The 144,179-nt window shown below is 45.7% G+C and overlaps 1 protein-coding gene across 1 annotated transcript; it reads left to right on the top strand.

Annotated features, from left to right (window-relative positions):
• Positions 1–62,295: 62,295 nt before the first annotated feature.
• Positions 62,296–142,507, top strand: HS3ST5 (heparan sulfate-glucosamine 3-sulfotransferase 5). The gene is made up of 3 exons (XM_030195673.1): positions 62,296–62,367; positions 137,249–137,387; positions 141,287–142,507. The coding sequence occupies exons 2-3, from the start codon at positions 137,281–137,283 to the stop codon at positions 142,212–142,214; spliced, it is 1,035 nt and encodes a 344-aa protein (XP_030051533.1). The 5' UTR covers positions 62,296–62,367; positions 137,249–137,280; the 3' UTR covers positions 142,215–142,507.
• The last annotated feature ends 1,672 nt before the right edge of the window (positions 142,508–144,179 follow it).

The raw sequence follows: 144,179 nt of genomic DNA, 5'->3' as shown, positions 1-144,179 counted from the left end.
GTCTTTTTAGTTTTTTTTCAGTTGGGAATTTGGGAGACCTGCGAAGACTGAATTACAATAGTCGATTTTAGTAATGACAAAAGCATGAACTGAGTGGAGGAGTGGCCTAGTGGTTAGGGTGGTGGACTTTGGTCCTGGGGAACTGAGGAACTGTTCGATTCCCACTTCAGGCACAGGCAGCTCCTTGTGACTCTGGGCAAGTCACTTAACCCTCCATTGCCCCATGTAAGCCGCATTGAGCCTGCCATGAGTGGGAAAGCGCAGGGTACAAATGTAACAAAAATAAAATAGATACTATTGGAGATTCTACATGGAATGTTGCTACTCTTTGAGATTCTACAGGGAATGTTGCTACTATTGGAGATTCTACATGGAATGTTGCTACTATTGAGATTCTGTTGCTACTACTGGAGGTTCTACATGGAATGTTGCTATTCCACTAGCAACATTCCATGTAGAAGGCTGCGCAGGCTTCTGTTTCTGTGAGTCTGATGTCCTGCACGTACGTGCAGGACGTCAGACTCACAGAAGCAGAAGCCTGCGCGGCCACATTGGTGATCTGCAAGGGCCGACTTCTACATGGAATGTTGCTAGTGGAATAGCAACATTCCATGTAGAATCTCAAATAGTAGCAACAGTGGAGGAGTGGCCTAGTGGTTAGGGTGGTGGACTTTGGAACTGGGTTCAATTCCCACTGCAGGCACAGGCAGCTCCTTGTGACTCTGGGCAAGTCACTTAACCCTCCACTGCCCCATGTAAGCCACATTGAGCCTGCCATGAGTGGGAAAGCACAGGGTACAAATGTAAGAAAAATTAAAAAAAAATTCATGCTTGGCAGCTTTAGGGCCTGGAAGTGTCATACGTTTTCCATATTTTCTGTGAATTAATTTTAAGAAAATCTTAGAAAATTCTTTTGAATTTCAGGTGGTGCAGTTCTGGCTCTCTTTGCCTGCTACTCTATGTGCAGTCTCTTCTTACAGTTCTTTTCAAAAAGATCTAAAGACGTTCTTATTTAGAAAATGTTATGCTTAAATTTCTTTCATGTCCAGTAATTTGTTTGCATTGTATACATCCCTAGAATAAAGTAAGGATCCAAAGAAGGCAGTTCTGTGTTTTATCCGCTACACAATTTAAATCAAGGCTAGAAAGAGTCAAAGTAATTGGAAAATGAGACACGAGGCCGCAATACTTGATTGCAACGGACCTACTTTGTGTTTCCATTCTATAAACACATCCACATACCTAGCGGCGAACAGATTTTGCACATCTGATCAGGCTGCCTTAGCCAATGTCAGTAACATTGATCGGGGAGGGGGGTCAGTTTACAGTCTTGTCTGGCCCATTAAGGGCGTCCTGGCTGTGGGATGCTGTAATGTTAGTTTTTTTGAGGCGATGATTGAATTCCAGCCTTTTAGTTTTTGTTCAGGGGGTTATCCGAAATAGGTGGTGTAGTTGGAAGGGGTGGGAGAGAATAACAATTATGCACCTTCTTGGAGCCCTGTATCATGGGCACGTCGAGACGAGCTCTTCCCTGCAATGGGCAACTGGACAGAACACAGGACGCCATCGAGTTGTATTTAAAAAAAAAAAACCTTACCGCATTGGCGAACTGGCGAGAGAGTGGGGGTTGTAAAAGCAACAAGCAGGCACGCTCGTCTCCGTCCGTTTCCCTGCCCTCTCAGTGTCCTGCCTGCCCGAAAGGAAATGACATCAGAGGAGGGCGGGACATTGACAGGGCAGGGAAGTGGACGGAGACGAGCGTGCCTGCTTGTTGCTTTTACAACCCCCGCTCGCTCGCCGGTTCGCCAACGCGGTAAGGTTTTTTAAAAAAAAAATACAACTCAATGGCGCCCTTGAAGGCAGGCGCCCCCCTGTGGCGCTTACCCCGCTTACCGTGTTGACACGGCCCTGCCTGGCAAGATCCCAAAACAGTACAATATATTCAGGGCCGCCAAGAGACTGGGGCAAGTCCGCCCCCGGGGCCCTGCCCCCACTGCCGCTGCTGCCCCCCGCCGCTCCCCCCTCCACCCACCCCCCTCCGTCTGCCACTGGGCTGGACGCCTCTCACCTCTGTGTGAAAGCGCTGCAGGCAGCAGCAGATCGCCTCCCTTCAGGCCTCCTTCCCTCCCTGTGTCCCGCCCTCGCGGAAGGTACGTCAGACGAGGGCAGGACACAGGGAGGGAAAGAGGCCCGAAGGGAGGCAATCTGCTGCTGTCTGCAGTGCTTTCACACGGAGGTGAGAGGCTCTGTGATTTCAATGCAGGGGGCCCGGCCCGGTGGCAGACGGTCGATGACGGAGGGCGGGTGGGACTGGGGTGCCGGGCTCCCCTTGGAGGCCCGGGCCCGGGGAATTTTGTACCCCCTGCCCCCCCCCCCCCCCTCTCGACACCCCTGGATATATTTTATGCTGCTTATCCTGGAAATAAGCAGTGGATTTTCCCAAATCCATCTTAATAACGGCTTATGGACTTTTCTTTTAGGAAATTATGCAAACCTTTTTTACACCTCGCTAAGCTAACTGATTTTACTACATTTTTTGGCAACAAATTCCAAAGTTTAATTACATGTTGAGTGAAGAAAAAATTTCTCCAATTCGTTTTAAATTCACTACTTTGTAGCTTCATCGCATGCTCCCTAGTCCTAGTATTTTTGGAAAGCGTGAACAGACGCTTCACATCTACCCGTTCCACCCCACTCATTATTTTAAAGACCTCTATCATATCTCCCCTCAGCCGCCTTTTCTCCAAGCTGAAGATCCCTAGCCGCTTTAGTCTTTCCTCATAGGGAAGTCGTCCCATCCCCTTTATCATTTTCGTCGCCCTTCTCTGCTCCTTTTCTAATTCCACTATATCCTTTTTGAGATGTGGCGACCAGAACTGAACACAATATTCGAGGTGTGGTCGCACCATGGAGCAATACAAAGGCATTATAACATCCTCATTTTTGCTTTCCATTCTTTTCCTAATAATACCTAACATTCTATTTGCTTCCTTAGCCACAGCAGACACTGAGCAGAAGGTTTCAACGTATCATCAGCAATGACTCTTAGATCCTTTTCCTTGTTGGTGACTCCTAATGTGGAACCTTGCATCACGTAGCTATAATTCGGGTTCCTCTTTCCCACATGCATCACTTTGCACTTGCTCACATTAAATGTCATCTGCTATTTGGATGCCCAGTTCTGTTGTGGTACCCAGGGGGTTGTGCCAGCATTGTGGCCGCACAGAACTCAGATCTGGAGGTGCAGAAAGATCGCTCCAGCCCACTGTCTCCTCTCACTGGCAGTGGCAAAGTGGGCGCTGTGGGTGGAAGGGGGGGGCACCAGTGGGTGAGTTGCACAGGGTGTAACCAGAGCTTGGTCCAGGTCTGAGATGTCGATCCCTGCCAGAGAGGGGGTTTTGCCTGAGCTGTCTGTTTTTCATACCCGGAGGGAACCCCCTTTCCACCACCGGCTCTGGCAATTACGGTGAACTGGGGGGCACTTGGTGTTTTGGGAATGTCTGTGGCCCTGTGAGTCCCTCTCGGTACTGAGCCCTACCCTCCTCCATCTCTTCATTCCTCCGGACTTACAAGGGCAGGGGAAGGGATTTGGGCTCTGGGTTCTGGCTCTGTCTCTGGCTCACACGTTTCCCAACTGCAGATCACAGGAGTAGAAACCTTATGTCAGAAAATTAGGACATGTGGACGGGCACTTCTGCCAATAAATCAAACACAAATCACAGTATCTGCCACCCCCCCCCCCCCCTTACTGTTTGTTTTGGTACTTTGTACCTTTCCGGGGGGAGGGGGAGTATCCCCCCCCCCCTTATGAGGACCCAAAAGCCGTTCAGATCTTGCTGAATAAACTGTCACCGAACCATTGCCAGACCCAAACCTCTAACCCTCCCCCATCCCATGCCCATCTCCCCCTCCCAGACCCGAACCTTTCCACCCCCCCCCACCTTACCGATCTCCTCCACCCCTCCCAGACCCGAACCTTTCCATCCCCCCCACCTTACCGATTCCCCCTCCCTCCAGGACACGAACCTTTCCACCCCCCCCCCCCCCCCCACCTTACCGATCTCCCCCTCCCTCCAGGACACGAACCTTTCCACCCCCCCCCCCCCACCTTACCGATCTCCCCCTCCCTCCAGGACACGAACCTTTCCACCCCCCCCCCCTTACCGATCTCCCCCACCCCTCTCAGACCCGAACCTTTCCATCGCCCCCGCCCCGGCCCCTCCCCCGGCTCCTCCCCCACCCGCCGCCGCTGCTGCCTGCAATGAGATCCCGGGGCTGAAGCTCCGGCCGCCGCCGGTCCAGGGAGAGACTAAGCAAGCGATACCAGTACCGACACCAGGGAAAGGACGAGGTAAGCGGAGCGGAGCGGACCGGGACCTGCCTCCCACGCTGACAGGTACCGACACTGCTACGGCTTTCCAGGGCATCGGCCCGGTTCTGCCTTCACTTGGCGCTGGTGCTGATCCTCTTTGCGGCTGCTCCGGTTTTGCATTACTTGAGCTTTGCAGCGGTTCCGGTTCTGCTTGGCACTGGCTACATTTTCTCCCTGGGTCTCTAATGTGCTCAGCAGGATGCGGCGAAGAGCAGTGCCCGACTCTACTTGCACTCAAGGACCACAATGTGGCACCTTCCAAAAGTCCATTCACCACCGACTCAGTCACAGGATCGAGTTCTGTTCTCTTGGGCTCTGGTCCTGCTGTGACTGATGCAGCTGATACAGGCTCCGGTGCAGACTCAGTACCAGGCTTGAGTTGTGCTCTTTTGAGCACTGGTTCTGCTATCACTGCAGCTGATACAGACATAGTACTGACTCAGTCACAGGATCGAGTTTTGTTCTCTTGGGCTCTGGTCCTGCTGTGACTGATGCAGCTGATACAGGCTCCGGTGCTGACTCAGTACCAGGCTTGAGTTGTGCTCTTTTGAGCACTGGTTCTGCTATCACTGCAGCTGATACAGACATAGTACTGACTCAGTCACAGGATCGAGTTTTGTTCTCTTGGGCTCTGGTCCTGCTGTCACTGATGCAGCTGATACAGGCTCCGGTGCAGACTCAGTACCAGGCTTGAGTTGTGCTCTTTTGAGCACTGGTCCTGCCATGACTGCAACTGATACAGACAAGGGAGCGACTCAGTCACAGGATCGAGTTTTGTTCCATTGGGCTCTGGTCCTGCTGTGACTGATGCAGCTGATACAGGCTCCGGTGCTGACTCAGTACCAGGCTTGAGTTGTGCTCTTTTGAGCACTGGTCCTGCTATGACTGCAGCTGATACAGACATAGTACTGACTCAGTCACAGGATCGAGTTTTGTTCTCTTGGGCTCTGGTCCTGCTGTCACTGATGCAGCTGATGCAGACTCCGGTGCTGACTCAGTACCAGGCTTGAGTTGTGCTCTTTTGAGCACTGGTTCTGCTATCACTGCAGCTGATACAGACATAGTACTGACTCAGTCACAGAATCGAGTTTTGTTCTCTTGGGCTCTGGTCCTGCTGTGACTGATGCAGCTGATACAGGCTCCGGTGCAGACTCAGTACCAGGCTTGAGTTGTGCTCTTTTGAGCACTGGTTCTGCTATCACTGCAGCTGATACAGACATAGTACTGACTCAGTCACAGGATCGAGTTTTGTTCTCTTGGGCTCTGGTCCTGCTGTCACTGATGCAGCTGATACAGGCTCCGGTGCAGACTCAGTACCAGGCTTGAGTTGTGCTCTTTTGAGCACTGGTCCTGCCATGACTGCAACTGATACAGACAAGGGAGCGACTCAGTCACAGGATCGAGTTTTGTTCCATTAGGCTCTGGTCCTGCTGTGACTGATGCAGCTGATACAGGCTCCGGTGCTGACTCAGTACCAGGCTTGAGTTGTGCTCTTTTGAGCACTGGTCCTGCTATGACTGCAGCTGATACAGACATAGTACTGACTCAGTCACAGGATCGAGTTTTGTTCTCTTGGGCTCTGGTCCTGCTGTGACTGATGCAGCTGATACAGGCTCCGGTGCTGACTCAGTACCAGGCTTGAGTTGTGCTCTTTTGAGCACTGGTTCTGCTATGACTGCAGCTGATACAGACATAGTACTGACTCAGTCACAGGATCGAGTTTTGTTCTCTTGGGCTCTGGTCCTGCTGTCACTGATGCAGCTGATACAGGCTCCGGTGCAGACTCAGTACCAGGCTTGAGTTGTGCTCTTTTGAGCACTGGTCCTGCTATGACTGCAGCTGATACAGACATAGTACTGACTCAGTCACAGGATCGAGTTTTGTTCTCTTGGGCTCTGGTCCTGCTGTCACTGATGCAGCTGATACAGGCTCCGGTGCAGACTCAGTACCAGGCTTGAGTTGTGCTCTTTTGAGCACTGGTCCTGCCATGACTGCAACTGATACAGACAAGGGAGCGACTCAGTCACAGGATCGAGTTTTGTTCCATTGGGCTCTGGTCCTGCTGTGACTGATGCAGCTGATACAGGCTCCGGTGCTGACTCAGTACCAGGCTTGAGTTGTGCTCTTTTGAGCACTGGTCCTGCTATGACTGCAGCTGATACAGACATAGTACTGACTCAGTCACAGGATCGAGTTTTGTTCTCTTGGGCTCTGGTCCTGCTGTGACTGATGCAGCTGATACAGGCTCCGGTGCTGACTCAGTACCAGGCTTGAGTTGTGCTCTTTTGAGCACTGGTCCTGCTATGACTGCAGCTGATACAGACATAGTACTGACTCAGTCACAGGATCGAGTTTTGTTCTCTTGGGCTCTGGTCCTGCTGTGACTGATGCAGCTGATACAGGCTCCGGTGCTGACTCAGTACCAGGCTTGAGTTGTGCTCTTTTGAGCACTGGTCCTGCTATGACTGCAGCTGATACAGACATAGTACTGACTCAGTCACAGGATCGAGTTTTGTTCTCTTGGGCTCTGGTCCTGCTGTCACTGATGCAGCTGATACAGGCTCCGGTGCAGACTCAGTACCAGGCTTGAGTTGTGCTCTTTTGAGCACTGGTCCTGCCATGACTGCAACTGATACAGACAAGGGAGCGACTCAGTCACAGGATCGAGTTTTGTTCTCTTGGGCTCTGGTCCTGCAGTGACTGATGCAGCTGACGCAGGCTCCGGTGCTAACTCAGTACCAGGTCTGAGTTGTGCTCTTTTGAGCACTGGTTCTGCTATCACTGCAGCTGATACAGACATAGTACTGACTCAGTCACAGGATCGAGTTTTGTTCTCTTGGGCTCTGGTCCTGCTGTCACTGATGCAGCTGATACAGGCTCCGGTGCAGACTCAGTACCAGGCTTGAGTTGTGCTTTTTTGAGCACTGGTCCTGCCATGACTGCAACTGATACAGACAAGGGAGCGACTCAGTCACAGGATCGAGTTTTGTTCCCTTGGGCTCTGGTCCTGCAGTGACTGATGCAGCTGACGCAGGCTCCGGTGCTAACTCAGTACCAGGTCTGAGTTGTGCTCTTTTGAGCACTGGTCCTGCTATGACTGCAGGTGATACAGACAAGGGAGCGACTCAGTCACAGGATCGAGTTCTGTTCTCTTGGGCTCTGGTCCCACAGTGACTTATGCAGCTGATACAGGCTCCAGTGCTGACTCAGTACCAGGCTTGAGTTGTGCTCTTTTGAGCACTGGTTCTGCTATGACTGCAGCTAATACAGACAAGGGAGCGACTCAGTCACAGGATCGAGTTTTGTTCTCTTGGGCTCTGGTCCTGCTGTCACTGATGCAGCTGATGCAGGCTCCGGTGCTAACCCAGTACCAGGTCTGAGTTGTGCTCTTTTGAGCACTGGTCCTGCCATGACTGCAACTGATACAGACAAGGGAGCGACTCAGTCACAGGATTGAGTTCTGTTCTCCTGGGCTCTGGTCCTGCTGTGACTGATGCAGCTGATACAGGCTCCGGTGCTGACTCAGTACCAGGCTTGAGTTGTGCTCTTTTGAGCACTGGTTCTGCTATCACTGCAGCTGATACAGACATAGTACTGACTCAGTCACAGGATCGAGTTCTGTTCTCTTGGGCTCTGGTCCCACAGTGACTTATGCAGCTGATACAGGCTCCAGTGCTGACTCAGTACCAGGCTTGAGTTGTGCTCTTTTGAGCACTGGTTCTGCTATGACTGCAGCTAATACAGACAAGGGAGCGACTCAGTCACAGGATCGAGTTTTGTTCTCTTGGGCTCTGGTCCTGCTGTCACTGATGCAGCTGATGCAGGCTCCGGTGCTGACTCAGTACCAGGCTTGAGTTGTGCTCTTTTGAGCACTGGTTCTGCTATCACTGCAGCTGATACAGACATAGTACTGACTCAGTCACAGGATCGAGTTCTGTTCTCTTGGGCTCTGGTCCTGCAATGACTGATGCAGCTGATACAGGCTTCAGTGCTGACTCAGTACCAGGCTTGAGTTGTGCTCTTTTGAGCACTGGTCCTGCCATGACTGCAGCTGATACAGACATAGTACTGACTCAGTCACAGGATCGAGTTTTGTTCTCTTGGGCAATGGTCCTGCTGTGACTGGTGCAGCTGGTGCCATAGTCACAGGCTCGATTTGTGCTGTCTTGGGTTCTGGTTCTGCCGTGACTAATGCAGCTGAGACATGCTTGATACTGACTCAATCTCCGGCCCCAGTTATGTTCTCTTTGGCTCTGGTCGTGCTGTGACCGATTCAACCGATACCTTAGTACTGACTCTATCACTGGCTCGAGTTGTGCTCTCTTGGGCTCTGCTTTATCCCTCTCCCTCTCGTTAATGTCTTTCTCAAGAGTCAGCTACTTGCTCTGAATGCTGTTTTGAACCTGGTAGTGCTGTGACTAATGCAACTGAGACATACTTGGTACTTACTCAGTCACTGGGTCGAGTTGTGTTCTCTTGGGCTCTGGTTGTGCTGCGACCGATGCAGCTGACACAAGCTTGGTGGTGACTCAGTCAAGGCTGCCAAGAGGGGAGGGGGCAGGGGGGACAAAATTCCCGGGGCCCAGGCCTCCAAGGGGGGCCCGGCGCCAGGGTCAGGCCGCCATCGCTGCAGTCCCCGGTCTCACCTGCCTGCCTCCTCTGCTCCTGGCCCCCTGCATTCGAAGCGGCAGTCGCAGATCGCCTCTCTTCGGGCCTTTCCTCCCTGTGTCCCGCCCTCGCAGTAACCAGAAGTTACATCAGACGAGGGCGGGACACAGGGAAGGAAGGCCCGAAGAGAGGCGATCTGCGACTGCCGCTTCGAATGCAGGGGGCCCGGAGCCGTGGAGGCAGGCAAGTGAGACTGGGGACTGCAGTGGTGGGGGGAGCGACAAAGGGCGGCAGCGGTAGGAGGAGCGACGGGGAGCGGCAGCAGCGGGGCGGCCTTGCCCCGGGCCCGGCCTAGTCTCTTGGCGGCCCTGGACTCAGTCACAGGCTTGAGTTGTGTTCTCTTGGGCTCTGGTTGTGCTGTGACTGATGCAGCTGATACAGGCTTGGTACTGACTCAGTCACAGGCTCGAGTTGTGCTCTCTTGGGCTCTGGTTGTGCTGTGACTGATGCAGCTGATACAGGCTTGGTGGTGACTCAGTCAGGGGGGCCCGGCGCTGGGGTCAGGCCGCCATCGCTGCAGTCCCCGGTCTCACCTGCCTGCCTCCTCTGCTCCTGGCCCCCTGCATTCGAAGCGGCAGTCGCAGATCGCCTCTCTTCGGGCCTTTCCTCCCTGTGTCCCGCCCTTGCAGTAACCGGAAGTTACATCAGACGAGGGCGGGACACAGGGAAGGAAGGCCCGAAGACAGGCGATCTGCGACTGCCGCTTCGAATGCAGGGGGCCTGGAGCCGTGGAGGCAGGCAAGTGAGACTGGGGACTGCAGCGGCAGGGGGAGCAACAGGGGGCGGCGGGGGAACGACGGGGGCAGCAACAGCGGGGCGGCCTTGCTCCGGGCCTGGCCTAGTCTCTTGGTGGCCCTGGACGCAGTCACAGGCTCGAGTTGTGCTCTCTTGGGCCCTGCTTTATCCCTCTCCCTCTCTTTTATGTCTTTCTCACGGCTCAGCTGCTTGCTCTGAATGCTGTTTTGAACCTGAAATCTGTGGATTTTTTAATGCTTTATATTGTATTCATCTGGACATTTTATAACGTTTTCACCTTTTTCAAACGTCGTAAAATAGTTGAGAGCTCTTGACCTCTGTTTTTTTTATTGAGGTGGGGGCTGGGGAGGCAGAGAATGTGAATATATAAGATACAGATATAAATTGCGCAGAATCAGGTGATGACCTTGCTCTGGTGCACGTTTTTCCCACATGCTAAGGCGATTTCTGCCGCAGCTCTAAAACGGCCAATTTTCCATTTTTTGTATTAATGGCCATGCGCTAATGTTGCCATTTAAAAATGACTGTGTGAACACTTACTGCCACGTATTTTGTGGGTGCTAAGGCCTCGAACGGTAACCCTGCGCTAACCAGTTAGCACGTGGAAATATAGCTGTGCTGATTAGCTCAGGATTGCCCCCTCCAAAAAAACTGGAAATGCTTTTAATGTGTGGATTAGCAGCTACTAAATTGGCACATACCAGAGAATGCCTAAGCGCGTCCTGCAGTGCCTCATTTTAAGCTGCGTTAGGCATGTGTTAATCCGAGTAAACGGGCCCCACAGTCTGGAAATGCTTTCCGCTGATCCTGGCTTAGGGACTGTGGTTTAACGTTCCAGGTAGGAAGGGTTTAAAAATATGTTCTCAAACAATGAAGCTCGCTCAATGTCAAAAATCGGAGTGGTAATTAAATTTGCTGACAACACAAAATTATTCAAAGTTGTTAAATCGCAAGAGGATTGTGAAAAAATTACAAGAGGACCTTACGAGACTGGGAGCCAGGTGCAAAGTGATGCATGTGGGACAGAGGAACCCGAATTATAGTTGCATGATGAAAGGTTCCACGTTAGGAGTCACTGACCAGGAAAGGGATCTAGGTGTAATCATTGAGTGGAGGAGTGGCCTAGTGGTTAGGGTGGTGGACTTTGGTTCTGGGGAACTGAGTTTGATTCCCACTTCAGGCACAGGCAGCTCCTTGTGACTCTGGGCAAGTCACTTAACCCTCCATTGCCCCATGTAAGCCGCATTGAGCCTGCCATGAGTGGGAAAGCGCAGGGTACAAATGTAACAAAAATAAAATAGATACTATTGGAGATTCTACATGGAATGTTGCTACTATTGGAGATTCTACATGGAATGTTGCTATTCCACTAGCAACATTCCATGTAGAAGGCTGCGCAGGCTTCTGTTTCTGTGAGTCTGACGTCCTGCACGTACGTGCAGGACGTCAGACTCACAGAAGCAGAAGCCTGCGCGGCCACATTGGTGATCTGCAAGGGCCGACTTCTACATGGACTCATGGACTGGTGGAATAGCAACATTCCATGTAGAATCTCAAATAGTCGCAACAGTGGAGGAGTGGCCTAGTGGTTAGGGTGGTGGACTCTGGTCCTGAGGAACTGAGTTCGATTCCCACTGCAGGCACAGGCAGCTCCTTGTGACTCTGGGCAAGTCACTTAACCCTCCATTGCCCCATGTAAGCCACATTGAGCCTGCCATGAGTGGGAAAGCGCAGGGTACAAATGTAACAAAAATAAAATAGATACTATTGGAGATTCTACATGGAATGTTGCTACTATTGGAGATTCTACATGGAATGTTGCTATTCCACTAGCAACATTCCATGTAGAAGGCTGCGCAGGCTTCTGTTTCTGTGAGTCTGACGTCCTGCACATACGTCAGACTCACAGAAGCAGAAGCCTGCGCGGCCACATTGGTGATCTGCAAGGGCCGACTTCTACATGGAATGTTGCTAGTGGAATAGCAACATTCCATGTAGAATCTCAAATAGTAGCAACAGTGGAGGAGTGGCCTAATGGTTAGGGTGGTGGACTTTGGTCCTGGGGAACTGAGGAACTGAGTTCGATTCCCACTTCAGGCACAGGCAGTTCCTTGTGACTCTGGGCAAGTCACTTAACCCTCCATTGCCCCATGTAAGCCGCATTGAGCCTGCCATGAGTGGGAAAGCGCGGGGTACAAATGTAACAAAAATAAAATAGATACTATTGGAGATTCTACATGGAATGTTGCTATTCCACTAGCAACATTCCATGTAGAAGGCTGCGCAGGCTTTTGTTTCTGTGAGTCTGACGTCCTGCACATACGTGCAGGACGTCAGACTCACAGAAGCAGAAGCCTGCGCGGCCACATTGGTGATCTGTAAGGGCCGACTTCTACATGGAATGTTGCTAGTGGAATAGCAACATTCCATGTAGAATCTCAAATAGTAGCAACAGTGGAGGAGTGGCCTAGTGGTTAGGGTGGTGGACTTTGGTCCTGGGGAACTGAGGAACTGAGTTCGATTCCCACTGCAGGCACAGGCAGCTCCTTGTGACTCTGGGCAAGTCACTTAACCCTCCATTGCCCCATGTAAGCCGCATTGAGCCTGCCATGAGTGGGAAAGCGCGGGGTACAAATGTAACAAAAAATATATATATACATATATGTTGAAACCCTCTGCTCAGTGTGTGGCTGCAGCTAAGAAAGCAAATAGAATGTTAGGTATTAGAAAACGAATGGGAAACAGAAATGAGGACGTTATAATTTATTTAGATATAATGCCTTTGTATTGCTCCATGGTGCGACTGCACCTCGAATATTGTGTTCAATTCTCAAAAAAGATATAGTGGAATTAGAAAAGGTACAGAGAAGGGTGACGAAAATGATAACGGGGATGGGACGACTTTCCTATGAGGAAAGGCTAGCAGCTATGGCTTTTCAGCTTGGAGAAAAGATGGCTGACAGGAGATATGATAGAGGTCTATAAAATAATGAGTGGAGTGGAACAGGTAGACGTGAATCGCTTGTCTACTCTTTCCAAAACTAGGGGGCACACGATGAAGCTGGAAAGTAGTAAATTTAAAACGAATCAGAGAAAATATTTATTTTCTCAATGTACAATTAAACTCTGAAAGTCATTGCCAGAGAATGTAGTAAAAGCGGTTAGCTTAGCGAGGTTTAAAAAAAAGGTTTGGCCAGCTTCCTAAAGGAAAAGTTTTACTTCTAGAATCAGCAGCTTAAAATGTATTGTACTGTTTTGGGATCTTCCCAGGTACTTGTGACCTGGATTAGCCACTGTTGGAAGCAGGATGCTGGGCTTGATGGGCCTTCCGTCTGTCCCAGAATGGCAATGCGTATGTACTTATGTCTTACTTTAGACATTCAAACAAATCCACATCCTGTTTCTTGGATGTTGTCTAACCAGTCATGAGGCGCTCTGAGCCTGTCACATAACCTTTAGCAGCTCTGCATTAGGAAAGAGAGAGTGCTGGAGAGCAGCCACACAGGGTCCAGATTGACAGGAATCCTGCATGTGCTGTTGGACTTTACCTAGTGGCTGTGGGACCTTTTCCTACAGACACAGCAGTCAGGTTTAGCATTTCTATAGCGCTACAAGGCGTACGCAGCGCTGCACAAACATAGAAGAAAGACAGTCCCTGCTCAAAGAGCTTACAATCTAATAGACAAAAAATAAATAAAGTAAGCAAATCAAATCAATTAATGTGAATGGGAAGGAAGAGAGGAGGGTAGGTGGAGGCGAGTGGTTACAAGTCAAAAGCAATGTTAAAGAGGTGGGCTTTCAGTCTAGATTTAAAGGTGGCCAAGGATGGGGCAAGACGTAGGGGCTCAGGAAGTTTATTCCAGGCGTAGGGTGCAGCGAGACAGAAGGCGCGAAGTCTGGAGTTGGCAGTAGTGGAGAAGGGAACAGATAAGAAGGATTTATCCATGGAGCGGAGTGCACGGGAAGGGGTGTAGGGAAGGACGAGTGTGGAGAGATACTGGGGAGCAGCAGAGTGAATACATTGGACTTCTCTGCCCCTGGTGAGCTGAGACTAGCTTTTTACCTGAGGCTGTAGAGGGTGAAGTGACTTTGTGAAGGTCACAGGGACGGTTGGTAGGATTTGAATCCTGAGTCTCCTGGTTTTCACCCTGCTGACCTGACCACTGAGCTAGCCTCAGCCTGGACTCCCAGTCTCGGGACAGGCACTGGCTACCTTCCTCTGCCTGGGCTACTTCTGGATGGGGGATCTGTGCAGGTCCACCTTGTCCTTGACACTGATAATTTGCGTTGCTTCATGTTAATCCCTGATGCTTGCCGTCATAAGTCACCTTGTGCAGCCCTTTAATCATCCCACCCCACCCCACATAGAAAGATGGCTGAGAGCTCCACTTGCAGGCGGCTTTCTGCTTCTCCCCAAGTCTGCTGAAGTCGGTCTTCTTTGAATGCTGCTCAGATTTCCAGTTCGGTGGGATGCATAAGCCACCAAAAATGTCTCAGAAACCAGGAAATGGGCTCAGCATTGTCCTACAGACAGAGGTTTCCTTCTCTGCTCGTGTCTCAGTGCCACGTGCGACACACTCCAGCCTCAGGCCTCTCTGTTCAAGAAATGGGGAATCCTAAATTGCAGAGCAGATCCTGGGAAAGGTTTCCCATCAGTCCCTAGGCTTCTGGCAGGTGCCTGAGGGCACATTATTTGATGCAGGCCCTTGACTAAATTACAAAACTGTTCACTTCATTCTCAGGAAAGTATACAACTCAGCTGCTCTGGTTAATCCTACATCTCGTGGACTGGAGCAGAACCTCCTCCTTAGCTTTGCTTGTTAACACCATCTCTGGGTGGCTGCACAGCTGCGGAAAAGATTTTCTCTTCTCAGCTGCTAGAATATTAATCTGACGCTTTATTCTACCTAATCTTTGGTCCTGTGTTAGCATACTTGAGATTTCAGCAGAAACAAAATTGAATTTGCATTTGTAATTCCTTTCAACTGTACTGAAAATTCCTAACGGACTGGCAGAAATACAGTGAAATCATGCTGGCAGGGTGTTTTGGGGGGGAGGGGGGTTTCACCTCTTTGTAAATCGCTGAGACATCCCTGCACTGATGATTTTTCCAGTAGCTGAATATAAGCTCGAACAGCGCATTGTTTCCCAATTAGATTATCCTGAGACACAAAACCAATCGTCTCTCCTCACTCCTTAACCACCTAATGGATCACTTTGCCTGGCACCACAGGTAATATTACACTGCCAGGAAACAGCTCTGAATTTATATTTCTGAGGGCCTGTAATACACAGCTCACGGCTGCATTTACTGAGAAGGTTTTCTCATCACATAGCCCTAAACGTGGCATGAAGAAGGTGCATCAATCACCGGAGGGTTTAAGGCGCCTCGCTGTCGGGGCTGTGGAAGGAAGAGTTAATGTGTTGCCTCCTCACCAGGGTTCTGCTAGGTAGAGAACTCCAGGAAGGCTCTGGTATATTGTTTATTTGTATTTATTTTGACATTTCTACCCCACATTATATTACTACTACTACTACTTAACATTTCTAGAGCGCTACTAGGGTTACGCAGCGCTGTACAGTTTAACAAAGAAGGACAGTCCCTGCTCAAAGGATCTAAAGGACGAAATGACAAGTTGGGACAGTCTAGATTTCTTGAATAGTGGTTAGGTGCCGAAAGCGACATTGAAGAGGTGGGCTTTGAGCAAGGATTTGAAGATGGGCAGGGAGGGGGCCTGGCGTATGGGCTCAGGGAGTTTATTCCAGGCATGGGGTGAGGCGAGGCAGAAAGGGCGGAGCCTGGAGATGGCGGTGGTGGAGAAGGGTACTGAAAGGAGGGATTTGTCTTGGGAACGGAGGTTACGGGTAGGACGTAAGGGGAGATGAGGGTAGAGAGGTAAGTTGGGGCTGCAGATCAAGTGCATTTGTAGGTTAGTAGGAGAAGCTTGAACTGTAAGCGGGACCTGATCGGGAGCCAGTGAAGTGATTTAAGGAGAGGGGTGATATGAGTATATCGGTCCAGGCGGAAGATAAGACGTGCAGCCGAGTTCTGAACGGACTGAAGGGGGGATAGATGGCTAACTGGGAGGCCAGTGAGGAGTAGGTTGCAGTAGTCAAGGCAAGAGGTAATGAGAGAGTGGACAAGAGTTTGGATGGTGTGCTCAGAGAGGAAAGGGCGAATTTTGCTAATGTTATAGAGGAAGAAGCGACAGGTCTTGGTTATCCCAAATATGTACATAAGTATCGCCACACTGGGACAGACCAAAGGTACATCAAGCCCGGCATTCTCAGGAGACTCTCATGAGGAACTTTATCAAATGCTTTCTGAGAATCTCGATACACTACATCAACCAGCTCACCTTTATCCACATGTTTATCCACACCTTCAAAGAAATGAAGCAAATTGGTGAGGCAAGACTTCCATCTGCTGAACCCATGCTGACTCTGTCCCATTAAACCATGTTCATCAATGTGTTCCATAATTTTATTCTTTATAATAATTTCCACTATTTTGTCCAGCACCGACATCAGGCTTACCGGTCTATAATTTCCCAGATCACCCCTACAACCCTTTTTAAAAATCAATCTCACATTGGCCACCCTCTAGTCCTCAGGTACTATGGACGATTTTAACGATAGATTACATATTACTAACAGCAGATCAGCAATTTCATGCTTGAATTCTTTGAGTACCCTTGGATGTATGCTATCTGGTCCAGGTGATTTACTATACTTTAAATTGTCAATTTGGCTTAGTACATCTTCCAGGTTCACCGAGATTTCTTTCAGTTCCTCCTCATTGTCACCCTTGAAAAACAATTCCGGTACACGCAGCTTGGAAAAGAGACGGCTGAGGGGAGATAAGAAAATCCTGAGTGGTGTAGAATGAGTAGAGTAAATCAATTTTTTACTTGTTCCAAAAGTACAAAGACTAGGGGACACTCGAGGAAGTTAAATGGAAATACTTTTAAAACAAATAGGTGGAAATATTTTTTTTACTCAAAGAATAGTTAAGCTCTTGAACTGTTTGCCAGAGGAGGTGGTAACAGCGGTGAGCATATCTGGGTTTAAAAAAGGTTTGGAGAAATTCCTGGAGGAAAAGTCTATAGTCTGCTATTAAGATAGACATGGGAAGCAACTGCTTGCCCTGGGATTTGTAGTATGGAGTGTTGTCACGATTTGTGTTTCTGCCAGGTATCTGTGACCTGGCTTGGCCACTGTTTGGAAAATAGGATACTGGGCAAGATGGACCATTGGTCTGACGTATGGCTACTCTTATGTATCTCACATTTCTCTAAGTTCCTATTAATTTCAGCGGCGCATGTGATTAGCAAATATTTTCAAGAAATATTGGGAATACCAGCCGAGAGTTTTCCACCTATAGTCAGAGCCCAGTATTTGTCAGAAGTTTCAAGGGGACCTAATGATAGACTTCAATCGGATTTGAATCTCACTGAGTTTTTGGAAAGCTCATTGGAAGTAATAACTGTACGTACCACACTGCTTGTGACTTTTGTGATAGAAATTTATATTTTCATCATATGAATGTGTTTGTTTGGGGCTCTAAAATACAAATATTTCCTGACTTGGCTACAGACACTCAGAAACGGAGGAGGGAATTCTTGCCTCTCAGGCCTAAAGTTCTCTCTCTCGGTGGAACTTTTTTGTTGAAATTTTCCTATAGCGTTTGGTGTCTTTAAATGCTCTTAATTACATTTTCATTGATGCCAAAAAAACTGCTGGAATGTATAGATGTGAAGGAAAGAGAAATTAATGCCGGCTGTGATTATTAATCCTCTTGTCTGTCTCATTATGTAATCAGTTTAGTTTACTTTAAATTTCTGTTATCTTAATTCCTAGTATGTTGGTCTTAATGATTGAGGACTAAATTCAGAGAGAAAATTTTCCTTTCTTAGAAATAATTGCATTTTTTTTATATTTTGAATTTTTTCTTGCTATTCTATTATCATTCATAAGTTTGTGCTTTGAATGTAAGAGTTTAAAGGATTATAAATAAAAAGTAAAAAGAAATGGGTCTAAATCCAAGACCCTCCTCTCAGCAGAAAAGGGAAAATTGAACAAAACATGTCTTTCCTTAGACAGTGTCATGTGTGTTATTGCAACGCAACCATACCGCCAAAAAATAGCTCAGGGATGATCAAAGGAGTCCTTATGCAAATGATATGCAGACTTAATTCCGGTTAGTAACTGAAAGTAGGGGGAGAAACGTGCCTGGCACTTGCTCAGAAAGGTTTTGCGGTAAGCTCATGTGCGCATACCCAGACACAATCAGAAGTGTAAGCACTCAATGGCACTGTTCTTCTGCACCTTTAAATATCAGCCTTTCAAAAATTGTTTGCACTTAAATGTTTGAAAGGCTGGTATTTAAGTACAGAACAACAGGTGCCAATCAGGCTCATTTTCAAAAGAGATAGACGTCCAAAATGTGACATAGATGGAGTGGCCTAGTGGTTAGGGTGGTAGACTTTGGTCCTGGGAAACTGAGGAACTGAGTTCGATTCCCACTTCAGGCACAGGCAGCTCCTTGTAGGTTAGTAGGAGAAGCTTGAACTGTAAGCGGGATCTGATCGGGAGCCAGTGAAGTGACTTGAGGAGAGGGGTGATATGAGTGTATCGGTCCAGGTGGAAGATAAGACGTGCAGCCGAGTTCTGAACGGACTGAAGGGGGGATAGATGGCTAACTGGGAGGCCAGTGAGGAGTAGGTTGCAGTAGTCAAGGCAAGAGGTAATGAGAGAGTGGACAAGAGTCCACTGCCCCATGTAAGCCGCATTGAGCCTGCCATGAGTGGGAAAGTACGGGGTACAAATGTAACAAAAAAAAAGTCAGCATTTGGACATGTATCTCACAGAAACGTCCAAATCAGTATTATCGAAACCTCTTTTTGGACGTCTGTCAGAAGGACGTCCAAATCTCAAGGGGGCATGCTAGGGGCATGTTCAAGGCGGTACTTGGGCATTCCTAAGACATGGACGTCTTTCAGCAATAATGGAAGAAAACAAAGATGTCCAAGACTAAAACTTAGACGTTTTGAGCTAGACCTGTTTTTATAATGAATAGCTTCAGTGGGAATTGAACCCACTTCTCCAGGATGAAAGTCTGCTGCACTAACCACTAGGCTACTCCTCTACTCCACACAAGAGGTGCCCCAAATGACCAGATGACCACTGGAGGGACTCGGGGATCACCTTCCCTTACTCCCCCAAATCACAAAACATTTTTCCAAACTGCACTTTCAAAAGGAAAAGAGAGACTTTTTTTGTAGAAAATGACCTTTCCTGTTCTGAGTTTAGACGTTTTGCAAAAAAAGTCCAAATTCAGACTTAGAAGTCATATCCAAAAATGCTCCTTGTGCATTTGACTTGCCCAGCGTCACAAGGAGCAGCAGTGGGAATTGAGCCAATTAAGCCAATCCTTCTCTGTTTTGGATGTCTTCCATTTGGACGTCTTTTGTTTGAAAGTGGACCAAAAAAAAGGACGTCCGAATCACAAGACGTCCATAGCATTTTCGAACACAGAAGATAGACATCCATCTTTTTCGAAATTGACCTTCTTTGCTGTTCGGAATTTGGACGTCTTTGTAAAACGTCCAAATTCTGATTTAGATGTTTCTTTCGAAAATGCCCCTCAATGTGTGCTTTCACTTTTCATTTTGACCAGACTCGTACAGATGCTTGTTTCTCATTTTAGGCGGTTAAAACCTGCGTGGACTTCTTTCCGCTTGCAAAAGAGGACAATACCCACAATCTTCTGATAACCTTCAACGCACCCCTGAGCTTCTGCGCATTGCAGCACTGCCGTCTCAGCATTGAGAAGGGAACCTAACTGAGCGCATTTGCATCCATTTAAATGCATTCCAGTATGGGATTTTTTTTAAGTCTGACCTTCCCGATCCCCTCTCCCTATCTGAGCGCCGTAGGGCGTTCCCAGAATTTGCTCCTCAGGTGGACTATTCTGCAGTGAACCAAAGCTGATTTCGGGAGTTGGGTGTCCGGTTCGAGAACTGGGATTTTATTACCTTGCTGAGATGTGCGCCAGTGATCAGCTGCAGTGCTTCAGGAATGTCACTTTCGAGTACTTAGTCGAGCGTATTTCTCCTTTGATTGTGCCTCTCATGCTGGGCTTTTGGCAACCTCCTCCTGTCTGAAATGTCGGAGCACAGTGGGCACCATGGCTCATGTTTTTTGGAGTTGTCAAGTTTACAAGCCTTCTAGTCTCAAATAAGCCATTATTTTAGCGGATTATTCGGGAGAGTTATTCATCTCATCTCGACCAGTATGTTATTTGGGTGATTTTTAGCCCGTGGGCCTCTATATAAGGGGGGCCTGGCCTTTTTTGGCCAAGTCTAGTGTCTTAGGCAGGAAGTGCATTTTACAATACTGGACCTCAGTCTCCCCCAGTGTTTTGGCAGTAGAGAAATAGGCTTCACTCTTATATGACGTGGGAGGCTCTGCATGCTAGGATTCTCCCAAATGCACCAAGAGATTACTTAATATTTGGGAATCTTATCTACAATCCTTACCCCCCCCCCCCCCCCCCAGAGTTCGTAGTTTGATTGTTAATCAGCTGTAATGTCACTCCTATGGCTCCTCTATAGTAGTTGGTTCTGAGAATAATTGAAAGGGGGGGGGGGGGTTGGCTGGGAAGATAGGGGGAGGGGTGGGAATGTGATTTCTGATAAGTATCCTGCTTATTTTCAAATGAGAAGGCCGGCCATCTTCTAAACCCGGCCAACTCGGTATAATCGAAAGCTGATTTTGGCCGGCTTCAACTGCTTTCCGTCACAGAGCCGGCCAAACTGCAAGGGGGCGTGTTGGCAAGGTACAGTAGGCGGGATGGGGGCGTGGTTACCAGATGGCCGGCTTCGGCCGATAATGGAAAAAAGAAGGCCGGCTCTGACGAGCACTTCGCTGGCTTTACTTGGCCCATTTATTTTTAGGACCAAGCCTCCAAAAAGTGCCCCAACTGACCAGATGACCACAGGAGGGAATCGGGGATCACCTCCCCTTAATCCCTCAGTGGTCACCAACCCCCTCCCATCCAAAAAAAAAATTAAAAAACATTTTTTTGCCAGCCTCTATGCAAGCCTCAAATGTCATACCCAGATCCATGACAGCAATATGCAGGTCCCTGGAGCAGTTTTCAGTGGGTGCAGTGCACTTCAGGCAGGTGGACCCAGGCCCATCCCCCCTACCTGTTACACTTGTGGTGGTAAATGGGAGCCCTCCAACCCCCCCCCCAAACCCACTGTACCCACATGTAGGTGCTCCCCTTCATCCCTAAGGGCTATGGTAGTGGTGTAGAGTTGTGGGGAGTGGGTTTTGGGGGGATTTGGGGGGCTCAGCACCCAAGGTAAGGGAGCTATGCACCTGGGAGCAATTTTTTAAGTGCACTGCAGTGCCCCCTAGGGTGCCCGGTTGGTGTCCTGGCATGTGAGGGGGGACCAGTGCACTACAAATGCTGGCTCCTTCCATGACTAAATGCCTTGGATTTGGCTGGGTTTGAGATCGCCGGCATTAGTTTCCATTATCGCTGAAAACCAATGCCGGCCATCTCTAAAGCCGGCCCAAATGTTGACATTTGGCCGGCTCCGACCGTATTATCGAAACGAAAGATGGCCAGCCGTCTTGTTTCGATAATACGGTCGGGACGCCGCTTTTCGGGGCTGGCCTTAAAGATGGCCGCCCATATAGATGGCCGGCCCCGTTCGATTATGCCCCTCTATGTGGTTTACAGATATGTTCTTCTTTGGTACCTTTTTTTCATGTTATTCTCACTACTTATTGAGGGATATCAAGATGGTTGGGAGATGTTTCCTTTCTGATTACAGTTGGCCCCTTGCATATATCATATGCCTGTGATGTTCATGTTTATTTATTTATTGTATTTGTATCCCACGTTTTCCCACCTTTTTGCAGGCTCAATGTGGCTTACAATATATCATGGATACTGGAAAAGGAAAAAGATATACATTTGGTTTTACAGAAGGAATTTGGGCTACATGGTCATGAAGTACAAGATAGTGGCATTACAGAAGACATTGACAGACATTAGGAGTACTAGATGGTGGTATTACCTCACTAGTTACTCCCATCTCTAGATCATTTATAAATATGTTAAAAAGCAGCGGTCCCAGCACAGACCCCTGGGGAACCCCACTATCTACCCTTCTCCATTGAGAATACTGACCATTCTACCCTACTCTCTGTTTTTTTAACCAGTTTTTAATCCACAATAGTACACTACCTCCTATCCCATAACTCTACAATTTCTTCTGGAGTCTTTCATGAGGTACTTTGTCAAACGCCTTCTGAAAATCCAGATACACAATATCAACCGGCTCACCTTTATCCACATGTTTGTTCACCCCTTCAAAGAAATGTAGTAGATTGGTGAGGCAAGATTTCCCTTCACTAAATTCACATTGGCTTTGTCTCATTAATCCATGCTTTTTCAATATGTTCTGTAATTTTGTTCTTTATAATAGTCTCTACCATGTTGCCCAGCACTGACTTCAGGCTCACCAGTGTATAATTTCCCGGATCTCCTCTGGATCCTTTTTTAAAAATTGGCGTTATATTGGCCACCCTCCAATCATCCGGTACCGTGCTTGATTTTAAAGATAAATTACATATTACTAACAATAGTTCTGCAAGTTTATTTTTCAGTTCTATCATTACTCTGGGATGAATACCATGCTGTCCAGGTGATTTGCTACTCTTCAATTTGTCAAATCTTCCAGGTTTATAGAGATTTCATTCATTGTGTACCCTCATGTTCATCATACGTTTGCACCAAACTATGGAACACACTACCGAAAGAAATCAAACACTTGAACCATTACCTCACCTTCCAAAAACACCTCACAGCACATTTCTTCAAACAACCGTATCCCGCCAAATCCTCAAAGTCAGCCAACCACCAGCCAACACTTCACGATACCTCAACACCATTCAAGGACAGCACCGACCAATCCATATTTGTAACCATATCTTGAATCATAACCTAAGCTACCTGTTAGCCACATTGAACCAACTACTAGTTTGGAAAATGTGGGGTACAAATGCTGAAAAATAAATAAAAATAAATAAAAATTAAAAATAAATGTACCGTAGGTCTGTATGTTTCCCTCTTTTCTATATCCATAGGTGTACATAAACTGTCTTCCCCAGGGGCGTATCTGGACTCCGGCGGTAGGGGGGGCCAGAGCCAGAGGGAGGGGGCACAACGACGTCAGACTCCGAAGTGGATTTCAACAGCGCCTATCACAGCAGCACGGCCACGGAGGCCGAAGATGAATTTTAAACACCGCGGGGCGGCTGGCGGGGGTTTGGGGTCCCCCGCCGGCTGAAGAAGATGTTTTTACGGCAGCGGCAGGTGGAAGCACACCTCGGCTGGCGGGGGTTGGGGTCCCCCGCCAGCAAAAGTAAGAACGGCAGCGGGGGAGAGTTGATGGCGGTAGGGGGGTCCAGGGCAAAATCTGCGGGGGCCCAGGCCCCTGAGGCCCCACGCAGATACGCCCCTGGTCTTCCCTATACCAGAGGTCTGGGTGTTTCTCTCCTTCCTGTATCCACACACAGTGTGTGTGTAACTTTCCTTCCTTGTGGGATCTCCTTAATCACTCCCAGAGCTGCTACTTGTGTTGCTATCTCTACTTTTACTGCTACCTATTAGCTTTCCTTCCTACCAGCTGATTCTGCTACAGTCCAGTAAGTTCACTCCTGTTTATCAAAGGTCTCCTCCTGGCTTAGAGCAAATCACCTATTCCTCAATTCATCAAAATGTGAAACCATCTCTTTCTCTCTTTTTCATCTCATTTGCCACCCTCTCCAATTCTTGATGATCTTCCCCTCTCTTACCATGACACCATTAAGATTCTTGGTTTTATCTTTGACTCTCATCTTTGTTCCAGACCTCACATTGACTCAGTCATTCGCTCCTTATTTTTTTGCTCTTCACTGTATCTGCTCCATCTGCCCTTTTCTCAATTCCTCTCATCCGTGTACTCCTCTCACTCATTTGTCTGTCACATGGACTACTGTAACTCTGTCTTGGTAGGTCTTTCTCTTTATTCCCTGAAGCATCTCCAGCTTGTACAATCCACTGCTGTTAAGGTTCTTCACTCAGCACACTGTTTCGACCATGCAGGGGCGTAGCCAGACACCCACTGCAACTGTCCCAGACACCTTCAAGCATGCTGTGGTCACACCACTCCTCAAAAAAACCATCACTTGACCCTACCTGTCCCTCCAACTACCGCCCCATTTCCCTCCTACCCTTCCTCTCCAAGATACTTGAACGCGCCATTCACAGCCGCTGCATTGATTTCCTCTCCTCTCATGCCATCCTCGATCCGCTTCAATCCGGCTTTCGCCCCCTACACTCGACAGAAACAGCACTATCTAAAGTCTGCAATGACCTGTTCCTCGCCAAATCTAAAGGTCACTATTCAATCCTCATCCTCCTTGACCTATCCGCCGCTTTTGACACTGTCAATCACAACCTACTTCTCGACACACTGTCCTCCTTTGGGTTCCAGGGCTCTGTCCTCTCCTGGTTCTCCTCTTATCTCTCCCATCGTACCTTCAGAGTGCACTCTCATGGCTCATCCTCCTCCCCTATCCCACTCTCTGTTGGAGTTCCCCAGGGTTCTGTCCTTGGGCCCCTTCTTTTTTCAATCTACACCTCTTCCTTAGGCTCCCTAATCTCTTCTCATGGTTTCCACTATCATCTTTATGCTGACGACACCCAGCTTTATCTCTCCACACCAGAAATCCCTGCGGAAACCCAGGCCAAAGTACTGGCCTGCCTATCCGACATTGCTGTCTGGATGTCCAACCGTCACCTGAAACTAAACATGGCCAAGACGGAACTTATTGTGTTCCCACCCAAACCCACTTCTCCCCTCCCTTCACTCTCTATCTCAATTGATAACACCCTCATCGTCCCTGTCTCATCTGCCCGCAACCTTGGTGTCATCTTCGACTCCTCCCTCTTCTTCTCTGCGCATATCCGCAGATAGCCAAGACCTGTCGCTTCTTCCTCTATAACATTAGCAAAATTCGTCCCCTCATCTCCGAGCACACCACTCGAACTCTCATCCACTCTCTCATTACCTCTCGCCTTGACTACTGCAACCTACTCCTCACCGGCCTCCCACTTAGCCATCTATCCCCCCTTCAATCCATCCAGAACTCGACCGCATGTCTTATCTTCCGCCTCAACCGATATACTCATATCACCCCTCTCCTCAAGTCACTTCACTGGCTTCCGATCAGATACCGCATACAGTTCAAGCTTCTCATACTCATCTACAAATGCACTCGATCTGCAGCCCCTCCTTATCTCTCTACTCTCATCTCCCCTTATGTCCCCACCCGTAACCTCCGCTCTCTTGACAAATCCCTCCTTTCAGTACCCTTCTCCACCACCGCCAACTCTAGGCTTCGCCCTTTCTGCCTCGCTTCACCCCAGGCTTGGAACAAACTCCCTGAGCCCATACGCCGGGCCCCCTCCCTACCCATCTTCAAATCATTGCTCAAAGCCCACCTCTTCAATGTCGCCTTCGGCACCTAATCACTACACCTTTTCTCAGGAAATCTAAACTACCCCAACTTGACATTTCGTCCTTTAGATTGTAAGCTCTTCTGAGCAGGGACTGTCCTTATTTGTTAATTTGTACAGCGCTGCGTAACCCTAGTAGCGCTCTAGAAATGTTAAGTAGTAGTAGTAGTAGTGGCCTGGGCCCAAGGTGGGTGGGCAGAAGAACCCCACCCCATCCCATAGGTGATTTGGTCTCTCCTCTCGCCTGCATGCCATATGGTCTCTCAAATATCCCTCCTCTCCTGCACACCTTTTAAATTTCAGATTTTCAGTGATGAGCAACTAATACACAATACTCGAAGACCCCACATCCTTCCCACTGATGCAGCTTCCTGTTTCCGCATAGGTGGGAATGCATCAGAGGGAAGACTGTGGGGCCTGTGTAAGCAGTATGTATCAGTCGCTGCTTCCTGCAGGCAAAGATCTGCTATTTATAAAGTATGCTGGAGGGACAGTTGTTGGGAGTTTTCAGCTTGGGAATCTCTGCTGGCCACATCATAGGTGTGCTGCTACTGGTGGGCCAAGCCCACCCTTGGCTACGCCACTGCGACCATGTCTATCGTCTTCTTCATACTGAGCACTAGCTTCCTGTCTCTTATCAGATTAAGTTCAAGCAGCTTTGTCTTGTCTTCAAATCCCCTCTTCCTTGTGGAACCCTATATCTTTCTTCTCTTCTCGCCCCTTATATGCTTTCTCGTTCCCTTCGCTCCTCCTCTGGTAACCTTCCATCCCCTCTTTTTGGTCTCTGTCTCTCAAGAGAGGCCAGCTTTGGTTTTCAAGAGCCTTTCCTCTGGGATTCTCTTCCACCACATCTGCCTAGAGTCCTCATATCCAAAGTTTAAATCGATACTCATAATGTTCCTATTTACAGAAGCCTTTGGCACTACATCTTAACTTCAACCCTCCCTTTTGTCTCTCAGACCCCACTACACTGGGGTTTGTTTGTTTTTTAAATAATTGTAAACTGCATAGTCGCTTTCATAGACAAATTGCGGTATAGAAAGGAACGTTAATAAATAAATAATCTTACGCAGATTGTTGTCTTTGCTATAGCGTTAATACATCTAATATTATGCAGATCATTGTCTTTGCTGTAGTGTTAATGTGTCTTTTATTACGCATAAATACATAAGTATTGCCATACTGGGACAGACCGAAGGTCCATCAAGCCCAGCATCCTGTTTCCAACAGTGGCCAATCCAGGTCACAAGCACCTGGCAGAAACCTCAAAGAATAACAAGATTCTGGAATCCCAGAGTAGCAACATTCCATGTAGAACCCCAGAGAGTCGCAAGATTCCATTCAGAATCCCAAGTACATAAGTGTTGCCACACTGGGTCAGACCTAAGGTCCATCAAGCCCAGCATCCTGTTTCCAACAGTGGCCAATCCAGATCACAAATACCTGGCAAGATCCCAAAAATGTACAATATATTTTATACAGATCATTGTCTTTGTTGTACTGTTAATATGTCTAATCGTATTTATTTATGTATTTATTTATGCATTCTTGTATCCCACTGGTATCCAAAAACAAGTTTTGGTTCAAAGTGGCACACAGTTTACATATTAGGTGAGTTTTACAATAGTGTTTCCATTTTTACATGAAAAGTTCTTTATAGTCAGTATATCCGTCTATAGAATTTTCAGAGGTAGTCTGTGTTTTTTGTCTGTAGGATTTTCGAAGGTATTTTGAGGTGGTTACGGCACTGATTTATGTAGTCATCTGAGGGTTATTGCTGAGGTGATTTGTAGTGGTGGAACGTTGATTTTGAGGAAGTTGGCCGGTGATTTGTAGTCGTCTGAAGGGTATTGAAGAGGGGATTTGTAGAGGTGCAGTGTTGATTGGGATTGTGCTTGAGCCTGTACCCTGCAACACAACAAAACCAAAGCTCGTAATGGACATATAATAATTCTTCCTCTCTACGATTCTCTTCCTCTCTACGATTCCCTAATGTGTCTGTACACACGAACCTTATTCTACCACAACATTACTGTATTTGTTCATACCGGAATTGGCGAACACCTTTACGGTACTATATAAGACACATTGAGCCTGCAAATAGGTGGGAAAATGTGGGATACAAATGTAACAAATAAATAAATAATAGACGTGTTGCGATCGTTGTGTGGTTGTCTGATGAGTTTTGATAGGTAAATTTGTAGAGGTGGGACACTGGTTTCTTATGTGGTTAGCTATAGAATTTTTTGAAGAGGTAGGTTTTCATTTCTTTTCTGAACTGAATATAGTTCTTGATGCTTCCTGTGGCTTTTGGTATTGAGAGCCTCCATTTTGAGCCCAGATAGCTAAACCCTGCTGTGTAGATGATTTTATAGGTTGTGTTTCTGCAGTTGGGTAGGTGAAGAAGTAGGTAGCTTCTGGCTTCTGAATTTGCGTTTGTTGGGGATAGTTCTTTCAGGTTTAGCATCTATTCAGGTCCCATTCCAAATAGTATTTTGAAAATGATGGTACTCTCTTTGCACAGTAGTCTTGCCTTGATTGGGATCCAGTGCTGTATTTTGAGTAGTGGAGTTGCTCTTTTTTATTTTGACTTCTTGAATATTAGTCTTGCTGCTGTATTTTGGACTGTTTGCTGCGATTTTAGTGTGGTTTCTTTTCACCCTATGTATGCTGCGTTGCAGTAGTCTAGTTGTGATAGTATTGTTGACTGTACCATTATCCGGAATGATTGTCTGGGAGAATAGTCTCTTATCCTTCTCAGGTTCAGATCTGTGATATCCGGGCATATTTTCAAAGCACTTAGCCTTCCAAAGTTCCATAGAAACCTATGGAACTTTGGAAGGCTAAGTGCTTTGAAAATATGCATACCGTGTTTTGAAGCATTTTGATGTGAGTGCCGATATTTGACTGTCTAGTGATAGATTTTTGTCGAGAATAATTCCTAGTATTTTTAGTTGTGTTTCAATATAGTATGTTTGATGGTCTATTGTGAAGTTTTGGTAAGATGTTGGGTTGTGTGGGCTGCATAAAAACAGAAATTTGTTTTTTTTCTCTGTTTAGTTTGAGTTTGAAAGTTCTTGCCCAATTCTCCATGAGGTCCAAGCGTCTTTTAAATTTTCTCCATTATTTCTGTGATACTGTTGTGAAAGAGTATATAGATGGTGATGTCATGTGCATATATAAATGGGTGGAAACCTGTTGATTCCAGTTTTTTTTTTGCTAGTGGCACCATTGAACAGTATTTGTGAGATTGGACAGCCCTGTGGTACTCTGCACTCAGTGATCCATGAGTTTGATAACTGATTAGACATTTTTACAATGTAGGATCTGGTCCTTAGGAAGTCATTGAACCATGCTTCTACTCCTCCGCTAATACCCATTTGTCAAGCAGGGTCATTGTGTGATCTACTAGGTTGAATGAACTTAACATGTCGAATTGTAGTAGTAACATGTTTTGTCCTTGGCATATTAAGCTTCTGAACTTCATTATCAGGGTGGTTATGACCGTCTCAGTACTGTGTTGCGGTCTGAACCCTAATTTGTAGTTGTGAAGGATACAAAATTGTGTCATGTATTCAGTTAGTTGCTGGTCTACAAGGCCTTCCATCGTTTTGGTCATTAGTGTTATTGAGGCCACTGGTCTGTAGTTTGTAATGTCACTTGTTTTGCTTTTTGTGTTTTGGGGGATTGGTGTTAGTACAATGCCACCTTTGTCTGTTGGAAATTGTCCTTTTGCAAGCATGTATGTGATGTGTCTGGTGAAGCACTCAATGAACCAGTCCGGTGGATCTTTCATCATATAGTTAGGACTTTTGTCTAGCATGCAGTATGCATGTGCGTATTTTGTCAGTGTTTAGAGTGGTTGATTTAAATGTGAACCAGGTTCTGTCTGCCACTGTGTGGATGTCATTTGTTTCGCAGTCTTGTAGGAAGTCATCGATGGATGGTTGTGGTTTTGCTAGGTTTAATATTGTGTTTGTTAATTTATTTTTGAAATATTGTGACAGCTCTTATGCTGTTGGTAGTGTTTCAGTTGATTCTAGTATGTCTTGGGTTTTCAGTAGCTTGCTCATGAGTTGAAATATTTTTTTCGTGTTAATCTGTTCAAGGTTCGCATATTCACTGTAGTGTTCTGCTTTGGCTTTCTTTATGTTGTTTGTGTATTTTCTTATAGCTTGTCTGCATATGATTTTGTTTTTGGCCCATGTTCTTTCAAGTTTCCTGTACCGTTTTTTCATGTTTAGTAGTTCGTCACTAAACCAGGGGCTTGGTTGTTTTTTTCTTCTTGTTTTCATTGTGAGTGGTGCTATTTTGTCTAATGTATATTCACTGGCTTCGTCCCAGTTTCTCATGAAGTGTATATCCCTAGGAGTTATGTTGCTGTGTTCATTCATCATTTTTGTCCAGAAGGTGTGGCTGTCAAACTTTCCCTTTGGTTGTGGTTGTGTGTTGTATTTTTGGTTCTCTTTTTCTTGCTGTTTTATTTCCATTGTAGTGTAAAAGTTAGTTTGCTTTGGTCTGACCATGGTACCTCTTCCCATTTGTGGATCTCTATAACGTGATTGTTGTTTGTCGAGATTCTGTGAATTAGTATGTCTAGTAGGTATCCTTTTGTGTATGATGAGGCTCCTTGTATTGTTTTGAAGTTCCATTGGTTTATGAAATTCATTAAGGTTCTTGTGTTGACGTTGTTTTGTTTTTCCAGGTGTAAATTAATATCGCCTAGTAGTAGGACGTTTTGTTGATTGGTGCAGACATTTAATACAAAGTCCATGAAGTCATCTTGAGCATCTGACCAACTTCCTGGGGGGCAGTATAGCAGTATGATACATATTTGGTCGGCTAGTGTTGTGTCAGTGGTTTTGCATGCTAAAATTTTGATTGCTGTGGATATATGTTTATCGACAGGTTCTACTGTCAAGGAGGATTTATAAATTATTGCAACATCTCCTCCCTTCTTTTTGGTTCTGTTGATGTGAATTATTTTACATCCTGGTGGGCATAGGTCTTGTAGTGCAAGGTTGTCTTCAGGGTGTAGCCTTCTGTTATGAGCAATAATCCAAGTTGTTCTATTTCTATCCAATCTCTTAGTAACTCTGATTTGTTAACTGCCGATCTCACGTTTATATATCCAATGGGTATGGGGATGAATGTTTCATATTTGGTGTTGGTAGGTTTTATAGTTTGTTATTGCCCGTGTGTTTTTTTTTTTGTTTTGTTTTTGAGATTGAGGTCTTGGTTGTTTTTCAGGTTTGGTTTTAAATTATGCAGATCATTGTCTTTGCTGTAGGATTATTTTATGCAGATCATTGTCTTTGCTTTAGTGTTAATGTGTCTAATCTTACACTGATCGTTGTCCTTGATGTAGAGTTAATATATCTAATTTTACGCAGATTGTTCTCTTTGTTGTACTGTTAATATGTCTAATCTTACACTAAGCTAACTGCTTTTACTATATTCTCTGGCAATAAATTCCAGAGTTTAATTACACATTGAGAGACGAAATATTTTCTCCAATTTGTTTTAAATTTACTACTTTGTAGCTTCATCGCATGCCCCCTAGTCCTAGTATTTTTGGAAAGAGGAAACAAACGATTCATGGCTACCCGTTCCATTACACTCATTATTTTATAGACCTCTATCATATCTCCCTCAGCCATCTCTTCTCCAGGCTAAAGAGCCCTAGCTGCTTTAGCCTTTCTTCATAGGGAAGTCATCCCATCCCCTTTATCATTTTCGTCGCCCCTCTCTGTACCTTTTCTAATTCCACTATATCTTTTTTGAGATGCGGCGACCAGAATTGAACACAATATTCGAGGTGTGGTCGCACCATGGAGCGATACAAAGGCATTATAATGTCTTCATTTTTGTTTTCCATTCTTTTCCTAATAATATCTAACATTCTTTTTGCTTTCTTAGCCACCGCCACACACTGAGCAGAAGGTTTCAACGTATCATCAATGACAACACCTAGATCCCTTTGTTGGTCGGTGACTCCTAACGTGGAACCTTGCATGACGTACCTATAATTTGGGTTCCTCTTTCCCACATGTATCACTTTGCACTTGCTCACATTAAACATCATCTGCCATTTGGATGCCCAGGTCTTGATGTTATCATGGCATGCACAACTGTGACAAGAGTTGCCTTTTCAGTATAAGGAGAGAGGCAGCGTAGCTGTCACAAATAGTAGAAGCAGCTCTTGAAGGTTGCTTGGATTTGGGTAATCAGAGTAAGTGTTGAATATAACTGTATTCCAAGGTTCCTGACTTGTGATTTGACGGGGAGTTCATACTTCCCAAAGAGATTTTGATGTCAGGTATGTATCCACTTGTGTTAGGGACCCAGAAAAGCTCAGTTTTACTTGGGTTCAGGCAACATTTGTTGTGTTTAGCCCATTCTTTAATTGATGTTAGACAAGTAATCAGTTTATTCAAGGGTATAGGTAAGTCAGGTTCAATGGGTATGAGTAGCTGCACATCATCCACATAGATGTACAACTGAGTGTCCACTGACCGAATCAGCTCAGCTAGTGGCTTGAGGTAGATATTGAGCAGAATAGGTGACAGTATCGATCCTTGTGGTACCCCGCAGGTCATTGTCCATGGTGGTGATGAGTTGCTGCCAATCATTATGGATTGTTGCCTGTCTGATAGATAGGATCTGAACTAGGCAAGTACTGTTCCATTGATACCTGTTTCTGTCAGTCATGCTAGCAAGACATCATGATCAACAGTGTCAAAAGCTGCTGAGAAATCTAGCAGTACTAACATCGAGGCAAATCCCTTGTCTCGGTTTCTGTGAAGATCATCTAGCAGGGATACGAGGACCGTTTCTGTTCCATAACCGGGTCTGAATCCAGATTGACATGGATCTAGCCAGTTACTCTTTTCTAGCCATTCATTAAGTTGAACACAGACTGTTTGTTCTATAAGTTTCCCTAGAAATGGGATGTTGGATATTGGCCGGTAACTTTCAAGTTTGTCCTGGTCAAGGTTGTTTTTCTTCAGCAAAGAACACAGCAACTGCTCTTTACAATGCTGTTGGTAGTAGCTTATTAGAAAGAGAGGAATTCACGATTTTTGATGTGCCTCTATGAGGCCCCTACTTTGATGGGCAGGGGTTGAGAGAACATGTTCTGGTCGCTGCATCTCAAAAAAGTGGAATTAGAAAATGTGCAGAGAAGGGCAATGAAAATGATAAAGGGGATGGGACGACTTCCCTATGAGGAAAGGCTAAAGCGGCTAGGGCTCTTCAGCTTGGAGAAGAGATGTCTGAGGGGAGATATGATAGAGATCCATAAAATACTGAGTGGAGTGGAATGAGTGGAAGTGAATCACTTGATTACTCTTTCCAAAAATATTAGGACTAAGGTGCATGCAATGAAACTACTAAGTAGTAAATATAAAACAAATAGGAGAAAATATTTGCTCACTCAACATGTAATTAAACTCTGGAATTTGTTGCCAGAGAACGTGGTAAAGGCGGATAGCTTAGCGGAGTTTTAAAAAGGTTTGGATGGCTTCCTATAGGAAACGTCCATAGACCATTATTAAATTGGACTTGGGGAAAATCCACTATTTCTGGGATAAGCAGTATAAAATGTTTTGTACTTTTTTGGGATCTTGCCAGGTATTTGTGACCTGGATTGGCCACTGTGGAAACAGGATGCTGGGCTTGATGGACCTTCGGTCTGTCCCAGTATGGCAATACTTATGTACTTACGTAAGATCTGTTAGGATTTTGTCAAGGCTGTCCTCTGTTATTTAGTTAAGTGTCCCATATGTCTGTGTCAGGAGAAGATGAGTTTGTTCGCTCCTGGTTAGATGGTGGGAGACTGGCTGGAACTGTAGTATTGATATGTCTAATCTTACGCAGATTGCTGTCTTTACTGTTGTGTTAATATGCATCTCGAGCACAAGAGAAGAAACCAATCAAGATGTATAGGTGTCCGTTTGGTCATTTTTGTCTATACAGTGTCTTGTATGTTTTGCAGTCCTTTGCTATGTAGATTAAGCCCCCATAAACGAGAGACCAGCATTGCTTACTTCACATTTGATTCATTAGTGCACTTGTAAAAGTCTGGCATACCGAATCAGTTTAACACATGTTAAGCTGTCTCTAAGTGTTACATTAACTAGTTCATGTTACAGGGAATCAGAGTGAATCCCTCTGTGCTCATGAGTGCCAAGGAGTTCAGTCCTATGACTGCCTGTCCCTCAGGAGGTAGAGTGTGTCCCTCTGTACTCAGGACTGACAGAGTGGGGTGTGTTATGACTGTCTGTCCCTCAGGAGGTGGAGTGTGTCCCTCTGTACTCAGGACTGACAGAGTGGGGTGTGTTATGACTGTCTGTCCCTCAGGAGGTGGAGTGTGTCCCTCTGTACTCAGGACTGACAGAGTGGGGTGTGTTATGACTGTCTGTCCCTCAGGAGGTAGAGTGTGACCCTCTGTACTCAGGACTGACAGAGTGGGGTGTGTTATGACTGTCTGTCCCTCAGGAGGTGGAGTGTGTCCCTCTGTACTCAGGACTGACAGAGTGGGGTGTGTTATGACTGCCTGGCCCTCCGTCGAATGCTGCTGTGTGGGGAGTGTTGTGACATTATCGCATGAAATTCTGTGTCTTTGTTTGCAAAGCCTTCCAGTAAATGTTGTAGTGAGCTCTGTCTTCAAATGCTGTTCGGGTTTTACAGCAGTTTTGCACATTGTTTCTTCAAATTGTTTCTAAGGAAGGGACAGAAGCTCTCCCCAGTGTCAGTTAAAGACACCTGATGTACTCAGACCCCCGGAGACCTGCTTGAGGCAGGGAATGTTGTTAGAGCTGAAAGCCAAGGGCTGAAGTGAAGGTTTGGACAGAGCTGACAGGGGAAGTCCATCTTCTCACCATTGTAACACCCTGGAAACCTTCTAAATCGAAGCATCTAAACTCATCCCGACGGAACTGAAGAAGCCAGTGTCATGGAGCAGGGAAATGCAATGGAAAGGTGGTTTCCAGGCATGGCATTTCTGTTTCAAGGAATCCCGTGAGTTTTCTTTTTCTTTTTTTTATTTGAATACCTGGGACTGGAGGCAGGTTGCTTGAACCATTTTATATTTCGAACCAGTGCTGTGTTTTCAGTAAATTCCAGCACCTCAACTGTGTACTCTGTTATTCTGGTGGTGTATTTTGCAGTATAAATTACCAGTCTGTTCATCCCTGGCAGTGAGGAGACTGACGTGCCCACACGCTCTGTAGAGAAGCAGTGGGGTCCCTTTTCCTTTCATTGCACCGATCGCCCTCTACACATGTACCCCGAGTTCTCAGAAATGACGACTCAGAGTCACTTTGGGGTACGTTATTCCTACTGCCGGACTTCAAAGATAACCTGTGTATCTTTGCAAAAGGAGGTGGAAATGTCGACCCCTCTTTGGTGGGGGATATTTTTAATGGCTCATATGTACATGTGCTTGTTTAATTTGTTTATTTATCAGGTTTTATTAGTTGCTCAAAACTTACAAATTTGTTAACAACATTACAATAGTGATATCATCAGTCCTAAATATAAACACAATCAAAGAGGTAAACTTGGAGATGGTAAGAAGAGATGAGACCTAGAAACAGGAGTAACGTGAAATAACATCAGAAATGCACAAACAGCACAGTACGACAATCATAGAACAAAAATATGATAAATGACAGCAGAGTACAAATGATACCCCATAATAATCAGCATGAAGAACATTCATACAGCACAGATACCACACGATTTACTTTCTTACATACCGCCGGAAAGCTATCGAAGTGGTGTATAGTCATAGGCGCCCGGTATAAGAGGCTTGGAGAGGCTAAGCCTCCCCCTGCTGCAGCAGAATGGATCAGCTGTGGAGTCCAGCTGCTCTGAGGGGATTAAATTGTTGATTTACCTCCATCCTCACAGCAGGAGCTGCAGTGAAAGCCCTCTAGCCTTGTGTAACCAGTTGTAGAAATTGGTTTATGGTTTGTTTACCTTACTGCTGGGAAAGCAGGGGGGGTTGGCTGGAGGTGTCCTGAGTTGCCAGGGAGATATTTAACGAGGATGACTTCCTGACCTGCACTGAGGACAGATAGCAGCAGAACGGATACTGGGCCAGCATGATCAGAAAAAGTCACCAGACAACAAAGGTAGAAAAGATCATTTTATTTTTATTATAGTGTTTGGAATATGTCCACTTTGAGAATCAGGTGCTCAACATTAAAAGTTTATATTTATTTACTTATTTATGGCATTTTATCCCACATTAAACATGAATTAGGGTGTTTTGTGGCTCTACATGAGAATTGTGATATTATGATCCCTTGTTTCATATTGTTGACGGTCTGCATTTTCCGTATGGGTGGTATATTGGTGTATTAGGTTCTGCCCAGTGTAATATTCATGGTACAGTAAGGTTCTGAGTGTGTTTTTGGACAAAGTTGTGCATAGTGTTTTGGAGTTGAGTGATTGTGGTTAGAATATGCTTTGAGCAACCACTTTATTCTTTGACATATGATACATATCTAATATCTAAATTTAATAAAAGATATTAATTGTTATACTTCAAAACCACAAACTCTCAGTTTGGAGGGGAAAAAATCTGGTTATACCCTGATGTTACCAAAGCGACACAACAAAGGAGAAAAGAATTTTTGAATTTGAGACCTAAAGTTATAGACTTAGGAGGCTCCTTTTTGCTAGCTTACCCCTGTAAATGTATAATATGGTTGGCCCAGATAAAATATATTTTCTATGTAGCAGAACAGCTAAGATCTTTTCTAGACTCAAAATTATCAAAGTAGTTTATAGACCGGGAAGCACGGTGCCTTATTATTCTGATGTTAATTCCTAAATAATCTTCTCTGATCCCTGCCCCCCCCCCTTTCTTTCTTTTTCTTTACTTTATTGTGGTCTAAAGAAGCCAAAATAAATGTTCTCTTGAATGATGTTGATTTATAGGTTTTATATTTTTGCTTATGGCTGTATTTCACTTTGACAGATGACCTCTGTTTAAGTATAAAAATCTAATAAATAAATGTTTAAAAAAAAAGGAAAAAAAAAAAAAGATATTAATTGTGACTTTTATTTTTATTTATTTATTTTTTCTGTGTGTTATCAGACAATTATGGATTTAAGCTCCACCCCTGGCCCCACCCATAACCCCGCCCCCTTTAGCCTCCCCAAACAGTTGGGCCACCGACTGCCTATGTGTATAGTCAGGTATCTGGAGGACTCTGTACAGTTTTATTTAGGCCAGATGACCAGTTATCCTAAATTATGAGCCTCAGCTATTGTAACCTGAGCCAATCACCTGGATTAGAGGGGGCTGAAGAGACTGGTCTTCATTTAGGTCCAGGTCCTGTCAGCTCATCTGCTCAGGAACCACAAGACACTCAGAGGATTAGGAATAACTGGAACATTTATTGAACTGGATGATTTTTTATTTTCACTGCATTGATCTAAATACAGTGATAATTGCTTTCCAAGATGGTCACATGCAATGGTTAACACATCTGCAAAACCCTTACACCTGTCCTGTGGCCTGATTGAACCCCAGAGCGGATTTTACTCTCCCGATGTACTTCAGTACCATCTGAGATAGACTCCTTATAGCTGTCTTTTCCTTTCGGGCTGCCATGAGTAGACTCTGTCCTACCTGAGCCCTGGTTACGGCTGGACTCCCCAATCCACCAAGTTTCTAGCTCCTCAAATGGTTGATGCAATGTGTCAGCTCACTGTCTGTGAATTCAATCCACTGGTTACGACACTACAGGATCCCCCTCCCCCGTTTTCTTGCAATAGGTCACCTGGCAGGGGGCTACAGGTAGCTCAGACCTCAGGTAACCAAGAGCACTCATTTCCCCTGGACTTCCCTTTTATAGCCTCTGAGCTCCTCCCGGGCACTGCAGTCACCCCCCTAATGACCCCCCTGCCCAGGGATCACTCTATCATAAATCCCAAATAAACCATGGGTTACATTATCCCTGTGCAGCACCATTTTACATAAGTTGTGGATGTTGGAATATAGACGTTTTAGCAAAAATGTAGCAACCCTGTGATTTATTTTAGATTATCCAGGCTGTACATGTAAGCATTTATTTTTATTTATTTATCTTATTCGTAGCCCACCTTTATCCAAAGTGGGTAACAGAGTTACATACATAAAAATATAAACAGTCAACAAAAAATTCAGACCATAAAAATCTACTTCATTCTTCAAAAAATGATATGATTTTGGAGAAGGCAGATCGATAGAAATAAAATAAAACAGAGAAAAGAAAATAAGATGATACCTTTTTTATTGGACTAGCTTAATACATTTTTCATTAGCTTTCAAAGGTAACCCTTCTTCAGATCAGAAATAAGCAAATGTTGGCAAATATCAGTCTATATAAGTGAAACACAAAAGCATTTCAATGTCAGTCTCACAGGAAGAGGATGGAGTGGGTGAGAAACAGGGGGAGCTGGTGGAAGAGAGACAGGGAGAGAAGGATGGTAGAATTTTATGGTTTATAATGGCTTAGGAAACCCAGATCTTTGTTAAGTCCTGTCTGGTGGGTGTCAAAATATTTAATCATTTTGACTTCAAAGGTTCCTGTATTGTCTTAAAGTTTCCTTTTAGTATTCTCACCATAAAATCATTGGTACAGTGTTCTGGTTTTGTAAAGTGCTGCCCCACAGAGGTGACATCCTGGTTGGCACTGACATTTTTCATATGGTGTCTATGTAGCTCATTTTCGAAAGAGAAGGACGTCCATCTTTCGACATAAATCGGAAGATGGACGTCCTTCTCCCAGGGACGTCCAAATCGGTTTAATCGAAACCCGATTTAGGACGTCTCCAACTGCACTCTGTCGCAAGGACGGCCAAAGTTCAAGGGGGCATGTTGGAGGCGTAGCAAAGGCGGGACTTGGGCGTGCCTAACACTTGGACGTCCTTGACCCATTATTGAAAAAAATAAGGATGTCCCTGACGAACACTTGGACGTTTTCACCCGGATCTGTTTTTCTTACGACTAAGGCACAAAAAGGTGACCAGATGACCACCGGAGAGAATCGTTACTCCCCCAGTGGTCACTAACCCCCTCCCACCCTCAAAAAACATCTAAAAATATGTCATGCCAGCCTCAGATGTCATACTCAGGTCCGTGACAGCAGTATGCAGGTCCCTGGAGCAGTTTTAGTGGGTGCAGTGCACTTCAGACAGGCGGACCCAGGTCCATCCCCCCCCCCCCACCCGTTACATTTGTGGAGGAAACAGCGAGCCCTCCAAACCCACCACAAACCCACTGTACCCACATCTAGGTGCCCCCTTCACCCGTAAGGGCTATGGTAGTGGTGTACAGTTGGGGGTAGTGGGGTTTGGGGGTTTTTGGGGAGCTCAGCACACAAGGTAAGGGAGCTATGTTCCTGGGAGCATTTTATGAAGTCCACTGCAGTGCCCCCTAGGGTGCCCGGTTAGTGTCCTGGCATGTCAGGGTGACCAGTGCAGTACAAATGCTGGCTCCTCCTATGCCCAAATGGCTTGCATTAGGACATTTTTGACATGGACGTCTTTGGTTTCAAAAATCGCCGAAGGTCAGAAATGTCCATGTCTAGGGACGTCCAAATTTAAGGATTTGGACGTCCCTGCTGATATTTTCGAAATGAAAAATGGACGTCCATCTTGTTTTGAAAATATGGGATTCCCCGCTCCTGGATTTCGCTGTTTTGCAAGGACGTCCAAATCGCAACTTGGGCGTCTCTTTTGAAAATGCCCCTCTATGTAAATTAAATCTCTTCTGTAGCATCTGACTTGTTTCTCCAGTATAGCATCTTTCTTCACACTTTTTACACTGAATGAAATACACCACATTTGAGGATGAGCATATGAAGGATTCCTTTATTTTTCCTTTGTGAATGACTGTGGGATCCTGTGAAATGTGTTGGCACAGTTTGCAGCTGGATATATTGCAAGGATGGGTTCCACTTCTTTTTGAGTTTGTATCGGGAACTTGCTTCTCACTAGCTTGTGTTTTAAGTTGTGTGGCTGTCGGAAGGCCAGCATTGGTGGGGATAGGAATATCTCCTTCAGTAATTCATCCTCCTGGAGTAGTGGCTGTAGATCTTTTATGATTTTTCTCAAGTTTTCTAGCTGTGTGTTGTATGTTATTACAAGGGGGGGTTCTGTCTGTGGCTTTATTTTCCTTGTATTGTAGCAGATTTCCCCTGGGTGTTTTGAGGGAGGAGGCAATATTCTTGGAGATTATTTTGGGGTTGTAGCCTTTCTGTTCGAAGGATGCAGTCAGGATTTTCAGGTGCCTATCTCTGTCCCCTGGGCCAGAGCAGATACGGTGGTATCTTGCGTGTTGGCTGTGGATAATGGATTTCTTTGTATTTTATTTATTTGTTACATTTGTACCCCACATTTTCCCACATATTTGCAGGCTCAATGTTGCTTTCATAGTACCGTACAGGCGATCGCCAGTTCGGTTGATAACAAATACAAGGTTATGTTGTGATCAGATGAGGTAGGTTTGGGTCAGGCGTCATGGGTCGAAGGGAATGAAGATTATTTTTATTTATTTATTACATTTGTACCCCGCGCTTTCCCACACATGGCAGGCTCAATGCGGCTTACATATTAACAGAAATTGTCCAGTACAATTATTAGTATCTTTGGCTAACGGAGCCTAGGGTCCTCAGCTTTCTTGCCTTTGCCATCAAACAAAAAATGCAAATTTCCTTCAGGACCAGATACAGCCATGAGGAAAGAGTGGTGGGCTATAAAAATGAGCTGCAAAGGGTATAGTCTGGAGACCCTGCCCAAGAATGTTGCTAACCAATTTATCTTTACCAATGTAACAGACCAATGAATATGAATTACAGCCTTTGGCCTCTCATAACATGTATCCATTTCACACTTTGCTTGTATTAAATAGAGAGGTGTGGTAGCCGTGTTAGTCCACTCTTAAAGGTTATCAATATAAATCAAGCAAAATAAAACAAGGAAAAGAAAATAAGATGATACCTTTTTTATTGGCCATAACTTAATACATTTCTTGATTAGCTTTCGAAGGTTGCCCTTCTTCCTCAGATCGGAAATAAGCAAATGTGGTAGCAGATAGTATATATAAGAGAAACATCAAAGCATTACTTTGACAGTCTGACAGAGTGGGAGGGTGGGGGTATGCATGGGGACATCAAAGCATTTCATCTTATTTTCTTTTCCATGTTTTATTTTGTTTGATTTCTATTGATAACCATAAGTGGACTAACACGGCTACCACACCTCTGTACTTTGGGATAAGCAGTATAGAATGTTTTGTACTTTCTGGGCCAGGTATTTGTGATCTGGATTGGCCACCGTTGGAAATAGGATGCTGGGCTCGATGGACCTTTGGTCTTTCCCAGTATGACAATACTTATGTACTTATGTGATTCTACATCCATCGTGACCAGAAGGGTACCTGGTGGTAATTGCTTGATATTTTTTAATTTGTTTAGAAGGTCCCATATATACGCTGATGAAGCCGCAGAAGCACTATAAACAAATCTCTGTATGTAACAGGGAGCCAGCAGGTTGTCCAAGAGTGCGACAATGTATAGGAGATAAATGCCCTCATGGTAAAAGTGGAAATCCAGAATGTTCTAAATGGTGCCTAAGACGCAGAAACCGGCTCCACAGCGGCAAACACATGCAGGTCCTGCAGCTACGTGGAAAAACATCTAGCTCAGTTCTGGTGGTGGCATTAGGTGTTCAGCGCTAGGTGTTATAGCTGTATTCGTACAGCCTCTGTCTGCAGCAGTAAATGTCGGGATACCCTTCCGAGACTGCCTGTTGGTCATCTCACATCTCTCCATTTTACAAAGAAATTAGAAATCAGAAATCAGACATCCAGGTCAGGGCATCTCCAGTTTCAGTAGCTATTGTAAAATACGGAGAAATGGACATTTATTTGCCAAGCGCAGGAGGCTTAAATATGCATTTTAGAAAAGTAACGTGTAGCATATTGATGTTTTTCAAGGTAGCACTTAACTGGTTATCACTGCGATCTTACAGACATACGAACGAAGAGGAAAAAAGCACCGAGGGCCATCGAGTACGGGACAGTCCAGACTCCTTTATTGATAGAGCTGACACAAGCCATGTTTTTAGCGTGGATACGCCTGCATCAGGGGCCAAATCAATTGTGCGCCTAACTTAATTCTTAAATTAAATGCCAATTGGCCTTAAGTACCAATAATATCCCTTAAGTGGCATTAACTGGAGCTGACGGGCAGTAATTTATAGTTACGCATTTAACTGCCCTTAGACTCTATTCTACAAACACTGTCTAAATGCCATAGCGCAATCACAGAGGGGGCAGGTCGGGGCGAGTCAGGGGCAAGGACATGACTTATAGAATATTTTCTCTTATGCAATTGCCAGTTGTAGATGGCATCGTTTAAACCAGCCTGTGACACGACGTACGTGCTCACGCCTGAAGTTAGGCGCACGTTTGGCGAGTTACACCCTAACAGCGATTTTGCACCTAATTAGCTATAGAATTGGCATGTAATCCCATATTTTTCACACCTAATTTTTGGTGCACTCTATTCTTTTAGTTAATCTGCAGTTAAACTATGGAATTCCATTCCCGCTTTACTTAAGGTATTTCAGATTACCATCCGTCTAGGAAGTAATTGAAAACTTTCTTAGTCAAGATCTATCTAGAAGTATGATACAGTGATTCTCTGTGGGATAGAAAAGCTGGAATAGAACCACATGAAGATACCCTGTTTCCCCGAAAATAAGACATCCCCTGAAAATAAGACCTAGTAGAGGTTTTGCTGAATTGCTAAATATAAGGCCTCCCCCAAAAGTAAGACCTAGCTCCAAATTGTATCTTCCGCCTCCCGCCTGAGCCCGCCCTCAACTCCCTGACATATTACCTTCCATTCCGTTCTGGACATGCTGCCCTGCGTTTAAAGCTCAGCTGTTATTTTAAGTCACTGCGGCAGCTCGAGTCCAATCTCTCCCGTCAGTGTCCCGCCTTCCTCTGATGAGGTATTTCCTGTTTCCACGAGGGCGGGACATTGAAGGGAAAAGCTGAAGTCGAGCCGCCCCTGCCCTTCCCCACAGACGTTCAGCAGTCTCCTGACATCTTTAAAACTGGGTGAGTGTCCCAACAGAAGGTACATGGAGGAAGGGGGAGAAGGAGGTATTAGGAACCCTAAGGACTAAGCTTATTTAGAATGCTGTACTTATCTTACGGTAGGTAAATGGAGATTCTATGTACTGTATTGCTCAGTCTCCTTCTTTTTCGTTGTAGGGGGATTGTTGTGCCGACTCATGTTTCACCAAGCTGTATCAAGGCTTCCCCTTAATTTACTTAATGCTGACTTCTTGTCCTGCTACTGAAATTCTAGGAAGCTACTGCTAAAAGTTGCAATGGCCATTTTCTCTAAGAAGCTGCAATTTTACTGTAGTAGGGTATTTTGAACAGCTTGTAGCCTCTGCAGCTGATATTGAGGTAAGCCTTGGAGTAAAGAACTGCAATAATCCAATCATGTTACCGTGTTTCCCCGAAAATAAGACATCCCCTGAAAATAAGACCTAGCGCATCTTTGGGAGCAAAAATTAATATAAGACACTGTCTTATTTTCGGGGAAACAGGGTAGGACTGTACTTTATGCAGTGGCGTTCCTGGGGGGGGCGGTGGGTGCGGTCCGCCCCGGGTGCATGCCGCTGGGGGGTTGCTGTGCGCGCCTGTCCTCCGTTCGTTCCATGCTTCTTCTCTGCCCCAGAACAGGTTACTTCCTGTTCCGAGGCACAGAAGAAGCATGGAACGAACAGAGGACAGGTGCGCATGGCACCCCCCCCCCCCAGCGGCGTGCACCCGGGGGGGGGTTCTTTTGTGGGGGGGGGGGTGTCCTTTCGCCGGGGGGGGGCGAGCTGCATCCGGGTGGGGCGCTGCACCCAGGGGCGGGGTGCATCGGCGATCCGCCCTGGGTGTCAGCCCCCACTAGGAACGCCACTGACTTTATGTGGTTATTGTAGATGTGTAAGTGCTGAAAATCACACTTAATCGGCTAAGTGCTGACTCCACCCCCAAAATAGCCGATACTGCTGAAAGTGCCCAGTTAGCCCCGGACAGGTGAGGCTCCTGGGCATTGAAATTGTTTTGAATATCGGGCCCTAAGATTTTTAATTTAATACTGAATGCAGTGGGAGTCAGTGATGCTGATAATGTAGTAGCTGAGTGATATGATCAGATCAAAAAGCATGTCAGAGGAGATGGATTGTGGTATTTTGTAAAGATTGAAGTCGTTTTAAGGAGTAGCATCGGGTTTCCTGCATGTAACATCATCTGGGAATCCTGATCTGGAGAAGAAGTGCCGCAGGGCCCAGAGCAGGTATGAACTACGTGAGAAATTTGCACTTCAAAGGAGAGTTGCTGATTGATGTACATACCAAGGTATTTCAATGAGCCGACAAGACTGGATCTCCAGCCGAAGTTGGGCTTTCTTTTGCACCAATGATCCAACAGGCACCTGTATTTGTGAGGCTGAAAGTAAGATGATTGGTTTTAAACCAGAGATGACACCCCTGCATCTGAGAGAGATCGAGGGCAAGATAGTCCAGTGGGGCAAACCGGAGACTGTCATTAGCACAGACGTAAAATGAAATTCCTTGTTCCTGAATAATAGTGGCAAGAAGACTGTGGGGGGGGGGGGGGGGGGGGGGAAGGGGGCAAAAGAGGACCTTTCATATAGACTTCTCTGGAGGAAGACTCTTTGGGCCTCTAGAGATTGGGGCTTTTTTGACTTCCTTTCAGGGGCAAAAGTGGACCTTTCATGTAGGCTTTTCGGAAGACTCTTTGGGCTTCTAGAGACAGAGGCTTTTTACACTTTTTTCCAAAGCTAATGCAGGAGACACCCCACCCCACCCACATCTGTGGATAGACAGGCTCGGCCTCTATTTTGTATAGTCCACAGGGTCATTTCAGGCACAGGGACTCCAAAACCTTCCTCATTCTGACATATAGAGAAGATTCTGCTGTCTTGGTCCATATCATATGCCTTATGGTGGTTGCCCATACTGAGAAAAGTTTCACTCCGTCACACACCACCGTCTGTTCCTCTTCTGTGGGAATCTGTGTTTTGCCCTCTCGCACACCTGTTTATTTCTGGAAAGATGCTTTTACATGGACTATTTCTTCAACTGAAGAACTGTAGTTCGATGCCCTGTGTAAAGCTCAGGGCCAAACCAGGGGAACATACAGAGCTGGCTTTGAGGTCAACGGAGCTGTCAGGCTGGGGAGAGACGTGGGGAGCATTGAGAACCTATGTATGTCCGTGGCACAGAAGGGCAAAGTTTTCTGTCTTACCCTGCCTGAGGAGCTCAATGCATCAAGTTTACCATCTGTGGGAAGAGTGGTGGCCCTCAAGTCTGAGAGTAGCTGGACACAATTACCGCCTGCTGTTTGCCGATTCCCAAAGGATAAGGACAGAAATGGGACTGGTTCACTCTCAGCCAGGACTCGATTTCTGTTTTTGTAAAATGTAATGCCATTATACTGCATGTAACTTGTTAGTGTTGTGGAATTCTTCTGTTAATTTATGGATTATTAGGTATTTACGTAAGCAGGAGCTCTAAACTCCAGATGTTCTGCCTGAGGAGATACAGCTGGAGTGATGCTTTTCATCATGCACTTCTGTACTGTCATCAGAACAGCGGAGCTATTGTATGACAGATGTCGTATGGAAGAGACTGTCTTTGGGAAAAGCTCCATACAAAGGGCCTATCTGTGCCCTGAGTCGCTTCCTTTCTACCCCTCGCCCTGCCCCTGTCTTGGCTCTGAGTTCAGAATTAGGCCCTGCATGCTGGATTTCAGATACATTTTTTTACTGGAAGAATTTCCATTGCTTTCCTCATGACTAAAGACAGTGAGGGTGCTTGACAATTTGGGTTTCAGATGTATTACTCGCTGGAGAGGTCCCTCAGTACTATAGCAAACGGGCAAACATCTGAAAAAAGAGCTTTACGAGTAACTAGACTGTGTGCACTGAGACGAACCCTGTCAGCTTTGCTGCATGATCCAAAAGAAAAAAGGACATTTTCTTTGCTTAATGCCACCTCAAAATGTATTGCACATAGACTCATTTTTTACAACACTGGAATGTTGCTACTAACTGTGTTTCAGCCAAGTACTTGTGACCTGGATTAGCCACTGCTGGAAACAGGATATTAGGCTAAATGGACCGTTGGTCTGACCCAAGATGACTATTCTTATGTTCTTATAACTTATCCCTAACATGGGACAACTCCTGAAGTTAGTCTACACATTGGACTGAAGGAAGGGTCAACTGAAACAGCGCTTGCTAAAGTCTCCAATGATCTGTTCCTGGCCAGATCCAAAGGTCTCTATTCTATCCTCATCCTTCTCGATCTATCTGTTGCTTTTGACACTGTTGATCACAGCCTAGTCCTTGATACGCTGTCCTCACTTGGATTTCAGGACTCTGTTATTTCCTGGTTTTCTTCTTATCTCTCCCAGCATACCTTTTGTGTATACTCTAGTGGATCCTCCTCTACTTCTATCCCACTGTCAGTTGGTGTACCTCAGGGATCCGTCCTGGGACCTCTTCTTTTCTTCATCTATACTTCTTCCCTTGGTACTCTGATCTCATCCCATGGTTTTCAGTATCATCTTTACGCTGATAACTCCCAGATCTACCTGTCCACACCAGAAATCTCAGCCGAAATCCAGGCCAGAGTATCATCCTGCCTGTCTGACATTGCTGCCTAGATGTCTCACCACCATCAGAAACTAAACATGACCAAGACTTATCTCCTTATCTTTCCCCCTAAACTCGCCTCTCCTCTTCCCCCATTCTCTATTTCTGTGGATAACACTCTCATCCTTCCTGTCTCATCAACTCGTAACCTTGGGGTCATCTTCGACTCCTCCTTCTCCTTCTCTGCACATATTCAGCAGACTGCTAAAACCTGTCGTTTCTTTCTCTATAATATCACCATAATTCGCCCTTTTCTTTCTGAGCACACTACCAGAACCCTCATCCACACTCTTCTTATCACCTCTCGCTTAGACTATTGCAACTTGCTTCTCACAGGTCTCCCACTTAACCATCTCTCTCCTCTTCAACCTGTTCAAAATTCTGCTGCACGACTAATATTCCACCAGTGTCGTTATGCTCATATTATCCCTCTCCTCAAGTCACTTCACTGGCTTCCTATCTGTTTCCGCATACAGTTCAAACTCTTTTTATTCACTTATTAGTGCATTCACTCTGCAGCTCCTCAGTACCTCTCCACTCTCATCTCTCCCTACATTCCTCCCCGGGAACTCCGTTCACTGGGTAAATCTCTCTTATCTGCACCCTTCTCCTCCACCGCTAACTCCAGACTCTGTTCCTTTTATCTTGCTGCACCATATGCCTGGAATAGACTTCCTGAGCCGGTAGGTCAAGCTCCATCTCTGGCCGTCTTCAAATCTAAGCTAAAAGCCCACCATTTTGATGCTACTTTTAACTCCTAACCCTTATTCACTTATTCAGAACCCTTATTTTATCATCCTTACTTTAATATTCCCTTATCTCTTGTTTGTCCTGTTTGTCTGTCCTAATTAGATTCTAAGCTCTGTCGAGCAAGGACTGTCTCTTCATGTTCAGGTGTACAGCGCTGCATATTGTAACCAGGTACCTCTCTTGTGCAGCCAAAGATAGAACAATCTCCTCCAGCCACAGGCTCCCGGTACAGTGAAGAAACAGATGTCCACCAGTAACTTCAATCTTACGAACTTTTATTCCATGCAGGTTTCTAGTACACAGTTCCAATAGCAGCATAGCACATACCAGGATTCAATACAGGCTTACAGGCGTCAGTCTGGGCTCTTTATCCAGTGCACAATCAGCAGTAATTCAATTCCCAAGACAAACAGTTCTTTCAAGTCATCATCACAGTTGAGTCACCAAGCAGCAGTTTCTACCTTCTATCCTCTTTACCTTCAGGAGAGTTCAATATTTTAGGGACACCTTCTACCCAAGGGTTTTCCCCTGCATCAGCTTCACAGTGAATTCAATACTTTTGGGACTTCCTCTCACCCAAGGAATCTCAGCCTGCTTCAGTACTTTAGGGACCTCCCTGCCCAAGGATTCTCAGCCTGTAACTGCCAGTACTTTAGGGACCTCCTTGCCCAAGGGTTTTCAGCCTGCAACTGCTTCTCTCCTTCTGCTTCTCTCTCCTGAACTGAACTGACCTGCTGGGACTCCTTCCCACCTGCCTAATCAACCCCTGGCTTCAGCTACCACCACCAATCATTCTCCACTCATTAGCTTCCTCACACCCAAACCAGCTGAGTTAAGCATTAGACTAATGAGACCAATGATGAGCTCCTGCACACAGGGTTTCCTACCTCTCTTTCCGCCTAGTGGCAGCCACTCTACACAACCTGCCAGCTTACACCCATGTCTTCCCCGATTGCAGCTAGGAGTCCAGTCCGGGTTCTTCATCTCACCCTCTGGCTCCTTGCCTGCAATGCCTTCTGGGACTTGTATTTTAGTCTGAAACTGCCTTAACCCAACTATCCTGGATGTGACTTTATCACATACATGTGACCTTATCACAGTATGTCTAGTAGCGCTTTAGAAATGATAAGTAGTAGTAGTAGTAGAAGGAAGGGTCCACCTACAGGGTGATCAGTAATGAAACAGTCGATAACCAAAGGAAAAGCAGCAACTAACCTCAAGAAAATGCCTCAATTACTGCTTTCCTAATACTAATAGTAATAAAACATCTATTGTCTCAATCAAATGGCTAAGGACGGTGATCAATTCAAGAGGAATCTATTTAGATTGACTCTTAAAAAAATATATTGCACACAGCTCTCTACCTGCAGTGAGTGTCTCAATTACAGAGCTTAGAATCTAATTAGGACAGACAAGGGAATAACTAAGGTGGGGATGATAAAATAAGGGTACTGAACAAGTGAGTAAGGATTAGGAGTTAAAAGCTGAATCAAAAAGGTGGGCTTTTAGCTTAGATTTGAAGACGGCCAAAGATGGAGCTTGACGTACCAGCTCAGGAAGTCTATTCCAAGCATATTGTGCAACAAGATAAGAGGAACGGAGTCTGGAGTTAGCGGTGGAGGAGAAGGGTGCAGATAAGAGAGATTTACCCAGTAAACGGAGTTCCCGGGGAGGAATGTAGGGAGAGATGAGAGTGGAGAGGTACTGAGGAGCTGCAGAGTGAATGCACTTGTAAGTCAATAAGAGGAGTTTGAACTGTATGCGGAAACGGATAGGAAGCCAGTGAAGTGACTTTAATATGAGCATAGCGACACTGGCGGAATATAAATCGTGCAACAGAATTTTGAACAGATTGAAGGGGAGAGAGATGGCTAAGTGGGAGACCTGTGAGAAGCAAGTTGCAATAGTCTAAGCGACAGGTGATAAGAGTGTGGATGAGGGTTCTGGTAGTGTGCTCAGAAAGGAAAGGGTGAATTTTGTTGGTATTATAGAGAAAGGAACGACAGGTTTTAGCAGTCTGTTGAATATGTGCAGAGAAGGAGAGAGAGGAGTCAAAGATTGACCACAAGGTTATGAGCTGATGAAACAGGGAGGATGAGAGTATTATCCACAGAGACAGAAAATGGGGGAAGAGGAGGGGTTGGTTTAGGGAGAAAGATAAGAAGCTCAGTCTTGGTCATGTTTACCTTCAGATGGTTGTGAGACATCCAGGCAGCAATGTCAGACAGGCTGAGACTTGGGCCTGAATTCCTGATGACATTTCTGGTGTGGAGAGGTAGATCTGGGAATCATCAGCATAAAGGTGATACTGAAAACCAGTGGATGAGATCAGAGCACTACGAGAAGAAGTATAGATGGAGAAGAGATCTGAAGACAGATCCCTGAGGTAGACCAAATGATAGTGGATAGAAGTGGAGGAGGATTTACCTAAAAGTGTGATGGGAAAGATAGGAAGAAAAACAGGAAAGAATAGAGCCCTGAAATTCAAGTGAGGACAGTGTATCAAGGAGCAGGTGGTGATCAACAGTGTCAAAAGCAGAAGATAGATTGAGAAGGATGAGGATAGAATAGAGACCTTTAGATCTGGCCAGGAGCAAGTCATTGGAGACTTTAGCAAGGGCTGTTTCAGTTAAATGAAGAGGGTGAAAGCCAGATTAAAGTGGATCAAGAATAGCTTGAGATGAAAGAAAGTCAAGACAACAGCAGTGAATTGCACGATGAAGTAACTTGGATATGAAAGGGAGGAGGGAGATGGGGTGATAGTTGGAAGGACACGTAGGGTCCAATGAAGGTATTTTGAGGAGTGGTGTAAATACAACATGTTTGAAGACATCAGGAACAGTTGCAGTGGAAAGTGAAAGACTGAGGATATGACATATAGAAGGGATAACAGAAGGAGAGATAATGCTAAGTAGATGGATAGGAATAAGATCAGAGGAACAGGTAGTTAGTTTTGAGGAGGAAAGAAAATGTGCAGTTTCTTCTTCATTGATTTCAGAAAAGGAAGAAAAGGAGGAGGGTTGAAGGAGGGTTAAGAGAATGGACTGAGGGAAGGAGAGGTGGAGGTGACTTGGTTGTGAATTCAAGTTTAATCTTGTGAACCTTATCATGAAAGTGCTCAGCCAGAGTCTGGGGAGAAAGTGAAGGGGGAGTTGGTGAAGGCACTTTGAGGAGAGTGTTCAGTGTGGCAAAGAGACATCGAGGGTTTGGGCCAAGAGAGTTTGTCAACTGGATGTAGTAGTCTTGTTTGGCGAGTGAAAAAGCAGAATGGAAGGAGGTCAGCAAGAATTTAAAATGTATGAAGTCAGCATGGGCACGGGATTCAGCCAAAGGCATTCAGCAGAGCGGGCACAGGAATGTAGGTATCAGATTCTAGAAGTCAGCCAAGGCCTGGGTTTGGTGCACCTTACAGAACGGGGAATGGGAAAAGCGAGATTATCCAGAGTAGAGGCGAGAATAGTATTCTAGGAAGAGACAGCCTCATTGACGGATAACACAGAGGTTGAGAAGAGGTTTGAAACACTGGAGGAAAGTGGAATAGCCTGAAGACTCCTAAATGAATTGGTGAAGATTGGACGGGACTAGGGGGGGGAAGGGTATATAAGTATGAAAGATATCAGATGATGGTCAGAGAGGGTAAGAGCTGAGGTGCAGAAACTGGAGAGTGAGCAGTTGGAGAAGATAAGGTCAAGGCAGTGGCCATTCTGGTGAATAGGAGTAGTGGAGCACAGCTGAAGATTTGAAAGAGGATGTTCAAGTGAGAAACTGAGAAGCATAAGAGTCAGAGAGATCATTACCATGCATGTTAAAATCCCCAAGAATGAGGGAAGGAGATGAAGGTTCAAGAAAGAAGGAAAGCCAGAAGTCAAAGTCAGTGAGAAAGGAAGAAAGGGACTTAGCAGGGGGGTCAATAAATGGCTTCTACTCAGAGAGGTAGAGGAGTGAATAGATGGATGAAGTGGACTTTGAAACAAGAAAAGCAGTGAGACTGAGGTGGAAGAAGTGGTTGAAATCTACAAGAGGGTGAGAATAGTAGTTCAACATTACCTCCATGGTCAACCGGGCGAGGAGTAAGGGAGAAAGGTAACCTTCATGACACTAGGCCGCAGCTGAAGGAGAGTCTTCAGGGCAAAGCCAAGTCTCAGTTAGGGCAAGCAGATGGAGAGTACAAGAGAGAAAGAGGCTGTGGATGTAGAAAAGTTTGTTGCAGACAGAGCGGGCATTCCACAGAGCACATGAGAAAGGCAAAGAAGAAGAGGGGAAGAGAGGAACAGAAATTAGATTGGAAATGTCACAGTGTGACCTGCATGAATAGGATGAGAACTGATGTGGACAGCCAGGATTGGGATTGATATCCCCAACGGAGAGCAGGAGAAGGAGCAAGGGAGTATGGAGAAGAGTAGGACAGGCATGACGACAGATGTGCTCAGATAGAATGGAGATGGTTGAATGGAAGGAAGGAAATGTTGAAGGTTGAGAAGAAGGGAGAAGACAAAAGGGATGGTAAAATAATGAAAGCAGAAGGTGGGCAATGTGTTCCTGCAGTATACAGTGGGTTCAAATGGAGAAAGAGATTGGGAAGGGACAATACAAAGAACAGAAACTGTACTGGAGCCATTGGGAATAGCAGAGAGAAATACGAACTGTAGAGCTCTGCCTACACTGACTATCAACGGAGTTCATCTTCCCTATAGAACTACTGCTACTGTCGAACAGGAGCTTCCTTTCATCCACCTATATCAAATCTGCATTTATAATCTGCTTAATCCCACTCAGGTCACAAAAAATGTATAACTAAATAGTAATAGTCCAAAGTGACTCACAAAGAAAGAACAGAGAATGTACATAACATAACAAAATGATCACTGACCAGTATCAACAATCAGATATTTCTGGAATAGATAGGTTTTTATACTCTTACAAAAGGAAATGTAAGAGGACGTCTGTTTTATAACCACTGGTAAATTGTTCCAAATTTGTTCTGTTTGGAATAAAAGGATGTTTCCAAAACCTTTTTTAAATGAAGAGTCTTCAGGGCAAGTTTAACACTTGACATAAGTACATCTACTATAATAAAACTCACCCTCAACATTCTGAGGACACTGACGTCAGTGAAGCCAAGCCCTGACTTCCTTCAAAAGGTTCGAAGGTTCGTGGTGGTGAAGCCACCAAAATCGCTCTGGGCCCCGACCTCGAGGGCGGAGCAATGGGAGAACAACGAAGGGGTTGGCAAGGAGGGAGGCAGGGAGGCGGGGGGGGGGGGAAATCGCTCCGGGCCCCGCCCTCGCGTCAAACGTCATGACGTTGGGGGCAGAGCAATGGCAGAACAATGAAGGGGTTGGCCAGGGAGGGAGGGGGTGGTGTTGGCGACGAAAACTTTGCTAGCGCCCGTTTCATTTGCTCTGAAACGGGCCTCTTTTACTAGTAAATACATAAGTGTTGCCATATTGGGACAGACCGAAGGTCCATCAAGCCCAGCATCCTGTTTCCAACAGTGGCCAATCCAGGTCACAAGTACCTGGCAAGATCCCAAAATAGTACAGTACATTTTATGTCGCTTATCCCAGAAATAAGCAGTGGATTTTCCCCAAGTCATTTTAATAATGGCTTATGGACTTTTCTTTTAGGAAGCTATCTAAACCTGGCAAGCCTGGGAAGCTTGCCAGGTGCCCTTGTCCTGGATTGGCCGCTGTCGTGGACAAGATGCTGGGCTTGATGGACCCTTGGTCTTTTCCCAGTATGGCATTACTTATGTACTTATGTTAAACCTTTTTGAACACCGCTATGCTAACTGCTTTTACCACATTCTCTGGTAACGAATTCCAGAGAATGTGGTAAAAGCACATTCTGCATGGAATCTTGTTAGTCTTTAGGATTCCAAAACCTTGCTATTCTTTGGGTTTCTGCCTGGATTGGCCACTGCTGGAAGCAGGGTACTGGGCTGGATGGACCAATGGTCTGACCCAGTATGGCTACTCTTATATTCTTAACTGTGGTCTGTTGAGGTTAACCCAGTGCTTTCACAGAGATCTGATCGTTTTAAGGTTGTACCTGCTGCTCTCTGCAGGTTACCCTGGTGATTTTTATTTTATTTTTCTTTATTTTCAGTGCTTGATATACTGCATGCGATCCCTGAGGCAATTACGCGGTTTACCATATCTATTACAAGTACTTTGCACTGTCCGTAGTGGGCTGATAGTCTAAGTTATCTATTGTACCTGTTGATTTCTATTGGATCCCTCTTTACTTATCGGATAAAGCGGTTTAGAAATAATAAAAATGTTACCCTTTTTGTCTCTCTTACCTACTGTGAGAAGTCAGTGTAGCCTTCTTTTGCCCTTTCTACGAAAACATATTTTCTAACTTTATTTCAGAAATTCATGTTGTTCCGGCACATTCTGCCAGTGAGAAAATGTTGAAGGAGAAAGCGTGTGAGCTCCTGGTTCAAATGCAGCGGCTTGAAATTTACTTCCACAAATATTCGAAGCAGTTCTGCCAAGGAAGGAGTTATCCATCTTTTTTTTAAAGGCGTAATATGACTTAATGAATTTGTTAAGAAGCAGTGAATCAGCAGGTGAAGTCTAGTGTGGGTTTTTTGTGAAATCTGTCCCCAGTGACTCACGGCTCTGGTTATTTACTTCATGGCTAATTCAAGGCCTTTTGTGTCTTTGCCTCAATGCTGCATTGTTCATCTGACAATTGGGAAAACCCTCAGACCCCTCCCACGCTGTGTTTCAACAGTGCTTTATCGAATCAATGGTGCAAATGGGGAAGGAGGAGGAGGAAGGTTAGTTCATGCTGCTGAGGTTTCAAGCCATTAGTTTGACTTCTCAGAAAACGATACTTCTTCTATGTAATGAAACTCTGACTAACAGGTTCAAAAGAAAAGCTGTAACACTTTGACCGTGGTATTAGCCTGGAAGCTGACTTGAAAATAGAGCATCAGACATTACATCTCGGCGTTCCCTGCTGTATCAGCTAGGAATGATCATCACACAGGATCTCCTCTCCCTTTAAACCCTGCTGATCACAAGCCTGAGTCTTCCTTAACCCTCTGAGGAGCCCCAAGTCTCCCATCATGTGCACGCCCCATGCATCACCCCCTCCCCCCCACTCCCTTCAGGAAGATTTCATCCATGCAAAGAGCAAACCTTAAAGAAACTTCACACAGCTCAAAACACGGCAGCCAGGCTCATCTTCGGGAAAACGCGATTTGAAAGTGCAAAACCCCTCCGTGAAAAACTACACTGGCTCCCAATCAAAGAACGCATTGCTTTCAAAATCTGCACTATGGTTCACAAAATAATCTACGGTGAAGCCCCAGGATACATGACAGACTTGATCAACCTACCAACTAGAAACACATTTGAATCAGCATGAACGTACCTAAACCTGCACTACCCAAGCTGCAAAGGACTCAAATACAAATCAACTTACGCGTCCAGTTTTTCCTACATAAGCACACAACTGTGGAACGCACTACCAAAAGCCTTGAAAACGACATACGACCCCTCTCCTCAAGTCGCTTCACTGGCTCCCGATCCGCTACCATATACAGTTCAAGCTTCTCCTATTGACCTTCAAGTGCACTCAATCTGCAGCCCCCCATTACCTCTCTACCCTCCTCTCCCCGTATGTTCCCACCCGTAACCTCCGCTCTCAGGACAAATCACTCTTATCTGTACCCTTCTCCACCACCGCTAACTCCAGACTCCGCCCCTTCTGCCTCGCATCACCTTATGCCTGGAACAGACTTCCAGAGCCCATACGCCATGCGCCCTCCCTGCCCATTTCAAGTCCTTACTCAAAGCCCATCTCTTCTCCCTTGCTTTTGGCACCTAACCACCCTCCCCATTCATGTTACCTACACTGACTACATAGTTTGTAACCTTTAGATTGTAAGCTCTTTTGAGCAGGGACTGTCCTTCCCCATATTAAACTTGTACAGCGCTGCGTAACCCTGGCAGCGCTATAGAAATGCTAAGTAGTAGTAGTAGATGATTTTGTGAACCAAGGTGCAGATTTTGAACACAATATATTCTTTGACTGGGAGCCAGTGTAGTTTTTCTCGTAGTGGTTTGGTGCTTTCGAAACTCATTTTTCCATATATAAGCCTGGCTGCTGTGTTTTGTGCTGTCTGGAGTTTCTTTATGATTTGTTCTTTGCATCCCGCATAGATTCCATTGCAGTAGTCCAAATGGCTTAGTACCATGGATTGTACTAAGTTACGGAATATTTCCCTCGGGGAAAAAAGGTTTCACTTGTTTGAGCTTCCACATTGTGGAACATTTTCTTTGTTGTAGCTTTCACTTGACTCTCAAGTGTAAGGTTTTGGTCGATTGTAACTCCGAGAATTTTCAGGCTGTCTGAGATAGGATGGGTGTAGTCTGGAGTAGTTATGTTGGTGGGTTTGTTCGTGTTATATTGGGATGAGAGGATGAGGGTGTGTGTTTTTTCTGTGTTAAGTTTTAGTTGAAATGCATTCGCCCATGAGGTCATGGTGTTCAGGCCAAGGTTGATTTCTTTGGTGATTTCTGATAGATCATGCTTGTAAGGGATGTAGATTGTGACATTGTCTGCGTATATAAAAGGGTTAAGGCCTTGACTGGATAAGGACTTGGCTAGTGGGGTCATCATTAGATTGAAAAGGAGCGGTGATAGTGGTTATCCTTGAGGTACTCCACAGTCTGCTTTCCATGGTGATGATATGTTCACTTGGTATGTTCTAGTAGTGAGGAAACCCTTGATCCAGTTGAGTACACTTCCACCAATCCCGAAGTATTCTAGGATGTTTAGTAGTATATTGTGGTTTACCATATCGAACGCACTAGACTTGTCGAATTGTAGGAGAAGTACGCTTTTCCCTGTTGCAATTTCTTGTTTGAATTTGGCTAGGAGGGTAATTAGTACTGTTTCGATGCTGTGGTTGGAACGAAATCCTGATTGTGATTCGTGCAGTATTATGAATTTGTTTATGTAGTCAGTGAGTTGTTTGGTTACCATTCTCTCCATCAGTTTGACTACCAGTGGGATTGAAGCTACTGGGCAGTAGTTGGTGATGTCGTTTTTTTCTTGGACTCTTTTGGAATGTTGCTGTTTGGCTTAGGGAAGAGGCCTTGTTGAAGCATGTAGTTTAGGTGGGATGTGAGAGGGTCTGTTATGAAGCGGTTGAGAGCGGATTTTAATAGATAACTAGGGCAGATATCCAATTTGCAGAAAGAGGACCCACAGTTCTGCTGTTAGCAGGAGGCATTAATTACTCCAATGCGGAGACTGTGACCCTGCAGAATGGTAGGACTTCTTCCTGGAGCTGTTCAAGGGAATCTGAGCTTTAGATGTGTGTGTGGGGGGGGGGGGGGGGGGGGGGGGAGGAGTGTGTGATCGTGAGCAGCAGAAGCAACTTACTATGTGTTGACTCTTAGAATATAAACATTTACATAGGGTAATTAAACCAACACCCAGGCACCCCCTGCCCTCACTCTTTGTCCTTGAGCATCCTTAAATTCTATCATATTATTGATTCACTCTACCTCTCTGTGTGGCTTATCTAACACCCTTTCACTAAAGCATCTTTTTCTTATGTTTAAGGGGATCTCCTGATCCACCTGTGGTAGCTTCTGCAAGGGCACCTGAAAGCACTCTTATTCTAGGACTGTGTTTCTCAACTCGGTCCTGGAGTACCCCCTTGCCAGTCAGTTTTTCGGGATATCCACAATGCATTTGCATACAGTGCCTAAATTTGGCTTCCAGAACCTCTCTCCCACATTTTCCTATGTCATTGGCACCCACATGTACCAAGACAGCCGACTCTTCCCCAGCACTATCTAAAATCCTATCTAGGTGACGCGTGAGGTCTGCCACCTTCACACCAGGCAGGTAAGTCACCAGGCGATCCTCAAGTCCACCAGCCACCCAGCTATCTATATGCCTAATGATTGAATCACCAACTACAACAGTTGTCCTAACCCTTTCCTCCCGGGCAGCACTTGGAGACATATCCTTGGTGTGAGAGGACTAAACTAGATCCTACAGTGCCTGCTAGATTCTATCTGCTAATGCTGTAGTATAAAGTTTTTAAAACTACGTAGAAAAGACCATGGAGATTAGTTGATAACATTTGCTTTTTATATTTTTATTTTGCCTATCACTAACCTACAATTTCTCCTTTAAACCCCAATCTTTAAGTTCCCAAAGCACCAAGCAAAATAGCGTTCACTTACCAGAGAAATGTCCTCTTCTCTCGGAACTTCTCAGAAAGAAAGTTCAGTGGGACTTTTCCTCTTTGTATAGTTTTGAATCTAAGGGGCCTCTTTTAAACAGGCTCTTTGAAGCTGACTCAGCAACCTATGCAAGTATTCTACTTCCCCACACCTTAATTAACACTTAATTGAGGTCGCTGGATGAGCTACCTCTCCAGCAGCCAAGGAACAGAAAATAACTGCCTTTTAGAACAAGAGTTTTTGGCTGTTTAGTTTCTACTTTTAGAATAGGTTTCAGTTTAAAACTATGGGAAAAATGCCTATTTCTAGAGAAAAATTCAGTTTATAACTATGTTTGGCAGAAGGGCTTCTTCCTATGTGGGATGAAATCCACCTGGCTGCACCCGGAATTTAAAAGGTGAGTTTGTATACCAGTTGTGGGAGAATAATGGAAGCTGGAAGTAGAGGCTGACTAAAATTTAGTTTCGGTTATGGTGCCGAAATTTGTCTCAAAATCCCTTTTCTGCTCGGTTTTGGTTTCAGCCGAAACTGACCATGTGTTTTCGGTGGAAACTGAAAATGTGTGCTTTGTCCTTTTTGTTTCCATCCCTCCTTCCCCCTCCCCTCTGAACAGGAGTTGCCTGCCCCCCCCCCGCCCACCTGTAGGGCCCCCCCTTAGGACTATGTTGCAGTTCCTGGCAGTCCAAGGGTGTAGTCAGGGCAGGAGTGATCCCAGTCATTCCTGCTCATGCTGGCTCTGTTGTCAAAATTTTAGAACAGAGGTTCAGAGTTTAATTATTCCATGTTTTCATTACACAAATAAATTGCTGTTGGGACTTCACAATTGAGAACTTTACAGACAGACCAGAACTTGGTGGTCAGGGTTTTGGTTGGAATGACTAAGGGCCCCTTTTACCAAGCTGCGACAGTCTGTGAGTGCTTTCTGGGAACTGTGGGACCACTGAGAGTGTGGTCCCCAGTAACCTAGAAATCACTGAAGATAATTGGAGCTCAGGAGTCTCGCCCAGAGGTGGATGTGACCCAGTCGGTGAGAGGAGGGTGCTAGTGTAGAGCACAGGTGGCAGGTGCAGGCAGACCTGAGCTGTGCTGGGGATAGACCCTCTAAGTGGCTGCGGGATAACCCCAGGAGGGTGACTAGGTGTTCAGTACCGCTCCCCAGGTAGCTCTGCTCTGCCCTGCCCACCCACACCCCCCCCCCCAACAAAAGGTCCCTTCTCATCGCCTGGTCAGGATAGGACCCTCTCCCAGGGCTTACCTGAGTTCCCTGGTGGTCCGGTGGGGCGTCAGGGGCAGAAGCAAATCTCTGTTGCTCCTGCCCCTAGTGGTAATTTCATGAAAATGACCCCGACGCCCTACTAGACCACTACTACTACTACTACTTAACATTTCTAGAGCGCTACTAGGGTTACGCAGCGCTGTACAATTTAACAAAGAGAGACACCAGGAAGCTCAGGTAGACCCCATGGGAGGGTCCTATCCTGACTGGAAGGTGGGGTGGGATGGGGCTTTAGTTGGGGAAGGGGAATGGGCAGAGCTGAGCTACCCGGGGGAGTGGTATGGAACAGAGTGGAGCTACCTGTGGGGGGGGGGGGGGGGGATAATGTTGTCAGGGGCCATGCCACCGTGGGTGGGAGAAGATAAATATTTTATGCAGGTCACCCAATATTTAGCCAAGGCCCACATATCTTTCTTATGCAGGCTCTGCTGAATATCAGCCAGGCCTGCATAAGCTCCAGCAGCCTGTCCCGATATTCAGTGTAGTGCCGGATATGGCCCGCACTGCATATCAAGGCATAATTTAGCTGGTGATGATCAGCGTTTAAAAAAACACTGACCGCCACTGGCTGAATATTGCTTGGGATCATCAATGGAATGATTTAATGTGTTCTAGTGCCCTGCTAGAGGTGTAGAAACAATGTTATGACTATTGCAGTTTCTGTTTTCAGTTGTGTGTCTTCACAAGGCGTTTTGTTTTTCCTACATATAACAATTGACGTAGGCATTGGATAATATATAGGACCCATGATGTATTGCAATTGGATGAATGTCTTAGAGTGCCCGTTTTGTTAAACTGTGAATGAGTGAAAGTGGTGATTCCTAACGCACGTGGACAAACGCTGCATCTGGCACAGCACCTTTGTCCAAAATAAATGTCTGAGAATGAATCAGTCGGGAAATTTGGAAGAGCTGAAGAGACCATCTTCTGTTTGAAATTTCTGCCTTTAGAGTATGCTATGACCACATTTTTCTCCTTAAAACATTCGTATCCTTCAAGGATGTGCCAGTCGTTCCTAATAATCTTCTGTATTTTTCCAGTTATGCGGGAGTATCTGAGGGTCACTTGTCAATAAAATACTCCTGTTGTCTCAGTCTTGAAGGCCCAGTGTTGCTTTTTTGTTCGTTGAGTATCTGAGGGCACATGCCACGCCTGGAACCTTCTTGTCTTGGTATCTGGTTGACAGGTCATTTCTCAATTTTGTACTGGCTTTTTCATATGTGGAGGAGTGGCCTTGTGGTTAGGGTGGTGGACTTTGGTCCTGGGGAACTGAGGAACTGAGTTCGATTCCCACTTCAGGCACAGGCAGCTCCTTGTGACTCTGGGCAAGTCACTTAACCCTCCATTGCCCCATGTAAGCTGCATTGAGCCTGCCATGAGTGGGAAAGTGCAGGGTACAAATGTAACAAAAATAAAATAGATACTATTGGAGATTCTACATGGAATGTTGCTACTATTTGACGTTCTGTTGCTACTATTGGAGATTCTACATGGAATGTTGCTACTATTGGAGATTCTACATGGAATGTTGCTATTCCACTAGCAACATTCCATGTAGAAGGCTGCGCAGGTTTCTGTTTCTGTGAGTCTGACGTCCTGCACATACGTGCAGGACGTCAGACTCACAGAAGCAGAAGCCTGCGCGGCCACATTGGTGATCTGCAAGGGCCGACTTCTACATGGAATGTTGGAATAGCAACATTCCATGTAGAATCTCAAATAGTAGCAACAGTGGAGGAGTGGCCTAGTGGTTAGGGTGGTGGACTTTGGTACTGAGGAACTGAGTTTGATTCCCGGCACAGGCGGCTCCTTGTGACTCTGGGCAAGTCACTTAACCCTCCATTGCCTGCTGCGCGGGGTACAAATGTAATAAAAAAAATATCCCTCTTTGATACATTTGTATAGATGTCCCCTCTTGACAAATCCTTCTATTATAATCTTTGATTGATTTTCGAAGTCTTCATGCTCAGAACAAGAACTGGAAGTACGACAAATTGCGTTTTAAAGAAGGGTTGTGAAAACTGGAAGAACATAAGAAAGCATTTCTATCTGTGGGTTTGCAGTATAGAGATGTGCTAAAACCATATTCTTTTTTTCTGGATGAGTAGATCCTAGAAGTTAGTCATGTTCATCATACTGGAATTTGAAAGTTAAATGTGGGTCTCTTGGTTCAGCCACATAAAAAAGGCTTCTACACGTATACAGTCTCCTTGCAAGAGCAGAAAAATATCAATGTAACAACTGTCTGTAGTCCGTCCATCCCCCTGTTGGTCCTCCAGCCTGATACGTTACTAGCAACATCAGCAATTGAGGCACCCATAGTTGGCTGGCTCCCAAAGACTTCTCTTCACCGCGTCCTGCCTGTTCGTAAACAGGAAGTTGCATTAGAGGAGGCGGGACGCAGCAGAGAGAAGACTTCGGGAGCCAACCAGCAGTGGATGCCTCAATCACTGATGCTGTTGGTAATGTATCAGAAGGTTAGACAACAGTTGTGGGGGGGGGGGGGGGTGTAAAGGAGGGACTACTAGAGAGAACTGTCGGCTCGGCAGGGCGGGAGGACTAGAAAGAAAATGCCAGTACACGGAGGAGAGGGAGGGATGCTGGACTTCAGGGGAGGGCAGATAGAAGATCCAGAATCACATGTTTAGTGAAACTGGGGTGGCAAGCCATTTTTTGGAGGTGACACTTGCCATCCCATAGTGACGCCTATGCCCTCTCCTTCTCCTGCCTGTGGTCCTTCAAATGTAGTAAGCTGCTGGCAGTGAAGAAAACTTGTTGCATTGGCCTTGAAGCCTCTATACTGCTATTTGCTCACAGGAAATTGCAGCAGAGGAAAGCCCTGAGACAGCCAGAAGTTGAGTGCTTTCTTTGCTGTCAGTGACTCGATGCTTTTCAAGAACTGCGGGGGAGAGAAGAGGAGGAAGAGAGGCCGCCAAACCCGTCGGAGCCTGGGGATAAGGGGCAAAGTACACAGAGAGCTGCCGGACCTGAGGAAGAGAGGGAGGGAAAGGAGAGATAGCCGACGGACTGTGGAGGCAGGGACTGAAGGCACAAAAAAACCAAACAGTATTTTGGTTACTAGTTGTAATGTTCTTCTGGCAGCCGGCCTAGTCATTCAAAAACTGGCCAGGCTGGCTGAAAACTAACCAGTTGGCAACCATAATCGGAACACGCCACCTTATCTGTATATCTTTTGCCTTGTTGGGTTCTTCATTATATTGTACCAGCGTGCTCCCAGATTATACGGGGTCCTCCACACCATATTTAATGATGCAGTGCGGTTATTTATAGGCAGCTTCTGACTGGTTCCAAATTTTGAAAAGGATGCCTGGTTTTCTACCATATTACTTCTCTAATTCTATAACAGGGTGACACATTTCTGCAGGACTTCGGCATGAAGCTGGCGAGAGTACGCTTGTGTGCAAGTGGCTGTGAAATACCTACATGCTATTCTGTGAGGTCTCATGTAGTGGCTTAGCACATAAATGCAAGGGGGCGGGGCGTGGGAGAGGCTTGGGGCGGAGCATGGGACAGATAAGGGCATGGGAGAGGCTAAGGGCGGGGCATGAGACAGATGAAGGGCATGGGAGAGGCTAGGGGCGTGGCATGAGACAGATGGGCATGGGACATATGAGGGGCAGGGGAGAGGTAGAGGGTGGGACATTTGTGGACCCACCACTTGCGCCCACCACTTCCAGGACAGTAACGTACATTCTTCCTGACTACATTTGGGGGTCTCGCAATTACACCAGGTCAAAGTGCTTGATTTAGAATTTGGTATTTTCCTTTTTTTGCAGGCAGGAGAAGATTCCGGCTCTCAGCTGTGCAGTCTAGTCCCAGGTTGATCCCGTTACTTTGCTGAAATCACCTGCAGACTTATCGAGGGGCTCTTGCTCTGCTCACGATCGCTGCCGGGGCAGGTGCTGCTCACACTATTCTCACCATAGCTAGATGGAGTTGGCCTTCTGCACGTGCATACAGACACTAAGGTGAGTCTGACGCAAGCGCCGGGTCTGCGTGTAACACATATGTTCCTATACCAACAGCCCTCAGGGGTGGACGAAGGGTCCTGGTAAAACGGGGTCAATATTCGAAGTGATTCAACCAGCCAGAAACAGCTCCTGGAGCACTTAACCGGTTATCACTGCTAAAAATACCCAGTTACTGCCGAAACAAAAAAAAAAAAAACGTCTATTTTGGGGTCGTTCTGGGGTCGAGGTCGGCAATAGCCGGTTAACTGCTGATATTCAACACTTAACCAGCCAGCTGAAAGTCAGTCCTATCTTTATGCGGTAACCCATATCCAGATAAGTTCTGAGTATGTGTTACCAAACTCCGGAAACCTGGAAATTCAAAGGACATGGCCCAACATTGAATCTCCAGGTTTAACACCGGTGCTGGTCAGCAAAATGCGGGCTGGATATTGGGCCCAGTGTCTTTTATGATATAGTTGTGTGGTGTGATTCTGAGGTGTTTATTATGTAGCTGTGGAGGGTATCATGTGATGTCATATGTTATTAGGTGCTGCTGGAAGAAAGTTGACGTGGTTAGGGAAGGATATCGTGTGACGTCATTAGGTGCTGGTAGAAGAAAGCTGTTGTGTGGTTGGAGGAGGATATCATGTGATATCACAGAGTATTGGATGCTGCTGGAAGGAAGTTGGCGTGTGGTTGGCAGAGGATATCATTTGATGTCATAGCGCCCACATGGCATTGATGTGGCACTGTTGGGAAACTGTGGGGTACAAATCAGATAATAAATAAATAAAATAAATATCACAGATCTTAACATTTAAACTTAGAGCAGTAAAAGCATCCACATGAGAGAGATGAACTCATGTCAGGCCACCGTTTCCAGACTGGTAGAGAGACAACTACTGTCGCTCCATTTTTAAACAAGTGACTGTTGCCGTCCTACTTTCAGCCCAAGCCCTGCATGAAGGTATATTTAAGATACCCACCGTTGCTTTCTTTTAACAAAGCGGGCAGTATAGTCCATGTTGGGGTCGAACCGATACTACCTGGTTTTTCAAGCAAATAGTCCGTATTTGATGGGTATATTTTATATCTCGTTAGTTCCTAGAAACGGATTCCTATTTTTCAGTGCTGCCAGCAGTCTGGCCTCATTGCATTGTGGGCAGATCTGAAGAGCCCTAAAGCATTTCATAATATACCAGGACTCGCTCTGTGTCAGGTTTCTCCTCCGCAGCATGTCCACATCCTCCCCAACATCCCCCCCCCCCACCCCACCCCGAGTCACCTTGAAGCCTAGAGAAAAGAGGGCTCAGGGGTGCAGCAGCGAAAGTAAAGAAAGAAACAAAGCTGGCAGCTGCACCCCTGAGCCCTCTTTTCTCTAGGCTTCAAGGTGACTCGGGGTGGGGTGGGGGGGGATGTTGGGGAGGATGTGGACATGCTGCAGAGGAGAATCCATTTGGCCTGTGATCCAAGCATCTGGTGTGTGTGTAAACCTTGATGAAGCTACTCTGCTGTCATCGTGCAACTCCTCTGCCCTCCTGAGAGAAACGTCAGAAAATCAACAATCCACCAGAGAGGAGAGAAGGCTGGAATCTATATAGAAAGGGATAAAACCTGTACCTCCCAGTTCTGCAACCTACAATTTACATGCATGAAAATTCTCCTGGATACGAAGCAGAGCTGGGACATGTGTCCTTATAACCAACCATAAAGAATGTTTTCAGTATCAGCAACACAACATCCATTCACTGCCAGACACTGTATGAAGTGATGAAGACCCTGCAGAAATGCTACTCATAAGCTTAACAAAGAAAATGAGTGGAAGTGTCCAAAGAGATCTCCAATTAGTCATCATATTATGAATTATATAAACGTAGCTATAATGTACCTATATATATGATTTTTTTTTTTTTTTTTGCAATTTTACAATATGTTTCAAGGTTATACTCTTGATCCGGCAAAGTGTTAATATAAGTCGTCATTTAACAAGAAAAATATAATGAACATAATTAACATAATTCTAACACTCAAGTCCACTATTAAGTAGATCCAGGATTCCAAATACAGGAAATTAAAAGAAAATTTACAAAGGTTAATCAGATAATAATAAATTAAATTAAACTCCTTCAGTTCTTTTAGAGGTTATGAATGATGACAAATGTGAGGGGTCCATAAAAACAAACTTAAATGAATTAAGTCAAATGATACATTTACAAGGAAACCTTAAATGAAATACTGCTCCGAGTTGGAGAACGGCGGGTTTTAATAACAAAAATTGTTTACGCCTTTTCTGGGAATAGATTTATTCTTAGGCCCAGGAATAATTTCTCCCGGTTCCTAAAAAACAATTGAAGAAGCCATTGCTTGTCAGGAATTAAAAGCAACAGTAGCTGCCAAAGTTGCTGCTTGAGCTTGAGTCAGATCTAAAGTTTCTTTTCTCTCTTGTTGGCATGTTTCCTTTTGTGGTATGTAATACACCTGATTGAAAGGTGGTAAGCTTGCTTCAGGAATTTCTCAAATTTCACAAAGATATCCCTTTAACATGTCCATTGGTTTTATCATTTTAATCTTGGGGAAATTTATAAATCGTAAGTTATTATTCCTCATATAATTATCGTAAATTTCCATTTTTCTTCTTAAATTAGCAATGTCTTTTAACATTACTGCTTGTAGGTTTCCCAAATCTGTAGCAGTTTTCTCAATATTTTCTTGTTTCTCAATTGAAGCTTTTATATCCAATTCTGTTTTTAACACCCTCTGTTCAATTTCAGTAACTTTCTCAGATATCGCATTAGTTTTGTGAGTAGAGGTTAATGTGAACCGAGAAATTAAATCCCAAAGAGAGTCAAGAGTTACCTCAGCCGGTTTCTCCAACATTCTTAGAGGGATATTATCTACATATTCCAGACTCTTCACCGACTTCATACCTTGTATCCCCGCAGACATTTCAGCAGGGCTGTTCACCTCGGGCGACCACAGTTGTCCCTCAGATAACCCTTCGAGTTGGATTTGAGCTTCTACCCCGGGCTTCACCTTCTCGCTCTTTGGCGGAGGTCTCGGCGATCCCTCGAAGGGAGAACTAGTCGACTGCGGCTGCGGGGCTGGAGTTCGTTGATCAGGGCTCAGAGTAACTTCCTGCCCCGAAGACACTGAATCTTCCTGGATTGCACCGGTGCCTTCCAGGGGTCCGCTCATGATCTGTTGATTCTGTCCCGGGGTGCTCACAAAACGGTCCATGGGACCAGGTATTGAGGTAGGTGGCTGCGAAGCTCAGGCTGCCGCACTTCCTCATCTTTTTGGCATTTTCAAAAGGAAAAAATTGTGAGCTCCTCACACTACCTGAATGCTGGTGGCCATCTTGGATCCATATGCATAATGGTTTTATATTTGTACTTACCTTGTTTGTATATTTAATTGTTTTGTTTTTGCTTTTTTGAAAGTTCAATAAAATTTCAGGAAATAAATAAAAAAAGGAAGTGGCCAAAAACAAATTTATTCCAGGATAGGTTAAAATAAGGACTTTATTGACAAACTCACAGTCCCAAATAAAATTGCATAAGCCTTATAAAGACATGCAATTTGTAGGTGGACCCACTTCCACTCGTTTTGTTTGTTCTGCTGATTTTTTTGTGAGAGGGTTTGGTTTTTTTCTTCCTTTGATTTTGGACTCTTAAAGCATAACTGAATGAAGGCCCCATGAAAAGGCAGCACCAGAAATATTACTGCAGGCCCTGGAGCACCAATACACCTATTAGAAAAAAAGACTCTAAGGTCCTCTCAAGGACCATCACTATCTGCCCCCTCATCAAAAGGAATTGTACAATGTGATACCTGCCAATGAGCCTTCTCAGGAGAAGCCCCCACACTCTGCAATTTACTCCCAGAGGGGCTACGTAAAACAAGAGACAACCTCTACATCAGAAAGCAGGTAAAAGCCTGGCTGTTCTCTCAAGCCATTAATACATAGGGTGACTGACTAAACACTCATTCTCCACCTGGACCAGCTTGCTACACACACTGTAACCTAGATCAGTTCCTTATACCTTGTTTAACTGTACAAAGAACTAGACACCCATTTATTTATCCCAACTGACTTTGTATCACCCATCTTATCCCCATCTATATCTGTACTTGGTCCCTTGGCTGCATGGAAAGCTGTATTGAAGAAAAGCATTAGTATCATAGCGATGTTTTTTGAATGTTCTAATGTGTGATTATTAGGTGTTTCATTGCTATTATATCCATGACATTATTCCTGAGTCGGCTCCCCTGCAGCCTCAATTCATGTCCTCTAGCTCTACCACCTTCCATCTCTGGAAAAGGTTTGCTCAAATATTTGAATCTCTGTATCATATCACCCCTGTCTCTCCTTTCCTCCAGGATGTCCATATTCAGTTCCCCAAGTCTCTCCTCAAAACGTCTTGTGACGCAAACCCCATACCATTTTCATCCTTTTCTTTAAACCGTTTCAAGTCTTTTTATATCTTTAGCAAGGTACGGCCTCCAAAACTGAACACAATACTCCAAGGAGGGCCTCACCAACAACTTGTACAGGAGCATCAACACCTCCTTTCTTCTGCTGATTATACTATCATATCTGAAATTTATGGCAGCGCTGAAGACATATCTTTTCAGCTCCGCCTAGCCTGGTTTTTCCTAAATTGGAATGTTGGGCGCAATCTCACAGACTTGTTCCTTTAACCCTCCCTTCATTGTCTGGGAGGAGTGGCCTAGTCGTTAGTGCAGTGGACTTTGATCCTGGGGAACTGAGTTTGATTCCCACTGCAGCTCCTTGTGACTCTGGGCAAATCACTTAACCCTCCATTGCCATTGGTACAAAATAAGTACCTGAATATATGTAAACCACTTTGAATGTAGTTGCAAAAATCTCAGAAAGGCGGTATGTCAAGTCCCCTTTCCCTTGTCTTCTGCACCAGATTTGATTGGCGTTCCAATCTTCTCTTTCCTTAATGTTTTATTGATTTTATTGTAAACCGCCTTGATGCTTATATGGAAGGCAGTATATCAAGCTGAATAAACTATTATTTATTTGGAGGGCTGCCTGCCTGCACTGATAAATAGTAGTGACCTGATCTATACAGTCTTCTAATTCTCTCACTTGAAATCGAACTCCGTGCTGAATTTCTAAGGAAACAGACATTGCAAATGCAACCAGAGTTCCCCAGACTGAATTGAGCATGACCTGAGCAGGAGATCTGCGGCTGGTGGTATCCCACATGGAGGCAGCAATTGATGTAAAGATGGGCGTTATGCAAGTACCAGAAACATTTGTTATCCAAGGATGACACAGCTCCTACAGCAGTCACTAACTCCCTTAAATGGACCAACTCCATCCAGGGGCATCCTCTCAGAATCACCAGTGTGTCCATAATGCTCTCCTTCTCTCACTGCTCCAAACACTACCACTTCCAGGACATCCAGTGCTGCGAGAGCTGTACGATCCCTGCTTCCACCTAGCTACTGACTTCTGACCCAATGACAATAAGCTCAAGCTGGGAAGGGCACCCCATATTTTGCGATACAGTGAATGGTTCCACTCCAGACACTTCAGAAGTAGCAGTAAGTGCTCAGTAATGCTGCTCTGATGAAGGGTCCCCTGAGAAGACTGGGGAGGCACCTCCTTGAGTTCCTCCTCCTCAGGCAATTTTACAAAGAAAATTGGACTTAAGAAATGAAAAAAACAAACCCTGGAGCACACTGAAAGCTCCTAGGAGTACTGTAGTCTCAAGGTACCTTCCTTCCCCTTTCTGTTGTAACACTGCTCAAGTACCAAAGCAGAAGGCTGTATATCACACAATAAACAGAGGTGTAGATAATACTGTCATACACAGAGAATAAGGCAATCTGCTGTAATTCAGCTAAGACCCAAGGATCAAACACTGTCCATCCCTCAGCAAGACTCTGCTGCAAGAAGGAAGGAATAGAAGAAGTGGGAATCTGATTTTTGGTTCCCTGTGTGGATTCTGCCTCCACTTTTTTTGTACCCGTGGATACTGGTAAAGCTCATTCTCCAAGTGAAACTGTCTTTCCCTCTTAGACAATTATCTTGAAGGTTTGTATGTGACCTCCTGGCTACCAGGGCTATTTAAAAATCTCCCTCCCCCACAGAGTTGCGTAACGTCAGGCGAGGGCGGGGCATGGAAGGAAGGAGAGGTCTGCCCTGCTGCTGCTTGCTGCTGGGAACTTGCGTTGCGAAGGTGAAAGGAGTTTAAGGTTAGTTCCGGAGTGACGGAGGGTGGGTGGAGGTGGGGCCCGGTGACCTCAGGTGGGGGGGCGACCTCGGGTGGGGGGGGGGGGGGCGGGGGGCGGTCTTGTCCGGCTCTCGGCGGCCCTGCTGCAAAAAAAAAGTTTGCTAGCTAGGTCTTATTTTCGGGGGGAGGCCTTATATTTACAAATGTAGCAAAATCGCTACTAGGTCTTATTTTCGGAGGATGTCTTTTTTTCAGGGAAACACGGTACCATCCTCTGCCACCTGTTGGTCAACCAATTTCCAATCCAGTTCACCACTTTGGGTCCTAAGTTCAGCCCTTTCAGCTTATTCACTAGTCTTCTGTGAGGAGCCGTATCAAAGGCTTTGCTGATATCCAAGTAGATCACATCTATCACACGTCCTTCATCCAGTTCTTTGGTCACCCAATCGAAGAAGTCAATCAGGTTCATTTGGCAAGATTTTTCTTTGGTAAATCCATGTTGCCTCGGATCCTGTAATCCGTTGGCTTCTAACAACTATCCTTTCCTTCAGCAGTGATTCCATTATTTTTCCTACCACTGGCGTGAGGCTTACCGGCCTATAGTTTCCCACTTCTTTCCTGTCTCCACTTTTGTGAAGAGGGACCACCTTAATTAAGGAAATATTAGGAGTGGAGTTGCTGCTTGATGGTCCTGCAATTCCAGTAGATAGAATTTAAAACCAGTTTGAATCTATTTCCACATGTGAGATAAGTTATTTATTATGAAGAATGCTAAGTCAGCTTGTATTTTGGATAATTGTCCATCCTATCTGCTGTGTTCCCCTTTCTTTGGCAGTTATACAAGTTTTTATTATCTGGTTAATGCTATGTTAAATTTGGGTTGTTTTGCTGCCCTTGGTGGTAGCATCATTCTTACCCCGATTGTGAAGAACAATAAGGGTAATGTTTCAGATGTTACAAATTATAGACCAGTTGCATCTATTCCCCTTTTTACTAAAATAATGGAGGTCACTGTAATTAGGCAACTGGACGTGTATTTGGATACATTTCAGATTCTTCACAAGTCTCAGTCTGGATTCCACTCGGGATTTAGCACTGAAATGGTGGTTATTTAATTGACAAAACTTGGTAAAATTTATTTGTCCATGGATATAATTCCTTGATTATACAGTTTGATTTGTTGAGTGTTTGTTCTTGTTGATCATGAGCTACTCTTGAGTACCTTGGAGGGGATAGGAATTTGTGGGCCAGTCTTAGCTTGGTTTCAATATTTCTTGGCAAATAGATCAAATACAGTGAAGAGACAGGATAAGTAGGGCTGCCGAGAGGGTGGGGGGGGGGGGGGGGGACAAAAGTCCCCCGGGATCTGACCTCCACAGGAGGCCCGACCATAAGTGTCCTCCCCTTGGCAGTGTTCCTCCAAGCTACTGGCAGCATCAAAAAAGAAAGCAACCTGCCTCCACCTGGACTCGGACATGTTCTCTCTGCTTTGCCCCGCCTCCTCTGACACACAGCAGAGGAAACAATTCGGAGGCCAGCCAGAGGTGAGTTGGTAAGTTGCCTCCTTCTTTTCTTTGGGAATTGGCCCTAGTTAAGCATGGAAGTGATGTGTTTCATTAGGCAGTGTATGGATGTATCAGGGATGTTCTTTAGCTGGAAATTCCAGCAGATTTCAAGAGGGCATTATGATTTGTCGGATTTATTCACAAGAGTTTTGGCCATGTCGGTGGAGAAAGGTATGAAAGTTGCCCATGTTCTATCTGCTGGTATGGGGCCTTCCGTTTTAATTGTCATGTCTAGGTATCCTCCTGTGTTGTTTGTGGGGGTGAGGAGATCTCTTTTGATGGAGATTTTCTGTTTGAAGTAATTGGCCAGCTCTTGAGCCAAGGGATGTTGTCTGTTGTCCGCTGTCAGATCTCGTATGTCCAGCAGTCCATTTACCAGTGTTAATTACCCCCTTCTTTGTCTTCATAATACTTAACTTTGGCTTTCTTGTTTCAGATTTGTATTTTGGATCGTTTTGAGCCATTGTGCTCTGCTTTCATTGGATTTGTGGCAAATCCATTTCCTCTTAAGTATTCTGCAGGCTTTTTTTAAAATCTGTGTTAGTTCCAGGTTGAACCAGGGATGGATTGTTCTCCTGTGGTAATTTTTCAACTTCTCCAGTGCTATTTTGTCCAATGTTGTATGACTCTGCTTATCCCATTGATTCAAGAAGGTAATTGTGTTATGCTCTCTGCGCATATCCAGCAGACTGCCAAGACCTGTCGCTTCTTCCTCTTCAACATCAGCAAAATTCGCCCTTTCCTATCCGAGCACACCACACAAACTCTCGTCCACGCTCTCATTAACTCTCGCCTTGATTACTGCAACTTACTCCTCACTGGCCTCCCACTTAGCCATCTATCCCCCCTTCAATCCGTTCAGAACGCTGCCGCATGTCTAATATTTCGCCAGAACCGATATACTCACATCACCCCTCTCCTCAAGTCACTTCACTGGCTTCCGATCAGATACCGCACACAATTCAAGATTCTCCTCCTTACCTACAAATGCACCCGGTCTGCGGCTCCTCACTACCTCTCCTCCCTCATCTCCCCCTATGTTCCCACCCGTAACCTCCGCTCACAGGACAAATCCCTCCTCTCAGTTCCCATCTCGACCACTGCCAACTCCAGGCTCCGCTCATTCTGCCTTGCCTCACCCTTTGCCTGTAACAATCTTCCTCAACCCCTAAGCCAAGCCCCCTCCCTACCCATTTTCAAATCTCTGCTTAAAACTCACCTCTTCAATGCTGCTTTCGGCACCTAACCTTTGTGAATTATAGTATTCCTATCAGACGGACTCTATACTTGTTTTTAGATTGTACACCTGTCTTTTAGATTGTAAGCTCCTTGAGCAGGGACTGTCCTTCTATGTTAAATTGTACAGCGCTGTGTAACTCTGGTAGCGCTTTAGAAATGTCAAGTAGTAGTAGTAGTATGCTGGTCTATCACACAGCTTTGGTTTATGTTCTGCCAGAATTGGTCTGCATCAATTTTTTCCTCTTGTTTTCTTGGAGTTGGGTCAGGAGTTGTGGGTTCTCGTTTTAACCTGTTCTGGCACTCCAGGATGAATGTTAGCTTGGTCTGACCATGGGGCTGGTGTCCAAAGGGCATCTCTGATTTTCATCTTGTGACGGTTTTCGAGTCTGTAGTCTAGACTGTCTAGCTGGTGTCCTTTGTTGTGGGTGATGTTGGTTGTTGTATGTTGGAAAGTCCACATGTCCAAGAAATCCATCAAGTCTTGATGGATTTACTACTACTACTACTTAACATTTCTAGAGCACTACTAGGGTTACGCAGCGCTGTACAGTTTAACAAAGAAGAACAGTCCCTGCTCAAAGGAGCTTACAATCTAATGGACAACATTTGCAGACAGTCAATTGGGGCAGTCTAGATTTCCTGGATAGAGGTAAAATGATTAGGTGCCAAAGGTGACATTGAAGAGATGGGCTTTGAGTAAGGATTGGAAGATGGGCAGGGAGGGGGCTCTGCGTATGGGCTCAAGGAGTTTGTTCCAAGCATAGGGAGAGGCAAGGCAGAAAGGGCAGAGCCTGGAGTTGGCAATGGTGGAGAAGGGAGCAGGGAAGAGGGATTTGTCCTGTGAGCGGAGGTTTCAGGTAGGAGCATAAGGGGAGATAAGGGTAGAGAGGTAGTGAAGGGCTGCAGATTGAGTGCATTTGTAGGTTAGTAGGAGAAGTTTGAACTGTATGCGGTACCTGATTGGAAGCCAGTGAAGTGACTTGAGGAGAGGAGTGATATGAGCATATCAGTCCAGGTGGAAGATAAGACGTGCAGCAAAGTTCTGAACGGATTGAAGGGGGGATAGGTGGCAAAGTGGGAGGCCAGTGAGGAGTAAGTTGCAATAGTCAAGGTGAGAGGTAATAAGAGAGTGGACGAGAGTTCGGGTGGTGTGCTCAGAGAGGAAAGGGCAAATTTTGCTGATGTTGTAGAGAAAGAAGCGACAGGTCTTGGCTATCTGTTGGATATGCATGGAGAAGGAGAGGGAGGAGTCGAAGATGACTCCGAGGTTGTGGGCAGATGAGACAGGGAGGATGAGAGTGCCATCGACTGAGATAGAGAGTGGGGTAGAGGAGATGTGGGTTTGGGTGGAAAGATAATAAGCTCTGTCTTGGACATGTTCAGTTTCAGGTGGCGGTTGGACATCCAGGCAGCAATGTCTGATAAGCAGGCCGATACTTTGGCCTGGGTTTCCGCAGTGATGTCTGGTGTGGAGAGATAAAGCTGGGTATTGTCGGCATAGAGATGATATTGGAAGCCATGAGATAAGATCAGCAAGCCCAGGGAAGAGGTGTAGATTGAAAAAAGAAGGGGTCCAAGGACAGATCCCTGAGGAACTCCAACAGAGAGCGGGATGGGGGTGGAGGAAGATCCATGAGAATGTACTCTGAAGGTATGGTGGGAGTGATAAGAGGAGAACCGGGAGAGGACAGAGCCCTGGAACCCAAATGAAGATAGTGTGGCAAGGAGTAAATTATGATTGACAGTGTCAAATGCGGCGGATGGACATGTGGAGTTTCCCTATCATTCTGACAATCTAAGTGTAAGTTAGAGCCGCCCAGTATAACCACACTGTCATCGTGAGTGAAGGTGTTTGAGATAAACTCCATGAAATCATCCTATGCATTTGTTCACTTTCCAGGTGGGCGGTAGAATAGGGTAAAGCAGATATTTCCCTGGAGTATGTGGTCGTTACGTTTACAAGTCATGATTTTCAGATAAGGGGTTATGGGTCAGAGGTGAATTTGAGGTTAAAGAAGGATTTGTAGAGAATGGCGATACCGCCCCTTTCTCTAGGCGGCCCAGGTTTGGTGTGAGATTTTGTATCCTGATGGGCTTAATATCCCTGATCACCAGGTCAGTTAGAAATTATGAGTTTAGGAGACAACTTAGGACGTTTGTATTTGTTAAGTTGGTCACCTGATTTATGTATGTATTTGTGGCTTTGATTGCATTATAGTTCTCTTTTGTTATCTGCATTGAATTATATAGGTAAATGCGGGCTGGAAGACTCAGATGTAATGTAATAACTTTTCGTACAGGAACTTGTCAAAACCTTTTTAAAATCCTGCTACACTAACAGTTTATGTAACAAAGAGAGGGAACCAAGTACAGAAAAAGACCAAGCAAAAAAAACAGCACAAAGGGCCTTTAAAAACAAAAGGGAACACAGTTCTTTCATTAAAAAATCCTTTTAATAGTGAACTTTGATTGAAGAAAGACCCGACACGGGCTGTGTTTCGGTGCTACCGCACCTGCGTCAGGGGGTCACACCAATGACAAAGGAGGCTTCAACAGACTAATTTCAAAAGGCTGATGCTTTCCAACAGTGTAACATAGTAACATAGTAGATGACGGCAGAAAAAGACCTGCACGGTCCATCCAGTCTGCCCAACAAGATAACTCATATGTGCTAATTTTTGTGTATACCCTACTTTGATTTGTACCTGTGTTCTTCAGGGCACAGACCGTATAAGTCTGCCCAGCACTATCCCCACCTCCCAACCACCAGCCCCACCTCCCAACCACCGGCTCTGGCACAGACTGTATAAGTCTGCCCAGCACTATCCCCGCCTCCCAACCACCGGCTCTGGCACAGACCGTATAAGTCTGCCCAGCACTATCCCCACCTCCCAACCACCAGCCCCGCCTCCCGATCTTGACTAAGCTCCTGAGGATCCATTCCTTCGGCACAGGATTCCTTTATGCTTATCCCACGCATGTTTGAATTCCGTTACCGTTTTCATTTCCACCACCTCCCGCGGGAGGGCATTCCAAGCGTCCACCACCCTCTCCATGAAAAAATACTTCCTGACATTAGTGCTGAGTCTGCCCCCCTTCAATCTCATTTCATGTCCTCTTGTTCTACCACCTTCCCATCTCCGGAAAAGGTTCGTTTGCGGATTAATACCTTTCAAATATTTGAACGTCTGTATCATATCACCCCTGTTTCTCCTTTCCTTGAGACTTACTTTCATTGAGACTTACACTGTTGCTGTGTGTGAGCTTTGCACTGCATTTCATTCGAAGGAACATATCACACAAAATTTTGGAAAGCATCAGCCTTTTGAAATCACACTAACAGTTTATACCACATTTTTGGGCAACAAATTTAGAGTGAAGAAATATTTTCTCTGATTTGTTTTAAATGCACTTTTCTGCTGATTCAGCATCTCTCCTCTCTCTCTCTCTCTCTCTCTCTCTCTCTCTCTGTCTCTCTGTCTCTCTGTCTTTCCTCTGAGGCTTCCTTGTTTACCTCACTTACCTTTTACTTTGGGAAGGGAGATACTGTGTTCAACTAGTGACATCATGTAACTTGCTGCGATGCCCATATGCAATCCGGTACACGAAAGCACAGATTTTGAAGATCAGTCTTGCTCTTATCAGTAGCCAGTGTAGATATTGCAGGAGTGGTGTTGCGTGGTAGTATTTGGATGTGCTGAAGATCAGGCATGCTGAGGTATTTTGTGCTGTTTGTAGTTTTTTGAGTGTGTATTCTCTGCATCCCGCATAGACTGCATTCACTATGTTCCTCCTCTCCAGTGTTTCAACCATGAATCCTTTTATCTTTTGTGAGAACAGATAAATGTTTGTAGGGTGCTTAGACTGAGCTCTTGAAGAATGATCATTAGGCTAGGGCTGTCAGCTGCTCTTGGATGTGGCAGGTCCTGGTTCTCCAGTGGCAGGAGCTTCCCCGGGCTCAGACAGACATTTTCAGTCTTTCTCCTAGCCTGGCTGGCTGGAGAAGGAAGACGGAGCCCATTAACCATCTGCAAAATCCCAGCAGGCTCAGTTTGGTTTTTATAACTAGGCTCTTTACTGCTTCTTGTAATTTTGCCTTGGCTGCTGCATGCTGGTTTCTGTGCTGAGGTCTCTCTGGCATCTGCACTTTTCTCTGAAACCAGCCTTGTGAGAGCAGAGGTTAAATCTGAGCCCAGTACACACCCGGGACTGTCAGAGCTGGAGAGGCATAAAGCTGCCGGCAGACTATCAGGTCACCAAGAATCGGCATAAAACAGAGTGCAGGGCAAGGAAGGAAGCTATGCACTCATGCTGTCTCATGATTTAGATTTGTTAGGAACCGGGCAAAATTCTGGAAAAGGATGGACTTCACCTTAACTGGGATGGAACCAAGCTGCTGCTGCTGCTAACTTTTAAAATGTTTATAACTTCTAAGAAGGCAAAGCACACAATTGGAATTGTCTATGTACAAATGCTACAGGCCTAAAAGTAAGATGGAGTATATAGCACTAAGCTGTGGGAAAGGTCCCTGTGATAGCGGTGTGGGTCATTTTTCCACAGCGGGTAAAAAGCCCCTCCCCCCCCCAAAAAAATGGCCATGCAGCGGGCAACACTTACCACCACCCATTAAGGTGGTGGTAAGGGCAGCAGTAATGGGGCAGGATGTGGCGATGCCTGGTTAGCACCGTGCTAGACAAAAAAAAAAAAAATTCCAGGGAGTACCAGAAATGGTGTACACTCAATCCCGAACTACCGCCAGCAGCCGCGTTGCCCCGGCAGTAGCTCAATTTAATGTGTGGTAAACCCGCATTGGGCTTACAGCCGCTTTGTAAAAGGCCCCTAAATGATGAGGTAGATATAATAGGCATCTCAGAGACTTGGTGGAAAGAGGACAATCAATGGGACACTGTGTTAACAGGGTACAAATTGTATCGCAATCATAGAGAGGATCAAATTGGAGGGATGGGGGTTGCGCTATATGTTAAAGAGGGAATTGAGTCAAACAAAATAAACATTCCACATGAAACAGTAGCGGCATGGAATCATTATGGATAGAAATTCCATGTGTGAAGGGAAGGAGTATTCTTGTAGGGCTCTACTACCATCCACCGAGACAGAACGAACAGACGGATGAAGAAATGTTTGCAAAGATTAGGAAAGCTGGCAAATTGGGCAACACTATAATAATGGGTGATTTCAATTACCCCAATATTGACTGGATAAATGTTAGAATACAAATCCAAATGGCAAGATGAAGACATATTGCCCTTTGTCCTAAAATTTAATGCAGAAACTGTTAAAATAAGTTAGACCATAAAGCCACATTTTGAGCTACTTAAGACGCAACCCGTGTTTGCACAATCAAATATTTTGTTTTCATACCAAAGAGGATACCAATTCAAAACTGCATAGAGCAATATAAAATCAGAAACTTAAATTCTATCCTTTTTCTCTAAATCACCAGGATTTTAATGAGTCTTTGAACTAATATAATATCATTTAATTATATGTAGCCTCATAAGCCAAGGGTACCTTTTTTCAAATTAGGACACCACTGACTGACATTCATCATCGGCTACCACCACCTACCCAACACCGCAGAGAAAAACTCTCCTATCTATATCTAATCATGAGAGAAAAATCTGCAATGTTCAGGCTCATGGGAAAGAACCAATTTTATAAATTCACAGTTCAAATGCTCATCAAATCTTTAATTTAACCCATAAAACTCTATAATAGGTCTAAAAAAGAAGAAAAAATGTAATTCAACATTGAAAAATACAAAAACGTCAGCCAGGTTGAACAGTTCTATATGTGCACTTAGCTTTGTCTTTTCTAAAAGCTCAATCACTGCTTGTATTCTCTTTAAATCCATCCATGGCTGTAACTTCTTATTCTTTCTTGGGAGTAAAACGTGGACTTTAAGAGGAAACTATTTCTTCACTTATCGTGTAATTAAACTCTGAAATTTGTTGCCAGAGAATATAGTAAAAGCAGTTAGCTTAGCAGGGTTTAATAAAAGTTTGGATATCTTATGTTCAGAAAGCCTGTAATACCGTTTGATCATCAAGGAGCGAAAGGGGCACTCAGGGAGGGAAAGGCCATAGCAAAGAGACTGAATGAATTATTTGTTTCAATCTTTACGGAAGAAGATGTAAGAGATCTGCCTAGTGGTTAGGATGGTGGACTTTGGTCCTGGGGAACTGAGTTGGATTCCCACTTCAGGCACAGGCAGCTCCTTGTGACTCTGGGCAAGTCACTTAACCCTCCATTGCCCCATGTAAGCCGCATTGAGCCTGCCATGAGTGGGAAAGCGCAGGGTACAAATGTAACAAAAATAAAATAGATACTATTGGAGATTCTACATGGAATGTTGCTACTGTTGGAGATTCTACATGGAATGTTGCTACTATTGAGATTCTACATGGAATGTTGCTATTCCACTAGCAACATTCCATGTAGAAGCCTGCGCGGCCACATTGGTGATCTGCAAGGGCCCAATTCTAGTGGAATAGCAACATTCCATGTAGAATCTCAAATAGTAGCAACAGTGGAGGAGTGGCCTAGTGGTTAGGGTGGTGGACTTTGGTCCTGAGGAACTGAGTTCGATTCTCACTTCAGGCACAGGCAGCTCCTTGTGACTCTGGGCAAGTCACTTAACTCTCCATTGCCCCAGGTCTAAATAAGTACCTGTATACAATATGTAAGCCGCATTGAGCCCGCCATGAGTGGGAAAGCGTGGGGTACAAATGTAACAAAAATAAATAAATATACCACATTTCTGTAGTTACAATCAAAGCAATTTACATATTACATACAGGTACTTATTTTGTACCTGAGGCAATGGAGGGTTAAATGAGTCGCCCAGAGTCAAGTAGAGTTTGACTATGCCCTGGGCACATGTCCAGCTCCGCCTCTTCATCTGGGTAAAATTTTCAGGGACAGCGATTTTCTTTGATAACATTTGCCTCCTCAGTAGGGGTACAGGGAAAGATTTAAACTCCTAAAACATAAGGCAGACTAATGTTTCGAACAGCAGTATATAGATCCTTGGTCATCACTCCCAGCCCTTGAAGACCACCAATGAATATGCATGAGAGTGATGTGCATGCAAATGTCTCTGATGCATGTTGAGTTGGGATGTAGTGAAAATCTTACCCGGTGGCGGCCCTCGAGGACTGCGAGTGAAGGCCATGGCAATGTCCATTGTACTCATGACTTAAGAAGCCAAAGAGGACTAAGCTGGTTATATCATGTTTCATATAGAATTTGACCCTGTATTTCTTACAGTCAATTATAGTGTGCATAGGACAGAATTAGAAGAGATTGTGTGTAGGGGGTGAGGCTTTCGGCAGGATTTGGAGAGGAGGTAGCTCTTTGTAGATACATAGGGATGCTGGGACTGTACTGGGGCACTGAGGAGATTTGGATAAATTTCTGCTTGAGTTCTGTCAGGATTGGGCTCTTGTGGGACAGCTTTACAAGCCACATTCCCCTCCTGTGTACGAAAGGGTAATATTTCTGCTTACAGTACCATATGTTCTCTTGCAGGTATAAGTTTTGCTTCTGGGAATAGTTGCCTGGAGCTGCAGTGACTTATAAATGATGCCGTGTTATAAATTGTCTGGCATCAGGCACTCTTAAACCTGAGCATGCCGCAGACACATTAGTGTCATTTCATGGGATTTCTCTGAACATTGTGAACTCTGGTGCAGTGTTGGCACATTATTCTGTGATTATAGAGCTTGCCCTGACAGGGGGGAGGAATCGGGGGCTACAGCACTGCTCTGGCTGCCTCTTTTACTCAATATTCACCTGCTGTTTCCAGGAAAAGCTTTGCTCATGCAGGGATTCAGTCTGCCTCTCCCACTCTATAACTAATTGCTCGGGGACTGGAGCGAGGCACTCGCCCGGCATCTTCCCAGTCCTACCTCCAAAGCAACATTTGTATTTTTTATTAATTCTTATTAGTTAGACAACTGGAGAAAAACAAGCTGTCATCACTATGAACTAAGTTCAAAAAAGAAAAGGAAAATAGTAAAACCGAAAAACCAGCAATCAAAAAGCCCCCACATCTACGCTTTAGAATAAATCAAGGAGCAAAGTGGGCCCTCGAGAAGGTCAAGGCTATAGCGTAGAGATGAACAGATCAATATTCAATGTGATTTAACTGGCCAATCACCTGTTCCGAGCTAACCACTAATTTTCAACAGCTGAAAATCTGCTATTTGGGGGGCTTTCCAGGGGTGGAGTCAGCACAGCTGGTTAAGTGCTCTTATTCAGCACTTAATCAGGTTACCCACATGAATAGGCCAGCATAAAAGTCGATCCTATCTTTATGTAGAGAGAACAAGCTGGAGCCACTAGCAGGGCAGTGTAGCATCTGGGAATCGCAGCTGCCACTGTCTTTTGGAAAACAAAAAAGGAAGGTAGATTTGAGGAAGGGGGGGAGATACCAGACTGCAGCTGGGGGGAGAGAGAGATGTTGGACTCGTGAGGTGGCTACAAAAAGAGAGGGAGGGAGAAACGTCAGATGGGGATGGGGTAGTGGAGGGGAGGGAGCGAGCGATGTCAGATTCGAGGGGAGGGCAGAGGGAGAAATAGACTCTGTGGAGGAAGAGACAGAGGGAGATGTTAAGCTTGAAGAGGTGGATTAAAGGGAAGGAGAGATGTCATACTCCGGGAGGGAGGGACGTCTGGCTTGGGAGGAGGGGGTAGAAGGCAGGAAGGAAAGATGTCAGAGAGGGGAGGGAAGGCAGGAGAGAGGGAGAGATCAGACTTCAAGTGTGTGGTGGGGGAGAGAAAGAGAGGGGGAGATGCTAGGACTGGTGGATCCATGTGGGAGACACCATAGGAGGGTTGTCAAAGAGTTGAGTAACAGGTGGCTACTGAGTGCAGCGGGTAGAAATGTGGTAATGGGGAGCAGATAAAAGGGAATAGGAGGATGGCAAATGAGTGAGATTAGAATGTGAGAGTGAGGGAATGAGAGAAGAAGATAGAAAGTTTGTGAGTAGATGAAAAGGAGTAGAGTAAGAGGGTGAAATTTGAGTCAACAGAGAGGCAGAAAAGAAAAGAAGGGAGCGTTTTAAGAGAAAGATCAGTATGACAGAATCAGATACAGTAAGGGAATGGAACACGACAGGAGGATGTCAGGATTGCTGGAGGTCAAAATTATTGCTGGACATACTTATATTAATATGAAACCAGCTTGACATACTGAGATTAATGTTAGACCAGCTTCTGACCTCTGAGAACTCCCCCCTCCCCAGGAATCAGAGGATGGCAAAATGGACCAAATTGTGCCATGACTCGGAGTATTGTGTTCAGTTTTGGAGGCCGTTACCTTGCTAAGGATGTAAAAAGACTGGAAGCGGTGCAAAGAAAAGCTATAAAAATGGTATGAGATTTGCATTACAAGATATATGAGGAGAGACTTGCTGACCTGAACATGTATACCTTGGAGGAAAGGAGAAACAGGGGCGACATGATACAGATGTTCAAATATTTAAAAGGTATTAATCCGCAAATGAACCTCTTCCGTAGATGGGAAGGTGGTAGAACTAGAGGCCATCAATTGAGGTTGAAGGGGGGGCAGACTCAGGAGTGATGTCAGGAAGTATTTTTTCACGGAGAGGGTGATGGATATGTGGAATGCCCTCCCGTGGGAGGTGGTGGAGATGAAAACGGTAATGGAATTCAAACATGCATTTGATAAACACAAAGAAATCCGGTTTAGAAGGAATGGTTCCATGGAATCAGCAGAGATTGGGTGGCGACGCCGGGAATTGGGGGGAAAACGGGAGCTGGGCAGACTTCTACGGTCTACTCCCTGATCATGACCGAATAGATAAGGGATGGGCTGGAGTGTAAATTTTAAGGGGCTTCAATGTTAGCTTTAGAACCTTTAGTACAAGAACAGTACTGGGCAGACTTCTACGGTCTGTGCCCTGAGAAAGGCAATTACAAATCAAACTCAGGTATACATATAAAGTATCACATACCATGTAAAATGAGTTGATCTTGTTGGGTAGACTAGATGGAATGTACAGGTCTTTATCTGCCGTCATTTAGTATGTTATTATGTTACTATTGGGCTCATTTTCAAAAGAGAAAAACGTCTAAAAAACGTCCAAATCTGTATTTTCGAAACCTATTTTTAGACGTTTTTCTATGAAGTCTGTCAGATATACGTCCAAATCTCAATGGAGCATTTCAGGGGTGTGTTCTGGGCGGGACATGGGCATTCCTTAGACTTAGATGTTTTTCAGCCATAATGGAACAAAACAAAAATGTCAAGGACTAAAACTAGGATGAGCCCAGGGCTGAGATGTTCGAGGTCCTGGACTATCCTTCGCCACCTAAGGAATCGTCCACTGTTCCGCTGCTTAATGTCCTTAAGCAGACATTGCTGACGAACTGGGCGAAACCCTTATCTAATCCTCACATTCCCAAGAAGATTGAATCCCAGTATAGAATCCATGGGGACCCAGAGTTGATGAAGACCCAGTTGCCTCATGATTCTGGTGTTGTGGATTCTGCTCTCAAGAGAGCCAAGAGTTCTCGGGATTACGCCTCGGCGCTCCCGGGGCAGGAGTCGGAAACTCTGGACTTTTTTGGGAGGAAGGCCTATCACTCTGCTATGCTCGTGTCCAAAATTCAATCTTACCAGCTCTGCACGAGCATCCACTTGCCGAACAATGTGCGGCAGCTGGCGGACTTGGTCGAGCAGCTCCCGTCGGAGCAGGCCAAGCCTTTTCAGGAGGTGGTCAGGCAGCTGAAGGTGTGTAGGAAATTCCTGTCCAGGGGTGCCTACGATACTTTTGATGTTGTGTCCAGGGCCGCTGTTCAGGGTATAGTGATGCGCAGACTCTCATGGCTGCGTGCCTCTGACCTGGAAAACCGTGTCCAGCAGCGGATTGCGGATGCTGCTTGCTGGGGGGATAATATTTTTGGTGAGAAGGTCGAACAGGTGGTCGAACAGCTCCACAGCGGGATCTCTCCCACCGGACGCCTTCAGCATCTGCCTCAGCAGGTAAACGTTTTTATGGGGGAAAAAGGAATGTTCCCTATGCTTCTAATAGGCGTAGGTACAATCCTACATGGGGGAATCCTGTTCGGAGGGAATGGATCCTCAGAAGCTTGGCCAAGATTGGGAGGTGGGGCTAGTGCTGGGCAAGATTTCTGCGGTCTGTGCCCTGGGGATGGCAGGTGCAGATCAGGGTGGGGTGTGCACGGGAAGTGGCACATGTGGGTTTGTCTTGTTGGGCAGACTGGATGGACCGTGCAGGTCTTTTTCTGCTGTCATCTACTATGTTACTATGTTACTATGTTTTGAGCTACACCTGTTTTTATAACAAATAAGGAACAAAAACATGCCCTAAATAACCAGAAGTTCACTGGAGGGAATCAGAGGTGTTCTCCCCTTATTCTCCCAGTGGTCACTAACCCCCTCCCACCCCCCAAAAATGTGATGAAAAACATTACTTGCCAGCCTTTATACCAACCTCAGATTTTATACTCCGGTCCATTAGAACAGCATGCAGGTTCCTGCAGTAGTCTAGTGGTGGATCCAGGCTCCTACCTCCCCCTACCTGTTACACTTGTGTAGGAAACTGTGAGCTTTTCAAAACTCACCAGAAACCCACTGTACCCACATATAGGTGCCCCCTTCACCCGTAAGAGCTATGGTAGTGGTGTACAGTTGGGGGTAGTGGGTTTTGGAGGGCTCAGCAGACAAGGTAAGGGAGCAATGGTGAGTTGTGTACCTGGGAGCTTTTTATGAAGTCCACTCGAGTGCCCCCTAGGGTGCCCTATTGCTGTCTTGGGATGTCAGGAGGACCAGTCTATTAAAAATGTTGGCTCCTCCTATATCCCAATGGCTTGATTTTGTGCGTTTTGCACTTGGATGTTTTTTTTTTTAATGGACCCCCCCCCCCCCCCCAAAAAAAAAAAAAAAAACCCATCCAAATCACAAAACAGTATTTTCAAAAAACAAAAGATAGACTTTTTCCTTTTCGAAAATGACCTTCTTTCCTATTTAGATTTTGGTCGTTGTTTACAAAATGTCCAAAGTCGGACTTAGACGTCAAATCGAAAATGCCCCTCCACAACACACAAAGCTAGAAAAAGTGTTTTATTTTTAATTTATTAACTGGAATATGTTAGCAATAAAGATAGCAGTAATTACTTCCATTTGCTAAGTAAAGCTGATCTATAACTAACAAAGAATGCCTGTCTAACGTTTTAAGTATTTATTGAACAAGCAAGACGGGGAATTTTCGAAAGAGAAGGGCGTCCATCTTCTGACACAAATCGGGAGATGGGTGTCCTTCTCTCAGGGTTGCCCAAATCGGCATAATCGAAAGCCGATTTTGGGGCCCTCAACTGCTTTCTGTTGTGGGGACGACCAAAGTTCACGGGTGGGTGTGGACACCGTACCGAAGGCGGGACGGGGGCGTGATTAAGAGATGGGCATTCTCAGCCGATAATGGAAAAAAGAAGGGCGTCCCTGACGAGCATTTGGCCGACTTTACTTGGTCCATTTTTCACGACCAAGCCTCGAAAAGGTGCTCAAACTGACTAGATGACCACCGGAGAGAATTGGGGATGACCTTCTCTTACTCCCCCAGTGGTCACCAACCCCCTCCCACCCAAAAAAAAAAATTAAAAACATTTTTTGCCAGCCTCAAATGTCATACCCAGCTCCATGACAGCACTATTCAGGTCCCTGGAGCAGTTTTTAGTGGGTGCAGTGTACTTCAGGCAGGCGGACCCAGGCCTATTCCCCCCTACCTGTTACACTAGTGGTGGTAAATGTGAGCCCTTCAAAACCCACTGTACCCACATGTAGGTGCCCCCCTTCATCCCTTAGGGCTATGGTAGTAGTGTACAGTTGTGGGGAGTGGGTTTCGGGGGGGGGGGGTTGGGGGGCTCAGCACCCAAGGTAAGGGACCTATGCACCTGGGAGCAAATTCTGAAGTCCACTGCAGTGCACCCTAGGGTGCCCGGTTGGTGTCCTGGCATGTCAGGGGGACCAGAGCACTACGAATGTTGGCTCCTTCCACAACCAAAGGGCTTGAATTTGGTTGTTTTTGAGATGGGCGTCCTCGGTTTCCATTATGGCCGAAAACCAGGGACGACCATCTTTAGGGTCGACCTAAATGTTAAGATTTGGGCGTCCCCGACGGTGTTATCGAAACGAAAGATGGAGGACCATCTTGTTTCGATATTACGAGTTTCCCCGCCCCTTCGCCGGGACGCCCTTAGAGATGGGCGTCCACGTTCAATTATGCCCCTCTTTATCTGTTTACAGAATTTTAAATTATCCTGTTCTAATCAAAGTGTCCAAGTGACAGATGAAATTTGGACAAATGAAAAATGATTGGGAAGAATAATCCAAATCATAGCGATATGATGCTACTGTAGGTTCCACATTAGGAGTCAAAATCCAGGAAAAGATCTAGTTGTCATTACAGACAATACGCTTCACTCTTCTGCTAAGCAGGATGCGAGGTATTATTAGGAAGGAAATAGAGAATAAATCAAAGAATATTACAATGCTTCTGTATGTTATCAGGCTTATTTTCAAAGCACTTTGGGAGGCTAAGTTCCATAGGTTTCTATGGAACTTTGGGAGGCTAAGTGCTTTGAAAATATGCCGTCATGTTGACCACACCTCATACTGTGTGCATTTCTAGTCCCCGCATCTCAAAACAGATATAGTGGAATTAGAAAAGGTACAGAGAAGGGTGACCAAAATGATTAAGGGCTCCTTTTACAAAGCTGTGCTAACGATTCCCACGCAGCAAATGCAAAGAAGCCCATTCAATTCTTACGAGCGTTGTCGCTTTTGTCACGTTAGAAACACTAACATGGCTTTGTAAAAGAAGCCCTAAGGGAATAGGATGACTCTTATATGAGGAAAGGCTTAAGAGGTTAGGGTCTTCAGCTTGGAACAGAGACAGCTGAGGTGAGATATAACAGAGGTCTATAAAATCCTCAGTGGAGTGGAATGGGTAAATATACATCAATTTATTCTATCAAAAAGTTCAAAGATAGACACATCTATTTATCACTCAAGGCATAGTTAACTACATAAGTACATAAGTATTGCCATACTGGGAAAGACCAAAGGTTCATCAAGCCCAGCATCCTGTTTCCAAGAGTGGCCAACCCAGGTCACAAATACCTGGCAAGATCCCATTTTATACTGCTTATCCCAGAAATAGTGGATTTTCCCCAAGTCCATTTAATAATGGTCTGTGGACATTTCCTTTAGGAAGCCATCCAAACCTTTTTTAAACTCCGCTAAGCTAACCGCCTTTACCACATTCTCTGGCAACGAATTCCAGAGTTTAATTACACGTTGAGTGAAGAAACATTTTCTCCGATTCGTTTTAAATTTACTACATTGTAGCTTCATCGCATGCCCCCTAGTCCTAGTATTTTTGGAAAGCGTAAACAGACGCTTCACATCTACCTGTTCCACTCCACTCATTATTTTATAGACCTCTATCATATCTCCCCTCAGTTGCCTTTTCTGTAAGCTGAAGAGCCCTAGACGCTTTAGCCTTTCCTCATAGGGAACCCGTTGCCAGAAGATATAGTAAAAGCAGTTATTTCTGGAGATAAAGTCCCTAAACTTTTAAGTTAGACCCTTAGAAGCTGTGGCTTATCCCTGAGGTTAAGTAGCTTGAATTCTTGTACTTTTGGGGATCCAGCCATGCATTCAAAGAGTATTTTTTAAATTAAAAATGATTAGAAGACTTATGGACCCTTTCACCAAACAGTGGTAAAAAGTGTATGTAGTTTGCCCTTCCCACGCGCTGAGGCCGTTTCTGATTTTATGAACTTCTCAATAATAGCAATGCACTAATGCTCACATTGATGTCTGCCCATTACTATTACTACTACTACCAATCATTTCTGTAGTGCTATTAGATGTATGCAGCACTGTACACATTATATGCAGGTACTTTCTCCGTCCCTAGAGGGCAGCGCTGTACACATTATATGCAGGTACTTTCTCTGTCCCTAGAGGGCAGCGCTGTACACATTATATGCAGGTACTTTCTCTGTCCCTAGAGGGCAGCCCTGTACACATTATATGCAGGTACTTTCTCTGTCGCTAGAGGGCAGCACTGTACATATTATATGTAGCTGTGGGGGGGGGGGGGGTGAGGGGTAAATTCTGGGATTGTATTGTTGTTACATTTGTACCCCGTGCTTTCCCACTCATGGCAGGCTCAATGCGGCTTACATATTGTATACAGGTACTTATTTGTACCTGGGGCAATGGAGGGTTAAGTGACTTGCACAGAGGATCCTTAGCTGTGCATCACTTTGCATTTGTCCACATTAAATATTATCTTCCAATTTCCTAAAGTCTTCCTACAATATTTCACAGCCCACGGGCACCAAATTTTTAAATAAAAAGATGTCTTGTTTTATTTCTATGTATTACCTTTAAAAGTGGACTTTAAAATAGGAATAAATAATAACTACTTGTGACCTAGATTGACCAGCGTTGGAAACTGGGCTTGATGGACCTTTGGCATAGGCAGTGGGTAGGTCAGTCTAAGATGAATGGGTCTGGGGTGGGGCAAGGCAGAGCCTAATTGTCTGAAAACAGAGAGAAAGAAAGGTCATTAAAGTAGTTGCAGATAATACCTTTTATGAACTGTCAAGGAATATTATACAGTGCAAACTGCAGTAGAAACATATTATGTTTGGTTGGATTTTGCTCACTTTTTTCAGTAGTAGCTCAAGGTGAGTTACACTTGAGTACACTGGGTATTTCTCTGTCCCTGGAGGGTTCACAATCTAAGTTTGTACCTGAGGCAATGGAGGGTTAAGTGACTTGCCCAAGATCACAAGGATTGGGACCAGCCACCTCTGGATTGCAAGACCGGTGCTCTAACCACTAGGCCACTCCTCCACCCCAAAGAATCTTGTTACTCTTTGGGGTTCTACGTGGAATGTTGCTATTCTTTGAGATTCTGAATGGAATCTTTATTTATTTATTTAGATTTTGCTCACACCTTTTTCAGTAGTAGCTCAAGGTGAGTTACATTCAGGTACTCTGGATATTTCTGTGTCCCAGGAGGGTTCACAATCTAAGCCTGTACCTGAGGGAATGGAGGGTTAAGTGACTTGCCCAAGATCACAAGGAGCAGCAGTGGGATTTGAACTGGGCACCTCTGGAGGTCGACTGGTCCTGTAACCACTCGGCCACTCCTCCACTCCATATATAGGGCCTCTCTGAGGCATTCTGAGATACCAGATTCTATGAATGAGCCATCTGGCCTTTATCTGCCGTCATTTTCTATGGCTTTATTCTTTCACTGAATGCTATTGGGTAGCATTTGGGGGAAGCTGTTTGATTTACACCCTTAACTGATTTGATTTCCACTGGGATCCTCCAAGATGGTGGAGACAGACCTGATGAACAAGAGTTTTTAGGGTCAATCTTTACTTTTTGGCAACTTTGCCTGGAGTCAAGTGACTTCGGTCCTTGGCTTAAACTGACCACGGGTCCAGTATCAAATATTTGAATGTAGTCATCTCATTACATTGTGGCCAAAGGTGATTGAAAGCTGGAATACAGATAAATCCTATAGAAACACTACTTTTTCCATTTGCTTTATTTTCAGTTCCTTTAGGTTACTTAAAATATTCTTGCTACAGTTGAGCTGTTCTAGGGATGTAATTCTTTGAAGCCATATCATTTAATTTGGCCTTGAATCTGTTTTATCCTGCCTTTGGCTGAAATCCAGTGCCCATGCTGACTTCATATATTTCAAATTCTTGCTGACCTCCTTCCAGTCTGCTCTTTTACTTGCCAAACAGGACTATTACATCCAGTTGACAAATTCTCTTGGCTCAAACCCTCAACGTTTCTTTGCCACACTGAACTCTCTGCTCAAAGTGCCTTCACCTCCAACCCCCCTTCACTTTCCCCCCAGACTCTGGCTGAGTTCTTTCATGATAAGGTTCACAAGATTAAACTTGAATTCTCAACCAGGTCACCTCCACCTCTCCTTCCCTTAGTCCATTCTCTGAACCCTCCAACCCCTGCCTCCTTTTCTGAAATCACTGAATAGGAAACTACACATCTTCTTTCCTCCTCGAAACTAACTACCTGTTCCTCTGATCCTATTCCCACCCATCTACTTAACACTATCTCTCCTACTGTCATCCCTTTTATCTGTCATATCCTCAATCTTTCACTGCCCACTGCGACTGTTCCTGATGCCTTCAAACATGCCGTAGTCACACCACTCCTTAAAAAAACCTTCATTGGACCCTACCTGTCCTTCCAACTATTGCCCCATCTCCCTCCTCCCTTTCCTATCCAAGATACTTGAACATGCTGTTCACCGCCGTTGCCTTGACTTTCTTTCATCTCAAGCTACTCTTGATCCACTTCAATCTGGCTTTCGCCCCCTTCATTCAACTGAAACAGCGCTTGCTAAAGTCTCCAATGATCTGTTCCTGGTCAAATCCAAAGGTCTCTATTCTATCCTCATCCTTCTCGATCTATCTGCTGCTTTTGACATTGTTGATCACAGCCTACTCCTTGATACGCTGTCCTCACTTGGATTTCAGGGCTCTGTTCTTTCCTGGTTTTCTTCTTATCTCTCCCTGTGTACCTTTAGTGTATACTCTAGTAGATCCTCCTCTACTTCTATCCCACTGTCAGTTGGTGTACCTCAGGGATCTGTCCTGGGACCTGTTCTTTTCTCCATCTATACTTCTTCCCTTGGTACTCTGATCTCATCCCATGGTTTTCAGTATCATCTTTACGCTGATGACTCCCAGATCTACCTCTCCACACCAGAAATCTCAGCCGAAATCCAGACCAAAGTATCAGCCTGCCTGTCTGACATTGCTGCCTGGATGTCTCAGCGCCATCTGAAACTAAACATGACCAAGACTGAGCTTCTTATCTTTCCCCCTAAACCAACCTCTCCTCCTCCCCCATTCTCTATTTCTGTTGATAACACTCTCATCCTTCCTGTCTCATCAGCTCGTAACCTTGGGGTCATCATCGACTCCTCTCTCTCCTTCTCTGCACATATTCAACAGACTGCTAAAACCTGTCGTTTCTTTCTCTATAATATCAGCAAAATTCACCCTTTCCTTTCTGAGCACACTACCAGAAGAGGGGAGGGGAGGCTTGGGCCATACTTGACAGTCTGACAGTAGGATGACATTCTTCTCATAGCTTGTGGTGTCTGTGGAGAACATTTGGAACAAAATGAGTTCCAGAGAACTAGGGAGTTTCCGTGCAGATGGTGGACACTGAAGAAAGGGGATAATTGGATTTTAGAATAATATTCAGTAAATGATGAAATCGGAATGTGATGGGATCAGGCATTGTCAGAGTAGGAATATTTGATGTTTGAACTGCCAGATAAAGGCCAAAGAGATTCCTGGCAGCAATGGTCTTACCAGAGAGAGAGAGATCATGTCAGTGAAATCAAACTGAATACTTTGACAGGGCTGTGTTTCATAGATTTCAGTAAAGCTTTTCACATTCAAATACCTCAAACAGTGACCAACAAACAAACCTTCTTCAGAGGACATGAGATTCTAGAACAGAGAGAATACTCGGGAAGAACATTAGAACATGAGACATCAAACGGGGAATAACATTAGAACATGAGATTTATCAAATAGGGAACAACATTAGAACATGAGATTTATCAAATGGGGAACAACATTAGAACATAAGACTTATCAAATGAGCTTATTCGTATTCTAATATGTATACTGATGGGATGCACAGCTCCAGAGCAGCGTAATTTAACGAGAGAATTTTATGGCTGGTCTGGAGCTGTTGGAGAGTAGGGAAGCACAAGTAGGCAGCTGCAAAAGGCTGCCTCCTTGTGCTTTCTACCTGGCACATTTCGACACCCCCCCCCCCCCAGTTGAGCCCCATCACGAGTTCCCTCCCCCCCTGAAATTTTTTAAAATTTCCCTGGCGGTCCAATGGACCCCAACACCATCCCCAAAATCTTTCTTTACAATTTTCCCTGGTGGTCCAGTGGACTGTGACCCCCCCACCCCTTGCATGTGCATACTCCCACCCCGACCCGAACTACACCCCTCCATTTACCTTTAGAAGTTGGAGGCAGGAGCAACAGCTCCTCTCTTTGCCTTCAGCCCACCCGGAACAAAGTGGCATTGCCCAGGCCCTGCCCAGAGCATGGGATGCACTGAGCGGGGCTAAGCCCCATATAAGGAACTCCTTATATGATGTTAGCTCCCCCAAGTGTATCCCAGAATGCACTGGGTAGGGTCTGGGCACTGCCACTTTGTTCCGGGCAGGAGGGAAGAGCTGTTGCTCCTGGCCTTTTGCCTTCACTTCTAAAGGTACACAGACGGGTGCGGGTGGAGTCGGGGTGGTTGTGTGCACGTGTGGGGGAGGGTTGCGATCCACTGGACCACCAGGGATCCTTTGCTGTTTGGAGGGAGTGAGCAGTAATGTCTGAGATAAGCACAGAGGATCCTTAGCTGTGGGGGGGAGTGAGTGAGGGGTAAATTCTGGGATAAGCACAGAGGATCCTTAGCTGTGGGGGCAGTGAGTGAGGGGTAAAGTCTGGGATAAGCACAGAAGATCTTTAGCTGTGGGGGGAGTGAGTGAGGGGTAAATTCTGGGATAAGCACAGAGGATCCTTAGCTGTGGGGGGGAGTGAGTGAGGGGTAAAGTCTGGGATAAGCACAGATGATCCTTAGCTGTGGGGGCAGTGAGTGAGGGGTAAAGTCTGGGATAAACACAGAGGATTCTTAGCTGTGGGGGGAGTGAGTGAGGGGTGAAGTCTGGGATAAACACAGATGATCCTTAGCTTTTGGGGGAGTGAGTGAGGGGTAAAGTCTGGGATAAGCACAGAGGGTCCTTAGCTTTGGGGGGGGGGGGGGGGGAGTGAGGGGCAAAGCCTGGGATAAGCACAGAGGATCCTTAGCTGTGGGGGGAGTGAGTGAGGGGTAAAGTCTGGGATAAGCACAGAGGATCCTTAGCTGTGGGGGGAGTGAGTGAGGGGTAAAGTCTGGGATAAGCACAGAGGATCCTTAGCTGTGGGGGGGAGTGAGTGAGGGGTAAATTCTGGGATAAGCACAGAGGATCCTTAGCTGTGGGGGGGAGTGAGTGAGGGGTAAATTCTGGGATAAGCACAGAGGATCCTTAGCTGTGGGGGGAGCGAGTGAGGGGTAAAGTCTGGGATAAGCACAGAGGATCCTTAGCTGTGGGAGGAGTGGGGACAAAGCCTGGGATAAGCACAGAGGATCCTTAGCTGTGGGGGGGAGTGAGTGAGGGGTAAATTCTGGGATAAGCACAGAGGATCCTTAGCTGTGGGGGGGAGTGAGTGAGGGGTGAAGTCTGGGATAAGCACAGAGGATCCTTAGCTGTGGGGGGGAGTGAGTGAGGGGTAAATTCTGGGATAAGCACAGAGGATCCTTAGCTGTGGGGGGGAGTGAGTGAGGGGTAAATTCTGGGATAAGCACAGAGGATCCTTAGCTGTGGGGGGGAGCGAGTGAGGGGTAAAGTCTGGGATAAGCACAGAGGATCCTTAGCTGTGGGAGGAGTGGGGACAAAGCCTGGGATAAGCACAGAGGATCCTTAGCTGTGGGGGGGAGTGAGTGAGGGGTAAATTCTGGGATAAGCACAGAGGATCCTTAGCTGTGGGGGGAGTGAGTGAGGGGTAAATTCTGGGATAAGCACAGAGGATCCTTAGCTGTGGGGGGGAGTGAGTGAGGGGTAAATTCTGGGATAAGCACAGAGGATCCTTAGCTGTGGGGGGAGCGAGTGAGGGGTAAAGTCTGGGATAAGCACAGAGGATCCTTAGCTGTGGGAGGAGTGGGGACAAAGCCTGGGATAAGCACAGAGGATCCTTAGCTGTGGGGGGGAGTGAGTGAGGGGTAAATTCTGGGATAAGCACAGAGGATCCTTAGCTGTGGGGGGAGTGAGTGAGGGGTAAAGTCTGGGATAAGCACAGAGGATCCTTAGCTGTGGGGGGGAGTGAGTGAGGGGTAAATTCTGGGATAAGCACAGAGGATCCTTAGCTGTGGGGGGAGCGAGTGAGGGGTAAATCTGGGATAAGCACAGATGATCCTTAGCTGTGGGGGGAGTGAGGGGTAAATTCTGGGATAAGCACAGAGGATCCTTAGCTGTGGGGGGAGCGAGTGAGGGGTAAATCTGGGATAAGCACAGATGATCCTTAGCTGTGGGGGGAGTGAGGGGTAAAGTCGGGGATAAGCACAGAGGGTCCTTAGCTTTGGGGGGAATGAGGGGTAAAGCCTGTCTCTAGTGAGGTGTATGATACTTGGTTACTACTACTACTGCTTAACATTTCTAGAGCGCTACTAGGGTTACGCAGCGCTGTACAATTTAATAAAGAAGGACAGTCCCTGCTCAAAGGAGCTTACAATCTAAAGGACGAAATGTCAAGTTGGAGCAGTCTAGATTTCCTGAATAGAGGTATAGTGGTTAGGTGCCGAAGGCAACATTGAAGAGGTGGGCTTTGAGCAAGGATTTGAAGATGGGCAGGGAGGGGGCCTTGCGTATGGGCTCAGGGAGTTTATTCCAAGCATGGGGTGAGGCGAGGCAGAAAGGGCAGAGCCTGGAGTACAGAAGTATTGGGAAATGAAAGTATCTCTGTGCTTCTTTGTTTCTTCATATTCTGTGCATCCAGGTTTTGTGAAGAGAAGATACACACACAAACACGTTCATGCATATTAATCACAGAATGAGGCCATGGAATAATAATTCTGGCCCCAGGGTGATTTTCAGCCATAATCTTAGCGTTGGGACTTTTTTCAGGGGGGTGACTGTGGAACTGAGTACAGCACCTTTACTTTTCCTGTTGAAATTGACCCAGTAGTAATGCAAGATCCCAGGCTCTACTGTGAATGTCCAGCGGGAGAAGCCATTTTCAGCCCATCCCCACAGCTGAATGGGAAAATGTGGATTTATGTGCTGCAGCCAGCACACAACAACTCAAACCTGCAGACTGCAAGAGACACAGCCTGCAGAGCCGGAGCGGGCGGACAGTAAAGGGAGAAAAAAATGTTTCCTTTTGCATGAATGATGTGAATATGCCAGCACTGGGCCTCCTTAACTTTTATACTTCCTGGTTCTGACTCCACCCCTCATGTCTCACTTCCTCCCTAGGCGGGACTAGTGGTTTTAAGGTGGCTCAGGCTGAGGGGCTATTGTTAAGGGTGGGGGCAGTGTTCTATAAACCCCCTCAAATACCCTCCCCCTCAGCTCAACCATGTGCGCCTGCAGAGCCGGAGCTGGCGGACAGTAAAGGGAGAAAAAAATGTTTCCTTTTGCATGAATGATGTGAATATGCCGGGCCTCCTTAACCTTACTCTGGCCCTGCCTTTTATACTTCCTGGTTCTGACTCCACCCCTCATGTCTCACTTCCTCCCTAGGCGGGTCTAGTGGTTTTAAGGTGGCTCAGGCTGAAGGACTATTGTTAAGGGTGGGGGCAGTGTTCTATAAACCCCCTCAAATACCCTCCCCCTCAGCTCAACCATGTGCGCCTGCAGAGCCCGAGCTGGCGGACAGTAAAGGGAGAAAAAAATGTTTCCTTTTGCATGAATGATGTGATTATGCCGGGCCTCCTTAACCTTACTCTGGCCCTGCCTTTTATACTTCCTGGTTCTGACTCCACCCCTCATGTCTCACTTCCTCCCTAGGCGGGTCTAGTGGTTTTAAGGTGGCTCAGGCTGAAGGACTATTGTTAAGGGTGGGGGCAGTGTTCTATAAATACCCTCAAATACCCTCCCCCTCAGCTCAACTATTTGCGCCTGCAGAGCCCGAGCTGGCGGACAGTAAAGGGAGAAAAAAATGTTTCCTTTTGCATGAATGATGTGAATATGCTGGCACTGGGCCTCCTTAACTTTTATACTTCCTGGTTCTGACTCCACCCCTCATGTCTCACTTCCTCCCTAGGCGGGACTAGTGGTTTTAAGGTGGCTCAGGCTGAGGGGCTATTGTTAAGGGTGGGGGCAGTGTTCTATAAACCCCCTCAAATACCCTCCCCCTCAGCTCAACCATGTGTGCCTGCAGAGCCCGAGCTGGCGGACAGTAAAGGGAGAAAAAAATGTTTCCTTTTGCATGAATGATGTGAATATGCCGAGCCTCCTTAACCCTACTCGGGCCCTGCCTTTTATACTTCCTGGTTCTGACTCCACCCCTTATGTCTCACTTCCTCCCTAGGCGGGACTAGTGGTTTTAAGGTGGCTCAGGCTGAAGGACTATTGTTAAGGGTGGGGGCAGTGTTCTATAAACCCCCTCAAAATACTCTCCCCCTCAGCTCAACCATGTGCGCCTGCAGAGCCTGAGCGGGTGGACAGTAAAGGGAGAAAAAAATGTTTCCTTTTGCATGAATGGTGTGAATATGCCGGCACTGGGCCTCCTTAACTTTTATACTTCCTGGTTCTGACTCCACCCCTCATGTCTCACTTCCTCCCTAGGCGGGACTAGTGGTTTTAAGGTGGCTCAGGCTGAGGGGCTATTGTTAAGGGTGGGGGCAGTGTTCTATAAACCCCCTCAAATACCCTCCCCCTCAGCTCAACCATGTGCGCCTGCAGAGCCCGAGCTGGCGGACAGTAAAGGGAGAAAAAAATGTTTCCTTTTGCATGAATGGTGTGAATATGCCAATGCGTTTCTCCTCCTTTCCCAGGATTATAAACGGGTTTCCCTGCTCATTCTTTGATTTTCTCTTTCTGTTCTGGGAATTGTGCACCCCTGATGTCTTTGGGCTCCTTTATAAAGTGGCTTTACCGATTAGCGTGCTCTGAATGCGATGACGCCTGTGGGAATCGAATGGGCTTCTTCGCATTCAGCACGCCACTAATCGGTAGCACTGCTTTGTAAAAGAAGCCCTTTGTCTTTTGCAGAATCCAAGAGGAAATGCATTTCTGCATCTATTTCTCTTTGTCCCCAGGATTATGCACAGTTTTCCCTGCTTATTCTTTCATTTCTTCTAGTAGCTTCTGGAAATGTGCATCTCTGCTCTCTTTATATTTTGCTCAGTCCAGGAGGAAATGCATTTTGGTTTCTATTTCTCCCCTTTCCCCAAGATTATACAGTTTTCCGTCCTCATCGTTGATTTTCTTTCTCAGTTTTGGGAAATGCGTCTCTCCACTGTCTTTGCATTTGCAAATTCTCTTTCTCTGCACTTCTGCAGGCATTGGCCAGGTACTTGGAATCTCCAGTTCTGTTTTTCTCTGCACATTTCTATAATTTATTTATTAGGATTTATTTACCACCTTTTTGAAAGAATTCACTCAAGGCGGTGTACAGTAAGTATAGATCAAACATGAGCAATCGGCAATTACAGTAGTAAAATTATTCCTTTCTGTTGTCATTCTCTAGTTGGTGAAGCGCTACCTGTATTTTGCAGGTGTGAATATGATGAGATATTCTGTGAGGAGTGTCTGGCTGTTTTGCCTTTTTTCATTCAGTAGTTGTGATGCTGCTTTTTCATAGACATTGTGGCCCATTGCAGGGTGTGTGGCTACCATGGGGGCAGCCCCCTCCCCCCCCCCTTAAGGATGGCTCTGGATGTGAAGATTGACTCCTGGTTTGCTTGAAAAAGCAGAGCCATAGCCTTTCATGTGGCCTTGTAAATTCAGAGGTGATTATGTTTCTGAGGGAGAGTCGGCTCCTTTAATATTGGTAATTAGCTGAGTTTTTCAGTGCCAGAGTGTGAGCTGAAAGCAGTGAAAACTTAGGAGCGGTAAAGTCAGAGCAGGAACTCAGGGGATCTGCGTTTTTACATGCAGTCTAGCTGACTATACCACAGGGTATACTGTGCTCATTTCTCTCATACGACTGCTTCTCTCAATGAGCCTTTGCAACAGGAAGCGCTCTGTGTATCCCCACGAAGTAATTTTCCATCTGCTATGTGCAGGAAATATGGAGCTCTCTCATGAAAAATAGAAGAGAATAAATGAGAAAGGAGCTGCGGATCCAAAGTTGGTAGTCTGCTGCCAGAATTTAATCTGGAGTTGTTCTGCACTGCTCCCGTTTCATGCCACTCAGCGCTATGCACTATCACACACAGCATGCATTTGGAGGGAGGGTGGACACCCACCCTATATCTTTCATGTGTTTTCCTGCTTTTAGGAGCCAGCATCCTGAATAGACCAGCTCTTTGGCTCCTATCAAATGTCTAGACTACTACTACTTATCATTTCTATAACACTACTAGACGTACACAGCACTGTACACTTGAACATGACAGTCCCTGCTCGACAGAGCTTACAATCTAATTAGGACAGACAAACAGGACAAATAAGGGATAAGGACAAAGAGTAGCAAGATTCTGTGTGGAATCCCAAAGAGTAGCAAGATTCCGGAATCCCAAAGACTACTACTACTACTACTTATCATTTCTAAAGCGCTACTAGATGTACACAGCACTGTACACTTGAACATGAAGAGACAGTCCCTGCACCGCTTCCAGTCTTTTTACATCTTTAGCAAGATACGGCCTCCAAAACTGAACACAAGGCTTTAAGTGGGGCCTCACCAACGTAGAGGGGCATCAACACCTTCTTCCTTCTGCTGGTTACAACCCTCTCTACGCAGCCTAGCATCCTTCTGGCCACGGCCGTCGCCTTGTCGCATTGTTTCTTCACCTTCAGATCCTCAGACACCAACACCCCAAGATCTCTCTCCTGAGTCAAGCTTACTAATTTCTCCCCTCCTATTCGGTATCTCTCTTTTGGGTTTCTGCACCCCAAGTGCATCACTCTACACTTCTTAGTATTAAATTTTAACTGCCAGACCCTCGACCATTCTTCTAAGGTTCAGAGATCCCTTCTCATCATTTCTACTCCCTCCAGGGTATCCACTCTATTGGCTAGTTTCATGTCATCCGCAAAAAGGCACACCTTTCCTTCCAACCCTTCAGCAATATCTCCCACAAATATATTAAATAGAATAGGCCTAGCACCGACCCCTGAGGAACTCCACTGTTCACCTTTCTTTCCTCCGAACGGATTCCATTTACCACCACCCTCTGCCACCTGTCGGTCAACCAGTTTCTTATCCAGTTCACCACTTTCGATCCTAAGTTCAACCTTTTCAGTTTATTCACGAGTCTTCTATGGGGGACCATATTAAAGGCTTTGCTGAAGTCCAAGTAGATTACATCTAGCGCACATCCTTCATCCAGTTCTTTGGACACCCAGTCAAAGAAGTCAATAAGATTCGTTTGGAAGGATTTTCCTTTGGTAAAGCCATGTTGCCTCGGGTCCTGTAACCCGTTGGCTTCTAGAAAGTTAACTATCCTTTCTTTCAGCAGCGACTCCATTATTTTTCCTACCACCGACGTGAGACTTACCGGTCTGTAGTTTCCCACTTCTACCCTGTCTCCACTTTTGTGAAGAAGGACCACATCCGCTTATCTCCAATCTCGCGGAACCTCTCCTGTCTCTAAAGATCTATTAAATAAATCTTTAAGAGGTTCCGCCAGGACCTCTCTGAGCTCCCTCAGTATCCTGGGATGTATCCCATCCAGCCCCATAGCTCTGTCCACCTTCAGATTCTCAAATTGTTTATAAACTCTTTCTTTTGTAAATGACGCAGTATCCACTCCATTCCCAGATGTTCCCTCAGCAGCCAACCTCAGTCCTTCTCCAGGATTTTCCTCCATGAACACTGAAGAGAAATAATTGTTTAGCACGTTCACTTTATCCTCATCACTCTCCACATAGCCATTCTCATTATCTTTCAGTCTTGCATTTCCATTCCTACCTCTTCTCCTTTCTCCAATATATCTGAAAAAGGTCTTGTCACCTCTCTTTACATCTTTAGCCAGTAGGGCTGAAAATTGTCGGATAGCCAGTTATATTTATTTATTTGTTGCATTTGTATCCCACATTTTCCCACCTATTTGCAGGCTCAATGTGGCATACATTGTTCTGTCATGGCGATTGCCATTTCTGGAGTGACAGATACAAGTGAAATTACATTAGAGATCATGATTGGCAAGGTAGATTAAACAGACAAGTATAAAGAGTTCATATTCAGAATTAAGGAATAGGGTTTTAACTTGTTCAGACTTGAGTTTCGTTGGCTGGTAGTTAGGTTGTATCGTTGCAGTATGCCTTTTTGAACAGGTTGGTCTTCAGTAATCTTCGATATAACCAGCTATTGCCTAGCCGCTAACTGGAGACAGCCAGTTATCCCATGCTGAATATGGATAGCCAGTTATTGGGCATTTAATTGCCCAGCTGCAGATCCTGGTCAGTTAAATGCTTTGAGTATCTGGGGGAATGGCTTTAGGATTACATCAGGTTCTGTGAAATCTGAAATTTCTTATTTGGGCTTACAATTGGATTCAAGTCTCTTTTAGCCCAGATATAGGGAAGGAAAGGATATACAATTTTCAAACTTTGGATAGCCGTTTTATTTTTGAGGGATTTTAGAAGCTTCTCATTTTCGATGGGCAGGGGCATGCGCTTTAATTATTGCAATCTAGTGGACCATGGTTTAGCTGATACTGCACTTTATCCACTATAATTGCAGCTGCTAGTGTTATTAGTGGAGGGAGCAATTTGAACTCATAGCTGTATATTTGAAGGATCAATTCCGACTGCAGTAAAATTCTCCACACATTTTGAATGTCAAAGTACAATTTTTAAAACACAATATAAATATAAAGGAAAAAGCAAAACTTGACACAAGTTGCCTTAGGTGTTGTCCCTCAATGAGGAGGTTTCATGTCATTTATTAGGATTTACAGACAGCCCTATTGTCACAGGTCTGAGCACTTTACATTCTTCGAAAGGGATTGTTTATGTTACATCATTGAAGGTCTCTCTCTATAGGGACCTGCTGGATGAAGCAACTTTACATACATTAATTCACTTGCTAATATCCCACGTCAACTACAGTAACATGATCTATGCGGGCATTTCAAATTAAAATTTAAAAAGACTACGGACATTACAAAATGCAGCAATATGCTTTTGGGTGAGGTGTGCTACACCTCTATTTATTCACTTTCATTGGTGTCCACTACACAGTGCGTTTTTTTCTAGCAAAAAAGGTGTCGGTACTCAAATGCCAGGCCACCCTTCAGGGGTGGGGGTGATCACTGAGGGACCCACCCCGCAATAGCCAGGCCCCCTGCAACCAGTCACAGAATCTATGACAAGGCAGAATTGGTGCGTAGAGCCTGAGCTCAACTTGGGGACCATGGGTCAATTTTAGAGGGACAATGGAAAAGGTGCCGGTATTCAAATGGCAGGCCACCCTTCAAGGGTGGGGAGATCACTGAGGGACCCACCCCACAGCAGCCAGGCCCCCTGCAACCAGTCACAGAATCTATGACAAGGCAGAATTGGTGTGTAGAGCCTGAGCTCTTTCAATAAAACTTGGGATCTATGGGTCAATTTTAGAGGGACAATGGAAAAGGTGCCGGTATTCAAATGGCAGGCCACCCTTCAAGGGTGGGGAGATCACTGAGGGACCCACCCCACAGCAGCCAGGCCCCCTGCAACCAGTCACAGAATCTATGACAAGGCAGAATTGGTGTGTAGAGCCTGAGCTCACCTTGAGGACCATGGGTCAATTTTAGCAGACAATGGAAAAGGTGCCAGTACCCCCTGAAAAAAAGCCCTGCCACTACAATTCAGAATCAGGTTTAACCTATTAGGTACTGAGGACTCAATACTCAAAGCTTAGCATGCTTGCCATGTTTGAGCTAGACTGGCTGTAGCTAGTCTAGTGGACATGTTATTCAGCGTCTAATGCACAAAGAGGTTTTGCGTCACTTTTACCATTTGCAGTAGCAGCTACTGAAAATCCTATACAAATGTATTACAATGAGTATTATTCCATGCAATGCACAGAGAGGAATGCTTCCTTTTTAACCGTCAAAATTTTCCAGCAGGTATGAAACTGTTTATTGCATGAGGGCGACTTCTGTGTGTAGGAAATGTGCCACATGCATGTGTGTGTGAGTCCTGCACATAACAGTAGTGTTAAGAAGTTGTTGTGGAGCAAAAAGAGAAACTGTGATGTTAGTGGACACACAAATATGATGTTGTCTGTGGTGAACGCACAAAGGTTTGCTTTATGGCAGAAGAGCTATAAATAAAACATTGCAATAGAAATCCATTCTTTGCAAGTGCGTGCATGATGTGCGTTTGTCTTCCACGTGTACCTTGTGGTTGTATTCTGCCTATGACGCAGTTGTCGCTTTTTGTTTTTCCTGGGCATGCACAGAACATCGACACTTACCCATGAGACTGTTAGGCGCTTTCCCCACCGAGTCGCTGCAGAATTCCTACACATCTCATTTGCACGCAATTTCCTGTCAACATCGATTGAGGTTTCAAAATCGGGAAGTTCAACTGTAGTTATAAACACAATGACACTGGGACAAAGATCGTCCCCACGGGCTCTGTCCCCGCCCCCTCCCTGTGGGCTCTGTCTCTGTCCCCACCCCATCCCCATGGTCTCTGCCCTCATCTGCAGAAGCCTCAAACACTTATGATTTTATATTTAAATCTTTTTATTAAAGTACAAAAACGAACAATATGCTGTGCAACTGTTGTTGATAAATCACAAATAGAAAGCAAGAACAACAATAAACAACTATAACCCCCCCACCACCACCACCACCCTCTACCCTTCCAATCTCAACAATATCTGACTTCTATTACCCCAAGGAACCCTAATCACCCTGTTAAAATGTCCACAGGTACAAAATACAAGCCGCTCTATATGCCCTAGTAGGGTTGACCTTCGAAGCACTGTTATGATTTTTTAATCTGTAGATGCGTAATATGCAGATCTGCCAAGTTACCCATTCCAGGAGGGAGACTTTTTACCAACCTCATCCAGGTGCATTATGGGACCTGCAGCACTGATTACAATAACTAGAATTATGGACTACAACTGCTACATTGCTTTGAGATGTAAGTTTAAAACCAGGACTGAGCAAAAAGTTTCCCTCTTGGAATGGGTAACTTTACCAGCTCTGAATAAGTCAATAACAATTTCAGGATTCAGTCCAGCTCTCCTGCCTTCCACAATTTATTTATTTATTTATTTGTTGCATTTGTATCCCACATTTTCCCACCTCTTTGCAGGCTCAATGTGGCTTACAATACATCATGAGTAACAGAAGTACATGAAAAAGTATACATTTAGTGATAACTGAAGGATTTTGGGTAGCATGACAATGATAAAACATTACTACTGCTACTACTATTTAGCATTTCTATAGCGCTACAAGGCGTAGGCAGCGCTGCACAAACATAGAAGAAAGACAGACCCTGCTCAAAGAGCTTACAATCTAATAGACAAAAATAAAGTAAGCAAATCAAATCAATTAATGTGAACGGGAAGGAAGAGAGGAGGGTAGGTGGAGGCGAGTGGTTACAAGTGATACAAACATGATAGTGTATTAACATATTAAGAAGTATTTAAGAAATATATAAGAGTTATATAAGAAAATATACATTTAGTAGTAGCTAAAGGATCTTGGGTACCATGATAGTGAAAGAACATGGTAGTGTTTTGGCAGGTAGACATAATAGAGGCAGTTTTGGATGTGCCTATAGGGGTTTATATTTATTGATCATTGTTGTATGCCTTATTAAAGAGATGAGTCTCCAGTAGAACTCGGAAGTTAGCTAATTCATAGGTCGTTTTTAATTTGCGCGGCAGCGCATTCCAGAATTGTGTGCTCAGGTAGGAAAATGTTGACGCATTTGTTAGTTTGTATTTGAGACCTTTACAATTGGGGAAATGAAGATTGAGGAATGTGCGGGATGATTTTTTAGCATTCCTGGGCAGTAGGCAGTGGCGTTCCTAGGGGCACTGACACCCGGGGCGGATCGCCGATGCGCCCCGCCCCCCTGGGTGCAGCGCCCCCCCCCCCCCCCCCGTGCAGCGCGACCCCCCCCCCCCCCCGGCGAAAGAATCCCCTCACCCCCGGGTACACGCCGCTGGGGGGGGGTGCCGTGTGCCGGTCAGCGTCGTTCGTTTCCATGCTCCCTCTGCCCCGGGGCAGAGGGAGCATGGAAACAAACGACGCTGACCGGCGCGCGGCACCCCCCCAGCGGCGTGCACCCGGGGCGGACCGCCCCCACCTTGGTACGCCACTGGTAGTAGGTCTATCAGGTCTGACATGTAGGCTGGTGCGTCTCCATGAATGATTTTATGAACTAGGGTGCATACTCTGAACGTAATGCGTTCTTTGAGTGGGAGCCAGTGCATCTTTTTTCGTAGGGGTTTAGCACTTTCGTATTTTGTTTTACCGAATATGAGTCTAGCTGCAGTGTTCGGAGCTGTCTGAAGTTTCTTGATTATTTGCTCTTTGCAACCAGCGTAGAGTGCATTGCAATAATCTAGGTGGCTGAGTACCATTGATTGTGCCAGGTTGCGGAAGACGGTTCTTGGGAAGAAAGGTCTTACTCTTTTTAATTTCCACATTGTCGAAAATGTCCTCTCAGAAGCTGTGCTGGTAGCAGGAAGGTAGAGGAGCCTCTGTGAAAGTTTTGGCCAACACTTTTGTCTGTTTTTCAAAAACAATCAAAACATCATAGTTTGCATTAAAGAATGACACGAGGACAGGGACAGGCTCTGGCTCTGTCCCCACACCGTCCCCACGGGCTCTGTCCCCTTCCAGTCCCTGTCCCCACAGTTAACTGCTTGTCCAACTTCGTGTCATTCTGTAGCACAAGGTATTTAACCACGACTTTTGAGCATCTGCTCCCGACTGACAGAGCTTATTATAAAATACCCTTTCCTTACTTGCCTCTGTGATTATTCCCTATGTACCTGGCATGCTCCTAAGATCAGTGTGCGATCCCTCCAGAGCTCCCTGGGAATCAACCAGTTAAAGTGCTTTTTTTTGTTTGTACCTATGTCCTGGAACAGATTTCCATCAGTTACTGGAGCTGAGAGTTCTCTGAAGAAATGTATTGAAAATTCATGTTTCAAGAAAGCATTTGGAGTAGAGCTTCCAGGAAGTGACAGGAACTTGTTACGGAGGTATCTGTAAATATTTTTACTGGGTTTAAAAAAGGTTTGGACAAGTTCCTGGAGGGAAAGTCCATAGCCTGCTATTGAGATGGACATGGGGGAAGCCACTGCTTGCCCTGGGATTGGTAGTATGGAATGGTGCTGCTAATTGGGTTTCTGCCAGGCACTTGAGAGCTGGATTGGCCACTGCTGGAAGCAGGATACTGGGCTGGATGGACCATTGTCTGACCCAGTATGTGTTGAATACGTTTCTAACATTCTAATAGAATTCTTTCCTTAAATTATTTAGCCATTGTGATCTGTAAAAAGCCTGGAGTTATATGAAGTTATAATATGCTATATAAACATGTACAATATGTGAAACATAAAAATTATATACTAAAAATAAAAATGATTAAAAACTCCCACAAATATGTCCTTAACCGGGTAGACTCAGTGGAAGTCTGCAATCATCTATGATGCTGTGATGTTCCTACCCAGCAAAGCATAGCTGAGAACTGAGCTCCCCTGGGCTCTCTGTGGGCTGAGACTGTATAACGAGGATTGGAGGAGTTGAAACACTCACCTTCAGATTTCACCGGTAGATTACTGTTGTTCTCAAATCAAAAAAACAACATTTTAATTATATGGTGTCTTGACGATAACAAGGAGCAAAGCTAATAGGATAATTGCAGTCAGCTAATTATGGTCTTTCCAGCTGTGCTCCAGACATATCCCTCAGTGACCACAGCACCCCAGATCTATAAAATCCCTATTAGACACATTTATAACAGGGACTTTCCCCAGTCTGTGCCCAGTAATAATCTCTTCAGTGTCGTAATCAATTACCCAGGTGCTTTTAATGCAAATCTTTTTAGATACATTTTTAAGGAAGATCAGGGGCTTCACACATTCTCTTTGCAAACGATCAAGTGTAAACTCTGTGCACTAAATCATTTCTGTTCTCTGCGCTTGCTGTGACTGTCAGTGTGGGGGTAGCATATTATTGCATTCCTACTTGAAAATCAAACATTTACACCTACAGGTATCCTCGCTTAATGTGAAGCCACATTTGAGATGCAGAAGCTTAAGAGAGCAGTAGATGAGAGCGAGAGAGATGCAGAGAGGCATGCGATGAAGCTACAAAGTAGTAAATTTAATATGTCAGAGAATGTGGTAAAGACGGTTAGCTTAGCGGGGTTTTAAAAAGGTGTGGACGCCTTCCTAAAGGAAAAGTGACCATTATTAAAATGACTTGGGGAAAATCCATTGCTACTTCTGGGATAAGCAGCAGAAAACATATTGAATTTGCCAGGTATTTGTGACCTGGATTGGCCACTGTTGGAAACAGGATACTGGGCTTGATGGACCTTTGGTCTGTCCCAGTATGGCAATACTTATGAACTTAAGAGGACCTCGGAGTGATTGTGTGGGATGATCTCATGGTACTGATTTGCAAAGGGCAGAAGGCAGACCCTGAGGACTGTAGGGTACATATATGAAAAGTTCATGTGTACAGTTTTGTTGGCAAGACCTCACCAAAGAACGTAAGAGTTGGCGTACTGACTCAGACCAAAGGTCTATATACCCAGTATCCTGTTTGCAGTAGGGGTCACTCCAGGTCACAAATATCTGACAGAGTTCCAAAAGGTGGAAACATTCTCTGCTACTTAACCTCAGCACAAGAAGTGATTTTCCCCAGGACTACATTAATAATGGTTTTACCCTCAGAAACTTATCATTACGTCCAGGAGATTATCTGAAAGATTTTGTCCAGTTCTAGAGGCCTTTCCTTTCAAAGGATATTGAAAGGTTGGGGGTGGCGGGATCTGCACCAAAGATGAAAATACAATACCCTAGAGGAAAGAAAAGACAAGAAGGCTCCGTTCCTTCTATCTCGCTGCTCCCTATGCCTGGAATAGACTCCCTGAGCCAGTACGTCAGGCTCAGTCTCTGGCTGTCTTCAAGTCTAGGCTTAAAGCCCACCTCTTTGCTACTGCTTTCGACTCCTAACCATGACTCTCTTACTCAACACCCTCACTTATCACCCCTACCACTGCAATTTCCCCACCCCTAGCTGTCTGTTCGTCTGTCCAATTTAGACTGTAAGCTCTGTTGAGCAGGGACTGTCTTTTCATGTTCATTTGTACAGCGCTGCGTAAGTCTAGTAGCGCTATAGAAATGTTTAATAGTAGTAGTAGTAGATTGAATAGAGAGGAATAAATCATGCACAAGAAGCAAAGCTGTTTCAGAAGAAAGGAATACTCTAAACCAGAAGTAGGCAACTCTGGTCCTCGAGAGCCGCAGGCAGGATATCCACAATGAATATGCAAGCACTGCCTCCATGGTATGCAAACCTATCTCATGCATATTCATTGTGGATATCCTGAAAACCTGACCTGCCTGTGGCTCTCGAGGACCGGAGTTGCCTACCCCTGCTCTAAACCAACAGGTCACAGTATGAAGCTCCAGCGGCTTCGACTCAGGAGCAACATCAAAACATATTCCTTTACTGAATGGACTGCAGCGAGAATTGACTCAAGCATGGAAGGACTGTTAGTGGTGAAGATAGGAGGGGCAGATCCAGACATCAGCTGGAGTTTGTGGTGTCCGATTAAGAACATACTGGGTCAGACCAATGGTCCATCAGGCCCACTATCCTGTTTCCAACAGTGGCCAATCCAGATCACATGTCCTGGCAGAAACCCAAACAGTAGTAACATTCCATGCTACCAATCCCAGGGGCGCAGCCCAACACCCAATTTTGGGTGGGCCTGGGCCCAAGATGGGTGGGAAGAAGAACTCCACATTGTCCCACAAGTGATTTGCTCTCTCCCTCTCTCGCCTGCGTACCATATGGTGTCTCAAGCATCCTTCCCCTGCATACGTTTTAAATAGCAGATTTCCACCGACAGCGAACAGCATGAAATGAAATTGAAGGGGGGCAGACTCAAGAAAAATGTCAGGAAGTATTTTTTCACGGAGAGAGTGGTAGATACTTGGAATGCCCTCCCGTGGGAGGTGGTGGAGATGAAAACGGTAGCGGAATTCAAGCATGCGTGGGATAAACATAAAGGAATCCTGTTCAGAAGGAATGGATCCTCAGAAGCTTAGCTGAGATTGGGTGGCAGAGCCGGTGGGGGGGAGGCAGGGCTAGTGGTTGGGAGGCAGGGCTAGTGCTGGGCAGACTTCTACAGTCTGTGCCCTGAAAATGACAGATACAAATCAAGGTAAGGTATACACAAAAAGTAGCACATATGAGTTTATCTTGTTGGGCAGACTGGATGGACCGTACAGGTCTTTTTCTGCCGTCATCTACTATGTTACTATGTTATGTTACTATGTAATACACACTGCTCATGTTGGCCCCACAGTATGTATTAGTCCCTGCTCACTGCAGGCGAAGATCTGCTATTTAAAAGGTATGCAGGATGGATAGTTATTGGGAGTTTTCGGCTGGTGGGGCTTGGGAATCCCTGCCAGCCACATCATAGGTGTACTGCTACTGGGTGGGCCTGAGCCCAAAGTGGGTAGGCCTAGACCCAGGCCCACCCTTGGCTAAGTCACTGGCAAGCAGTGGCTTCCCCCATGTTGTCTCAATAATAGAATATGAACTTTTCCTCCAGGAACTTGTCCAAACTTTTTATAAACCCAGATACACCAACCGCTAGTACCACATCCTCTAGCAATGAGTTCCAGAGCTTAACTATTTGTTGAGTAAAAAATATTTCCTCCTATTTGTTTTAAAAGTATTTCCATGTAACTTAATTGAGTCTTAGTGAAAGAGTCTTGGTGTAGAGTGAAAAATCGATTCATTTCTACTCACTCTACACCACATAGGAGCTAACTTTTCAAACTTATTAGTCTCGTTTAGACTACTGCAATCTGCTTCTTGCTGGCCTCCCACTTAGTCACCTCTCCTCTCTCCAATCGGTTCAAAACTCTGCTGCCCGTCTCGTCTTCCGCCAGGGTCGCTTTACTCATACTACCCCTCTCCTCAAGTCGCTTCACTGGCTCCCTATCCGTTTTCGCATCCTGTTCAAACTTCTTCTACTAACCTATAAATGTACTCACTCTGCTGCTCCCCAGTATCTCTCCACACTCGTCCTTCCCTACACCCCTTCCCGTGCACTCCGCTCCATGGATAAATCCTTCTTATCTGTTCCCTTCTCCACTACTGCCAACTCCAGACTTTGCGCCTTCTGTCTCACTGAACCCTACGCCTGGAATAAACTTCCTGAGCCCCTACATCTTGCCCCATCCTTGGCCACCTTTAAATCTAGACTGAAAGCCCACCTCTTTAACATTGCTTTTGACTCGTAACCACTTGTAACCACTCGCCTCTCCTCCTTCCTGTACACAATAATTGATTTAATTTGCTTACTTTATTTTTGTCTATTAGATTGTAAGCTCTTTGAGCAGGGACTGTCTTTCTTCTATGTTTGTGCAGTGCTGCGTATGCCTTGTAGCGCTATAGAAATGCTAAATAGTAGTAGTAGTAGGGTGCTAAGCCCAATGGAAATGACCCCTTCCTGAACACAAACAAGGAATTTTTCTCAATAGTGGGGGTGCTCAAGCACCCACAGAGTCAGCTTCAATGCTACACCATTCAGGATTTTGTAGACCTCAATCTCATATCTCCCCTTATCTGTCTCTTTTCCAAGCCCTAACCGCTTTTGCTTTTCCTCTTACGAGAGGAGTTCCATCCCCTTTATCATTTTAGTCGCTCTTCTTTGAACCTTTTCTAATTCCGCTGTATCTAACTGAACACAGTCCTCAAGGTGAGGACTCACCATGGAGCAATACAAAGGCATTATAATATTCTTGGTCTTGTTTTGCATCCCTTTCCTAATAATTCCAGGCATCCTGTTTGCTTTTTTGGCTGCCATCATAAACTGAGCTGAAGATTTCAGCGTATTGTCTACAATGACACCTAGATCTTTTTCTTGAGTATTTATTTATTTTATTTATTTATTGCATTTGTATCCCACATTATCCCACCTTTTTGCAGGCTCAATGTGGCTTACAATACATCATGGGTACTGGAAATAGGAGTGAATATACATTAGGTTTACAGAAGATTTGTGTTACATGGTGGTGAATTATATAATGGTGTTAAAGCGAAAGACATTATAAGACAGTGCTAGAAGTTCAGAAGATTATACATTTGCATGTTGATCTTTGTGATATACCTTGTCGAAGAGATAGGTTTTTAATAGTTTTCGGAAATTGGTTAGTTCATAGATCGTTTTCAAGTTACGTGGTAGCGCATTCCAGAGCTGCGTGCTCGTAAAGGAAAAGGTAGATGCATGCATTGATTTGTATTTCAAACCCTTGCATTTTGGAGGATGACGAATGAGGGGTGTACGGGAAGATTTTTTTGCGTTCCTGGGTGGTAGTTCTATTAGATCTGGCATGTAGGCTGGGGCGTTACCATGGATGATTTTATGGACTAAAGTGCAAAGTTTGAACGTGATGCGTTCTTTTAGTGGGAGCCAGTGTAGTTTTTCTCGTAGGGGTTTCGCGCTTTCGTATTTTGGTGTGCCGAATATTAGTCTGACTGCCGTATTCTGAGCTGTCTGGAGTTTTTTTGAGTATTTGCTCTTTACGGCCAGCGTAGAGTGAGTTACAATAGTCCAGATGACTGAGTACCAGTGATTGTACCAGACAATCCTTGGAAAAAATGGTCTAACTCTTTTTAGTTTCCACATTGAATGAAACATCTTTTTGGTTATGTTATTTGCATGGTTCTCCAGTGTAAGATGTCGATCAATGGTGACTCTGAGGATTTTCAGGGTGTCCAAAACTGGTAGATTCAGTTTAGATGTGTTGTTGGTGGTAAATTTATTCTTATTGTATTGCGAGGTGAGTACCAGGCACTGGGTTTTCTCAGCATTTAGTTTCAGCTGGAATGCATCTGCCCAGGAATTCATAATATGTAGGCCCCCAAGGTGGAGCCTAGCATCAGGAAACTATGATTTGAATTATTCTTTTACTACTACTACTACTTAACATTTCTAAAGCTCTACTAGGGTTACGCAGCGCTGTACAGTTTAACATAGAAGGACAGTCCCTGCTCAAGGAGCTTACAATCTCAAGGACAAATGTACAAACAGTCAAGTAGGGGTCGTCAGATTGGGGCAGTCTAGATTTCTTGAGAGGTATAAAGTTTAGGTGCCGAAGGCAACATTGAAGAGGTGGGCTTTGAGTAAGGATTTGAAGATGGGTAGGGAGGGGGCTTGGCGTAGGGGCTCAGGAAGTTGATTCCACGCATAGGGTGAGGCAAGGCAGAAAGGGCGGAGCCTGGAGTTGGCGGTGGTGGGGAAGGGTACTGAGAGGAGGGATTTGTCCTGTGAGCGGAGGTTTTGGGTGGGAACGTAAGGGGAGATGAGGGTAGAGAGGTAATGAGGGGCTGCAGACTGAGTGCATTTGTAGGTAAGACGGAGAAGCTTGAACTATGCGGTATCTGATCGGAATGTACATCACTTTGCATTTCTCCATATTACATAAGAACATAAGAGTAGCCAAACTGGGTCAGACCAATGGTTCATCTAGCCCAGCCTGTTTCCAACAGTGGCCAATCCATGTCACAAATACCCGGCAAGATCCCAAAAAAGTACAAAACATTTCATACTGCTTATCCCAGAAATAGTGGATTTTCCCCAAGTCCATTTAATAACAGTCTATGGACTTTTCCTTCAGGAAGCCGTCCAAACCTCTTTTAAACTCCGCTAAGCTAACTGCCTTTACCACATTCTCTGGCAACGAATTCCAGAGTTTAATTACACGTTGAGTGAAGAAAAAGTTTCTCCGATTCGTTTTCAATTTACTACATTGTAGCTTCATCGCATGCCCCCTGGTCCTAGTATTTGAAAACTATAACTCATAGTTTGCACCACTTATGTCCATTCCTCAGTGCCGGTCAGTTGTCAAATTATTCAATAACAACTGCTCATTAATGTACTATAGCACTTTCAAACATTTTTAACTAATTATTTTGAAGTCAAGAAGATCGATGTTCTTGCCTGTTAAATTGTGTTGTCAGCTGATTCTCGCAGTCATAGAAATACAGAAAATGTTGCCAGATAAACACTGTATGGCCTGTTTCCTTAGCTTTAGAGTTCAGATAATCTGTCATGCATTGCCCATATCTCAGTATCTTTGTCCTGTATGTATAGCTTCAAGTCCAATGCCATCCTATATTGTTATATGCCAGTATCCTGAATATTGCCAACACTGACTTAACTTCTTCTTTTTAGCCTTCCTCCCCCCCAGTCCGTGCCGTGGAGAAGATCACCCCAACCCCTAGCCCTGCGGTCCAGGTACTCCCCCCACCCCAGGCCTATCTTTGCTCCCAGCAAGAGGTCATGGCAGCCATTTTGCAGAGCCAGCCGCAAAGGGTAGGAGTAGGGGGACTTTGCTCCTACCCCCAAAACCCTACTGAGCCAACAAGGACCAAAGGTAGGCCCATGGGGGGGGGGGGGGTGTCTTCTCCATGGTATGGGTTGGGGAGAGAGGGAGGGAAGGAGGGGGGTTTATTTGGGGAGGGGCAAGAGGGGGATCACGGGCAGTAAAAACAAAAAAGTTATGCGGATCCTGGCCAATCTTCTGTTCTGCAGGTCCTAGCTGAATATCAGCCAGGACCCACAAAAGCTCCGATGGTCAGCCCCACCTGATTTAGACCCCCCCCCCCCCCCCCCCAATATTCAGTAACGGAGTCCAGACATGGGCTGGCACTGAATATTGAGGGCTAATCTAGCCAGTGACAGCCACTTTAAATATAAAGATGTGGAGGAAAAAAAGCCTCAGATGTCCAGTCACTTTTAGTGAGTTCACTACAGTAACGTTATCAGTAAAACAACTTCCACGTTCAAACGATCATCCTTTTGCATTTAAAGTCAATAATTATATGATCTGTAGGCCCGATACTCAGTGCGAGTTAACCGGCCGGGAACAGCCGCTGACTGCTTAGCTCATAAGTACATAAGCGTTGCCATACCGGGACAGACCGAAGGTCCATCAAGCCCAGTACCCTGTTTCCAATCCAGGTCACAAGTACCTGGCAAGATCCCAAAAGAGTAAAATACTTATCCCAGAAATAAGCAGTGGATTTTCCCAAGTCCATTTTAAAAGTCTATGGACTTTTTCTTTAGGAAGCCGTCCAAAACATTTTTAAACTCTGCTAAGCTAACTGCCTTTACCACAGTCTCTGGCAACGAATTCCAGAGTTCAATTACACGTTGAGTGAAGAAATATTTTCTCCGATTCATTTTAAATTTACTGCATTGTAGCTTCATCGCATGCCCCCTAGTCCTAGTATTTTTGGAAAGCATGAACAGACGCTTCACATCTACCCGTTCAACTCCACTCATTATTTTACAGACCTCTATCGTATCTCCCCTCAGCCACCTTTCCTCCTTCCTGCCCATTCTTAGTGTGCTGTTCTCGGCATTTCTTTTTTTAGGAATCACTTGTAATGCATACAGTGCTGCACAAACACACAGACGTTCTGAATAATTTATTCAAGTTATAAAGGTTATGGTTACTAAGAAAGTTTATTTGATATAGAACATACAGGAGGAGGGATATTGTAAAACAGCCAGACTAGAAATGGTGCTGGCAAAACAGCCAGAGATCAGGAGCTTCGCTAACTCTGGGTCTTTAGAGCTCATGCCCTGAATCTATGACTTTCCTGAGTTTCCAGCAGCTAGAAATAGCTGTAAACTAGCCCAGCTCCTACCTTCATAGTAACATAGTAGATGACGGCAGAAAAAGACCTGCACGGTCCATCCAGTCTGCCCAAGATAAACTCATGTGTATACCTTACCTTGATTTGTACCTGTCTTTCTCAGGGCACAGACCGTATAAGTCTGCCCAGCAGTTTTTCCTGCCTCCCAACCACCTGTCCCGCCTTCCATCACCGGCTCTGGCACAGACCGTATAAAAGTCTGCCCTCCCCTATCCTCGCCTCCCAACCACCAACCCCTCTTCCCCCCACCTGCTCTGCCACCCAATTGTAGCTAAGCTTCTGAGGATCCATTCCTTCTGCACAGGATTCCTTTATGCACATCCCATGCATGTTTGAATTCTGTTACTGTTTTCATCGCCACCACCTCCCGCGGGAGGGCATTCCAAGCATCCACCACCCTCTCCGTGAAAAAATACTTCCTGACATCTTTTCTGAGTCTGCCCCCCTTCAATCTCATTTCATGTCCTCTCGTTCTACCGCCTTCCAATCTCCGGAAAAGATTCGTTTGCGGATTAATACCTTTTAAATATTTGAACGTTTGTATCATATCGCCCCTGTTCCTCCTTTCCTCCAGGGTATACATGTTCAGGTCAGCAAGTCTCTCTTCATACGTCTTCAAATCCCATACCATCCTGGTAGCTTTTCTTTGCACCGCTTCCATTTTTTTGACATCCTTCACAAGGTACGGCCTCCAAAACTGAACACAGTACTCCAGGTGGGGCCTCACCAACGTCTTATACAGAGGCATTAAAACCTCCCTTCTTCTGCTGGTCACACCTCTCCCTATACAACCTAGCAATCTTCTAGCTACGGCCACCGCCTTGTCACACTGTTTCGTCGCCTTCAGGTCCTCGGATACTATCACCCCAAGATCCCTCTCCCCATCCATGCCAATCAGACTCTCCCCACCTAACACATACGTCTCCCTTGGATTTCTACTCCCTAAGTGCATCACTTTGCATTTCTTCGCATTGAATTTTAATTGCCAAACGTTAGACCATTCTTCTAGCTTCTTCAGATCTTTTTTCATGTTTTCCACTCCCTTCAGGAGCAGAAAATGAATACATCAGAATTAGAAAAGTTTTCTGGCAGATTCCTCATGCACCTTGGAATTATGAAGAACATGAGATTTAGTCACTGGACATTTTGAAGTTATCCAATGGAAGCAAAGGAGAAAGGGGAGATCCACTCCTTCCACAGTACATAAGTATATAAGTAATGCCATACTGGGAAAAGACCAAGGGTCCATCGAGCCCAGCATCTTGTCCACGACAGCGGCCAATCCAGGCCAAGGGCACCTGGCGAGCTTCCCAAACGTACAAACATTCTATACATGTTATTCCTGGGATTTTGGATTTTTCCAAGTCCGTTTAGTAGTCCATTTAGTAGCGGTAACGCAATCTAACAAAACACAGGGTGGAAGAAAACCAAGTGGCTGGTCACTTGGACTTGGTTTTCGTCCACCCTGTGTTTTGTTCGTTTTGAAGTCATAACATGCCTGGACATTTCAAGCCATGTTTGATGGGGTTACGAAACTGGAGTTATGAAAAATGTACAGTGAAGATTGCAAGAGTGGACTGAGTTGATCTGGTATTAGGCTCAGTATCTTATAAAAATTAGATGTTGGCGTTGTTGTTGAGATAGTTCTGTGGCATAACTGAATGTTAGTTAGTGTGATATGAAAGAGTGTGAGTAAAGAGCTGCACTTTAACATTCATCTTTCTCTGATGATTTGATTTTAAGAGATTCTGTGCATATAAAAGGTATTGAAACATAGTTGTGGATATATTGTATATTTATGCATATTCATTGAGGATATCCTGAGAACCTGATTGGCTGGGGCTGTGTCGAGGAGTGGGTTGAGAGTCCTTGGTCTAGACGCATCCTCCACGCCAGCATGACCCCCTCAGTGCGGCTCCTGTCCTTCCTCCCCAAGCCTAAGAACCAGACTGGGACATACCACTGTGGGGGCAGACCAACCATACAGGACCCAGAGGCTCTTCCCCATCCCTGCAAGCTACAGCCCCCCTGAGCCTCGGTGGGCCCTCCCCAGCCCTACCTTGAAGTGCTCTGGTGGTCTAGCGGCCTCTTCGAAGGCAGCAAAGTACCCCGCTCTTTCCTGCCTGCCGCCGCATTTTCAAAATGGCTGCGGAGACCCGCGAGACTACCACAGGAAGTCTCTGCAGCCATTTTGAAAACATGGCGACACCAGGCAGAGCAGTGAAAGTGGGAAGGAAAGAGTAGGGTTCATGCCACCAAAGAGGCCACTACATCACCAGGGCCCTTCAAGCTAAAGCTGGGGAGGGGGGGATGGGGGTTGCAGGCAGCACCAAGGGAGTCCCAGTGACGTCTACTGCCCGGGGGCCCCTGAACCAATGTATTCATTGGCACTATATCAGCCTTCATGACCTCATGGAAAGTGGCTCCCTTCTTCCTGTTACACAAAGATGTCTCATTTGATTCGACAGCACTGATTGCCTTGAATATACCAAGCAAGGGCACAGCCAGACTTCGGCGGGAGGGGGGTCCACAGCCCAAGGTGAGGGGGCACATTTTAGCCCCCCCCCCCCGGTGCCACCACCACCAACAACAACAACTTTGACTCCCCCCCCCCCCCCCGCCGACAACCCTCTTGACCCCCCTCCCGCCTATCTTTGCAGGTAGGGACCCCAACCCCCGCCAGCCGAGGTCCTCTTCCAGAGCAAGACTTCGTTCTGTTTCTTTGAGTCTGACGTCGTCAGACTCACAGAAACAGAACGAAGCCTTGCGCCAGAAGAAGAGGACCTCGGCTGGCGGGGGTTGGGGTCCCCCGCCAGCAAAGGTAGGTGACGGTGGCGGTGGGGGAGGCTTGGCGGCAGGAGGGGGGTCGAGAGGGTCGTCGGCAGGGGGTCCAGGGCCAAATCTACAGGGGCCCAGGCCCCCATGGCCCCACATAGCTACGCCACTGATACCAAGCACCTTGTTCTGCACTTCAAAATTGAATCTTCCATCACAAACTGGAGAATCAAGGTAAGGGAAAAGCAGCTTCCAGCCTGAGAAGTGTGCTGCTCCAGCAAGACAGCCTGGAAGCCCACCGAAAACAGGGAAAGCTCCTGGTGTACGTGGAAGAAATAGCTGAGCAGTGTTTGAGTCGTTTATTGATTCTCCTCAGACTCAGAGCAGGAAAAGAGTCAGGAGTCCTGATTGATTTTGTTTTAAAGACCAGGCCATCCCTGGGGAAATTCTGGGGGGAGCGTGCCATCGAGCTTGTTAGTGAATGAAAGAAAACCTTTTGCCAACAGGCTGCACGTGCCCAGGCACAGTACAGACTCCCTGCTTAGCACATTTGCTCCAGGGCAATCTGTGCACTGAGCAGGGCCTGAGGAAGGTACAGTACGGTCGCTGCCATTCCTAATCTCCTGCAGCCTGGAAGATTCCTGCTCCCCAGCAGTGGCCCAGCAAGAAAGGAGAAAACCCTCAGTCCAGGCACTCGGTCATTTAAAAAAGCATCAGAAAGTCATATCCACCAGCTTAGTGCTGCCCAGCCCCTACACCTTAACGCTGTTTGTATTTTGCACATTTGAAATAAATAGTGCTCTCTATTATTTAAAGCACTGCTCCTGATTTAACGAAAAGTGGTGTAGAAACTTCCTAGCTACAATAAAGTAAAATTCTCCTTCCCATAGTCATTTCCTCTCTATATTGTGGAGGGTGGAAGACCCCAAGGTAACTCAGAAGAGGTAAAACTGTATCAGCAGTAGTGGAATGAAGAACCAAGACACCATGAAAGGTGCAAAACAGACAGAAAAGGCATTTGGCCATTTACCAACCAAGACACTTAAAATGGGGGGGGGTAAACAGACAACATGTTCCCTCCGTTCATCCACTGCTGATAAAAAATCCTGCCCACCCTCTGCTATATTCCTTAAAATATGCCTAGAAGTCAAGTAATACAATTTGGATATTCCAACATTATCCACATTAGGAAAATTTATGATTTGAAAAGGAGAAACAAGGCATGTTTTAGAAAAACTGAAGAATTGAAGGTTCCTAGTGTATAAATATGGTACAGATAAGGGCCGTCACCCAGAGGCCAAGCCTGAAGGACAGGGCCTCTTGGAGACTTTGGTCAAGCTAGAAATCAAATAGCCTGTCTGTATCAGAGAAATTAAAAGAAGTTTTTGACTGTCACAGCTACGGTTGATGAGTTGTGAAATGTCCTTAACTCAAAATAAGAATTGGAAAGTACCCAAGATCCCCAGATGTTGGGAGCAGAACAAGGAAGTTTAGAGATAAGAAGCAGAACGGGTAAAATTGGGAAAAGTTGTGGTCAGAGACAGTTTGGACCATCTGTTTGAAAAGGAGGGAGAGTATCCGGAGGAGCATCTGCGGTTGGGTGTGAAAAGGGGGGGGGGGGGGTCATCTGCGTAAACAAGGTTATCGTAGGAGTGTATGAGAGCCTATTGATTTGAATGTAAGCCAGATGGTATAAAAACTGACAGCAAATGCAGGTAAGGTGGAGAACTCCAAAGGCGTGCCATGCTGCCCGTCGGACCTCCACACTTGCTCGTGTATCTAATCATCTTGTATTATTTTGGTAAGTTGACAAATAAAGCTATTTATCTTCTCTCTCTTATTCTTATTTTACTCTGTAATTAACCTTTTGGGTTTGGTTGGGTATTAGGGATTATCCATACAGATATGGAGTCAGATGATCAGATAGTTAGCCTTCTAGAGGTTCTCTCTGGTAAATGGGAAATTAGATGGCATTACCAGACAGAACTTGGGGAAACATGTAACCCCCTATAAAATTCACTAGCTGCTCTTGAATTTTCCAAATTCTCAGTTGCAATCTAACCTTAATCGTGACCACCCCAGAAGCCTGATGTACGAGCAACTGGGATTCCAACCTAGCTACTGCTGCCTCCAACTGGACCCATTCACCTAATTGATCTACAGTAACCTTGAAGTAATGAATCAGTATGAGACACAGTCCTCCAAGTATCAGTTAATGTACCTTCCAGTGAGAAAGTGTTTCCTGACGTTACTCCTTTGTCCTCCATCCTGTGTAGGCAAAGTATAGTGTAACTTCAACAGCCAACTTAAACCATCCACAAGTAGAAGCTTCACCAGTAGACTCGCATTCATAGGCATAATTTGACTATTTCGTTTGGGGGGCGCAAGGGATAGAGAGTTCAGATTGTGGCAGAGGGAACATTTTCTCCCCCTTCCCTCAAATAGGCATTGATTAGCTTACTCTCCCCTCCAATACCGTTGTTTTAACCTTTTCCTTGTTTTTCCCTTTATTCCCTTATACTCTTCCATTTGCCTCCTTCCTCACTTTTCCACACAGTTTCTTCCTCCCCACCTCTCCATAATTCCATTTACCTCTTTCCCTCATCTCTTCCTCTACCCTCCCTCTTGCTTCTCTCCTTTAAAACCACCCTCTTCCTCTTTCTTTCTTTCTTCTTCTGGCCCTTCCTACATCTTTCCTCCCCACCCTTCTCAGCAATTCTTCCTTCCCTTTCATCTCTTTCCTTACCTTGCCTTTCCTCTTGCTTTTTTCCAGGACGCCCATGTGTTAAGCACGCCCCAGTCCCCCTTCGCTATGCTTCCGACATACCCCCAGGAACTTTGGTCGTCCCCGCGACGGAAAGCAGTTGAGGGCGCCCAAAATCAGCTTTCAATTATGCCGATTTGGGCGACCCTGGGAGAAGGACACCCATCTCCCGATTTGTGTCGAAAGATGGGAGCCCTTCTCTTTCGAAAATGAGCCCAACAGCATCCTCAAAATAATAATGCTGAAAATAATGGCTCTCCTTCTCAAAGTCCACAACCAGTTTGAACTCAATATCACACAGGTAAATCGGTGGTGGTCCTACCATTAGGCCACCTAAGGCGGCTTCACTCAACTCCCTTCCTCGAACTTACCTTTCATTTTCTTGCTTTTTAAAAGGTGACGGCGACAGTGGCATCAGCGATTCCTGTTGGCTGTCTTGCCACCAGTTCTGACCCCTTCTTTCTACTGTGACCTGCCTCTCTTGTGTAACTTCCTGTTTCCTTGGAGGCAGGCCGCAGTAGAAAAAAGGGACCAGCAGCAGAGCAGCCTATAGGAATCGCTGCCGCCACCTCCGCCTGTTGAAAAACAAGAAAGGTAAATTTGGGGAAATGAGTTGGGAAAGGAAGGGGAGAGATATCGGATAGCGGCAGGGGGTGACGGCAGATTGTCTTGGGCCACCCCTGAGGTAAAAGTCCACAGTTTATATACACTTATCTTTCAGCGTCCTACCGGTTCTACAACACCCTGTTTCAGAGAAAGTCTCCTTCCTCAGGAACCCGCTAAATTTCCTGGCTTTCTCTTATGATCTCACCCCCGTGTAGGTTGAAAAACGGTGCTACCGAAGGAACAGAGGAGTGGAACAAACCCTCAGTAGATATTCAAATCCTGTGATGATGTCGCTAACAATGTAGAATGGCATATTCCATTCAACGCTGTCATTCAAACACCCAGATTCACTGAATCTAATGGAAAGGCTAGGGCTTTTCAGCTTGGAGAAGAGACGTCTGAGGGGAGACATGATAGAGGTATATAAAATAATGAGTGGAGTGGAACAGGTGGATGTGAAGCGTCTGTTCAAGCTTTCCAAAAATACTAGGACTAGGGGGCATGCGATGAAACTACAGTGTAGTAAATTTAAAACAAATCGGAGAAAATGTTTCTTCACCCAACGCATAATTAAACTCTTGAATTCATTGCCGGAGAACGTGGTGAAGGTGGTTAGCTTAGCAGAGAGTTTAAAAAGGGGGTAGACGGTTTCCTAAAGGAGAAGTCCATAAACCGCTACTAAATGGACTTGGGAAAAATCCACAGTTCCAGGAATAACATGTATAGAATGTTTGTACGTTTGGGAAGCTTGCCAGGTGCCCTTGGCCTGGATTGGCCGCTGTCGTGGATAGGATGCTGGGCTCGATGGACCCTTGGTCTTTTCCCAGTGTGGTATTACTTATGTACTTATGTCCTCTACTTGGCTCACTTTTATTACATAGAGCAGTGATTTAACCTATTGTGATGTCATAGTGGCTCATTCCACCAATAAGAGCCAACCTCATTAGTGATGTCACAATGGCTTGATTGTATAGAATGTTTGTACGTTTGGGAAGCTCACCAGGTGCCCTTGGCCTGGATTGGCCGCTGTCGTGGACAGGATGCTGGGCTCGATGGACCCTCGGTCTTTTCCCAGTGTGGTATTACTTATGTACTTATATAACTGCTCACACATTTGGACGCGTTGCTCCTTATCCCCATTAAAATCCCCAGGAATCTGTTTGATCACAAACCATCTTTGATCAGCTTATTCATGAGCGTCCTGTGAGCAACCATATCAAAGGCTTTGCTGAAATACAAGTAGATTACGTCTAGCTCAAAGAAATTGATCTGATTCATTTGGCAGGATTCTCCTTTGGTAAAACCAGGTTACCTCGGATCTTGCATCCCATTGGATTCCAGGAAGTTCACTATCCTTTCCTTCAGGATCATCTCCATCATTTTTCCAACCACAGTGTCTAACGGTGACAGGGAATACTGGGGTCTGTGTTCCGTGTCCTCTTTTATTCATTATTACCTGTTTAGACCACATCCTATCATGTATGTTTACCTTTTAAATAATTTATATGTAATTATGGGAATATTGATGAAGAATGGAGGCAGGGGAGACCTCAAGGTGGGAGGGGGCCAGATTCCAAGGTGGGGGGGCACATTTTGGTCGCCGTCGCCCCTCCTCCGCCGCTGCAGCCCACTGCCGCCGCTGTATATCTTGGCTGGCAGGGGTCCCCAATCCTTGGCAGCTGAAGACTTCATCCAGTGCTGGTCTCCGGTGTCTGCCCTTTTCTCTCTTCCCCTCATGTTGTCCATGCTCAGTTTCACTAAAAGGAGCTTGCTGGATGTGAGAGCGAGGCAGACAATGCGGCGATGCTGGAGACCAGTGCGGGATGAAGTTAGGGCCCCCCGCCAGCCAACCAGAGTCCCAGAGCAAATTTTGAGGTGCCCAGGTCCCCCGTGGCCCCACCTAGCTACACCACTGGCTGGAGGGCTTTACACCAGTGTTTCCCAAGTGGGTCCTGGAGTACCCCCTTGCCAGTCAGGTTTTCAGGATGTCCATAATGAATATGCATGAGATTGGTTTGCATACACTGCTTCCATTGTATGCTAATCTTTTTTATGCATACTCATTGTAGATATCCTGAAAACCTGATTGGCAAGGGGGTACTCCAGGCCCCGCTTGGGAAACACTGCTTTATTCCACTTCCCGCCACCAGTGTTAATGAACCAGGTACCATCTGCAGCACTGGGAACAGGGCAAGGAAGAGTGAAGCTTTATGTCGCTTCGTACCAGGGGAAGGGGGTGAGTTCAGCCGAGTCTGACCCGTGGCTCTTCTGATGCAATACAGTCCCAGCTGGACACAGCCATATGGAAGCGAAGTCTGAATAGTGAAACCCATCGCACTGACATGATTCATAATGTTTGTTCAGCTCATTAGAATATGATTTCTTTTCTCAGTCCTACATGTCCTGGGTTAGGTGGGAACATGCTGACATTGGGGAGCCCAGGCACTCGCAGAAGGAAAACTGCTTCCTGCCAGCATATTGACTGAGCTCAGCTGTGGTTTTCCAGGGTTAAACTGAAGGAATAGAGCCATCTCCGGCCCCCAGAGCCTGCTGCAATAATTAACTCAGCCGCTAGCAAATGACCACTCTTAATGATCAGCAGTGATGAGGCACAGATTAACAGCTGGAGTCAGAGGGGACACAGAGGCCAGGTTCTTAATCCACACAAAGAACATTAATTGGTCACTGAGAGGACAAGAAGACCCTGCTAGAGACCTTAGCTTAATTAACAGACTAAAAGTAAGGGAAAGGGACTTGATATACCACCTTTATGCCATTTTTGCAACTACATTCAAATTGGTTTACATAATATATACAGGTACTTTTGTACCAGGGGCAATGGAGGGTTAAGTGACTTGCAAAGAGTCACAAGGAGCTGCAGTGAGAATCAAACCCAGTTCCCCAGAATCAGAGTCTGCTGCACTAACCAAAAGGATGTTCTACTGCATATGGAAATTGAAAAGAATAAGACCATTCTTCCCAAGATCCGTCTTCCGCAGCCTAGTGCAATCACTTGTACTCAGCCATCTGGACTATTGCAACTCACTATACGCAGGTTGTAAAGAACAAACACTGAGGAAACTTCAAACAGCCCAGAACACAGCAGCCAGACTCATCTTCAGAAAACCAAAATACGAAAGTGCGAAACCCCTACGAGAGAAGTTACACTGGCAGCCACTCAAGGAACGCATTACTTTTAAAGTATGAACACTAGTCCACAAAATCATTCACAGTGAAGCCCCAGCCTACATGTCTGACTTAATAGACCTACCACCCAGAAATGCTAAAAGATCATCCCGAACTTTCCTCAACCTCCACTTCCCTAATTGCAAAGGCATAAAATACAAAGCGCTGCACGCATCAACCTTCTCTTATATGAGCATGCAATTCTGGAATAAATTACCACGAAATCTGAAAACGAACTATGAATTAACCGACTTCCATAAACTATTAAAGACTCATCTCTTTGAAAAAGTCTATCGAAAAGATCAAAACACATGAAGTCCACACACACTGTAAACAATGCAGCAATACATCCTCCTCAGTACTACTATCCCCCCCTAACTTCAACAAACTTAAACCTACATTTTACAGGTAAAAAACATTAAGCCCGAAAGTTCTCCTGCTAATGTTCTGTTGCCCTACCAGTATCCGTTGTTCTTCTAGTGTTCAATCGTCTTTCTCCATTGTTCTACTCCCCTTAACGATACCTGGACCTTGTTCTAACTTAACATAATTGTGTTGTAACAAATTGTACTTCCATCATTACAATGTAGTGTAAGCCACACTGAGCCCGCAAATAGGTGGGAAAATGTGGGATACAAATGCAATAAAATAAATAAATAACCACTAGGCTACTCCTCCACTAGCAACATTCCATGTAGAAGCCTGCCCTTGCAGATCAGCAATGTGGCCGCACAGGCTTCTGTGAGTCTGACATCCTGCACATACGTGCAGGACGTCAGACTCACAGAAACAGAAGCCTGCGCAGCCGCGTTGCTGATCTGCAAGGGCAGGCTTCTACATGGAATGAAATCTCCAATAGTAGCAACATTCCATGTAGAATCTCAAATAGGGAAAGGGAACTGGGACTTGACATACCACCTTTCTGAGGTTTTTGCAACTACATTCAAAGTGGTTTATATATATTCAGGTACTTATTTTGTACCAGGGGCAATGGAGGGTTAAGTGACTTGCCCAGAGTCACAAGGAGCTGCAGTGGGAATCGAACTCAGTTCCCCAGGATCAAAGTCCACTGCACTAACCACTAAGCTACTCATCCACTCATTCCACCAATAAGAGCCAACCTCATCAGTGATGTCACAATGGCTTGATTGCCCGATACTTGGCTCACTTCTGATATTGTGATGTCATAAGGGAAAGGGGGAAAGGAAAATGGGACTTGATATACTGCCTTTCTGAGGTTTTTGCAACTCCATTCAAAGCGGTTTACATATATTCAGGTACTTATTTTGTACCAGGGGCAATGGAGGGTTAAGTGACTTGCCCAGAGTCACAAGGAGCTGCAGTGGGAATCAAACTCAGTTCCCCAGGATCAAAGTCCACTGCACTGACCACTAGGCTACTCGTCCACTACTCCACAGGAGAAGGTGGAACTGAGAAATGCTACAAGACAGAAGAGAAAAACTCTCTGCACAGGCAAAGAGACAGCCTAACATGAACCCTGAGATGGAAACATGAAAAACGTCTGTACATACTCACAGGGACTGAGAGACAGCCTGAGAGCTGAATCCTGAGACAGGACTGACGCAGGTTACACATAAGTGCCAGCTCCGCTCATGGACCACCCACAAAATCAATGGCTTTGAGTTTAGTAGTCTGTGGTGAAATTCATCTGCACTAACTTGTTAAGTGCCACTGAATTATCATCGGATAGCCCCGTACAAGTGATTTCAACCGACCAGGAGCCATTTCTAGCCACTTAAATCGCTTTGAATATTGACCCCTTAATAGCACTGTAAAACAATCATATAACAAAACATGATAAATGTCACCAGTGAAGGCATGGGCGTAGACTGGGGGGGGTGAGGGGGGGCAATGCCCCCCCAAACGACAATGACGTGAGACTGGCGCCACCGCGCCAGTAGTTAAAAAAAATACAAACAAGCAGGCACGTGCTCCTCTCCGTCCGCTTGGCTTCCCTGCCCTCTCGGTCTGCATCCCACCTTCCTCTGACGTCATTTCCTTTCGGGTGGGACGCAGACCGAGAGGGCAGGGAAGCCAAGCGGACGGAGAGGAGCATGTACGTCTACCCCCCTCTCTTCCTCCCTCCCTCCGGCGCAAGCAGCAAGCATGCTTCTTCAGTTTTTCTGTGTTCCTGGCAGTGGTAGCAATGTACACGCTGCCTTCGGCTCTGCCCCAAAGCCTTCTCTTCAAGTTCCTGTTCCTGCATAGGTGGGAACAGGAACTTGAAGAGAAGGCTTCCGGGGCAGACCGAAGGCAGCGTGTACATCGCTACCACTGCCAGGAACACAAAAAAGCTGAAGAAGACTGTTGCCTACGCCGGAGGGAGGGAGGAAGAGAGGGGGTAAACGGAGTCACGATCTTGGACCTCGCGGGGGGGGGGCAGCAGAAGGAAGATGGATGAAACTGGGAGGGGTGGGGAGCAGAGGGAAGATGGATGGGACTGGGAGGGTTGGGAGCAGAGGGAAGGAGCAGGAGATGGATGGGACTGGGAGGGGTGGGGAGCAGAGGGAAGGAGCAAGAGATGGATGGGACTGGGAGGGGTGGGAAGCAGAGGGAAGGACCAGGAGATGGATGGGACTGGGAGAGGAGGGGAGCAGAGGGAAGGAGCAGGAGATGGATGGGACTGGGAGGGGTGGGGTGGGGAGCAGAGGGAAGGACCAGGAGATGGATGGGACTGGGAGAGGGAGAGGAGGGGAGCAGAGGGAAGGAGCAGGAGATGGATGGGACTGGGAGGGGTGGGGAGCAGAGGGAAGGAGCAGGAGATGGATGGGACTGGGAGGGTGGGGAGCAGAGGGAAGCCTACTGGAAAGAAGACACTGCATAAAACAAGACACTGGGACCAAAGCAAATAGAAAAACTAAATGATCAGACAACAAAGGTAGAAAAAAGTATTTTATTCAGAATTTATTAATTGAAATATGTCAACTTTTTGAAATGTGCATCTGTGATATTTTGCCTGTAAATTTCAATTCCTTCCTCCATATTAGCATATTCATTTGCATATGTATATATGCAAATGAATATGCTAATATGCTCCGCCCATCCTTTGCCCCCCCCAAATGAAACCGTCAAACTACACCTATGAGTGAAGGAGTAGCCTGGTGGTTAGTGCAGTGGACTTTGATCCTGAGGAACTGGGATCATACATACATAGTAACATAGTAGATGACGGCAGAAAAAGACCTGCATGGTCCATCCAGTCTGCCCAAGACAAACTCATATGTGTATACTTTACCTTGAATTTGTACCTGTCCTTTTCAGGGCACAGACCGTATAAGTCTGCCCAGCAGTATTTCCCGCCTCCCAACCACCAGTCCCGCCTCCCATCATCGGCTCTGGTACAGACCGTATAAGTCTGCCCTCCCCTATCCTAGCCTCCCAACCACCAACCCCTCATCCTCCCACCTGCTCCGCCACCCAATTTAAGCTAAGCTTCTGAGGATCCATTCCTTATGCACAGGATTCCTTTATGCATATCCCACGCATGTTTGAACTCCGTTACCGTTTTCATCTCCACCACCTCCCGCGGGAGGGCATTCCAAGCGTCCACCACCCTCTCCGTGAAAAAATACTTCCTGACATCTTTCCTGAGTCTGCCCCCCTTCAATCTCATTTCATGTCCTCTCGTTCTACCGCCTTCCCATCTCTGGAAAAGATTCGTTTGCGGATTAATACCTTTCAAATATTTGAACTTCTGTATCATATCACCCCTGTTCCTCCTTTCCTCCAGGGTATACATGTTCAGGTCAGCAAGTCTCTCTTCATACGTCTTGGAACGCAAATCCCATACCATTCTCGTAGCTTTTCTTTGCACCGCTTCCATTTTTTTAACATCCTTCGCAAGGTACGGCCTCCAAAACTGAACACAATACTCCAGGTGGGGCCTCACCAACGTCTTATACAGGGGCATTAAAACTTCCTTTTTTCTGCTGGTCACACCTCTCTCTATACAGCCTAGCAATCTTCTAGCTACGGCCACCGCCTTGTCGCACTGTTTCGTCGCCTTCAGGTCCTCAGATACTATCACCCCAAGATCCCTCTCCCCGTACGTGCCTATCAGACTCTCCCCGCCTAACACATACGTCTCCCTTGGATTTCTACTCCCTAAGTGCATCACTTTGCATTTCTTCGCATTGAATTTTAATTGCCAAACGTTAGACCATTCTTCCAGCTTCTTCAGGTCTTTTTTCATGTTTTCCACTCCCTCCGGGGTGTCCACTCTGTTGCAAATCTTGGTGTCATCCGCAAAAAGGCAAACTTTACCTTGTAACCCTTCGGTAATGTCACTCACAAATATATTGAACAGAATCGGCCCCAGCACCTATCCCTGAGGCACTCCACTACTCACCTTTCCCTCCTCCGAGCGAACTCCATTCACCACCACCCTCTGGCGTCTGCCCGTCAACCAGTTCCTAATCCAGTTTACCACTTCGGGTCCTATCTTCAGCCCATCTAGTTTATTCAAGAGCCTCCTGTGGGGAACCGTGTCAAAAGCCTTGCTGAAATCTAAGTAGATTACGTCCATAGCAAGTCCTTGATTTAATTCTCCTGTCACCCAGTCAAAGAATTCAATGAGATTCGTTTGGCACGATTTCCCTTTGGTGAAACCATGTTGTCTCGGTACACAGCAATGGAACGCACTACCCACAGCCCTGAAAACCATGGACAATCTAATCAACTTTCACAAATCCTTGAAGACACATCTCTTCAACAGAGCCTACAAAAAGAACCCTTAACGACACAAATCACCACCCAACCCACTCAAGTATCAAAGTACACCTCTTACACCACCCTATCTAACACCTCCTACTCTAATTCCCCATACATCTTCTGCTTAATACCGATTGTATCTAAGATCCTGTCATGACTATGTCATAACAACACTCTGTAAGCCACATTGAGCCTGCAAATAGGTGGGATAATGTGGGGTACAAATTCAATAAATAATAATAATAATAATATTTGGCCGCCAGTGCTCTCTCACACCCACACCCTTCTACAAGGGAACAGGTTCTCTGCTGGATGGGGGCATATCCTTTCAAGGCCCAGTTATAGGAAATAGAAGGATGGGAAATGGGATGAGCATAAGGAATGAGCAGGTTGTTCACACTGCAGCTTCTCAAATATTAGGGGCCAGCACAGAATAATAGCAAGATCCTGGAAGGCATCAATGACCAATGCAAGCTGGGAAAACGTGGCCAGAAAGCTTCAGCCCTAAACATGTGTGAGCTGCTCTATTTAAAACATACCGGAGGTGTCTCAGGCATTTTTTAGTAAACCCATTCACAGAACGTTCCAGTAATGCAGTATGTTTAACCCTCATTCTCAGTGCTGAACAGTTTATGACTTTTTTTTTCAGTTTTGACTCTTTGTAAATGGGTCCTGCAGACTTCTAATGTTCTGACATTATTGGACAGCCATGTGCAGATTGATCTCATCTGATCAATAGCCAAGCACTACAAAGAGCAGCAGTGCCTCTTAAATGTAAAATAATGCTAGCAGCCCTCTTCCAAATGGAAGAATCCATTTCACTTAAAATTCAGCTGAAACAGATGAACACAGAGAAAGGCGGAATGAAAGGTATAACAGTAGCACCTCCTAGTGGAAGCAGGAGTCTAAGTCCTCACTGGACTTGCTGGCTGCTTGGTTTGTTGTAGGGGGTGAGATAGGAAGGGCGGAGGCTAAAGGGTGTTCAATCAGTTGCGAGACTGCCATTAAGGGTTGCGTTGGCCATTGTGAGGCCAAACCCGTGACAGGCAGCAGCGAGTGGGCATCGGTTCTACCTGGATGACTCCCCCTAGACCACCAGAGACATTTGAGGTAAGCCTGGGGGGGCTACAGGGGTGCGGGAGGAGGATCAGCCTGGGCTTCCTTTGTCTTCGGGGGATGGAGGGAAGGGGGAAATCGGAACACCTACATGTGTTATGTGTATCCCGGTGAAATATCAGCTGGAACCCATATAAGCTCTGTCAGCCCATACTTTTCCAGTTAGCCCCGGATACTCAGTGCGGTCAGCATGGCATATCTAGGACTAATTCTGCCTTCAGCAGTCAGTGTTTTAAAAAAAATGCTGGTCACCGTGGGGCTAATATAGACCGAGCTCATGCATCTATTACTCTTTCCATAAAGAAGTATTTCCTTAGAGTACTGTTGAGTCTGTCCCCTTTCACCTTCATCCTATGCCCCCTAATTCCAGAGCTTCCTTTACAACTACTACTACTACTACTACTTAACATTTCTAGAGCGCTACTAGGGTTACGCAGCGCTGTACAAAATAAACAAAGAAGGACGGTCCCTGCTCAAATGAGCTTACAATCTAAAGAACGAAATGTCAAGTTGGGCAGTCTAGATTTCCTGGGTAGAGATGCAGAGGTTAGGTGCCGAAGGCGACATTGAAGAGGTGGGCTTTAAGCAGAGATTTGAAGATGGGGAGGGAGGGGGCCTGACGTATGGGCTCGGGGAGTTTGTTCCACGCGTGGGGTGAGGCGAGGCAGAAAGGGCGGAGCCTGGAGTTGGCGGTGGTAGAGAAGGGTACTGAAAGGAGGGATTTGTCTTGAGAGCGGAGGTTACGGGTAGGAACGTAAGGGGAGATGAGGATTGAGAGGTAAGGAGGGGCTGCAGATCGAGTACATTTGTAGGTTAGTAGCAGAAGCTTGAATTGAATGCGGTACCTGATCGGAAGCCAATGAAGTGACTTGAGGAGAGGGGTGATGTGAGTGTATCGGTTCAGGCGGAAGATAAGACATGCAGCAGAGTTCTGAACGGACTGAAGGGGGGATAGGTGGCTAAGTGGGAGACCAGTGAGGAGTAGGTTGCAGTAGTCAAGGAGAGAGGTAACGAGAGAGTGGATGAGAGTTCGGGTGGTGTGCTCAGAGAGGAAAGGGGGGATTTTGCTAATGTTATAGAGGAAGAAGCGACAGGTCTTGGCTATCTGCTGGATGTGCGCAGAGAAGGAGAGGGAGGAGTCGAAGATGACACCGAGGTTGCGGGCAGATGAGACGGGGACGATGAGGGTGTTATCAACTGAGATAGAGAGTGGAGGTAGAGGAGAAGTGGGTTTGGGTGGGAAGACAAGAAGTTCGGTCTTGGCCATGTTCAGTTTCAGGTGGCGGTTGGACATCCAGGCAGCAATGTCGGATAAGCAGGCCGATACTTTGGCTTGGGTTTCCGCAGTTGAAAGAGACTGGCCCCCTGTGCTTTTATATCAGCATGGAGTAGTGATTAGTGGCTAGGTTTGGGAGCACTCAGGCCACTGGTTCAAGGCCTTGCTGTGTCTGTCATTTAGATTGGAGGAGTAACCTAATGGTTAGTTCAGAGGGCTGAGATCCTGAGAAACTGGGTTTGATTCCCACTCCAGCTCCTTGTGACACTGGGGAAGTCACTTGACCCTCCATTACCAAAGGTACAAAAAAACACCTTTGATTATGAGCCCACTAGGGACAGAGAAAGTACCTGCATATAATGTGTACAGCGCTGCCCTCTAGGGACAGAGAAAGTACCTGCATATAATGTGTACAGCGCTGCCCTCTAGGGACAGAGAAAGTACCTGCATATAATGTGTACAATGCTGCCCTCTAGGGACAGAGAAAGTACCTGCATATAATGTGTACAGCGCTGCCCTCTAGGGACAGAGAAAGTACCTGCATATAATGTGTACAACGCTGCCCTCTAGGGACAGAGAAAGTACCTGCATATAATGTGTTCAGCACTTCGTACTTCTAGTGGCACTAAAGAAATGATTAATAGTAATACTAGTATATTATGGAGATATTTAAACATCTTTATCATATAGTAACATAGTAGATGACGGCAGAGAAAGACCTGCACAGTCCATCCAGTCTGCCCAACAAGATGAACTCATAGGTGCTACTTTTTGTGTATACCTGACCTTGATTTGTATCTGCCATTTTCAGGGCAGAGAAGCTCCGCCTCCCACCACCGGCTCTGCCATCCAATCTCCGCTAAGCTTCTGAGGATCCATTCCTTCTGAACAGGATTCCTTTATGTTTGTCCCACGCGTGTTTGAATTCTGTTACCATTTTCATTTCCACCACCTCCCGCGGGAGGGCATTCCAAGCATCCACTACTCTTTCCGTGAAAAAATACTTCCTGACATTTTTCCTGAGTCTGCCCCCCTTCAATCTCATTTCATGTCCTCTCGTTCTACTGCCTTCGCACCTCCGGAAAAGGTTCTTTTGCGGATTAATACCTTTCAAATATTTGAACGTATGTATCATATCACCCCTGTTTCTCCTTTCCTCCAGGGTATACATGTTCAGGTCAGTCTTGTAACGCAAATCCCATACCATTTTTGTAGCTTTTCTTTGCACCGCTTCAATTCTTTTTACATCCTTAGCAAGATATCTTCCTTCTCCAGCCTTTCTTCCAAAGTATACATATTGAGATCTTTAAGTCTGTCCCCAGATGCAAGATCATAAGAGTAGCCATACTGAGTCAGACCATTGGTCCATCTAACCCAGTATCCTTTTTCCAACAGTGGCCAACCCAGGTCACAAGTACCTGGCAGAATCCCAAATCGTGGCAACATTCCATGCTACAAATCCCAAGGCAAGCACTTGCTTTCCCAAGTCTGTCTCAATAGCAGACTATGGGCTTTTCCTCCAGGAATTTGTCCAAACCTTTTTTAAACCCAGATATGCTAACCGCTGTTGCCACCTCCTTCGCAGTGAGTTCCAGAGCTTAACTATTCATTGAGTGAAAAAATATTTTCTCCTATTTGTTTTAAAAGTATTTCTATGTAATGACCTCGAGTGACCCCCTATAAGTACATAAGTAATGCCATACTGGGAAAAGACCAAAGGCCCATCGAGCCCAGCTTCCTGTCCCCGACAGCGGCCAATCCAGGTCAAGGGCATCTGACAAGCTTCCCAAACGTACAAACATTCTATACATGTTATTCCCTAGTCTTTGTACTTTTGGAACGAGTAAAAAATCAATTTACTTGTTCTACACCACTCAGGATTTTGTAGATCTGAATCATATCTCCCCTCATCTGTCTCTGTTCCAAGCTGAAGAGCGCTAACCTCTTTAGCCTTTCCTCATATGAGAGGAGTTCCATCCCCTTTATCATTTTGGTCGCTCTTCTTTGAACCTTTTCTAACTCTGCTATATCTTTTTTGAAATACGGTGACCAGAACTGAACACAATACTCAAGGTGAGTTTGCACCATGGAGCGATTCAAAGGCATTATAGTATTTTCGGTCTTATTCACCATCCCTTTCCTAATAATTCCTAGCATCCTGTTTGCTTTTTTGGCCGCCGCCACACACTGAGCAGAAGATTTCAGCTTTATGATGGAGACCACTGACCGTACCCTGCTTCTGACCGACTCCATCCTGTTTATATCTTTTTGAAGGTGCATCTCCAGAATTGTTCACAATATGCTAAATGGGATCCCACCAGAGTCTAATCCAGAGGCATCATCACTGCCTTTTTCCTGCTGGCCATTCCTCTCCACCAATCTGATTTGACTTGACATTTCGATATCATTTGAGTCCCGGAATCATGGTGCCCATTGCTTTTCCTCCTTTTACCAAGTCTCTTTGATACATCTAACTTTTGTTTTACTGCCCTATATTCTTACTCTCCCGTCTTATTTTTTTTAGACTTCTGGAATTTGAATAGATACAATTTAAAGAATGATTTTTAATTGTATTTACAACCTGCACAATAATTGATGGGGGTAATTTGCAATAATCTATTTTTGTCTGTTCTCTACTTAAATACTTCCTGGCTATTTCAGTTTTTGTAATATCAGGATGTTCTCTGGAAGAAACCCTATTCCAAACCATGCAGTCCTGAGCGACTGTCGGCTTTCCTGAAGGTTCTAGTTCAAAAGCTGCTCTATCTCCTTTTTAAATGTTGATGTGAGCAGCCTGATTCCACCCTGGTTAAGGTGGAGCCTATCTTTTCTGGAATAGGCTCCCCCCCAAGACTGCCAACAGATACAGCTGGGCCTGTGGCAGGACCGCCGACCCCATCCCCCACAAACACACCTGGGCCACCCCTCATATTCGGCTCCTGCACGCCCCCTTACCTTCCTGTGTCTGACTGCTCCTCCCTCGGTCTGTCGTCTTCTGTTCCTGTGTGCCAGGACCCAGATCATCCAATTCCTGGCACATAGAAGCAAGAAAGAGAAAGACCCGAAAGCAGGGAGGCAGGAAGAAGCTTACCGGTGCTGGTCCTGGGGAATTTTGACCCCCCTTCCCTCCTCTCAGCAACACTGGCTCACCCTTCCCCAGAATGTTGCCCAGTTCTTAACAAATCTGAAAGCCTTCTTCCTGCACCACTGTCTCATCCACACATTGAGACTCCGGAGCTCTGCCTGTCTTTTGGGTCCCTCATGTGGAAGAGGAAGCACTTCTGAAAATGGGTTGTTTATATCAATGTATGTATGGATTGGGGTGTGCGTGTCTGTGTGTGTGCGTATGCCAGCATGTAGCCTCGGGGGCCTGGGCCCCCCTCACTTTGGGCTCAAGACCCCTCTGCTTTCCTGGCTGGTGTGGATGCCAAGCCCCACCAACTGAAGACCCCTGCTGCCTGAGTCGTGCCTACAGCAGCACTTCTTCCTCAGGTGTGGTTCACCGCTAATGCTGGCTCAGTCGCCCATGTTCAGCTCAGGTCTAAGTGAGCGCAAGCGCGGCAAAGTGCGTCTACTGAATAATTGCTGGTGCAGGCACAACTCAGGCAGGAGAGGTCTTCAGCCGGTGGGGTTGGCATCTCCTCCAGATCAGCTATTTATATTTTCAGGAGCCAAGGGCAGGGTCATTTTGGGGCAGGAGGGGGGAGAGAGAGAATTGCATGCCCACCTACAGTGGGTTAAGGCCCACCCAGAACTGGCTTGGTGGCCACACCACTAGTGTGAGTGTGTGTATCTGTTTATATCAGTGTAGGTATGGGTTGGGGGGGTGGTGTTTGGGACATAGCAGCCAACTTTTCAAAATTATTGGGGGTGCTAAACCCACTGAAAATAACCCTTCCCTGGACATATACAAGGACTTTTCTGAATATTGGAGGTGCTCAAGCACCCTGAGAGTCAACTCCTATGGTTTGGGGTGTTTGTGTCAGTGTGTGTATTGGTTTGGGGGGGGGGGTTGTGGGTGTCTTTATCAGTATAAGTAAGGATTGGGGTTTATGTGTGTGAGGCTGTGATTACCTCAGTGTATGTACTGGAGCTGTGTGGGCATTTGATGTGTTTGTGTGATTGGGGAAGGGAGGGGAGCATGTGAGTGTTGTGGGTTGTTTCTGTCAGTGTGTGAATGGGGGGGGGGGTGTATATGTGTTAGTGTGTGAGGGAGCTACAGGTGTGTATGTATGTGTAAAGGGAAGTTGTGATAGTGTATACATGGCTGTATATGTGGCAGAGAGGAAGGAGTCTATGTGTGTTCCAGGGCACGAGGAAACTGTTTGGGGTGTTTGTGTTAATATATGTATATCTGTGGAGGGGGGGGGGGGGTGAGTTGTGGCAGCAAATGCATGGGTGTTTCTGTTTCCATCAGTTCCATGTGTGTGTGGGGGGGGGGGGGAGGAAAGGGGTATAAGAGTTTCACTCACTGGTACAAACATCCTGAAACACAATCAGCAGGGTGTTATGTCAGTGTGTGTGTTTGTTCTCACTATTATTATCTGTATGGGAGGTTTGGGTCAGTGAGGAAGCTGTTAAGGGGTGTTTGTATTGTCGGTATTATTGTGTAGATGGAAGGTGTGTTTAAGGGTGTTTGTGTCAGTGAGTGTGAGGAAACTGGTTTGGAGGGGGAGGTGTTTGCATCAGTATGTGTGTTGTCACTATTATTGTGTGTATGAGAGGTGTGTCCAAAGAGAATCCACGTACATGGAGGACTCAAGAGATCCCACGGAGAAACTCAAGCAAGGAGGAAAGTGGGAATGAGAACCAGGATTTCCAAAGAGAGGACCGCAGAAGAGATGAAATGAAACAATATTTATTGCGAAACAAAATGACTCAACACAACGTTGTGTTTCGGCCCAAAGGCCTACATCAGGAGTCTATAAATTAAAAATAATGATTAAAAGAATAAATAAAAATACAACAGAAACAAAAACTAAAACAAACACCTGATAGACAAACGAGATAAAAATGATATACAGTGTAAATATATATTGTGACACCTTTCACAATACCTTACCTAGCACCTTACATCTAAACCATACACCTTCAACCGATTATTGACTGTATTTAAGATCATGTAATGACTGCATCATAACAACACTCTGTAAGCCACATAGAGCCTGCAAAAAGGTGGGATAAATTGGGGTACAAATGCAATAAATAATAATAATAATATTGTAATCCTATTATTCCTCGGTGCGGGCCGACAACTTCTGGGCTCAGCCCTCCCTGGCTTGAGCTCCCCTCTTTCACACAGTCCAAAAGTAAGACACAAAACTCCCTTCAGGATCCACAGCTTTTAATTCAGAGACCTCTTATACAAGCCTCTCAGCAGTCCAAAATATGGCTTACAGTTCCCTTTAAAAGGCTTTCAGACCTTTTCTTTATCAACACAGTTCAAGTCTGTTTAAGCATAGTCCATAACAGAAGAAATCAAAGAAGGAAAAGATCACCTGCTCTCTGAATACCTTCTCTCTCAGAGACCTGCAGGTTGGGCAGTTCACCTCCCTCTTCACAGCTACTTCGCTCTGTGTCCGCCCACCGCTGGCCCTTTATACATGCAAACTTTGGTCATTTGTATCCTCATAGTCCATGGGTACTTGCTCCTCCAAACTGTTCTCTCTTGCAGGGGAGTCAAGTCCTTCTTCTATGCCTTCCATCCAATCAGGCGCTTCTCCACCCTTCTCTCTTAGTTCCTCATTCCCATCAGCTGACCTGTACCTTTCTTCTGCTTCATCTCAGGTGGGTGGAATCCTATATTAATTTCTTATCCATGGAAACGGAGTTTTAACATTGCTGCTCCCTCTACTGACCACTCTCCGGTATAACTTCTTTTCCCGTGGTGCCCTTCCTTTCCTTCCTAGAGAAGGACTCCATGTCGGGGTTTCTGGATGCCCTTTCCTCCCCTCTCCCCCCTAGGATAGTTCTCTACTGGCCACTCTCCGGTATAACTTCTTTTCCCCTGGTGCCCTTCCTTTCCTTCCTAGAGAAGGACTCCATGTCGGTGTTTCTGGATGCCCTTTCCTCCCCTCTCCCCCCTAGGATAGTTCTCTACTGGCCACTCTCCGGTATAACTTCTTTTCCCCTGGTGTCCTTCCTTTCCTTCCTAGAGAAGGACTCCATGTCGGTGTTTCTGGATGCCCTTTCCTCCCCTCTCCCCCCTAGGATAGTTCTCTACTGGCCACTCTCCGGTCTCACTTCTTTTCCCCTGGTGCCCTTCCTTTCCTTCCTAGAGCAGGACTCCATGTCGGGGTTTCTGGATGCCCTTTCCTCCCCTCTCCCCCCTAGGATAGTTCTCTACTGGCCACTCTCCGGTATAACTTCTTTTCCCCTGGTGCCCTTCCTTTCCTTCCTAGAGAAGGACTCCATGTCGGTGTTTCTGGATGCCCTTTCCTCCCCTCTCCCCCCTAGGATAGTTCTCTACTGGCCACTCTCCGGTATAACTTCTTTTCCCCTGGTGTCCTTCCTTTCCTTCCTAGAGAAGGACTCCATGTCGGTGTTTCTGGATGCCCTTTCCTCCCCTCTCCCCCCTAGGATAGTTCTCTACTGGCCACTCTCCGGTATAACTTCTTTTCCCCTGGTGCCCTTCCTTTCCTTCCTAGAGAAGGACTCCATGTCGGGGTTTCTGGATGCCCTTTCCTCCCCTCTCCCCCCTAGGATAGTTCTCTACTGGCCACTCTCCGGTATAACTTCTTTTCCCCTGGTGCCCTTCCTTTCCTTCCTAGAGAAGGACTCCATGTCGGGGTTTCTGGATGCCCTTTCCTCCCCTCTCCCCCCTAGGATAGTTCTCTACTGGCCACTCTCCGGTATAACTTCTTTTCCCCTGGTGCCCTTCCTTTCCTTCCTAGAGAAGGACTCCATGTCGGTGTTTCTGGATGCCCTTTCCTCCCCTCTCCCCCCTAGGATAGTTCTCTACTGGCCACTCTCCGGTATAACTTCTTTTCCCCTGGTGTCCTTCCTTTCCTTCCTAGAGAAGGACTCCATGTCGGTGTTTCTGGATGCCCTTTCCTCCCCTCTCCCCCCTAGGATAGTTCTCTACTGGCCACTCTCCGGTATAACTTCTTTTCCCCTGGTGCCCTTCCTTTCCTTCCTAGAGAAGGACTCCATGTCGGGGTTTCTGGATGCCCTTTCCTCCCCTCTCCCCCCTAGGATAGTTCTCTACTGGCCACTCTCCGGTATAACTTCTTTTCCCCTGGTGCCCTTCCTTTCCTTCCTAGAGAAGGACTCCATGTCGGGGTTTCTGGATGCCCTTTCCTCCCCTCTCCCCCCTAGGATAGTTCTCTACTGGCCACTCTCCGGTATAACCTCTTTTCCCCTGGTGCCCTTCCTTTCCTTCCTAGAGAAGGACTCCATGTCGGGGTTTCTGGATGCCCTTTCCTCCCCTCTCCCCCCTAGGATAGTTCTCTACTGGCCACTCTCCGGTATAACTTCTTTTCCCCTGGTGCCCTTCCTTTCCTTCCTAGAGAAGGACTCCATGTCGGGGTTTCTGGATGCCCTTTCCTCCCCTCTCCCCCCTAGGATAGTTCTATACCCCCTGGATCTTCAGCATACCTAAGTTGCCCTTCCTCACTACAATATATAATACGAACATAAATGCAACACAAGTATTGGTCTATTACAATAAAACATTTGTATTATAGAGTATTATTATCAAACGTATTATATATATATTTACACTGTATATCATTTTTATCTTGTTTGTCTATAAGGTGTTTGTTTTAGTTTTTGTTGTATTTTTATTTATTCTTTTAATGATTATTTTTAATTTATAGACTTCTGATGTAGGCCTTTGGGCCGAAACACAACGTTGTGTCGAGTAATTTTTTCTCAATAAATATTGTTTCATTTCCTCACTTCTGCGGTCCTCTCTTTGGAAATCCTGCTTCTCATTCCCACTTTCCTCCTTGTATGAGAGGTGTGATCCAGGGTGTTCATGTCAGTGTTAAGAAATTTTAGGAGCGGGAGATGTGTGTGTCAGTGTGTGACAAAGCTTTGAGCGGGGTGTTTCAGTGTGTGTGCACAGTTTGGGGGGGAGGTGTTTGTATGTGTGTGTGTGTGTGTGTTGTAAGTATTATTAAATGTATGGGAGGTGCATTCCAGGGTGTTTGTGCAAGTGAGTGTGAGGAAGGAGGTGTTTGTGTCATTGTGAGTGCGTGTGTATTGTCGGTATTATTATTGTGTGTATAGGAGGTGTGTTCCACTGAGTGTCAGGAAGCTGTCCGGATGGTTGTATTTGTCAGTGTCAGTGTCTGTGTGTGTGTGTTTTAGGGTATTTGTGTGTGTGTGTGTGTGTGTGTGTGTGTGTGTTAAGGAAGGTGTGGCTTGTGTACATGGGACGTTTGTGGCAATGTCTGAAAGGAAAAGAGCTGTGATTTTAGACATGACAGTACCTTGTTGATCACTGGTTCTTACTGTTTTATACTGTAATTGTAAATTCCCCTGGAGGGTTCGGGTTCCGCCTGTACTTGCATCAGACTTAACCTCTGTGGTTGCAGGTCAGAGGCCTCAGACAATGTTTATTATGTGTTGTGCTGCTGTGCGCTATGATTCAGTTGTGTCGTGGGACGGTAGCTGCAGAGTGTCGCCCTGTAACTGATTCCAGCCCGTGTGTCTCTCTTTTGCTCTGCAGATCGCAGCAGCCCTGAAGGTTAATGGAGGGCAATGTTATTCACACAGCAAGCGGTGCTACGACAGAGGCTCTTGCTGCTGGCCAGCCTGGCTCTTGGAAGCCTCCTTTACCTAGTCGCCAGAGTTGGGAGCTTGGATAGGTAAGTATGGAAGCCAATGTATGTGTCCATATGAACGTGAATCCGTGCTCTCTCCGACCCCCTCCATGTCTTTCACCTATTGGTCCTCTCCATTTGTGCATCCACATCATGATGCCTTCTTGGCCCTTCCCCCCCCCCCCCTCCGCCCCCTACACCACCAGCTCCCCTGAGTGACACACTTTTGCCATGTACCCTCCTGATTGATGTTCCTCACTTGTGAAGTTCCCTCCTTCACCATCCCTCACAAACTGCTGACTCCCTGGCCACATCACCACTCCCCCATCTAATTTAATTTAGTCCTTAGCCATTGTTTCAAAATCTATTTAGACTAATATTTCATCTAAACAAATGTGGTGGGGAGGGGAACACAAACTACTGACCCCCACAAGCAAAAACAGGAGATGAGTCAGGTACGAATGATGTAGCTTGTTTTCTCCGAGGACAAGCAGGCCATAATTCTCACAAATGGGTTACGTGATCCCGCTTTGCCTGGTCCAGAGCTTCTAACAAGCTTTAACTGAGCTTTTGCAGAACGCGAGACATGCTCCACCGTGCCTTCCCACCTGCAACGAGAGCGCAGTTACCACAGTTTTTGGTGGAGATGAAAATGGTAACGGAATTCAAAAATGTGTGGGATTGGAAAAAATGGATCCACACAAGCTTAGTGAAAATTGGGCAGCAAAGTTAGTACTCGGTAAGACTTCTAAGGTCTGTGCCCTGATTCTGGCTGAACAGTTTTGGAAGGGCTGCAGTGGAGCTTTTCAGGAGCTTCGATGACTTCAGAAATTTAGAACAAGGACAGTGCACACTTCTATGGTCCATGCCCTGAAAATTGCAAGGACAAATCAACATCGGGTATCCATATGAAATATCACATCATAAACTCATTACATATGGTATCTTGTTGGATAGACTGGATGGACCGTATAGGTCTTTATCTGCCTTCATCTACTATGTTACTATCCTGCTTATTTTCAAATGAGAAGGCTGGCCATCTTCCAACACAAATCGGGAGATGGCCGGCCATCTCCTGAAGCCGGCCAAATCGGTATAATCGAAAGCCGATTTTGGCCGGCTTCAACTGCTTTCTGTCGCAGGGCTGGCCAAAGTTAAAGGGGGCGTTTTGGCAGGGTATGGAAGGCGGGATGGGGCGTGGTTACGAGATGGCCAGTTTCGGCCGATAATGGAAAAAAGAAGGCCGGCTCTGACGAACACTTGGCCGGCTTCACTTGGTCCATTTATTTTTAGGACCAAGCCTCCAAAAAGTGCCCCAAATGACAGGATGACCACCGGAGTGAATTGGGGATGACCTACCCTTACCCCCCCCAGTGGTCACCAACCCTCTCCCACCCCAAAAAAAATAAAAGAAAATTCATTTTTTGCCAGCCTCTATGCCAGCCTGAAATGTCATACCCAGCTCCCTGACAGCAGTATGCAAGTCCCTGGAGCAGTTTTTAGTGGGTGCAGTGCACTTCAGGCAGGTGGACCCAGGCCCATCCCCCACCTACCTGTCACACTTGTGGTGGTAAATGGGAGCCCTCCAACCCCCCCCCCCAAAACCCACTGTACCCACATGTAGGTGCCCCCCTTCATCCCTAAGGGCTATGGTAGTGGTGTACAGTTGTGAGGAGTGGGTTTTGGGGGGGATTTGGGGGGGGCTCAGCACACAAGGTAAGGGAGGTATGCACCTGGGAGCAATTTTTGAAGTCCACTGCAGTGCCCCCTAGGGTGCCCAGTTGTTGTCCTGGCATGTGAGGGGGACCAGTGCACTACAAATGCTGGCTCCTCCCACAACCAAATGCCTTGGATTTGGCCAGGTTTGAGATGGCTGCCTTTAGTTTCCATTATCGCTGAAAACCAATGCCGGCCATCTCTAAAGCCGGCCCAAATGTTAAGATTTGGCCAGCTCTGACCGTATTATCGAAACGAAAGATGGCCGGCCATCTTGTTTCGATAATACGGTCGGGGCGCCGCTTTACAGGGCCGCCATCTAGATGGCTGGCCCCATTCGATTATGCCCCTCCACATTATCCACTATGTAACCACTATGTCAATGAGGCTGCCTCTTCCTATAATAGTATTCTGTCTTCTGTTATGGATACTCTCGCTCCTCCCATTCCCTGTTCTGTAAGGCGTACCAAACCCCAGCATTAAATTTTAACTATGTATAGTTCTAGGTTCTAATATTAATACTGGTATCCCATGCAAAATTCAAATATTTTTCATACCGGAAGCATAATGTTATATCATTAGAAATTTTTCTTAACATATTGTATGATGCTCAGAGTGAGTAAAGTGCCTTAAATGAAAGGTATAAATACCAGTTAGCGTACTTAACCGAAATCCATCATCGCACAGGACGCCCTCTCCTCCTGCCCTCAAACAGTTCAATAAAAAAGATTTGCCAACAATAACCTCGAAATTGTCTCTGAAGTCTCAGTGTCTGCAACAAGACTTGCTTAAAAAATCATTGATAGAATCTAGATCCTGAGATCATCAGATGTCCAAAAACAATTACAATGAGTTTAAACCACTTAACTTGAGAAGGTTCTTCTGGTGAAAATCCCACTGTAAGGAAAGAGCAATGTAAAAGTCCCCACAAAAAAAAAAATCAAAACTCAATCTTAACTGTTCTCAATGTGGAACCATGTTTAGCCATTGTCGGCGTCTTCAGGAGGACAGAGCTTATCTACTAAACTTTCAGCTACCCCAGAGAGGGCTGTCCTAACCCATTCTCCTCCCTGCTTCACTGGAACGCTGATGTCGTTAGTTATATATATCGCCTCTCTCTTAATGTATAAGTACATAAGTGTTGCCATACTGGGACAGACCAAAGGTCCATCAAGCCCAGCATCCTGTTTCCATCTGTGGCCAATCTAGGTCACAAGTACCTGGCAAGATCGCAAAACAGTGCATTAGAATCACGGAACGTGTTAATGTAATAAGGGCAAAGCTGACAAAATGTTGGAAAGCAAAAAATCCCAGCTTCAAACCAAGAGAAATTTGAGTTTCCATTGATGATCCCAACTTTATTTCCAATGAAGAAACTATCTTTTGAGTTTTATTGGTACCCCTGACACTTCCGGAAAAGACTGTCACAGGATCTGAACCCCACGAGATATAAAGTATATGTTTTTTTCTGGACTGAATTTCAGAAGATGTTTGAGGAGGGAGTTTAGTGTGGGAAAGATATCGAGGATTGATGGCAAGAGTTTGTCAATTAGTTCTCTTGTTTGAAAGTGCCGTGACACCAAATGACAAAGGAGCCCCTCTTCCCTTTTTAAAACAGGGCAAATAACTGCTGTTTTTAGCATTTGAGTGAACTCCCAAATTTATAATAGTCTGTAAAGTGGTTTTACAGCTTTTGATGGTGAAAGGTCTAAAATACACATCTTTGGCTGCTACTGTCCAGCATTTAATTACATAATGGAAACAGCAAAGCAGTGTCATCAAATGTACCCCTCCTCTCCCTGGTAAGATTAGGGAATGGTTGGAGCAGTACGAGAACTATTTGGTGTTGATACTATGCTGTCTTGAAGTATTTTAGACAATGGTAGATAAAAACCCAACATCCAGTCATGAGGTAATAAGATGGAAAATAATCCTACAAATAGAACAGATACTGGCAGGTCAGGACTAATTGGTCCCATCCAGTCATCCCGATCATTTCCCTCTTCTGGATATCACCCAGGCCAGACTGATCACCTGCAAGATATTGCTTCCTATTCCAGCCAGTTTTGTTGTCTTCATTCCTTGGTCCTCTACCATTCTGGGTCATTAGCTTTTCATTAATGCTTCATATAATGTAGGACTTTAGTCTACATTTTTTAATCATAATAATGCTTGTTAATTTGTCTGAATTTGTTACCCTCCTTACATGGTCTTTCTACTAATTGCAGATTGCAGCCCCTCAGCCCTATTGATGGTCACCTGGGACCCCATGAGGACCAGATCCCACTACGTGCCCTACAGTCCAAGAAGGGGATCTTAAATGAATTCTACAACGGCAACACCAGCCAGGAGCAGATCCAACTACATTCCCTTGTGCAGCAGCTACCTAAAGCCATTATCATTGGGGTGAGGAAAGGGGGCACTCGAGCCCTGCTGGAGATGCTGAACCTCCACCCTGCTGTGGTGAAAGCCTCCCAAGAAATTCACTTTTTTGACAATGATGAGAATTATGGCAAGGGCATGGAGTGGTATCGGAGGAAGATGCCCTTCTCCTACCCTCACCAGATCACGATTGAGAAGAGTCCAGCGTACTTCATCACAGAGGAGGTCCCTGAACGCATTTACAAAATGAATTCATCTGTCAAGCTTTTGATCATTGTCCGAGAACCGACCACCAGGGCCATCTCTGACTACACACAGGTGCTGGAGGGCAAGGAACGGAAGAACAAGACCTATTACAAATTTGAAAAGCTGGCCATGGATGCCAAAAGCTGTGAAGTGAACACTAAGTATAAGGCTGTGCGAACCAGCATATACACCAAACATCTGGAGCGGTGGCTGAAGTACTTCCCTGTTGAGCAATTTCATATCGTAGATGGAGACCGGCTCATCACAGAGCCATTGCCTGAACTGCAGCTGGTGGAGAGCTTCCTCAACCTCCCCGCTAGGATCAGTCCGTACAACTTATACTTCAATGCCACTCGCGGCTTCTTTTGCTTACGGTTCAACATTGTCTTTAACAAGTGCCTGGCGGGTAGTAAGGGACGCACACATCCAGAAGTGAACCCGGCTGTCGTCGCCAAGCTGCACAAGTTCTTCCACCCTTTCAATCAAAAGTTCTTCCAGATTACAGGCCGAACATTTAACTGGCCCTAGTTGATGTCCTAGAGCACAGAGATATGATGCTCCAGGAGGTCTCCTATCTGACACTTACATGCACTTTCTATGGACATCTTTAGCAAATTGAAGCTTTGTTTCCTGGTTCTCTTGGTTTGAGGGGTTAGAAAAATCTATTTATACAAGGCTAAACAAGAAATATGTGACCAAATACCAGGTGGGATCATTTTTCTGCACAGCAGTAACTGCAAAAAATTAAGAAAATGTCTTTCCTCTTTATGTAAAAGAATCCTTAAGGTGGAGATTGGTCTGTTGTATCCTGACAGCCCAGTGCCAGAGGGGTCAGTGGGAAGTGGGATGTCCTTTTCATGTAGCTGGGCAATGGGGTATTGTGGGAGGAAATCAAGTGCACAGCCAGCTTAATAAGTATATTGTCTACTGGTATGGGCGAGATGCTTCCTAGAGAGCAAGGACAAGGGGAGAGAGTGTGCCCCTATGGTACCCACCTCTTGAGACTGAGACAGTCTAACACCGTCGGCCTCTCTATCTCTCGATCACAAAGCTCCGCAAAGGTTGGAGAAGCAGCTGAGTCATTTGCAGAAGGGAGTTCTCAACACTGCAAACAGATGCAACTCACTGATTTCTTGCCATGGTCATAACATAAGAACAAAAGAGTAGCCATACTGGGTCAGACCAATGGTCCATCTAGCCTAGTATCCTGTTTTCCATACAGTGGCCAAGCCAGGTCACAAGTACCTGGCAGAAACACAAATCATGGCAACACTCCATACTACAAATCCCAGGGCAAGCAGTTGCTTCTCATGTCTGTCTCAATAGCAGACTATGGACTTTTCCTCCAGGAATTTGTCCAAACCTGCTCGTTACACTGCAAACAGATGCAGCTCACTGCTTTGTACCACTGTCTTCTGCAGTGCAGTAAACATGATATTTCTATGGCCTCTACACTTTGCTGCCCTACGGAATTTTCCACTGAAATATTTAATATTGCAAAATGTGCTCATTGCCGTGAGTGTGTCTCATAGCATTTTGAAATGAAAACTTCACTATTTTATGCTAATAGAGTGATGAAAAGGTTTTAGCATTTTTAGACTCTGCCCCATGCAATCGACACAGTGAACTGGCAGATCAATCATCATTGTTTGAATAAAATGCAAAAATGCTTCTGTCTTTGGTATAAGAAGTAGTCTGAAAACATTGTTGCACTTAAGTGTGTAAACAGAAGTAGAGAGAGAAAATTGGACTTAAAATTAAGTGCAGTTTCTTATGTGTCCGAGTACTAAGCTTTGAAGGGTGAACGAACGTGGACAGAAGAGGTGGTCTGCCCTGCTGAGAGGTTTGACGTCCATAGCTCAGCCACTCACTACACAACCCCATGAAAGAGGGGCAATTTCCAAGCCATTTCTGTGAGTGTCTGACCTGCAAAACTGCGCTTTGAAAACTGCCCATCTTGTGCGCAGTTCTAAGCACTGCGAAAAAAACAGGCAGACTTTTACCCACCCAGTGCAGGGACATTCCCCAGATAAGCAAGCGTGGCTGGCTGCAGAACTTTGTTCCTTAGGTAGTTTCCAGACATGTGGTCAGTTCAAAAATTAGAGCACAGAAAGGGGTATCAGTTTGGTTGTATATGGCAAAATGAAAATATGTATTTGTATATACAAGAGTTAAATGAAAAGTAATGCCTCCACCACCGTAATTTATCAACAGATGGCAGCACTGATACATTACACATGTTCACTTGTTCTTTGAAATCTCTCAGTCGGCAAGAAGTGTCTATGTGAAGAGGCTGTTTTGCTATTGCTTGTGAAGTGGAAGTATGAAGTGAGCACTTGGTGCGATTTAAGCAACTTGCCATGATAAAATTTCTGACTATTTAAGGAGTCTCTCCAATTGTAATTCACCTTCACATGCCAAGTGTGTCAGCAATTTCCCTTTGAATGATCCTTCAATTGTCCTTTACAAGTTCATCAACCTTTCTCCTATGAG

This window comes from Microcaecilia unicolor, chromosome 3 (assembly GCF_901765095.1).
Source record: "Microcaecilia unicolor chromosome 3, aMicUni1.1, whole genome shotgun sequence".
Classification (NCBI taxonomy): Eukaryota; Metazoa; Chordata; class Amphibia; order Gymnophiona; family Siphonopidae; genus Microcaecilia; species Microcaecilia unicolor.
The sequence above is the reverse complement of the archived record's forward strand: the minus strand, read 5'-3'. Positions and strand labels throughout refer to the sequence as shown.

Excerpts from the sequence above, each read along its gene's own strand:
- HS3ST5 (XM_030195673.1), top strand. The coding sequence starts at position 137,281 with ATGTTATTCACACAGCAAGCGGTGCTACGACAGAGGCTCTTGCTGCTG. Across the intron at positions 137,388-141,286 it reads AGAGTTGGGAGCTTGGATAG|ATTGCAGCCCCTCAGCCCTA; the intron begins GTAAGTATGGAA and ends TACTAATTGCAG.